Source organism: Sinohyriopsis cumingii, chromosome 6, assembly GCF_028554795.1.
Source record: "Sinohyriopsis cumingii isolate HCF-2022 chromosome 6, ASM2855479v2, whole genome shotgun sequence".
In the NCBI taxonomy this organism is placed as follows: Eukaryota; Metazoa; Mollusca; class Bivalvia; order Unionida; family Unionidae; genus Sinohyriopsis; species Sinohyriopsis cumingii.
This window is the reverse complement of record NC_142966.1, coordinates 29,436,239-29,580,417: the sequence shown is the minus strand read 5'-3', so window position 1 is coordinate 29,580,417 and position 144,179 is coordinate 29,436,239. Positions and strand designations below refer to the sequence as shown.

The window sequence follows — 144,179 nt, the reverse complement described above, 5'->3', positions numbered from 1 at the left end:
GAGAACACCATCGCGTTGTATACCGATGACGGACGACTTAAATCAGGTGAATCCATCTTGACGATAAATGGAAAAATAAGTACACTTGGCGACAATTATATATCCGTGTCGGATTCGTTAAAAAATTTGTATGATAAATTTGACGCGCAAGCAAATCAGTTCGAGGGGATACAAAAGTCTGTCACCGATATACAACTCACTACTGCTAGTTTTTTTGGAACCCCGACGGTAACCGAACCGAATCTTGTGGAGATAAAAAGTACTATTTCGGAGTTTACAACGCTGTCGGGCCAATTTTACATGTTACGAAAAAATTTTAACAGGACTGATAACACCATTGATAAATTCTTTGGTAAAAAAAATACCAGACCGGATGAAATTACAATAACTATAAATGATATCACTGCGTATGGACAGGAAATAGAAACAATCAAAACTGATGTTGCAACGATCATAAATAATGTAGACGCGCATAAACGGATAATAGAAACAATCGGCTCTAATGTTGCAACGATCATAAATAATGTAGACGCGCATAAACGGATAATAGAAACAATCGGCTCTAATGTTGCAACGATCATAAATAATGTAGACTCGAATGGACGGAGAATAGAAACAATCAAAACTGATGTTGCAGCGATCATAAATAATGTAGACGCGCATGGACGGATAATAGAAACAATCAAAACTGATATTATAGATATCAAAGACAGACTACCGAGAATAATAGTGCAATTTGAAAAAATAAAAATCCCTCATGAGAACACCATCAACACAGTATACACGATTCGGCATGGAACATTCCCTTGGACTCCTACACAGAATATAATAAATATCACCGCAACCGTCAAGGGTATTTATCGATTGACACTGGTTTCAATGATGCAGTTTAATATATTATCGTCGAGTTCATCCGGGTTTAACAATACAATATCAACAATTATAGACAAGGGCGCAACTGAACAGTTTACAATTAGAGCCGTTGATAGAAATTTAACCTTGTCAAACATTACATGGTATGTGGAATTTGTAGCGGATCTAAGTAATTAAAAACACTAGCTCTTTTAAAATAAAAATGACCACCAAGGTAATTGAATCAGAGGTATCACCGACGTCACATCAATATCGATTCAATACCGTAAAAGAATTCTCCGCGAATTTGAAAACGCTTTCCGAACAATACCGTGTAAAAATAAAAAAATACCGTCGAAAAATAACCACCATCGACGCGGTCGTGTACTCGGTGTCAGGTATAGTAGCCGGTACCGGTGTCATTTTATCCACGGTGACCATGATGGCCCCGATCGCTGTTCCAATCGCTATCTCCGCGGCGACAACAATTGCTGGAGTCGCCAACGCAATCACTAGAAAGATATCATCGTGTTCTCAGAAAAAACTCAACGAGTATACAGTAAAACATCAAATAGTATCTGTCGCGTACTCGAAATTATCCGGGTTGATCTCGTTGGCGATAGATAATTCGTTTATATCCGATGCTGAATTCTCCACGATGGTCCAGTTGTATGACTCCGCGATGTCAAAAATCGAGGATTTTCAACTGGAAGCTGGAAACCACGTGGCTGAAATCACTTCAATGGGCTTAAAACATTCTCCTGAAACCACTTCAATGGGCTTAAAACATTCTCCTGAAAACAAGCAGGTTGTTAATATTCGGTGTTGAAATTAAACACTAGAAACAGCGAATAATAATAATGTCGCTGAACCCCGAAGGGTTGCAATTACTTCAACGGATCGCGGAGAACACCACTCCGGTACAAACAAATATGATATCGATAACATCAACGAAGCCAGAATTCAGTGTAAACTTCCCATCATCGGTCCCAGTGAAGGAAATAGCGCTGGCAAAATTGCGAATATATCACAGTTGGCCTAATATCCGAGCGGAAGCATTTAACGGACAACAACCTAATAACTCGCTGGTTTTTGCATGGACAAATAAACCCGATGGGACCCCAGACTGGAAGGAGGTTACAATACCAACTGGGTCATACAAAATAGAACAAATCAATAAAGAATTTCAACGCAGGATAAAATCGATCACAGGAAAAGAATCAAAAATCGCTATTACGGTTCATGAACCGACGTTATCGTCGACGATTGAAATAAGCACACCGGGGTATATGGTTGATATTTATAACAGTTCAATAAGAACCATACTAGGTTGGCCCGAGAATCCACCTAATGAAATCTCCGCGGATTTGCACACGAATGCGCAATCGTATCATGAAATTATTACCAGTTATCGAGATGGTTTGTCTATTATGAAAAGCACGTTATTACCCAGTTGGTTTATATTTCAAGACAGGAATGCCATGCAGTGGTATTTTCAGTATGACAAAACCCCTGAATCGTCCGCAGTGTTCACAGTTATTTTAAATGATATCATTAGTGCTTTTATCGAGATTAATCGTAATTACCAATTGCAACTAGAACAACTACGGAAAACAAAAGCACGAAAACACGTTGAGGTGTTAAATCAACTTATATCAGACATGGAATATATCAATAAACGAATCGATAAAATAATATCCGATAACAGCGATGATAATAAACAAAAATTCCTAACCGAGTATAATATCACAGAAGCCGATTTACCCGATTTCAAGTTTCCAGAATACAACGCGCCAGAACTAAGAAAGTCTCTTAATGATTTTCTCGGTCCATCAATTATCCTCAGACACGATAACGGAGATGGTGGTAGGCATATTGCTCCATACAACGTAAATATCACATCGGTGATAGCAATCAATCTAGTGTGTGATGTTATCGAAGGGAGTTACCAGGTAGATACCAAGCAATCAAATCAAGCTCAACAGGGGTATATCCTTTATTCATTTTCACCAACAGCCCCTCCCGGATTCTTAATCGTTGAGAGCCCGATTAATCCGGTCTATATGCGATGCCATAATCGGTTTTTAACGAGAATTAATTTCAGACTTACTGATCAGTCAAATAATCTAATTGATTTACAAGATGAAGAGTTAGTGGTTACTCTATTTGTGAGATCATTGTAAATAACTTCTTAGCAGCGGGGGGGGGGGCAATGACATCGACGCGGTCGTCGCTGTGTTTACCGGACGCTGACAAAACTGGGATCGGCGCGCAGAAAAGTGTATTAAACTAAATGACGTCACCGTCCTGTAGGATGGACCGTCGTCGTTTTTTTTTTACCAGGCGCTGACTACACCGGATCCGCTGAGTGCAGAAGTATTAATTAAGCAAAATAACGATTGGACAAAATGTCGGATTCGCCCCCCCCCTGCTGCTAACGGTTTAACGAATTTACGACGTAAAAATAAATAGTTGGCTGAAACACTTAAAGATAACGGAGCTACAATCACAGATGTTGCTGAACTGGAAAAGAAAGTAAGATTTCCAATAATGGTAAATACATTAACCGGAGAGATTATTATACGAATCGAAATATAAAAAATGGAGCTCCGATAAATATTATTGATCACAGCGCACATGTGTCGACTTCGGAGTTAACACTATTTCCACGAAATCGAACACTTACTGTCTACGACGGTGATACTTTTGATGTTTGGAAAAAGACACCTGCATTTATATGAAATTTCAAAAAAGGATTTAAGTTTTGGATTGTATTATTGTGATCCAAGAAAAGACTGTTTGAACATCACCACGACACGGTCCACCACGACACGGTCCACCAGTCACATCAACACCTTCAGCGTTGGATTTAACTTGAATTTCCACAAAAGATTATTTACAACTTTAATCATTAGAACTTGTAGCTGTAATTCTAGCAGTATTTAATTCGCAATACCGTAATATCCTTTTATGCATTTTTAATTTTGGATTCAGGGGAAAAAAGGATTTGTTGCATTTTACAAAGTTTGTTGCTTTGCATACTTTTATACTACTTTTATTAAGATCATAGAGTCGTAATACTCGCCCTTGTGTGCAATACCTCCGATTTCATGTAGGGGACACCACAGAGTGATTCAACAAAAAAGGTAACATTATTCAGCCCATGAATTAATTATTATACAGGTTTGCTCCTTCTGTACATAGCTAATTACGTAAAGAAATCCTAGAATGTTACAAGTGAGCGTGCATAGTCGTACCAATCCTTTGGCCAGCACATAATATTTTGTAAGGCTTCAATAGTCAACATTATGTTATCGTCAGTAGTACAGGAATGGGCAACAAAATGGTGTCGATGCAGGCGAAGCACAAAATTCCAAAAAAATTTGAACATTTGAATATATGTTTTTATGTATGTATGTATGTGATATAAATAAAATATATGTATAGTATGTACGCTGTATCAATGATATACCACAGGTTGTATAATTTTTTCCTTTAAAGCGAATTGGCAGGCCTCGTTTAATTTTAATGAAACATTTATGCACCTCGTTGCTATTGCTCCAGAAATAGTAAATTGTGAAACATACGTTTATATCAGCTGATTAATATTAAATCATAGAAGATTGCTTTGAAACTAGGCAATGCTCTTTATGTATTTACGTTTCCATTCCAATCTTTGCTAGATTTCAATGATTGCCTGTTGGCAATGGGGAATTGGTGTTGGGAATGTATTTCCCAGTATAGTAATTATCCAATTTCCAAGAGTAGACGTCATAATGTACAGCATGTGCTAGACTTTATTGTAGCACGCATTTGTTTCTTGAAATGGGCCCTCCATTTTATCTTAACGTATGGACTTTTCTGAGCTTATTTTGGTATTTATGTTTAGTAATTTGAGATAATAATACTTCTTTATATTGACAGCTCCGGTGGTATAAGTGATTAGAGTGTCCGCATCGGATGTGGGAGGTCGCGGGTTTTGATCCTCGGTCGAGTCATTCCAAAAGACTTATGAAAATGGTACTAACAGCGACCTCGCTTGGCGCTCACCATTAAGAGCTTAGTGTTAAGACTGGTTGCATAGGTGTAAACTACCGTACTGCAGACATCTTAGCGATATGACTGAATCGCACACGCATACACATCCACACAACTTTTGTATTAGGATAAAAGGTAGAAGTTGTGTTGCATGGAGTAAAGTACAAATATTCGGCTTTGAAAGACATACTGAGGAGTCATACAAGTTAGAAACCAGACAAACCATGCTAGTATGAAATTAAACTTTCATGATGTGAGATCTTTACGTAGTAGGTGGTTAGAGGCAAATGAGCGCGTTTAAGAAGGCTTCACTTGATAACGAAATATTTTTGAGGCTCTTGCAAGTAAATGTTCACCCGGGTTTTAGTTAATTACCACTTTGTGAGATCTCCTGTGCATTACATTATATTTTATTTAAAATAAATTGCACAACATTTAAATTTTTCGGAAAAAATTAATTACCAAGTCATAAAAATATTTTTGGTTGATTTTTGGCAGCATATGAGTTAATAGGAAGTGAAATTACGTGTATCAAATGACAATAAATGTATTTGTCTCTTGAAAGAGAGAGTTATAGAAAATATTTATACACTATGATCTCTCAAGATCAGTTGGTGATCAACTTCGGATAATAGACGAAGCTTCAACCTAACAATGAGCAACGGTGCTATATATAGGTGATCTACATAAACATAGCGTGGCAACTATCACTGATAGTGTTATATAATGAATGTCGTATTAGTTAGTGCACGAGTCTATAACTTGAACGGGATGATAAAACAGTAATCACTAGATTATTTTCACATGCAGTAGAGGGGACCCTGAGTGGCCGAGTGGTCTAAAGCGCTCTCCGTTACGGATCACTGCCATCTCACCTCTGTCTGCGTTGGTTCGAGTCTCGGATTCGGCTAATGTGGGTATGTGAGAAAGCTTGCCAGTAGCTTCTCGTGGGTCGGTGGTTCTTTCCGGGATTTTCCTGGGTTCTTCCTCCACCATTAATACTGGCCGCCATGTATAGCCTATCGTGTGCTGAAAATGGCGTTAAACCCAACAACATCACATGCAGTAGTAGTTGAAAGGGGAACTTTGGCCATCGTATATAGCGTTTTGCTATTTCACGGAGCAGAAATGTTTTGACTAGAATCCGTGTGCATTTGGTAGGGTGGAAGAGGTGGGTGGGAGCTGGCCTCTATATGTCCTGGTAAGGTGAGCTACGCGCCACTACTAACACACCAATTATATATGTATTATACAAGTTTAAAGACAGTGTGAGGGGTGAGTGTGCTTTTGATTGTGAAAAGTCAGGTCACTATCCCGAATATTATGTAATGGCCAAAAAGAAACCTCAGAGACCTTCGAGATCTTTTTTCCAGTGGCCGTTCACTGCAATATTTTCAGGTCGAGTGGTGTCGGTCACGTTGCGGATGGCACGCCAGGCAGTCTCCTGAGCTTGCGGCCCATTAAAGACCATGAGGTTATATTGGGCCTCAACGCTAACCGGGTGGGTCAACAGAGAGGTAAGATCTACGCCGAATTCCTTTAAGTTTCTCAGAGTGTGGGCTAGTGCGACAAGGTCGTTCTGATCAGAGGCGTAGACGTGGTTGTTGAAGGTTACCTCCAGCTTGGCCTTGGTGAGGTTATCGGGAGCCCCGTGCACTGTGTTGTGTTTCTGAGAACACCATATATTGACTGTAATGATGTATGCGACAACATGTTTATGGCCTTGTCGGCAAATGCTACCAGGTGGGCCTTGCTGAGGTCAGTGGGAGTCCGTACACTGCCTTGCGTTTTTGCGACCACCCGATGTGTACTATAATGATGTATACGACAACAACTAGCTTGATATATGACATCCAACTGCATATTTGCAGTTTGGTTGGTTATGCAGCTTACCATCTGTTGGGACACTAGGTGTAGGTGACGATATATCACGTGTATGCATGTATAAAGACTTAAACGTTCATTTGTTTGTTCTGTCGGTGCCTCGAGAATCTGATTCGTTCAGCAGCACCCTCGAACGTCACAGGTTGATCCGAGATGATGTCGGTAAATACTCAGTCGATATTGCCAGAGGGTTCCACGCGGGCACGGGCTTTGAAATCCATGTCCACGACTGATTGGATGATTAGGTCGACTTCTCCAGGTTATATTATTATATTACCATGAGTATTGTCCTGTGAAGTCCTTCCCTCTGATCTGCAGACCTGAATCCAAGTTTTGGTCTCGATCTTTGAAGCTCATTTAAACCAGGCTCATTTGGATGCGATCTTGAGCCTCGTAGATGTAGTAATGTTGGTCCATCGGATCCCCGGATGCCGCCTGGCAATGCACTACGGGTGCCTCCGTGTCGGCAACATAAGGAAGGCCATTCTTGAGAGAAACCGTCTTTCTGGCGATAAATGCACGCGAAGCAATAGCCGTTGCTATTGGGGCTGGTTCGTAGTTAGAGACGGCACTACCCTTGGTGGAAGCGATTACAATGACTTGGAAGATGTCACCAAGCCCATCATGATAGTGCACTATTATGTCAGCCGTCGGGTACCTGATGATCATTACACGGATCGCGCTCCTTGGTTCGTTCATGACAATCGTACTCTCACTGTTATTTATCATATGCTGAGCATACGTTCGGTGGTCGCCGATGCAGATGACGATGGTGAGCGACTCATCTTGGAGGTTCACATTTGACGTTCCAAATTGGTGTTTGTAATGAGCATCCTGGTTTTCCGTGATTTTTTACAGACAGGTGCCCGCCCGGGCTCACGTCCGGAGCCAAACTGTAAAGCAAATATTCCGGGACGATCTTGTGGGTTCTGTAGGAGTCAATGTAGGAGTCCCTCTCGGAGACACCAGTAAGGTGCTTTGAGATTGCAGATGTGATGTGTACGATGCCTTGCGCGACATGGTAGCTCAGTCATCTTTGGGTAGCTTAACGTAGTCCGTGTCGAAACTATTAGTGGCTTTGGCCCGCAATTCTATGTTCTTTGACTCAGATCAAACTTTAGCGCTCGGTGACTCTTACGGACCTTCAAGACTAGTGAAAAGCAAACGATTTCGGCGCTGAGTGACTCACTATTCCTTATTCAGCAGATTTCGTACCAGCTTCGTATATCAGGTGTAACAACATCCAAGCTTGGTAACGAGGCCTGTCTGGTAAGAGGAAAGCCATTCTTTCGGAATAGTCACAGACGCAGGGTCTATAGGAGAGTAGTTCTGAGCTTCGTGCAACTCGCCTGAATACTTCAAGCCAAACCCGAGAAGGTAGCCCTTGGGAAAATCTGAGGCTGTGGTACTTAAAGAAGTATTTCGTGGACAGTTCAGCGGTGGTTGGTTATGATCACGCATAGGTTCGCATCCAAAGGTATTCTGTACTTCATGAGAGTGCTGGTGTTCTTCCGATGATATATTCAGACAGTTAATGGTGCTATATGAGACTCCGAAAGGGTTTGCGAATAGCTGCACCATATCAAAACGACTACACCCACCTATAGTCTCTTACGGATAGACACCCTTGGACATCGTGTTCAGCATATCTACGGGTGTTATGGAAACTGGCCTGGAAAGTCAACAGACGGCTTGGATATGCTGCAGGGTAAAATTTGATAGATGTCCATAAACTGGAGCTTTATCAGGGAAAATGTAAAATACATGTTGTGGGGAACGACATTGATGTCTGCAGTGGGGTCCGTTCATAAAATTCCAATTAGCAAATGACTGTCGAGATTCATCAAGTTGTGTAAGAAAGAGGGACTTTCGTTTTCTTTTGTCTTAGCCTTCGCTAGACTTTAAACTCTTATTTGTGGCCCCGGGGTTTTGGTCCGTGACAGTGGTCTCTTATTAGGTTCATCTCCAGTTGCTTTAGAACAACCATTGCAACTCCACCCGACGATACGCCCCTTTGCTCGACGTGCTGCCCATTGATTCAAATCACAATTCGACCGAAGGTGGACAATAGTAGAGATATATTAAGTTATGCAGATGCAAAGAGATGGCAAAATTCTCTAGAATTATAAGATCTAGTGAAGTTTAGGATTGTTTCTTTTATGCATCAGTTTATACCCTTTTAGTCTGGTTAGTCTCTGGTTACTATAGTGACACTAATTTGGTAGTACTATTAGTATTTTATAGATGGATTCCGCATATGTATGGGGCGTTGAAAGACAAAGGTATGCACCCAACTGACTGACTCACATGGGTACGTCCCTATCCTCATGGAATAATCCGAAACGGTCAAATTTGGCGTTGGAGGGTTAAAACATGCATGCGAGTTTTAGTCACACATTCTTATAGCCTTGTTTGCAGTCTTTTTCTCAGCAATAGCAATATAACAATAACATACGAATGACTTTACTTAACAAGTGGAGGTATATAAAATGAAATAGGGTATCACTTCGTGTAATTACGACCTTCGAAACAGATAAGTACTAAAAATTCTACGACCAACAGATTTCACTTGGCAAAATCAAGCCACGCCAACTTCTGCAGCAACATCTGTGCCTCGACCAGTGACAGCGCCACACTATTCGCAAGATCGATCCTATACTTCAATCAAGTCACTCTTGTTGGACTGTCCATCTTCGGTATACATATCGTGCTGAAATATCATCTACATTATATCTGTTTCTCCTTTAACACACATAACAAAGTTTAACCGTATTTACCATTCATAGGGAGAAGTACAACTTCCGCCTGGCCATCTCAAACATATCGTTGCTGATGCTGCTCTGTTGTATCAGCCCAATGCGTTCGGTAATGTCAGTGAAGTTTATCTCTCACGTCTTTGTATTAGTTGTAAGTATATGGACAGTATCGTCTCGTGACTAGGCTATAAAGCCATAGAAACGGCTCTTATGCCTTCAAACCAGTAAGAAGAGTGGCTTCATTCTCTGGTTTGGAAACATCCATTGATGTTGTCGTGTTGTTCATCATATGTATTTGATGAAAAAAAAAATAGTAGAAATGTTGGAGCAGTCTCTCGACAGAGTCGTGTAAATCTTAATATAGCTCTGATGAAACATGAGAAGCTATCGACCAACATCTAAAACAAATTTGTTTGAAACGATCAAGGCTATACATTCTCTTCCATGTGTCAAAGGTAGCATCAGTAACACACTTGTATTTCACAGTTACTCTCAACCACACCAAACGGGTTTTACATTAATAATGATATTTTGACCTTACTACTCGCAGGTTACTTTAAATGATATTTCTGTGTCGTATACGCGTCTCTCAAAAATTGAAAGTATGTGAACTTACTTCATGGTTATTAGTATAGTACTAACATAAAACTTAAATTCTTTCTTTTTATATTCTTGATTTATATCTAATTCTGACGCCACTGGCTTTGCAAATATTTTTTCCTCAATATGTTCACATATGTCTGTTCATTGAGATTATATTTGCGATAGGAAGATACTCTCAACATCGGTACCACTTGCCCCTATATAATTATTACTAACCCCGGAGAAGGATGGACAATTTAAGGTTAAATGGTTCCAAGATGCCAAGTCAACACAGCGGACGGCCTATATATTAAATTATAAAAGGAATAAGATGAAAGGTATAACAGTTTAGTAGACTATATCACCGTATTCGACAATTACATGACAATTTTTCAATGCAATTGCTCCCAATCAATACCGGACATATCCAAATTGCAAATTGGTTCATCCCGCGAAATTAAAGGTGAGAGGGATTCCTTCCCGCTTCCCTTCTATGCAATTCATCAGTAACTTCCAGTATAACATAAGTATTCCGTTCGGTACTTCCGGTTTCTCCTGTTTCGTTTCCCGGCTCTCCGTGTTTGCCGGTCCTTTTGGTACCATCTTATCCGTCTCCGGCCCTCCTTCCTCGCACAACAGACCATCGCTACGAGCTCTCCACATCTTCTCCTCTCTAATCTTTGAGTGGTGTATGTTCCCACTCGGAAAGCTTCCTTAGATGCCTTTGTTCCAATCTCGTCCAAAGTTCCTAGAACACCTTTTTTCTGCCCTTTTAACGAGCGCGCATCATCGGCATTTAGAGCGCATTCTATTGTCTCCAACTTCCTTATGTCCTGCTCTCGCCAAGGTTCAGACGCGCTCTGATTCTTTTACAACGAATAAAACAGAATAATGTCTGGCTGGGTGAGAAACCCGTCCAAAATTCGACTATCTTAATTCTGATTGAATACCGGTGGTCTCTTTGGAAACGGTCTGAGGTAATAATACTGAGGTGCTATGATGTCGGGTTTCCGGACTCCAGGCTTAAACGAACCGGTGACATCACGTCTAATTGCAAACAAACAGAGTTTCTCGCCCTGTGGCAAGGTTCTAAACAGGAAGAAACCGCGAGTTTGCCCGTAACGCAATGGCTAATTCACGGACAGGCAGTTTCTTTCTTTCAGAATCGGTCTAAACTCGTAATATTATATAACACTTATTGACATTACCCAAGGTACTTTGAATTAAAAGTTCTATCAGGAGACATTTATAAACATGAGCAGGAAATGTTTAAAAATTTTCTCACACAACGTGACAATTGGCTTTTCGTAATATCCATAGGAATGAGAATCATTTTCCTTCTATTATATTCTGCATGAAAACAATAACGGGCTGCCACCTATAAAAATGTCCCCCTGATATTTTAAAACTTAAAACAAAACTAATAAAAATAGTAAAATGACATGAAAATTGAAAAAAGAAAGAACAAAAGAAAACAAGAAATGCATAACGATAACAGTTTATTGCAATCAAGCAACTGGTTTGCTGGTCAAATTATGCCAATTAATATGTTTAATGCATATCATATAGATTATATAATTATTATAATTTAATTTCATAATTGTCTTACGTCTTCTCTATAATGATAAATGTGTTTTTTATATTATGGAGCCTCGATGTCAAGGCTCAGATAACCAGAAGGGTATTGCTGCAAGTGATTTTTCAATGAATTTAAAAAATGAATTTCTTTATGTCGTAACTTTAATTTTTGTATTATCAATAAAATTAGACTGGCAGAACCATGAGTAATACAGTGCTTCATATTGTAGAAAAACCACATAGGGATCCGTCACATATGTCACGCTAGATAAATGACATTCTGGTTAAGGAAAATTGCACGTATCAGCCACTATATTTACACCATAAGTGGCTATAATGACAATATCTGAAAACTGAAAAGGCCGGAAGCTGCATTTACACCATACGTGCGACGAAAATGTATACAAAAGAGAGAGAGAGAGAGAGAGAGAGAGAGAGAGAGAGAGAGAGAGAGAGAGAATGAGAGAGGTCATACGGTATGGAATCCGGTGGCGTGATATTTATGTCACTGACTAAGCACTTATGACAATGGAAAGCGTATGCAACAAACTTTGCCCTCTATGAAACACAGAGTTTGGGCTCAAAAAATGGATTAAACAACACAAAAGAGCTTATTTAAGTATTGCAGCTTTGGGGCTTCAGGACTTCTGATCTCCTCTTCATGTAAGAACAATACAGTCTGTGATAGTTTGAAACCTGATCAGGATCTCAAAAAGTTGCTGTTGTGGACATTAACGCCATTTTTCAGCACAGGATAGGCTATATATGGTGGCCAGTAATAATGGTGTAGGAAGAACCCGGGAAAACCCCAGAAGGAACCACCTACCCAAGAGAAGCTACTGGCAAGCTTTCTCACATACTCACATTGGCTGAATCCGAGACTCGAACCGGCGCAGACAGAGGTGAGATGGCAGTGATCCGTAACGGAGGGCGCTTTAGACCACTCGGCCGCTCGGGGCCCCATCTCAATATGTGTAATTGTGTTTGAAACACATTATGGATAGTAGGTCGGTTCTCTTTGGTAACATTCTGTATTCATTTTATTTATTATAATAACTGTATGTGTAAGACTAATAATTTTAAATGGAATTCTAATGATTTTAGGTGTAATTCTATATCTTGAGTATTTACTGATCTTGATAATAAGTGTTGAGCCATTAGGGATCCAAGTGTATTGACATCCTCTTGTAGTTCGAACACAGTACCCTTCATCTCCCTAGCGTTGTAACAACACCCTCATCTCAGGATTGACAGCTCCGCATCTGGTGGCCAGAACGACGCCCGTATCTATCTCTCTCTGAAGATCTGAAATTGACCATCACAAGATACAACCAAACAAGCAACATAACAACAACATAACAGCAATAAGTTTAGGTACCACTTGCACTGAAGGGAAATAGTATAAATTATAAATATCTACATTTACATATAATTAGAAGTTCTCAACAAGTAACCGTTTTTAAACACCCAGATAAAACAGGTATGACTTAGGTCACATTAATTCTGTCAGACCAGAGAAGATATCATATACCGACATGACATCAATACTCGATATGAACCTCGTGTGGTGGACAGCGTTGTTTGTTTTTATGTTGAATGCTCGTTGCAACATCACAGTCTGTAAGTATAATTACATTGATTACATTACAGGAACCCTTCAACGTAAACGTGGAATGTAAGCACGTTGAAGCTTCACATATGTTTTCCTAGCCAGTAGGTCACCCTTTTCCAACAGTTTTGTGACGGTTAGTCAACTAAAATGGTCTCTTTCACAGCCCGTAAAATGTTACAGATTAGTTCCTGGACATTAAAATGAACTTGAAAATGACAACCTATGATCATTTTGTATGAATCCTTTCTGAAGTTGCCATCAACATATTTACTTTTTTCCTTTTCATCTAATCCGGCGTTGTTTGTTTTACGTGGCAATAACTGACGATTTTGCAAGAATATTTGATATCACAGTAATTCAGAACTAACATCTACATACCCCCATAACCTCTTAGAATAATTCTGACACCTAGATTGCTTTTACATAGTACATTTTGACAGTTTGGGATTTTATGCCTAAATTTCCTCAGTATATATTTTTATCGGCCTTTAATGCAAATTGATGACATAAACAGTTCAGTTACATGTGAGTAAAAATCATGTCAAAAATGCAGCTTTCTTAAATCTGGGATTAAACAGTTAAATAATAATTGTTATTTATGATTTTGTCAGAAAATTGCATTGTTTATTCATCATGTTTTATTGAAGTAAAAACAATTCAATGTATGTTTCGCAAATACTTCTCAGAGGCATAGAAACAATTTAGAAAAAAAATTAAAGGAAATTTGCTTAAAAATGAAAAAAGAATATTAATTAGGCCACCATCTTTAACTTAAAAGTTTGTCATACATTGTTACTAAATACTCACCATGGTATAAAAAGCCTGTAAGCTTATGGACCGTATATATCAAACTATTAAACATGTTCGCGTGCTTAAATCCTGTGTAAGGCTTCTGTTACGTTTTGTTGTTTTTTTATTTTTATCCGTCTGCATGACACAAGTGAGATCTGCTTCTCCTGTAAGTCATTAGCATTTTTAGTTTGCTTCGTGTGCGTTCACATGACATTTTGGGTTATATATTATCAACCTATGACTTATTTGTTTTATTTTTAAATTTTGTCATGCGGCCCTCATGCATTATCCCTATTCAAGATCAAGCTCCCCTCCTCCAGAGTATTTTGTTGACGCCTAGATTACCTCATGAGTTCACGTATAAAACATTTCATCTTGAATTTTATGTCGAAGTTTGAAATACTCCATGCCATTTGTTCGGTTCTACAGGCATATATTTCAAGTTACATTTATGTGGTCTACTTTACTAACTAAGGTTCTCGTGAGTTAGAGACGCGCATTATTGTGGATAGCCTGAATAAGGTTTTTTTAATTCAAAATTCTCAACACACGATGTTTGTTATTTACTGAGGTTATTGGCGTGTGACCTTTCAGACAAACATGGGTAACATTTGGGTTGAAGGGCATATCTCGATTTAAATTCTAAAATTTTCCGTACAGTCAATATTACATGTATCTACCAAACATACTGATAAGGAATGAGATATTAGGGGTTTGAATTTACTGACCGAGATGTTCAAAGATATCAGTTGTTTTAATTTACTTACCGAGATGGGCTGAGACATAAAGTGTTTTAATTTACTAACTGAAATGGAACTGGATATTAGTGGTTTGAATTTACTCACTGACATGGACTGAGCTATTAGAGGCTTTAAACTACTTACTAAGATGGACTGAGCTATTAGAGGCTTTAATCTGCTTATTGAGATGGACTGAGACATAATAGACTTTAATCTACTTATTGAGATGGACTGAACTATTAGAGGTTTTAATCTACCTACTGAGATGGAAAGAGATATTATAGGTTTTAATATACCTGCTGACATGGACTGGGCTATTAGAGGCTTTAATCTACTTACTGACATGGACTGAACTATTAGAGGTTTTAATCTACCTACTGAGATGGAAAGAGATATTATAGGTTTTAATATACCTGCTGACATGGACTGGGCTATTAGAGGCTTTAATCTACTTACTGACATGGACTGAGCTATTAGAGGCTTTAATCTACTTACTGACATGGACTGAGCCATAAGAGACTTTAATCTACTGACTAAGATGGACTGAGCTATTAGAGGCTTTAATCTACTTATGAGATGGACTGAGCTATTAGAGGCTTTAATCTACTTACTGAGACGGAGTGAGCTATTAGAGGCTTTAATCTACTTACTGAGATGGAGTGAGCTATTAGAGACTTTAATTTACTTACTGACATGGACTGAGGTATTAGACGTTTTAATCTACTTACTGACAATGACTGAGACATAAGAGACTTTAATCTACTTACTGAGATGGACTGAGCTATTAGAGGCTTTAATCTACTTACTGACATGGACTGAGCTATTAGAGGCTTTAATCTACTTACTGAGATGGAGTGAGCTATTAGAGGCTTTAATTTACTTACTGACATGGACTGAGGTATTAGACGTTTTAATCTACTTACTGAGATGGAATGAGCTATTAGAGGCTTTAATCTACTTATTGAGATGGAGTGAGCTATTAGAGGCTTTAATCTACTTACTGAGATGGACTGAGCTATTAGAGGCTTTAATCTACTTACTGAGATGGACTGAGCTATTACAGGCTTTAATCTGCTTACTGAGATGGACTGAGCTATTAGAGGCTTTAATCTACTTATGAGATGGACTGAGCTATTAGAGGTTTTAATCTATTTACTGAGATGGAATGAGCTATTAGATGCTTTAATCTACTTACTGAGATGGAGTGATCTATTAGAGGCTTTAATCTACTTACTGACATGGACTGAGCTATTAGAGGCTTTAATCTACTTACTGACATGGACTGAGACATAAGAGACTTTAATCTACTGACTAAGATGGACTGAGCTATTAGAGGCTTTAATCTACTTATGAGATGGACTGAGCTATTAGAGGCTTTAATCTACTTATGAGATGGATTGAGCTATTAGAGGCTTTAATCTACTTACTCAGACGGAGTGAGCTATTAGAGGCTTTAATCTACTTACTGACATGGACTGAACTATTAGAGGTTTTAATCTACTTACTGAGATGGAATGAGCTATTAGAGCTTTAATCTACTTACTGACATGGACTGAGCTATTAGAGGTTTTAATCTACTTACTGAGATGGACTGAGCTATTATAGGCTTTAATCTACTTACTGAGATGGAGTGAGCTATTAGAGGCTTTAATCTACTTACTGAGATAGACTGAGCTATTACAGGCTTCAATCTACTTACTGAGATGGACTGAGCTATTCTAACGAGATCGTTAATGTGCACCTTTTCTGACTCAAAGTCAACAGTATTTTATTTTTTAAATCCGGAAGGTTTTAAGTTTCCTCACATACTTTCTCTGTTTATCTTCTTCTCTACTGTCACTCTTTGTTTCCAGATGGTCTGTGGGGACACCATTACATATTTTAATTTAGGCTCTGAACTTTTGTAATGGATTCATTTATTAAATTTTGTAAAAGAATCTATAAAAGTATATATTCTATGCCTAGTTATTCCCAGAATTACCCCATAACATCATAACTTTGTTAGTTTTATAATTATTTATGTCGTCTAGTGACTATAATTTGTTGTTTCTGTTTAATACATTTATCAGTATTATCTAGTACGAAGCATGTTTGAACCGGTTTTAACTGTTTCAAAAATTTATCTTTCCCACGACGTTTTAATGATAAATTGATATGCATATTACGCTCCAATTTCGGCTTTTACTTGTCGATATCAGGGAGTTAAAGTTCAATACAATATCGTTTAATTTTGACAGCATCTATTTCAAGCAACTGACAAATGTCGGTTCCGTGCGGTTTCATTAGCGAGTCCTCTCTACATTCCCAACCAACATGCAAGATCATAACCCTAAAACGGGGTATTGACATATCAGAGGAAACTCACACTATCACTCTTCATGCTCCATAGCTTTTATGTTTGTTTTTATCATTTATATGAAGTACAATTCTATATACACGGTTGAAACTATAGTCTTGAAACGCCATATGTGTATTGACCTTCGTCACCTACGTTTGCACCCGTAATATGTAAATCGTGGCTACTGTGACTTAATTTCTTTGCTCAAGTAGATTTGCAAAGTTTTTTTTATCATGTTCTGGGGAAGCAGGTAAGACAAACCGTTCAAAACAGAAACCCAGTGGTGCATTCTTGGCACAGATCTTCACTATCTTTCTGATCAAACGTAGACGAAAACGATTTAAGAAAATTTAACAAAAATGGGTCCGACGAAAAAGTAAAACTAAAATGCGCATCTACATTAACCACATATACAATGTATATCACACAACGTTTCCATAGAATCATATTAGTGAAGTTGAAACATTGGCGTTGATATCCTGTTAAAGAAATGTACCGAAGATTCGGTTAGAGTCGAAAGGTAAACCTTTAATGCGTATGTAGTCTACATAATTTAAACAAATTTTGCCAAGGAGTCTGGGAAATTAAATAATGACGAACCCAATACCTTTAAAGAAAACAAATTTTTCTAAACTTTTTCGCAAAACGTCTTCAAGATTGATTCGTAGAAAGCAAGTAAAACCCATTTCCGCATCTTAACCAATCACGTGTCCCACCTACACACATTTAAGAACATCTTTCTAGCAACTTACAAAAAGAGAAAGTGACAAGCTGGATCTTCAAATTGCCATATATATATATATATATATATATATATATATATATATATATATATATATATATATATATATATATATATATATAAAGATTCCTGAGGAATTAGGAAAATGTTATTGCAAGATGGCCGCTGTCGCTTAACCGACTTGAAGCAGCTGTTCCGTTTTTGTGCATTTTCATGATATTTGTGCTTGTTGCCTGTCGTCGTCTACGTTATTGTGTTCATTATGTATTTGCTGTTTAGTTTGTATGTGTTTCTTCATCTCCTTGTTTTGGAAACGAGAACAATTAGACTTTTTCTCAGCTGTCTTGCTCCACTGCTACAACTTCGTTTGTTTTTGAACAAACCGCCATCGCGTGATACTCGCCAGTCAACCCGTTTATGCTATGATGGACCCTCATTAATTTGCTTTAAATGACCACTCCTTGGCTCTCTACACTACATTTTGCTCTAGACTAAATAAACTGGGACTACATTCATCATTACCTAAATGCAAACAGAAGCGAAAAAAGAAACGTTGTTTCAAAGCTGGCCGGCGTAGAATAGGAAGACGAATTCCAGTTATCTCCTTTATGCCATTTCCGGCTCAACAATTTAAATATTCGACCGTTAATTTAGATAACCTAATTCAAATCCCTATTAATTCGTCAACTTTTGTGTCAACTATCCAAGAGATACCTCTGCGTATTGCATTATTCAACGCCCAATCAGTAAGTCCTCCGGAAAAAATCACAGAAATAGTTAATTTTATCAACGACCAGAATATTGACGTCTTTTTCCTGATAGAAGCATGACTAGAAACGTCAGGCGATTAGACCAAGTGTGCGGATCTCACAACCACTGGTTACTCCATCAAGTCTTTCCCCCGTAACTCTCGCGGAGGAGGAATTGCTGTCATCACAAAAACTCCCTGATTAAACGTCTTAACCACGCCACAACATTCAATTTCGACCACACATCGTTTGAACTAGTCCAAACCACACTCACATTGGAGCAAAGGTCAGTCCATTTTTTCTGCCTATACCGCCTCCTTCTAGTAGAATAAAACAAGCAGACTCAGTCTCTCTTTCTGGAGCAGTTTCCGAATCTCCTGGAGTATGGAAATTCGATAGGTGGCAATCTGATTATTTTTGGAGATTTCAACGTTCACTTTGACTGTCCAAAAAACCCAAATACATGACAACTCATAGATTTCATTAATGTTTTCAACCTCAGTCAGTCAGTTAAGTAACCCACCCATAAACATGGTCACATTTTAGACTGGATTCTTCATAGACCTGATGATAACATTCTACGATCCTCCCTGGTATCCCATGAACTTGCATCAGATCACATCTGCATTATATGCGATCTTGACGTATCAGTCCCTAATCCTCCACCTTTACCTGCTACTAAGAGAAGCCTCCTGTATAATAAATAGAACCAAACTAATGCATGACATCCAAGCAAACCTAGCAAATTGCTTACCTCCTACAGCAGAACAACTCGATAACTGCCTGCGTTCATTTGCTCGACAAACATGCCCCAGCTACCAAGTACAGAGTATCAATTCAAAAGTGTTATCCATGGTATAGCAGTGTTATGGACCAGCTTCGCATTGCTAAAAGAGACCGCCGTAAAGCTGAGAGGCTTTGGCTTTCCACCAGACTCACTATTCATAAGCAAATCTATGAAGCCGCTAAGAAGAATGTCACAGATATAGTCCATACAGCGAAATCAGCCCACTACACTACTAAGATCATGGAAAGTTCTAGCTGCAAAGAGCTCTTCGAGATTACTAACAAGCTAATGTCAAGGAACAAATCTACACTACTTCCAACTACCTTCTCTCCAGTCGACCTTCCGGACATGTTTGCAAATTTCTTCTGTAACAAAGTACAAACCGTTAGAGATAAGCTTGACACCACAATTTCAATTGATTCATCGTCCCCATACAGTTGGGATACATAATTTGAGCGGCAAACATTCTCAGCATTTGAACATGTCTCTATGGATTTTGTACGTACAATCCTGATGAAGAGTGCACCAAAGTCATGTGAACTTGATCCAATTCCAATATCACTGCTGCTTGAGTGCTTAGATCCAGTATTGCCTTCACTAACTGATGTTATTAGTACCTCTCTCTCATCAGGGGAATTCCCATCATTTTTCAAACCTGCATTGTAAAGTCTCTGCTGAAGAAACCAACACTAGACCATAACGATTTAAAGAACTACCGCCCATTTTCTAATCTCCCATTCATATAAAAAATCTTAGAAAAGGTTGTTCTATCCAAGCTTGTATATCATCTGAATTCAAACAGTCTCTTTAGCAATGTAGAATCTGCATATCACCCTTTCCACAGTACTGAAACTACTCCTCTAAAAGTAGTTAATGATATTCTCTCTGCTCTGGATTCGGAATGATTACAGTCCTCACCCTCCTTGATTTGTCTGCAGCATTTGACACAATAGACCATGATATATTACTTCACCGTCTCCAGCATGTATTTGGCATTTATGATACAGCCTTACTGTGGTTCAAGTCATACTTGGTCAACAGGACACAACTTGTGTCTGCAAATGGAATACACTCCAACCCAGTTGATCTATGTTGTGGTGTTCCACAGGGGTCTGATCTTGGACCTGTTCTCTTCATTCTATACACTCAGCCGCTCTCAAGTGTCATAGTTCATCATCCAGTGTCTCACCAATTGTACGCTGATGACACCCAACTATACAAATCTAGCCACCCAACTGAAGTTGATGCTATCATCCAAGGTGTAGAGAGGTGCATTTCTGATGTGAAATCATAGATAACATGTAACAAGCTGCAGATGAATGATAATAAAACTGAGGCCATTCTGATCACAAAACAAAGACTTTTTCATTCACATCCTTTACCTCAAACAATAAATATCAGCAACAGCAACATTAAATTCACACAATCAGTACGAAACCTAGGTGTTACTTTGGACAGTACTCTCACATTGCACCACCATGTTATGAACATATGCAAGGCTGGATATCTTAAGCTGAGACGCATCAGCTCCATTCGCAAATATCTTTCAGTTGATGCTTCTAAAACACTTGTGTGTTCTTCAGTACTTTCAGGAATGGACAAATTTTAACTCAGTTCTGTCTAGTTCATCTCAATATCTACTCCATAAACTTCAAAAAGTTCTAAACACAGCTGTTCGGATCATACACAGAGTACCACGATCTGAGCACACCTCCCTGCTCTGTACCCTACACTGGCTACCCATTCGATCCAGAATCAAACACAAAATTTGTTTTTTGTGCTACATTTCACTGACGGACTCTAGTGCAACATACCTATCCGACCTCACCCATGTGTATACACCAGCAAGATACTTACGCTCCTCTTCCGACGATCGTATACTCATTATTCCCACTATAAAAACAAAGTCATATGGACAGCGTTCTTTTGCATATCAGGACCCAGCAACGTGGAATGAATTGCCCACTGAAGTTAGACACAAAGACACAGTGATCCCATTCAAGAGTGCTCTCAAAACTCACTTATTCCGACTGCAAGAACAAACTTAAAGAACTAATAATGTTTCCTACCTTAAATATTCACATCATGTTTTTTATGTTTTGTAATTGCATGGTGTTTGTTTTTGTAATCATATCATTATATATGTTTTCTATGTTATTGGTGTTGTCTAATGTTGTAAAGCGCTTACAGCTTCTAAAGATTAGGCGCTATACAAAGTCCTCATTATTATTATTATTATTATTATTATCTACAAAAATACAATGTTATAAATATTATCGGTTCAAAAGCGATGACAATATCAACTTATAAATACGCCTTTCCTGACAAAGTTTTAGCTATACCAAGCACCTATCTTCAAAAGTCGCAGCAAAATCCTAAATGTAGTGTACGAACAAGAAGCGACGATGAAAAGACCATTGGAAATAAGTAAAACTTTATATTTTCATATCCACCAAACATCTATATAGGTTAAATGGTTTCAATATAATCCCCAAAATGAACGGTGAGGGGGAACAACAGCAATATTAATTATCTAAATACCATATCATTCACAATTTTGCATTTCCACCAAAATTGTGTTGGATATACCTAGGCAAAAAAAGTTTTATTCACACTTCCAATAGGCGTAAATGGAATTGTTATAACATGCTTTGTCACCAAAGGACAGACAGATGGACAGACTGGAGTGTGTGTGTGTGTGATTTGGATTTTTATCCTAGCTTTAACAATTTTTCAATCATATCGCTTCGATATCTGCAGTGTGGCAGTGTAAAGTGTCGTCAAGCACTGGGGCATTGGTATGACTCGGCCGGGGATCGAACCCACCACCTCCCGCATCCGAGGTTGACGCTCTAACCACTAAGCCACCGGAGCTTTGCTTTATGCTTGGCATGGCTATAGTGGACTATGATATATTATTGTGTACTGCCAATCTCAAAATAAAAATAAATCGATTCTAATGGCCGTTGTTGTGTGGCTGGGGGTAAACGTATGTGTGTGACTATGTATTCTTCTGGCGACTGGTGAGGTGGAGTTATGCTGCAGCCCAAGCGCGGTTCTCCGCACTTCCACATGCCATAAGTCGGATTCAGTCTCCGTACATCTGAGCTTGAACTGTGCAGTAAATATTAAAGCACTTCTTCCTGCTATATACAGTGGTCCCCCTAATCAACGGCCCCCACCCTGACCAGCGGCCACCAACTCTTCGCGTTATTGAAATAAATGTTGGCCAAAGATAATGTACCACTATGGTTATTATTATATCATTAACGCCGACGTTTACTGGTAACGAGGTCAGCAGTGTTTTGATGTAGCTTTGAGCTTCTCGCAGCGGATTTTTAATAAATTGATGATTATGACCGGACGGAACTTTCAAGATCATAACATGGTCGGATAGGATCCATATAGATTTTATGGATCAGTATACACACACAAACACACACACACACACACACACACACACACACACACACACACACACACACACACACACATCAATTAACCTTGATCAAAATAGGGCACCAGACAAAGACCAAAGGAATAACGTGACAGGACATGTATCAGTGCCTTTAGAAAGATGCTTTTCGTTTACAAAAGTTTCGTCAGCAAAATTAAATTGCAGTACTGCACAATTAGCACCATCAGAAAAAAAAGTTGCAAAACTTCAAAATGTCATCAAGTAAACAAAGAAATAATACTTTAGAAGAAAAAGGATACTTTATTCGACTTGCCGACAATGGGGAGAGTTCGCTTGCCCCAACATTTTGTTGGGAGACTAAAATAAACAAGATGGTAAAGACACATAGCATATTATGTAGCAGTAGGAAAATGGAGTAAATGTAAAGAGAATTATTTTAAATACAAAACAAGGTATTTACTGAGATTTAGATAACATTTTGAATGGTTTTCTAATAAGAACTATTAAGTTAGGTTACCTGGAAATAACTCTGCTTTAAGACAATAAGAACATTTTAATAATTAATGCTACTATACACACATATAGTATACACATATATATACAATACGAAACACATCTCACAAATATAGTACCCCTCTGGAAAGGCTAAAAGTAGCGTTTCATCAATGAAAATCTGTCGCAACAACAGCAACAATAATAAAAACAACAACATCAAAGATACCCACTAGTCTGTATTTGAATATCGTTGCAGAGATATGTGAATATTGTTGCAGAGGTAAATGAATACCGTTGCAGGGGTAGGTGAATATTGTCACAGGGGTAGGTGAATATTGTTGGAGGGATAGGTGAATATCGTCGCAGAGGCACATTATTTTCATTGCCGGGGTAGCTGAATATGGTTACATGAGTCGGTAAATATCATTGATGGGGTAGGGTTACCAGAGAACAAAGTGAAATAAGTAACTTGGCGTTTTGGTAAGTATCTATCTTTTTTGTTTCAGTCATGTTTTCAATACCAATAAGATTATTTTGTTCTATAACATCTTTAGAGATAAAACATATTATACGTTTTAATGTATAAGCGTATCTGACAACAAGTACAGACAAGGTTTTTCAATGATAATTAGGCCGTATACATTTTTCTAGGTAAACGTCTGCCGCACAGGAAGATCTTAAAAATAACTTAATTATAATGATGTCTTTCTGGGAAAACGCCATATTTTGTACTTCTTATGTGCAACAAATACATAAATGTTGTTGTTGTTGTTGTTGTTGTTGTGGGGTTTAACGCCATTTTTCAGCACGATAGGCTATACATGGCGGCCAGTATTAATGGTGGAGGAAGAACCCGGAAAACCCCGGAAAGAACCACCGACCCACGAGAAGCTACTGGCAAGCTTTCTCACATGCCCACATTGGCTGAATCTTAGACTCGAACCGCCGTAGACAGAGGTGAGATGGCAGTGATCCGTAACGAAGAGCGCTTTAGACCACTCGGCCACAAATACATAAATAACTCTAAGTTTAAAAGACACGTGCTTGGCATCAAATCGAAAAGGATTTATCCATACAACTGAAAATTGTGTCCAGAATATGTGCTTAAGCACCATGGAGCTGTGCCTAACCACTAAGGAGCAAAGCCTTTAGGGCAAAATTAGAAAAATATTAAGTTCTTATGTACATATTTATGGGCCGTAAAACGACAAAGGTACGCACCTAACTGAGTGTCTCCCGTAGGTACGTGTGCATGTGTGTGTGTGTGTGTGTTGCAAATATGACAGAGACAAATTGTTCTCTAGACATATTCCAAAAACACATATATTGTCAGAATGTACGGACTTTCTAGTTCATCTCAGTGACTGAGTATTGAATTGGACATCTTGAATATAGATGAATTTACCCATCACGATATTGGACTTTATGAATTGAAATGTTAAAAAATTAAGAGCTCATTCGGAAAGTTTCTATTTAGAAGGAATTTCGACAGATACGTGTCAAAATAATGCAGATTTTAGATATGTTATATAAACGTTCATTCTAACTGTAATTTTGAACCTAATAGGTTGCTGAAGTTTTGCTTAAATAAGTTTTGGGACAAATTTGATGGATAACAATATTGTAATTCTGCAGTAAAATCCCTCTGACCTTACATAAAAGGAAATAACTTGTAGAAAGCATAAATATGACTACACTTCATCAGAACCATTTCTCACCAGGTAACCTTTCATAAACGCCCCAATAAACCAGGTAAGACTTAGTCGCATTGATTGTGTCATACCAGAGAAGATATTGTATGCCGTCATGACATCAATACCCGAAAGCAATCTCGTGTTGTGGATAGCATTCATTGTTTTTACGTTGATTCCTCATTGCCCCATCAGAGTAATTACATGTATTACATTATAGAAACCCTTCAAAGTAAACGTGAAATGTAGTCGTCTTGAAATTTCACGAATATATGTTCCTGGCCTGTAGGTCTCGCCCTTCTCTAACAGTTATATGATTGTTAGTCAGCTTAAATAGGATCTTTCACAGCCCGTAAAATGTTCCAGATTCGCTATTTTAATATGATTATTAATCTGTTAAAATGGCCTCTTTCACAGCACGTAAAATGTTAATTTGATTGTTTATACTGAGACATTAGGGCTTTATTTTAATTACTGATATGGACTGAGATATTTTAGTATGATTATTGAGACAGACTGGGATAAAAGGATTTTAATCTGATTATTGAGTTTATTAGTGCGCATCTTTTCCGACGCACAATCAAAACTTGTTAATTGGGCAAAGTCCGGGTAGGATTACTTTTTCCAAAATCCTGAAAGGTTTTAATTTCACACCACAATTTCTCGGTTTATTTTCCTCTATAATGTCACCCTCCTTTTTCCAAAAATGTTATGTGGTTTATATAGAGAGATGTTGTTCTTCTGTCAAATATCATTTTATAAATATAAACCGTCACATACTTTTATCAAGAAAGGGGATACCAATATATTCTTTATTTTAGGCTTTTTATGTCTTGACTTATTTCATATGTTTATTGAATATTCTAGAAAAATCTATAAAAGATCTAGGTCATTATGTGTCAGAACCAGAAGTACCCCATCATAAAATAACCAACACACATTGATTTATCACCCTTTGATCAATATCAAGGTGGTCTAAGTACCCCATCATAGAATAACCAACACACACTGATTTATCACCCTTAGATCAATATCTATATGGTCCAGTTACTATAGTGTGCTGGTTGTATTTAAGAAATTTATTAGTGCTATATAGTATAGGGAATGTATAAACCGGCATGAACCGATTGAATGTTTCAGAAAGTTTTCGTATCGGGGTACGAGTATATTTAAACCGTTTTATAACTTTCTGTTTCAACACTTTCTAGTACCAGGGTATGATTATATTTAAGCCGTTTTAAGACTCTCTCATTGGGGTACGAGTATATTGCTATCGTTTTAAGACTTTCCGTCTTAATACTTGCAAAAATACCAGTAAGTGGATGTCGAATCTGATTGCAAACTGGGTGACGAACACATCTGTAGTTTTCAAGTCTATTTCTACATTTTCTTTGTATTATGTCCATACAAAAGTAAAGCTGCGAACAAAAACTTTTATGTAATTTATAATGAAATCTCTAGTAGGTAGGATTTTGTATAGGTCCATTGCTACTTCGTGTATCGAAATTAAATCCGTTCCACACTGGGTCTTGATTCAGGAGTTTCAAAAACAATACTTTTTCAGCAATTGCTGTGTTACAAAATAAATCCACTGTTTAGCTAATGGCTTTGTGTTAGCAGTTCATTGGTTGCTACTACAAGGGACAGTTGGCATTTTCGAACATGGTGACTGCATTTAAAAAGATCGACTCTCTTTAAAACTCATTTAAATTTTAGAAATTCCATCAAAAATCGACACTTTGAGGTTTTTAAAAGGATTATAATAGTTTAATAACATTGAAACAGTACCTGTTGTATCAAAATACGATTTAATAGTACAGCTCGGTAACCTTCGCCCATCTGATCGTCCACTTTATTTGATTTAAAATATACTTCTAGGACAAGCCGAATGTGGATAGTTTCTACCTATGGTGACATTTTACCCCTGCTGAATTGTCCTATTTTATTAAAATTACTTTGTGAGCCTGGTGGATTAATGCTGGCTGATATTGACCACATAGGGATATGACTACTGTATACCTCCGGTTATCAGTCCACATAGTGACATTACAATACACAAATGATGCAAGCGATGGTAACTTTAGTGCTGTTTTAATTCATATCGATATACTCATCAGGCTTATTTCTTCACGTAATTTCTAGCCATAAATTAATTTTTTGAATGGTTTCATAAACAGTCCATATAAATGATATATCCCACATGTCTAAATTATTATCCCAAAGAATGATGCCCCCATACTTATTTGTAATTTCAACGGATTTGAGTTTAAAGCCAAAATGAACACATCATAGTTTAGAAACTCTAACATAGTAGACGCATTAAATGTTCCTGTGAAAAAAAACTCATTTTTCTATGCCATCAGCTTTACACATGACACTCTTACACTAGTACAAAAAATATATGGGAACTTAAATTAGGCTTCCTAACTCCCTCAGTGCACTTTCTGGGGACATCCGTGTCTGTGCATGTCGGGATAGATTACTAAATGAATGTATTCATGATTTTGGACATTCTCAAGGACAGTGCTGGATATTCTGGAAGAAATATTGTATACGTTTTGTTTTCGTCAATTAGCTTAAACATTTCTTGCAATCTGTTAGTCAGGTGAAAACAAAAGTTTTCATTTCTCGCAGTTCATCAGTCTACAAAATCATCGTCAACAACTTTTAATATGCTAATATCACCATCTCTACCAGTGATAAGAGTAGGATGGTGATTAAGAGTGGAGACGATTGAGTAATCTTTAGGTATTGATTCTCTAGTGTGCTACTGTCAGAACTGTAGACCATAAGTGTATCTTTGTCATGCATCGTATCTGTATTTCATCAACGAGGACGTGAGCATTATGGATACTATCTTTGTCAACATAATCTTCTTTTAACCTTATATTTTTATATTCTTTCCTGTTCTCCTTCTCCTATTCTTCCTAATTCTTTTCTGCTCCAATAATGGGTTTTACATCCTCTCCATCTATGTCACTGACATAAATATAGGGCAACAAATCACGTGATACATCTGGATCATACTGCATGTTTGCAATATATTCAGATTTCTTTATGTACGTGATTACATTCAACGGCAATAATTTAGGTAATAGTTCCTGAAATGCTCCCGATTTCTTTAATGGAGATGTTTACCAAGAAGTTTTCTTCTTTGACATTATTATTGACAATGTCAATCTCCTTCGTCATATGACAGGACAGGTAGGAAAAGCATTTGTCTAGATACAAGTTCACTTGCTGAAATTTTGAATTTTCTATCAAAGCTGCTCTCTCCATAATTGGTATATTTTCCTTGGGCCGTTGTACTACAGTCAAACGTAAATCATAGTGATCACATACATGTTTGTAATAATTCCTGAAATTTGAAATGACCAGAGGCAGAAGGTAGAGTTGAATGATGCACATATGGACTTTTCCATTCGGGGTTTCTGACTCTTTCCACCATGATTTTCTGATAAGTAGTTATGCATTTTTTAAAAATAATATTACACTTCTGCTTCTAGTTGTCGATATCAGTCAGTTAAGGTTCGATACTATGTCGCTTAATTTTGCTAGCCTCTATTTAAAGTAACCTATGTCTGCCCCCTTCAGCGCGGTTTGGGCTAACGCCATGTTTTCAACAGCAAGTCCGCTCTGACCTCCCACACCAAGACCAGATATAAAAAACGAGGTGCTAAATATCAGAGGATCCATGCACAATCACCTTTTATGCTCTGTGTTGTTCGTTTTTGTTTTCATCATTTATATAAAGTGCAGTTCTATACACACTATTGAAACTATGGGCTTGAAAATAAATGTTTACGTATACCGTTATCACTTACGTTTGCACCCGTAATAGGTAAAGTGTGGTTCTTTACGACGTACTTCCCTTGCTTAAGTAGCTATGTTAAGTTTATTTTACCATATCCTGGGGAAGCGGGCATAACATGCCATTCAAAACAGAAATCCAGTATTCATTATTAGCACAGATCTTTATATTTCATCAATGAGTGCGAAAGAGGAGACGATATCTAATTTGGATTGATTTCGTGGATGGGAAACAGTGAAATATCTGTTCTATGCAATTTCACTCGCGTGTTCACCGGTGTATTTCCTTTATAACAGTATTATTATTGTTTATTATTTTGTTTGAAAGTTACTTTGTGCTAAAATATACGCAGTCTATTATTTTTTAAAATACAAAGTAGAGTTTTTGTGTACATGATCAGTGATCAAATTTAAGTTACAAATTTGGTGCCACAGCTTTAAGTTGTAAATTGAGTTCAAATGCATTCCATTATTTAGCACTTAAGAAAATTAATTTCTCAAAAAATAGATTATTGTATTAAGGCACATGCATAGAAAATAGTTGCAGGCAAGACATTTAGTCACACCCGGAACTCAGATACTTGTAAATTCACTTACACATGAAGAAGTCAAATTTCACATACGGTGCCTAGTTTAGAACTACATCCAATGTGTCCAAATATTTATGGTTACTATGGAAATAGCTAAGTCTGGAAGGTAATATAGTAATGTAGCTGGATAGTGTAGCGACTAATCCACAAGACCACATGGTATTGGTAAATTAAGTTTGTGCAAACTGTATATTAAATTCCTGTTTCTCTTAAAGTGACAGGAGTTACTGGTGCTGAGTTGCACAACCGGAATTTCGCCTTATTCAGTTTTATCAACATTAGTTTCTTTGTAACGTAGCCAGATGCTATATTTTCGAATTTGATCCCATCATACAGGATACGATGTCGTTTGCTATGTTTTATTATTGTCAAGGATTAATTTTATGTCATGGAGAACAGTCATTGTAATTATGCTCATTGTTAATTGTCATGTTGGAATTTGTAACTATAATTACATGGGTAAACATTAACATATTCTTTGATGGTAGGTGTGAAATATATGCATGTTGTAGTTTCAGAATCAAACATATATAGGATACTATTCTATAGGCTGCTGGTTCGTTCCTCTTCTCAAGGACAATACAGTTAATAATCAAAAGAAGTGTCGGTCAATTACTTTTATTGTTGCTAATAAAGTCAAAGTTCGAGCATTTTGTTTGCAAAAGAAAGGCAAAATTCAAAGTAGGCAATAAATGACAAAAGTAAAAGGACACAAATACATTTACTCATAAGGCTACGTAAGGTCTATCCAACCTTGATAACACATCAAACAAAAGATGTGTGTGAGAGACAGCCACACACGCAAACGAAGTTGAGCTACTTGATATGATGCTGGAAACTACACAACGGCCTGGCGAATTTTATCATATCTGTAGGTTAGTGAATTTTCAGGTCAGCGTCTTTAAATGTAGCTACAAATATCTAGATGTAAATATTTCATGTGAAACGAATTAGGTACTTTTAGCTTGATTAATGATGCTGACTTGAAAATTTACGAAACCACATATATGATATATTCACTATTTTGTTTTGAATGAACTATAGCAGAAAACACCGTTCAAGACATTCAGGCAATACACATCAATGGCTACAAAACTCGAAACTATCTCAAGAGCATCAGCAAGAATATCATGAATTAGAAATCTCCTCACAGTCATTACAGACTTCGTTGGAGCTTTTAATTTCATAGTACCGTTGTCTACCATAGAACGTTTTACAAATTAGAACCGATGAAAGTTAGTAGTGATCCGTATGACAGATATTAATTACTTATTGTTATTTTCATATGACATTCATTGATTAAATGTGAAAATACAATAATTATATGAAATGATTGTATATTTCTATTTTCTCATGCATTGAATTGCCCTCATTAACATATTCGTATTAAAAATGTATGCCTGTTGTAAGGCACATGCATAGAAAATATCGGCAGGCAAAACGTTTTGGTAAAACAGTTACTCAGATACCTCTAAATTCTCTTACACATGAAGATGGTCAAATTTCACATAAGATCCCTATGTTAGAACTACATTCAATGTCTCCAGCTATTTAGGTATACAATGTGTAGCTGGATAGTGTAGCGATTCAGTTTTATCAAAAGTAGTTCTTTGTTAACTTAGCCAAGTGTTGTTTAAGAGTTTTATCCAGTTCAACAGGATACGGTGTCGTCTGCGGTGATATTATTGTCAAGGATGAATATTATATCGTGGAGAACATTCATTATTTTTACTCTCATTATTCATTTCTACGTCGGACGTTGTAAGTATAATTGCATGGATGAACTTTACCATAATTGATATAATAATCTTTGATATTTTGTTTGAGAAATATGCAAGTTGTTTTTTGAGAATTAAATATATTTTGGACACTATTTTATAGAATGCTGGTACGTTCCTCTTCTTTAAGGCAGTAGATTTTTAATTATAAGAAGTGTCAGTCATTCACGCATCAGTTTTTCAATAGTGCATACTTTCTTCAAGAATTATAAAGATTACATATATGTTGCTAGTAAATCAAAAGGGTAATGTCAACATGATAATATTAAGTATCAAAATAGTGTGAAAAATTAAACAGATAAATAAATATCTTTGTGTCTAGTGTATGGAATATTGCGCGCACTACAGATTTTTAGGATAATATACGAGGGAAACAGGGGCAAATCAATGAAAACTATTGAGTTGTTCAAAATTAGCAATGTGATACAGCGCATATTTAATAACTCTACTGCAGTAACTTAAATCTTTACAACTGAATGATAATTCATCTGTCTGGCCAGTTTGGCTCTTTGTCTTACAGAAAAGAAGAGAGGGTGATATATGTATGTTTTTGTTTTTATGAAAAATGATAAGTGGTTAATGGGAACCTCTGTATACAAAGGATTACAAAAACATTTTGCTGCTACACTTACAAGAGGGAAAGGAGAGGAAATTGAAGCATTTACATCATGGTATATGTAAAGTCGATCAGCATTACTCTGAAAACTGTAAAATAGGGACACCTTAAAAATGTATGCTATACCCTTCTATCATACATTACTCTAACTGCCACATTTATTGTTACTAATAAAGTCAAAAGCTTCACCTGATTAGCCTTCCAACTATACTCTGTCAGTGTAATGGTGGTACCCCATAGACTACTCGCGTCTCTAATTTGTGTCTTGGTGATAGCCACTCACTCTCCTATGGCCACAAGAAGCCCTCCTCCTTCCACTTCCACCCAAGCACCAAAAGTTCATGGGTCTCGGAAAACTTGTCAATCTGTGAAGTAACAAAATGTCATGCAATGCAGTCTCAAACTCCTAGTTCAAAGCTACTCATGTTCCCATTCCAGAATAAAGATGTTTCAAGCAGAGAACAAGAAAGGAAGCAAGCCAAGTAAAAATCACTATAGTCATTGTATTGAATCCTAACCTGGTTATCACATGACTCTGAGCTTCATTACACGATTACATGAGCTAAACTAAAGTACACAACTAATTCAGTTGTAAGTGGTCTACATACAATTTTAATTTACATGTGAGTGGCATCCACATAGAATTATCTTACTTTTGACTTATCTTCAAACAAGATTAATATAAAGATACATTCTAAATATTTTAGCATATCCAGGATTTGTATATGTACCAGAAAACTGTTTTAAGACAAGAAAAACTTTGAAGTATGTGCCTGAAGCAGGACACACAGGTGACAATTTTCTTATTGATTTCCTATGGACCTGAAGCCTGATTGCTTCTCTAACATTTTAAAAATACGTAGCTCCCGATAGACCCATCCTATAATGCAAGAATGACGCAACATTAGAAATCTAGGTCCAGCTGAGAAATCCAGGCTCATAATCAATGAAATTGAGCAGACGAAAAATCGCCAATCAAACAAACAAACAAACAAAATCCATTGATTCCATATCATATGAAATGCGGCTGCAATGCGCGTTCATTGACAATATGACTCTAAATTTAAATTTTAAAAAGACCAAATCGACAATTATTTTTGAAAGTGTAGTCGGGCGCGCAAAATAACTTCAAATATTGCTGGACGGAGTTATCCACACATTAATATTATTATGTATTGATGGATCTGCACGTGCGTATTTATTTTGGAATACATCATACATTCAATTACTTTATTTCTTGTTGTTATTTTTGAAATATAATTAAGCCTTAGGAAGCATAAGCAAATAAGTATATAATAAAAAGGTTACTGCATGTGCAATGCAAAATATTAACTTTTTTTGTCGGATGGATACTGCACTCCCACAGGTCGTGCAGTATCCATCCAAAACATCTCTTTCATGTTTTCCCATACAAATGCAGTAACCTGTAATTGCTGTAGCTGAGACAGTGCTCTAACAAGCTTAATCTTTCTACTGAATCCCCACAAGCTTATATTTATAACTGCATTAGGCAAAGTTTCTCAAATGAAAATGGTTTAAAACAATACATGGTTTTTCAACTACTTCACTTTCCCCGCCATTGTGTGCAACAACTCCGATTTATTATACAGTACACAGCAGACTGTCTAACCAAAAGCGGTAACATTACTCACCACATTAATTTAACGCTTGCTTGCTTCCTCTCTTAAAAATACCACATAAGGAAGTTATACAGTCTTTGAAGAGTGCGTGGATATCCTTACCAACTGATCGCCCATAAAATGATACTTTGCAAAGTTTTTGTTTAAGGAACTAACATAAGCCTAAAAATTTGACACCGCTGTGGTAAGTGTTTCCTTAGTGCGTTAGCTTATGTCCTATTAGTTTGCTTAGTCTCGGATTACTTCGTGGTGTTAATGTTTCATTACTATTACTATTGATATGTATATTTAATTTGTTTTGTGTGCTTGACCGTTGTTGGTTAGTGAGGGTAATAGTTATAGTCTACCTGACCTTTATTTTTTTGCAACTGTTGGAGCGATTTTATGAAACTTTGCCCATGTATATCATGGGTGGAAGGTTTGCTGCGTACCAAAGCGAGATTCACTGCCAGCACGTCAAGGTCTTAGCAAGGGAAAATAAAAAGTTTGATTTCTACTTCCATCTTGTTATGAGTAGAACTTCTGGACCACTGTATATAATGTCTGTGTGGTTTTATGTCGGGTGACAAACATCGACTTAATACGATACAATTATCTATTCTGAGGACGATGAGTGGTTATAGAAAACGTGAGTGGCAAAATATTATGAGTACACTGAAGTTTCATATGACACTAATATATATGCACTTAAAATTCCTTTTTCTATACCATATATATATAATATATGATGTGTTCTTGCACATGAAGAACTTGTTTGATGAGATTGTAATATTAGATGTGTATACACCAGCCTACTCTTTCCGACATCGATATATTCGGTCTATTTGTATGTGTGAGTACCATAGAATTGTCTCCTGTGTTTCAGACGGTTACAGGATAGCTCAGTATTCAGCTTTACACACTAAAGTGAAACCCTAATATTATGACGAGAAAGAGAGAAATATATATATATATATATATATATATATATATATATATATATATATATATATATATATATATATATATATATATATTATTGTTATATATATGAGAGACAAATTACTATCTCCACATCTTCCAAAAACGCATATATTGTCAGAATTTTTATTTCATTTAAGTGGTAGAGAGTTGAATTGGATATCTTGAATATAGATGAATTTACACATCACAGAATTGGACTTTATGAATTAAAATCTTAGAAAATTAAGAGCTCATTCGGAAAGTCTCTATTTAGAAGGAATTTTGACAGTTACGTGGCTAAATAATGCAGATTTTAGATATGTGATATAAACGATAATGCTAACTGTAAATTAAACCATAACCGGTTGCTGATTTTTTGCTTAAATAATATTTTGTACAAATTTGATGGATAAGCATAATATAATTCTGCACTGAAAACGCTCTGTCCTTTCACCAAGGGACATCACTCGTAGCAGGCATAAATATAACTACATTTCATCAGAACCAGCTCTCAACAGGTAATCTTTTCTAAACGCCCCGATAAACCAGGTAAGAGTTAGGTCACATTAATTCTGTCATACCAGCGAAGATACCGTATGCCGTCATGACATCAATACCCGATAGGAATCTCGTGTCGTGGATAGCATTCACTGTTTAATGTTGATTGCTCATTGCCCAAGCAGAGTTTGTAAGTTTAATTACATTCATTTCATTATAGAAACCCTACACGGTGAACGCAAAAGGTACTCATGTTGAAATTTCACGGACATATTTTCCTGGCCAGTAGGTCTCGCCCTTTTGTAACAGTTGTATGATTGTTAGTAAGCTAAAAGGATCTCTTTCACAGCCCGTAAAGTGTTACGGGTTCTCTCATGTATGTTGAAATGAATTCGAAACGGTCAATATAGGGTCATGCTGTATATTAAGTGTGTATTATGCTTGGGGTCGTGTTGTACTAATTTCTCGTTAGTCAAGACTACACATAAGAGGATATATGATGAATAAATCAGTCAAGTGGTGATTCCTGTTTGTGTTAAGTTTACAGACCCAGTGCACTCAGAGCAATGAACATGTGATAGATAGAAAGAATTTTGAAAGGAGAGATGGTCGTCAGCCCTCTATGCATCCTTTTTGAATTTGCCATCAACTTTTTTCCTTTTCGTTTTATCCCGTCTTGTTCTTTTTCGCAACAATTGCTGGTGAATTTGCACGTATATTTGATATCACGATAATGAAGAACTTCTAATCACCTACAAGACCAATCTCCTCCCTAGAATCATTTTTGTTTGCTTTTTAATGTCGAAATTTTAAACACGCTGAGGAATTCATGGACCCCCTTATATTAATTTTAATCTGTCTTTAATGAAAATTGATTAAAATAACACTATTCGTTCAAATTTTAAAAAAAGAACTAAGAAAATGCAGCTTTTTTGTTTGGATTAAAACAGTTAAATAAGAATACTATTAATCATATCCTCAGAAAATTTAAATATTTTATTTAAGTCAGAATATTTAAATGAATATTTCGCTATTACTTCTCAGTGGCATGGACACAAATTTAAAAAAGAAGTAAAATAAAAATTTGTTGAAATTTAAAAACCAAAGACTAGTAAGAGGTCGCCATCTTGAACGTCAAGGTTTGTCATACAGTTTCGCAAAATGTGCACCACAATATCAAAAGCTTGTGACCCTATAGGCAGTACACACACACACACACACACACACACATATGACGGGTTGTTATGCCGACACTGTGGTAGGTGTGTTATGTTTGGGGAGGGGTTCTCTCAATATTCTATTTAAATTATTATAGAAGTCCCACCCAGGCTCTATTTTGGTTGGAAGTTAACTTAGTGAACGATATATGTAAAGCTCCGAGCCCCCAGCCAGCATTGCCGACGGTTAAATTATTGAATATACAAAAATGTCAAATTCAACGAATGACAATTTAATGACAATTCAATAGTCATGTGCTTAAAATTTCCCAAGTACTCTCCTTCTGCTCGACCCTGTGATAGCCTATTGCATCATTTGATTAGTAATATAAGATAGCTTTCCACTTATCCTTGTATTCTACTCATCTGTGTATTATTGTCTCCTATTCTTCCAATTCCTTCTCCACTTCCTCCCGACCTTTTACATATTCCTGTTCCTCATCGACTTCTCTGTGCTCCTCCTCCTTCTCTAATTTCTCATCCTCGACTACTTTTTCACCTCCTCTTCGACTCTCTCCACCGACTAGACTTGTCGACTCCGTCTGCTCTGCTAGTCTCACTCCCGTCTCCATCTAAGAGACTCGGGACTTAACTGAACCGGAAGTTTTATCCCCCAAAAGGCTTCCTGTGAAAACACAAGGACGGTACAATATTCTCGTTAGCCCACTTACCTCACACTACCCCCAGCCTATAATCAGATAACGGCTATTAAATATCTTCGGTCACGCATTCATTCATATCGAAATAGGGGTCCCCGACTAGCCGAGTTCTCTAAATCGATCCCCGTTACGGATCACTGCCATCGCACCTCTGTCTGTGTGGGTTCAAGTCTAGGATTCGGAAAATGTGGGTATGTGAGAAAGAGTGCCAGTAGCTTCTCGTCACAGGAATCAGTTGCATTTCTTTACATTACAACTCATACAAAGTACACAAATATTCAGATAACCATGTTCTGATATATCCATATTAACTAATCTTACACACTTCGACCATTTTCCGAATTCACAATTCAAGCATGTGTAAATTCTTACATATCACATTAATAAATGCACTAGTTTACTGCGAATTAACCTAATAGCGAGTTACTAAATTAATTCTGACCACAAGCTAACAATCTACATAACTCTATATAATACTCAAGCTTATTTCTCAAATACGCATGTATATTAAACACTACAAAGGTAATTCTACGTATCAAACGATCCTGTTAATTATGTATACATGCTGCACATAACTACAATTACAATACCATAATAATCTTCAAAAATTTAGCAAATAGCCTACTGACATTTGCGAATCATTGTCTTTCCTTAGAATCTCCTCTCTACGTTTTACCGCCAAATGACGAGTGGCTTTCTCGGAGTAATCGTATATTACTCAGCAAACTTCCTAGGCCAGACTAAATATTCGCTTGCTAGTTAGAAGTTGTAATTCGGATCGAACTTGCAAACACACTCTCTATCTCGTTTCCGATTGGTTGTCGCTTTGACCCAATGCAACCAAATTTATCGGACAATGTCATTCTTGCTGTCTGTCCACGTGGGGACGAATTTAGAACACATCCCGCTCCATCGCGGGTTCCTCCGCTCTTAGGACTAAGCTGTAAGACATAGGTGGAAATTCGATCGATCTAACACCCGTGCCGATTCAAGATGTCGGTCTTCTATCTGGTCATGGTAACCTTGCGTCAGAGATTAACTCTAGCCTACGGCAATGTTTAGACACCAAACCATAGCTTCTAATAATACCTTAGTTTATACATGACTTACTAATTGGGGTTGAGCAAACGTCACACACACACACACAAACATACACACAAATACACGCACGCATACACAAAGATACATATATATACATATATATATATATTTATATATATATATATATATATATATATATATATATATATATATATATATATATATATATATATATATATGAGTCATTCGTATTTCTAGATTGTTTCAATTACGTTCGCATGACAGCTTATGTTCAGTAACATCAGCATATATTTTCTTTTTACAATCTTATCACTCGGCTCTCATGATGACCCACACGCACGATCCCGACTCGCCACCCAAGTCTTTTGACGCCTAGGTTGCCTCATGCGTTTACATATAGAACTTGCATATTATGCCGAAATTTGAAATACTCGATGCTATTTATTCAGCTCGACGAGCATTTATTTCAATTTGCATTTTATGTCGTCTACTTTATTTACTAGGGACTCCGGGTGGCCTAGTGGTCAAAAACACACTCCTTTACCAATCTCTGCCATCTTACGTATTTCTGCGTAGTTTCTAGTCTCGGGCTCGGCCAGTGTGGGTCTCTGAGAAAACACCCACTAGCTTCCCATGAGTCGTTGTTTCTTACCGGTGTTGTTCCTGGTTCTTCCTCCATCAGATATAGAGGCCACCGTGTATAGCCTATATTGCGCTGAGAAATGGCGTTAACCCTCCCCCCGCCAAAAAGCAAAAGAAAAGCAACAAAGAACAACCAAGTAAAAGGTAAATTGTACTTGTATATACTTCCCTTGCTTGAGTGCTGTGCTGAGCTTTTTCATCTTGTTCTGGGGAAGCCGGCAAGACATACCATTCAAAAACAGAAACCCAATGGTTCATTCTTGGCATATACTTTCACTATTTCAACAATAATAATTGTGAAAGGGGAGAAGATATCTATTGGATTGATTTCGTCAATAGAAAACAATGATACAGCTGTAGTATGCAATTTCACTCGCGTCCTCACCCGTCTTCCCTTTGTAACAGTATTATTATTGTTTATTATTGTGTTTGACAGTTACTTTATGGTAAAATACACGCAGTCTATTGCGTGTCAAATACAAAGTATCAGAGTTTTTGAGTATGTGACATGTGGTCAAATATAAGTTAAAAATTTGGTACCACAGTTTAAATGTGTAAATTGAATTAAAATGCATTCCATTATTTGACACTTAAGACTTTTTCCATAAAAAATATTTGCATTTTCCTCTTGTAGTAATGTACATGCGTAGAAAATATATATCTGCATGCAAACTATTTTGGCACACCAGGATCTCAGATACTTGTCCCTCTAGTAAGAAACTAATATATGTTGACACCAATGGTGTCGGCGAATTCCAACTTTTCGAAAGGCTAATGACTCTGACCCTACACCCCAACAGAAATGTACAAAAATAAAAAGTAGGGTGCGAATGGTCAGGGGTATTAGGCGCCGTAGCGGACAAAAGCTGGTCTAATGTGAAAGTTGAAGTTGAAGTTGAAATTTCGATGTCGTAGGTCGTAAAATCCAATATCACGTGTTGGATCAAATTGCATGTCCTTTAAATTCCATTTTTTAGATCGAGGTGTGAGATTTTATATGTTGAATTATACAGTGGTGGTTTAAAGTTCTATTTCCTATGTTGACGTTTTACAGTATATATTTTGAATAAAACAGCAGTTTTTGAAATTTCAATATCATATGTCGAGAATGCCTAATTCACACGTTGAATGTAACTGTTTGTGATGAAAGTTCTATTTCATATGGCGAATATTTAGATTTCATCTGTTGAAGTTTCACACTAACGGGAAGCAGCCGTTTTGTTTTTAAAAAAACGCAGTCCGTTCACGAGAGCGACGTCTAGCTCATAAATTCATGGTAATTATCGACCTGTGACTGGAAACTTTCAAACTGTAAATGTACGAAATGTAATGGCGCCTAATAATTGAATACACGAATGATGTATCATGATAATCGATATTATTTTGAATTGTTAAGCTGACATTGTGAAATGTTACTTTTAACACCAACAACTCATAATGCACCATATAAAAATAGCAATTCTGACAAGCACAATAAAATGTCCAACCACCGCTGTGTAATTCAACAGATACAATTTAAAAACTCAACATACGAAATGGAACTTTGAGCACAATCGATGTGATTTAACAAGTTGAATTGAAACTCCTGACATATGACATTACAATTTCAACAACCGCCGTGTATTTCAGAAGACACAATCTAAAAACTCGACATTGGATATCAAATTTTCAACCAGCGCTGTGTAATTCAACAGATGAAATCTAAATACTCAACATATGAAATGGAACTTTCAACATAAATTATTTGAATCAATACTTAAATTAGGAATTCTCGACGTATGACATTGATATGTCAACCATCACCGTGTAATTCAAACCACACAATATAAAATCTCGACAAAGAAAATGGAACTTTAAGGACAAGCATTTTTGAAACAACACGTTAAAGTGGAATACTGGACATATGACATTAAAATTTCAACGGCAACGTTCTGATTGGACAAGCGTTTGTCCGCTATGGCGCCTGATACAGGGGAAATTGTGATTACTTAACCCTCAATCACAATCAAGATATACATCATGTATGAAACACAACAATCAGTCAGACAGAAATCAAGTACACTATACATTAAATATACGCCCAGTGATTTATATCCGGGGACATATCTTGGAAAGTAATGAAATCTTCACCCTGTACTATATATGCACTTAGAGGGCAAGAACATATAACTTTATGCATGCAACTCACGTTGATCTCTGGATCAATCCGTACTCTTAGGGATTTATACCCTGGGTTATAAATCATAAATTATACTCTTTTGAGATCACATTACTATATATATATATATATATATATATATATATATTATACATGGAACTGAACTTGCCTTGCGATTCATCTTTTCTCCTAATCGACTAAACACTTGGGGCATGATGGGACTAAGCCCTTGAAGCCAAGTGTGCAGAATATTAAGATCAAAAGTACAAATGAATGAGACTTGAAATGACGAATGTACGCACCCAACTCAATAGTGATCTTTGGACTGCCTGTCCACTCATGTGCCTATCAAATAAGTTCGGATTTTGCGGTTGAGATCAAAGCGCTGATGTGTGGTTTAGTCACATCTATTACAACTATTTCTTGCACACGTTTGGTAATAAATTGCATATACACAGTTCAGATATTTAACATCCGAAACTAAAATCTAGTGCAGGAGCCATTTTCTCCACTTTCTGGAAATTTTAAGTTATAATTTCAAATAGAAGCAATGATTGTAAGACATTACACCGGTGTGTGAACAAATGGATCTGCCTTTTGTACTTTAAAATTATATTGGACAGCTCCATCTTTAATTTTGAATCTCTAAGATAAATCTAAACCTTAATATGCGAAGAGAGAGAGAGAGAGAGAGAGAGAGAGAGAGAGAGAGAGACTTGTTCTGAGGTATGATAAAGGCATATAGATCCCTTTACTTCTTACAAATAAGCACATATTCATAAAGTCGATGTGAATGCACATGATAAATAAGTACATGTTCACATAAGGCAGCAGAAGTGTGATGCCTTTGCGTTAGACACCTGACATTTTTTGCATTTCATTTCGATCCAAAAAAATCCCAATACATGACATTGATAAACTCTCTGATAATATAGGCACGATCTATGTGTCACATATATCCTGTCAAAGAAGAGAAGTTATTTTATTCGGTCAGATATGAATGTCCAGCACGAGCATCTTGACGTGCATATAATACTAATTGTTCATCGCCACAACAGGGTTTAAGTAGTATTACATTTATTACTCTCATTGATCGTAAATGTTTTACGGGACAGTATAGGTCTCTCCATGTTTCTAACGGTATATGATGGTTAGTAATGCTCAATCAGGTTTATCTGCAACCAGTATACTATTATAGGATCATTTATTTATGTCTATGGAAATGTGAAAACAACAATGTATCATTATAGTGTATAACTGTACATTAAAATCGGTAGCGTGCGGTATTGATTTCTCATGGACGTCAACGCTGCATCATAACACGAGTATTTTCTTAACAGATGTCTGCTGATGAGACCTATTTGTCATCTACTTCACGGCCTAAGTGTAGTTTAATGAACCCACACAGTAGTTTACTGCATTTGAATTTAATTTTACATGATTGGTCTGGGGATCAGTATGGAAGTTTAACCCGTATTTCCAAACCATACCCCTAACATTTCCGATTCGTGCAACTTACCTAGATCTCGTTTTACCACATGAAATAAAAAATATTAATCAGGGCTCAGGAACGAGTTTGCTGGAGAAAGGTCTCGTCCCTGACACCACTTTACTCAGAAGAATTAAGGAGTCTGAAACAAACGCATCAGACTTCATTATTACGACCTAAGCGAAAAGGACCTTCCTGAGCCGGACAGCCTAACCCTGTTACTACGCCTTAAATACCCACCCTAGTGATTTCTACCAAATCATCGGCAGTTGCAGGTCCAGAAGTAGACCATAGCCGTGGCAAAGGGATAAGGCATATAAAGCTCATTACTTCTCGTTCCTAATTTTAAAAAACAAACAAACACCCAACGGTTCTTTTCCGGGCCACCTACTTCGTTCGAAAAGAGATAGTATTTCAATTGCCAAAATCAATTAAAACTCAATATCCCCTTTTTCCCCCATGACGTAAGCGTGTGAGCGGATGAATGATGGTCCTTATTCTAGAAATTAAAAACCAAGAGACACTTACGCTTTTCTTTCTGGTCTATTCTGGTACAAATTTACAATCCAATTCATAACACAAAACTTTAAAAGGTTCAAGACTTCTTCTGTGTCTCTGTTGACTCCCTCCTATTTTGAATTCCTTCACTTTCACAATTTGTTCCTCTTCCTCACTTTTTTCTCGTCTTCTAATCTTTTCATTCTTCTCTTTCTGGACCTGTCGGGATTCTTCCTTTTCTTCCTGTTCGGAAACCCTCTCTTCCTCCTGTTGTTTCTTAGGGCAGTCTGAAGACGAATGTCCTTCTCTTGACAATAACATCTATCTTGACTGTTGTCTCATTTGACACATGTCTTGCTCTTTTGACTGTCTGGACATTTTTAAGACCAAAGCCCTTTCTTCTGACAGATATTGCAATTATCTTGACTTTTATCTCAAAAGGAAAGAGGGAGAGAGAAAGTAATCCGTCGGCTTGTCTGAAGAAAACCTTCGTATGACACATCGCAAAGCTCTGATCAAAATTTCGATCTATGTTGGCTCTTCCTTCGTTCTGGTAGGCTTGAAGTGAGATGAATACTTGGAGGGAAGACATCGACCTTTATACACATACACTGGTCACACATGGATATAAAGAGACCCATGATGTTTCAAATGTAGTCATTTGACTCTTTACACTGAAGATGAAACGAATCTCATCATTTCTTGGAGAAAGGAAAAGAAAGCAAGAGACCTAAACGTGATTTATCGCCTCGCACAGTAGCTAAAGTGTTGGCTCAGATTCATGCCAGCGATTTTGAAGATGACATTAGTGAGCCAGAATCCAGAACCAGAGAGTCTACACCAAGCCACTGTCCATCTCCACTTAACCCTGAAAAGAGCTAACACTTTCGCTCCTCTAGAAAATTTAGAACCACAACCTACACGTACAAGGTGAAGTTTCAAGAATTCATGTCCGACGTTCCACTGAAGAATGCAAAAGAGTTCATCACCGATGTGTGGGATTCGTTGTTAACCGCACTTAAACATAAATGTCAAGCCAAAGAAGACCATAGCTTGAGACTTTCCCTGTATAACTACATTCTGAAGTCCCCGTTTGGATCGACTTTAGCAGCCTATCCGAACTGACACCTTTCAAAGTCATCGACAATATTTAACACGTACAGCAATCCAAAGACAATTTTCACATCACCATTGGAAAAGCGACACTGTTTATGACCAACGATTCTCTTCCCAAGTTGACCGGACGCAAAAAGGTGTCATTGGTAGAGGACCATCTCAGCATCAAGCTTAGTCTCGACCAAATTTATAACTCTCAAGACCAGATGTGTTTATCCAGGGCTATTGTACAGGGACGAACGTATGCCGACAAGAACAACACGGTAAAATGGAAGAGAGCCTGGAAAAACTATTCAACGATTGGACTGAACCAAACAACGAAGAGAAGCAGATCTCCTCTTACATCAAGTGGGAATATCCAAAGTCACCGCTTTTGGCATTCCTGAGATGCATAATTTGAAAGACGTCTTAGCTCCACGCTGCACCTTGAAAGTACACCCTCAAAAAGTGCGCGGACCTCTGTTATTTCGTGGCTAAGATTTTAAAGACGGAAAATACATTCACGTCTGTCATCACGATAAACATTACTATGAAGTTTACCAGTATCACTGACTTAGTGGGATACATATATTTTTTGTGAGAAATGTAACTATGGCGCTAACAATCAAGAGCAACAGAAGCATCGTGGATCAAAATGCTCAGGTTGTTTGGCCTCTAAACCCTGTATTGACGAAGGATAACGAGTACATTGCCTAGCTTGTCAGCGCACATTTGTCAGTCCTACTTCTTACCAACAACATTTTAAAACGCCAGATCTACAGAAGAATAGTGCCTGCCAACTGCCGAGATTGTGCCCTACTTGTGCACTAGGCATTCGTACCAACAGTGCCATGTTAGACGCAGGATATGAACTATGTCATATTTGTGGCCAAATCGTGGACTTGGGACACGAATGCTACATTCAAAAATAACATTCGAAATATCAAAAGGAAGATGACCAGAAGAAATGCTATTTCATTGTTTCGATTTCGATTGCATGCCAGAGACTGGTGTTCACATTCCCAATTTCAGCGTGGCTCACCAAGCATGCGAGACGTGCATCGAGGAACCGATAGTTAATCATTGTTCTCACTGAAGAAAGATTCCTGGAAGACGTGAGAAAATCGTTCGGGGACCTAACACACTGGCCGATTTCGCCCAATGGATCTTATACGCCATTAACGATACATGGAGCCAAGCGGACAATGAACATTACGGAGAGTGTCATTGCCGTGCCACGGCGATGGCTCACACTTTCATGGGGTATGATGGGTAGTTTCTTCTCAGATGCTATACGGAAAAAAGCATCGAACGTCCTAAAGTCACTTTCAGCGGAGTCAAAATCATTTCCATGCAAGTAGGACAAGTGCAGTTTAAAGACTCGATGCGTTTCTTGGCCATGCCTTTGAGCCGAATGACTATAACCTTTGGAATGGCAGAAATGGCCAAAGGCTTTTATCCGCACTTTTTCACTACCGAAGCCAACCAAGACGCTATTCTACCCCATTCAGCTGAGGCTCACTACTACAACCCCGACAACATGCGTACCAAACAACGAGAAGTTTTCTACGATCGGTACCACTCTCACGCCTCAAGCCCCTTCAACTTTTACGAAGAAATATTAAAGTATTTTGGTTCTGACGTGGACATTTTACGGCGCAGCTGTGGACAAGTTTGAGAACTGTTCATTAAGCATGGAGGGATCGATCATTTGAAAGAAGCTTTCATCATTGCCAAAGTGTGTTCCTTAGTGTCCCGCCAATGATTCATGACCGAAAACTACCAGGCTGTCAGCAGCCCTCAAACGAAGTACTTTGTCAAACGTCAATACTCGGTCAAAGCCCTCTTGGCATCCGTTGGTCTACGACAGACGATGGCATAGCTCCAAAGTACGCTTTTGCTTATCCTTCTTTTTAGCTCTCTTTTCAGCTTGCTTTATTCTTCTCTTTTCCTCTGCGTTTTGAACTCCCTGCCTGACAGCTAGACGGCAGCTGGAACGGTTATTTGCACAGCTCTCCCAGTCATTGACATTGATGTTTGCTGTCTTCATATCCTTCTTGCAAACATCTTTGTAGCGCAGATGTGGTCGTCCAGTTGGTCATGCACCTTCTGCTAACTCCCCATATAACAGGTCCTTGGGAATGCGACCTGGGTCCATTCTCTTGACATGGCCAAGCCAGCGAAGGCGCCTCTCGCTGAGTATGGAGAACATGCTGTTCATGTTGGCGCGTTCTAGAACCTCTGTGTTGGGTACTTTGTCCTGCCACTGGATGTGCAGAATGCGCCGCAGATATATCAGGTGGAAGCTGTTGAATTTCCTCTCGTGTCTTGCATAGGTGGTCCATGTTTCGCTGCTGCAGAGAAGTGAGCTGAGCACGCACGCTTGGTAGACACGCAGTTTGGTCTTCTCTGTGAGGTTGGGGTTGTTCCAGACCCTCTGGTTAAGTCTGGCCATCACTGCTGCTGCCTTGGCAATCCTGCCGCCCACCTCAGAATCAACGGAGAGTGAGCTGGAGATGTTAGACCCGAGGTATGTGAAGTTCTCGACAACTTCCAAATTGTACCCATCGATGGAGACAGAGGGAGGGGAGTCTGTGTCCTGTGCCATGACATTCCTTTTCTTCAAACTGATGGTCAGTCCAAATTCCTTACATGCATGGGAGAGGCAGCATACCAGCTGCTGAAGTCCATCTTCCGTGTATGATGTCAAGGCTGCATCGTCGGCAAAGAGCAATTCACGGATGAGTACCTCTGTGACTTTAGTCTTAGCACGGAGACGGGCGATGTTGAACAGCTTGCCGTCAGCCCTGGTATGGATGTACACTCCCTCGCTGCAGTCCTTGAATGCGTACTGGCGAAACATGGAGAAGAAGATGGCAAAGAGCGTCGGTGCAAGGACACAGCCTTGTTTGACTCCGCTAATGACTGGGAATGCTTCAGATGTTGCGCCATTGAAGCACACTGTGCTGTGCATGTTCTCGTGGAACGACATAATGACAGCAAGCAGACGTGGGGGGCAGCCGATCTTCTGCAGGAGTCTGAAGAGTCCACTCCGACTAACCATGTCAAACGCCTTTGTCAGGTCTATGAAGGCAATGTAGAGTGGCATCCGCTGCTCGCGACACTTCTCCTGCAGCTGACGTAGTGAGAAGATCATGTCTACAGTTGACCTGCCGGCTCGAAATCCACACTGGGATTCTGGGTAGACGCGAGAGGCTAGGATCTGCAAACGCGCCAAGGCAACACGGGTGAAGGCCTTTCCGACGATGCTGAGGAGGGAGATGCCCCGATAGTTGTTGCAGTCTCTACGGTCTCCTTTGTTTTTGTACAAAGTGACGATGTTGGCGTCACGCATGTCCTGTGGGATGTATCCCTGTTCTCAGCAAAGGCAGAGGAGTGTGTGTAAGGGCTTTAGCAGTGCTGGTTTTCCGCTCTTGAGGACCTCAGGCGGAATGCCGTCGCTTCCAGAAGCCTTCCCACAGGCAAGGCAATCGATGACTTTTCCGAGCTCTTCCAGGGTGGGCTGTGTGTCTAGCTCCTCCATGACAGGCAGGTCTGGAATGGCGTCCAGGGCAGTTCCAGTGACATTGTTTTGGGTTGCATATAGCTCGAGATAGTGCTCAACCCATCGCTGCAGTTGTTTCCCCTGGTCTTTGATGACTCCGCCCGTCTTGGACTTGAGGGGGGCGGTCTTGTAGCTGGGGGGCTGTCGCCTTTTTGATACCCTCATACATTCCTCCTGCATCCCCTGTGTCAGCAGCTGTCTGTATACTGTTGCAAAGGTTCAGCCAGTAGGTGTTGGCACAGCGGCGGGCGGTCTTCTGGGCGTTATTCCTTGCAATCCTGAGGGCTTGTAGTGTTCTGGGCCTAGGTGCAGCCTTGTATGCCAGGAGGGCTTTCCTCTTTGCCTCAGTCAGGGGCTCCATCTCCTCCCAGTTTGCCTCATACCAGTCGACATTCTTTCGCTCCCTCTTCCCGTAAGCTGTGATGGCTGAATTGTACACAGAGTCACGGATATGGGACCACTTGGAATCAGTGGTGTCATCAGGTGTCACTTTGGTGAGGGCTTCCTTCAGTTTGCTGATGAACTGCTGTGTTTTCTCTGGGTTGCTTGCACAGCAGGTGTTGATACGTTGGTGACCCTTCTTCTTGGCGTGGCGCAGCTTCTTGGGTAATATTCGCACCTTGCTGGCCACGAGGGAATGGTCCGTGTCACAATCGGCACTGTGGTAGCTGCGGGTATGGAGGACACTGGCCAGTTCTGCACGCCTGGTGATGACGAGGTCTAGCTGGTGCCACTGGCGTGAACGTGGGTGTCTCCACGACACCTGGTGGATCTCCTTGCATTTGAAGAAAGTGTTGGTCACACATAGGCTGTGGGAGCAGCACATCTCCAGCAGTCGCTGACATTCTCGTTGATCTTGCCCCTTCCGTAAAAGCCGAGACAGGTGGACCAGGCCTCATGGTCAGCTCCCACTCTAGCATTGAAGTCTCCTAGTAAGTAAAGGCTTTCATTGTTGGGGATACTGGATATTGCCTGATCCAGAGCCTCATAAAACTTGTCTTTCTCCTCGTAGGTGGAGTAGAGGGTTGGGGTGTACACACTGAAGATGTTGACCGGGCCTAAGGATGTTGACAGCCGGAAGGCAAGGATTCTCTCAGTACCTGATGATGGAGGGTCAACGAAGGCGATTAGCGTATTCTTGACGGCAAAGGCTACACCATGCTGCCTAGGTTCATCCAAGGGCTTCCCCTACCAAAAGAATGTGTAATTGGCTTCCCTGATGGTGCCGCTGTCAGCCAGCCGGGTCTCCTGGAGGCAGGCAATGTCGATGTTCAGTCGGGAGTGTTCTCTGTCAATGACGGCAGTCTTCCGTGCATCGTCGATCTGCTGTAGGTCAGTGGTCAATCCAGGACACATGGTCCTGATGTTCCAGGTTGCAAAACGAAGAGTTGGAGTCTTTTTATTTCTTCTTTTAGTCTTTCCTGGTGCAGAGTTTTGTGGCCCACTTATCGAGATGGTTCTCTAAGCTCCACGCACCCAGTGAAGCAGGCAGGCCATGGCGGGCAGCACTTTACTGACTGGGGGCTGCCCAGCTTGAGGCGGGCGGTAGCTGTCCAGTGAGACCTGATGACCTCTCCCACCGTCAGAAGTAACCCCTGGCACCAAGCTCTACGCCAATCGAGCTTTGACTTAAAACCGGTAGACTGCTACTTCTCGTGTTGTGCCAACGCCGTACGACGACGCTGGAGTGTCCTCTCCAGTGGAGCTATGAAGCCTGGGCAGGGTGGTATGGAGAATCAGATGTTGCCTATGCAGCAGATGCCCCCTCTCCACGCAGCTGGTGTGCCCAAGGGAACGACGAATGCCGATACAGCTTGGCACCAACGGCGTCGCAGGAGTTGCCGGAATGACGTTGAAGTCTATGTCATACCGCCTTAGGGACTCCATCTCCGGATTTTCTGTCGGGGTTTACTTCCTTAGCCTTTCCCATGAGTGGGTATAGCCACAAGGCAGCAGAGGTTTGGAATTGGAGTTTTCCTTCTCCTAGATGAGCTACCATCCAAGGTTTACGAGTCCCATCTACCCTAAGCAACTGGTTTTAAGGCGCCAGTGGGCCGCCTTCACGACTTCTCCTGTTAGTAGAAAACATGGTCTGCCGGGCTTCAAATCTAAGCCACTCGCGAAGGCCAGGAGCTGGATTTTAGTTGAGAGAGGCAGTAAGAGACGCAGGCCGTATGGGGCATTTTGGAGGATTGGGGCGCTTGTCTCCCACTCCCACCCCGGGCAATGTCAACCTTAGACCACAAAGCCCTACGCTGGCTAAATTACATGTGCGACAAGGAAGACAAATGGACCCATTATGCCAGAAACGGAGGAGGCGAAAAGACCATCGGAACGCATTCGGTGGCAGGTTGGACTTAGAAAATACCAAGATCGTGTACAAGTTTAACGGTTGGTTTTTTTATGGTAGCCCCATCTAATACCCTCAGCGTGACACTAAAAATCGGTTTTTGCAACGTACCATGGATGACTTGAACCAGGCCACTAGTCAGCAGCGCCTAAAGTTAAAACAGCAACGATACCAAGTGGTGGAAATGTGGGAACACGAGTATAAGCACTGTTTGAAATCGGATCCGGAGTTTAAACGCATCGTAGAAAGTTACAAGTTGGTGGACCCACTGAACTCGCGGGACAATTTGTACGGAGAACGAACGAATGCAACATGTTTGCTGTAGCACTCCGACGAGGAGAAAGAAGAATAAATCAGTTAATTGGACGTGTGTTCGCTGTATCCTTACATGTGCAAATATTGTCACTTTTCTGCAGGGGATCCGCTATTGCTGGCGGAACACATTGGTTTGGACAACATTCGATAATTCGATGGCTTGATTAAACGTAAAGTCTTGCTTCTCACGGACTTGTACCATCTCGTTTTACCTCACCATTGCCAAGGAAAGCTGATACTTTCCTTGTGCCATTCTTGTGTTGAAACGAGCAACCGTGACCGACATTGTCATCACACCCAGGAGGAACTCACTTTGACGGGAACGTGGGTCAGCATTGAATTGTTCAATACCCTGGATCTGGGATACCATCTGTTAGAAGTGTACGAAATTTACCAGTAAAATGCCACATGGATGACCAAACTCAGAAAGTCATTTTCGCGGACTATGCTGTTGATTTTTTAAAACTGAAACAAAAAGCCAGTGCCTGTCCTTGCTCGTGTTATACTCCCGAAGACCAAGCTAAATTGAAAGAGAAATACCGGAGACAGGAATGCATCACTTTAGACAACATCGAGAAAAAACGAAGGAAGGCAATCGTTTGCTAAAGTAATGTTGAATTGCTTGTGGGGTAAAATAGCACAATGGCCGTGTTTAACCATGACAGAGTATTTGTCCGATCATTTTCGCTATATCCAGCTGATTTACGACAAAATTCAAATACATGAAACACGTGGACATCCTTCGTGAGGACTTGATCCTAGCCATTTAGGAAGAAGAAATGAATTTTTTAGAAGCTGACGAATATGGAAATGTCATCATCGCGGCTTACGTGACAGCCCATGCTAAGAGCCTGGACGGGCGAGCACTCCAAAGATAAGTTTCTAAGTTTTATTAGTGGCGGACCTAAAACCACTGAGAACTCCAAGTTCACACCATACCATCTTCCTGTATTCATGCCTGACTATTGTACTTGTGCCAATCGGTTGGAAACGTTAGAAAATGGCCTACCGATATAGAAGGATTACCTACTTCGAATGTTTTAGCTAGAACAGGATTTGTCTACTTTGGACCTGAGACTGGATTGGAATACGAAGTACAGTGTTTTAGCTGTGGTCTGCGAATGGATCGATGTATCTATAACAATTCAGCTAATCTGGAACATACTCGATGATCTCTGCACATTCTATGGCCTTTCCATCCATCACACTGCGGTAGATTTATGAGAGTACCGTATAGAAGGTAGTACCGTTGTCCAGGAAGAAAAAAAGGAACACTTCCATAACTAGACATAAAAAGGGAAAGATTTACAAGCTGGAGACTTCTTTCCAGCTATTATAAAAAGGGAAAATATCCAGGACCTATAATTCAATGATACTACCATTGCCAAGCGAGAACGATGAATACTTTTAAAAAGCAAGTATCAGGAGAGAGAAAAATCGAGTGCGATGCCTTGAGATTATAGGGATGCTGTACGCCGTGATTCAGTACCACATCCTGGGAATTTTGTTATGACTATTACTACCATACCTACCATGGAACGTGATGCTGTGCATGTCAAACCCGATGGATGCAAAAGCTATGCCACTCGATATCGTGCACCTTTTCATTTTATTGCTATTTATGGTGGTTGTCATCCTCCACGTGAAACCATGCGACTACCACCCTAAGTATGTCATCCAACCTTGAGCAAACTGCTGCGGATTTCATCGTACCCTGATCGATACGAACCTCTCAAAGACTAATATTCGTTCCCTGTAATTTTACCTGAATACTGCGATTTTGAAAGTCAATTCCAAACCTTTCGTGGAAAATGGTCCTAGTATCTGGGAGGACATATCCCTGAAGGATTAGCCAGACCCGCATTTATCTACTTGGGCGAAGGGGATAAAGTCAAGTGGGAGCAAATATTCGGATTACCTGGAACATGCTCGATGGTCTCCGGATCGTCACTACCTACCTTTAGTAGGATGACCTTATTAATCCCTGGATGGATACTTCACAAGATAATAGTCGTGGTTTGCCTGTGGAGTTGAGAGAATGCATTTACCGAGATTGTTCAAAATACAAGTTCAACGCAAAGTAAAATTGCATCCGTTACGTCGCCAATGTTGAAACCACTGGTTCCTGAATTTTGCAAGAGGAATAATTCATTTTAAAGCTTTCCATCAGGCAGACATTATTGAACTGGACGAGGACCAGACGACTTTGGTGGTTACTCATCCTACTAATTACAATGTGGCAATACTACATCGAATTCCAATGGAAGAGTTAAAGGATTAACAACATTTTTTACCCTATCCAATATTGCCTGTAGAAGAAAAATCTGTGCAGTGTGTGACGTGTGAACTAGTGACTAAACAATTTGAATAATACGACGTAGTACGATCAGTTTTGTGACAAAGGTACACTTATTACTTCAAACAGAAAACGGTATTAAACAGGATTATCATGCCGCAACCTTTATCTCTCGTGATACAACGATTGCCCCTGGAAGTGTGTGAGTTAGTGACTTGCTCTCTGGGATTTGGTTTACTATCCGATTACTTGTGGGCTTTATACGATCTATTCAGTGATGTACCACACCCGAACATGAAAGTGGTACCTTTAAATGCACACGAGCGACTCATTCTGTTACAAGCCTTGCGCTTTCATCTGGATACATCTTTACCTCTCAGTGAAAGAAAGATTTGTCAACCGTTAGCCACTGAGGATGTTTACGAAGATGTGTGTGTAGCTTGTGACTTACAAACTAATTGTACAGATGTACTTGACTGGAAAAGTTGGGGTTTCGAAGCCAGGACAAAAGAAGTTAAAAATTATGCCCAAGAGCTTTGATCCTAAATTCTAACATACAGCGAAAGAAGTAACGTTTAATCCAGTTAGTGACAGTGTCAGAAGAAGAACCCATCACCGAGGAAAACCGTTCCCTTCAGGACAGGACGGTCACCGACATGGACGTTACCGAAAGACCAATCCGAGAGGATACTTGTATAACTGTACCAAATGTAGAGACTCTATAACAAGAGTATACACTGTCCCTAGGAAGCCACACCATCGTCAAAACAAATGTTGTGCATAGACTTGTTTATGTTCCACTTTCATTGTTTTGATGTGTATTTTAATGATGTACTTATCCATTTGACGTTTATGTATTTTTGTTTTTCGTGTTCTTCCATTTACAAAAAAGTCTAAACTTGTCCTGAAAAAAGTATACAAACTCTTGTCTTCTCTGTCTTTGTGTCAAAAGTGATATTCCTTGCACTATGGCTATCTCTGCTGTCTCTGCTCCTTCATCCTCCACTTTAAATGTCATCTATGAAAGATCATGCTAGATGGGAGGCATCATATATTCGCCATCCCTTTAAGTTGTTAATTGCCAGACCCAGCGGTTCTGGCACAACATATTTTGTCCAACGTTTGATCTAACATAAACATCATTTGAACGATCGTCCACCTCAACTGATCGTGTGGTGTTACACAGAGTGGTTATCGACGAACAGTCTCTTGCCAGAAAGCCTAGGCGATTCAATCGTGTTGGTGGAAGGCATTCCTGGCAAAGACGACGGGATCGTTTCTGACCCAAGTCAAACCCATCTAGTCATCTTCGACGATATGTTAGGAGAAGACAAAGAAGAAATTAAACTGTGGTTTACGCAAAGGGCATCATCGTAATGCCAGTGGCCTTTACATCACTCAGAATGTGTTTCAACAAAGTAAAGCCTATCGCACCATCAGTCTCAATGCTCATTACGTAGACTTGTTTAAAAGCCCTCGATATAAATCGCAGTTGGAAGTCTTAGCCAAAAAGTGAGGAACGCCTTGGCTAATTCAGGCGTACGACGATGTCACTCAAACTCCACACGCGTATTTACTCGTGGATATAAAAACGAACCCTCTAATTACTGGCAATTTTGTACCCATCTGTTTCACCAATGGTGCCAATACAGAGGGTCTGTGTATATGTCCCCTTCGTCGACTTAACAACAACAACAACAACAAAGAATCTATAAAATCCTTGGATACTTCGGGCCTGTCTTATAAAGCGTCAACATGACGTCCATTCCGTCTCATCTTCCCGTCGAATTGATTCGTGCTTTGTACGGTATTAGTCGCAAAAAATCCACTAATACGTGCTCGTGTCTTAGAAGCCAGTTTCAAAGAAGTCTTACGATGGTTTATGGTGACAGCACGTCAATTACTGCAAGGCATCATTCACATTCCCCATCAAACCAAACGCTTTGTGACAGAAACAATGTAGCCTCGACACAACTGGCCGATTCTTGAATCGACACTCAAACCAAAAAGCAAATCATTTTGAAACCGGAAGGTAGCGGTTCGCTAGAAGTTGTCATCAATCGCTCCCTCTTGAAATGGCATCCCATTGCCTCTAAAGTCCTCCCCAAGAAAAAAACCACTCCCCGACGCATCTAGAAGAAGAAAGAGATCAAGGTGACCAAGTTACATCCGCAGAAAAACAAAATTCCTCAGAAAATGAAAAAGAAAGCCCCCATAAATCACCTTCTTCCCACAAGACATCCCCAAGCGTCTCCGGTAGCCTCAGGTTCTTCCATTTCTACGTTGCTAATGATGCCTGCCAAACCCAATTTGACAGCCTTTCTTCCTAATTTGATGAAACAGTGGAAACCTGCGTCATCAATAAATTATTGCATTCTTTAGCTGCAGTGGCAGCTACTCACAAAGAACTTGCCCTCTAAAATCAAAGCCCAAAAGAGATCGGACTTGTTACAGAGTTTACAACATTTATCCAAGCAAGAACTGCCCCGATTTAGTCCGTTGCGATCCCCTTCACGACGTTGTGATATCTGTCATGAAGTTAATATGACATAAAAACAATCAGTGGCAACGCACTTCAGTAGAAAAAGACTTAAAGCAAATGATGGGGATCAGTGATTTTGTGCTCCCGAATGCCCAAAGATGCCCCTGAAAAAAGTGCAGACCATTATCACCATTGGCGGTCTCCTGTCTAAAAAGGACAAGGAAAAAGAAAATACAGTCTCGTCATCCCAAGAAAAACACAAACGCTTAGCCAAGCATCGACGTCTCCCCCAGAAAAGATCTTATTGTCCCAAAAAAAGGAGACGCCATCAAAGGGGAGGATTTTTTGGCCCTAGAGAACATATGTTTGAAAACAAAATGATTAAAAAATTACAACCCAAAAAATAAGATAAAAGGACCCTTGTCTTTTCATAGACTTAAGCATATTTTAGTGTGTGCGTATGTGTGTGTGTATGTATGTATATATATATATATATATATATATATATATATATATATATATATATATATATATATATATATATATATATATATATATATATATATATATATATATATATATATATATATATATATATATATGTGTGTGTGTGTGTGTGTGTGTGTGCAATCTCCTGAACGCCCAAAGGTGTCCCCTCAAAGAAGTGCACACCGTCACCATCGTCATTCTTCTGCCCGAAATGGAAAAGGAAAAAGGAAAGGACAGTTTCATCATAAACAAAATGCTTAGCCATGCATCGATGTCACCCCCAGAAAAGATACAGTCGTCTGAAGAAAAAGAGGAGCAACCAAAGTGAAAGATTGTTTGGCGACTACGGAAAACGAATCGTCACCTGTTTGATGAAGTGATAGTCCATTATAAAGCTAAAAGGGCCTGTGCCAGGTCATCGACAAACAAAGAAACAAGCAAACAAAGCTGCCCCCCCCCCCCAAGACATCCTTCTTCATCTCCCAATGAAAAGAAAAGGAAAAGACTTCCCGGTTAGTCATTGAGACATGTTTTCTGTCCTGTCCAGAGGTTCTCCATCCATGCAAAAAAACTCATTCTGACAGCCTCCAAAGACCTCTTTGATACCGTGAGCGAATACTGTCTGAAAACTCGCTTAGTGCCTTACCAACGATGGATGGAATACCATCGTTGGGAAAAACAATGGACTCCACATTTACATCCCAATCTTCTTTGGACCGAGATGTCTCAGTTAAAACACGAACAGGAAAAATCGCAAGGGTACGGTCAACTGTTGCAACGACTGCAACTCTTTCACCAGCAAACTGTAGACGAAATATTGTAATACCCTGATGAAACGTTCATCACCACCACCAACACTGCTCCCCAGTGACCAAGACAGACGCAGCCCCACATATTTCTCAGGAAGAAGAGGCACGAACAGTCTTTCAAGCACCGTCAGCAGCCCCCATCCCCTGAAAGATTTAAGCGTTCTTGTTGACCCCTTCCCCCACCCTTCAACGAGACAAACATAAAGCTTGTGTTACAAAAATGATATCCATTTTTCTATCGACAGAAGTCAAAACGAAAGAAGGGAAACCAGAAGTGAAAAAGAAAAGAAGACCAAAGCGATCCCGTTACCATCACCACATCCGCCACTACCCTCGACGTCTACTCCCGAGGCACATCGGACACGTAAAGACATTTCCAAACCACCATTTCGGCCCATCCAAAATAGCATAAGCGAAGAGTCGGTGACGTATTAAAAAATGGATAAGATGTTAGCCATCATTTGCTACGAGCCGTCGCATCATGGAGATTACGGAGGAGTTCAGACATTGTATCGTGCTGCAAAATCAGACTGAAAAGTGTTTACCTCGAGTGCAGCGATAGTTACATGAACAAGCCATGCACACCGTACACAAACCCATTCGACGAAACTTTTCCAGACGTCGCATCCGAGTGGAGGGCATTCATCATCAATTGCATGCAGGTTTAGCTGTTTTAACTGATGTCTCTCATTCGGTCATATACAATCTTGGTTACAAATATTTGATTTGTGTCATCGACGTCTTTTCCAAATTTGCCTGGGTCGTGCCATTGACCGCCAAATCGAGCAGTGAGTTTGTTCTAGCCTTAAAAATGGTTTAGAAACAGAGCGGTCGTCACCCTCTTCGATGGCAAACCGATAAAGGCACCAACTCTCTGAACCAAGCTTTCCACAAAGAAATAAATCAACAAGTAATTAATTTTTTCACCACCGAGAATCCAACTACCAAAACCAGCAACGTTTCAACGCACCCTGTAGGAACGCATGTGGAAATATTATAGCATCACCACTATCAAGCACATCGACGTCTTACCGCACCTTTTCAAGCTTACAGCCAATCTTACCATCGGAGCATAGGTCGAGCCCCCCCCCCCCACACACACACACACAAGTAGCGACTCACGACAACGAAGTGACCGTCTTCGAGGGTCTGTTTGGTACGTCTCCGACTATGATTGTTCATGAGAAAGGTGGAGCATTGGCGACAGGAGATTGGGTGCGCATTGGCAAAACCAAACTCAATTTCTTCAAAATTTACTTACCCAACTGGACCATCATATAGTTTTGTGTCACTGAATAGGTGCGTGGCGATGATTCTTTCCGTTTATAAATTGGAAGACATAAATGAGGAAATGTTAAAAGGAACGTTTTACTTGCCCAAGAAGACAAAGTGTACGACATCGAAATATTCTCGAAAGAAGAACCCCAAAAATGGGAAAAACGACGTGTCAGTGAAGTCAAAGTGCGTTGGAAAGCATATCGTCCCAGTTGTGATTCTTCAATCAACGCTGCGCAAATCATCGACTAGAACAAAAAGTGACAGTGATGTCCTTCAACACAGCCTCAACCACTACTACTGCAGTGACCACTCCTTCACACAGTTCTTCTCTGCACTATCTACAAAAGCTTGTGGGTTTTGGTGTAAAGGTTTTCCTAAAACGCAAATCGTCTTTTTCTGCCAGATGTTTGTGATGTATCGTGTCATCGGTGCTACCATTTCCAATTTGAGTTTACAACAAGGAGAGAAAAAATTGTGGACCACTTTATTGACCATTTGCATCGGTTACCTTCTTCCCAATCCTTCCCTGAAATGCTCATCTAACGGTCACATCGGGTGCCTTGTGTCCAACGCCAGTCATCCTCGCAACAGTCACCACCCGAACCTCAACAATCCTCTTTAAGACACTCCTCACTTCTAGTGGCCCTCGGACAGTGGAACTCTGAAAGTATTAATAACAACAACCAATGTTACTTATGTCACTGAATTGTGTATGAGTTATATCAATATGTATATGTGATCAAAAATGTACTCGGGTTTCGTTGCCGCGTACAGCGTCTCCCGAGGGTGGTATATTTTTTCGACTCTAGTTATTTAAAAATACTGAGCGAAACTCAACTATTGTTGCATATGCAAATTGCCTGCAGCGAACACTTAGGTATCTAGCTGCGCATATCTGTCACAGCTAGTATACATAAAGAGCAAATTCTCCATAAACGAATTACATTGCGACGAGTCTTGTCAGGAACTTACCTCTTTACGGGAGCAAATCTCCAGCTGTAGAGGTAATGAAATTTAAGTATTCTTTATTACTATTCGTTTTATATGACAGAATTGTTTCATACTTTAGATGTTTTAGAATTTATATTCTAAATTCTACAGAGAGTCAATACCTAGGTTATACAACGCCATATTAAAAATACTATAGTCTGGTTCGAGTTAGCTTTTTGTTGTAACTGAATAGACAAATTGAATTTAATTATACGCGCATGCATTGAACGATTAATGTAATGGGTAACGAATTCATGGGCGTGCATGCGCAACATATATCACTGCAGAAGTATTTAACTGTGTCATATGTACTACACGGTTTAGTTGTTATAATTTTAGCTGTCTTATACATGGTTTGATGTAGAGTCACATCGGGTCTGTGTTAAATGTGAAGGCTCTCGAGGGATCCTTCAACAGACTGAGAGGGGCGGACTATGCGTGGGCGCTTCTCTGACCATTGACTAGAGCGAGTGGAACGGGAGATACATCTTGGACGTCAACTGGGCGCCACGATATATATATATATATATATATATATATATATATATATATATATATATATATATATATATATATATATATATATATATATATATATATATATATATATATATATATATATATATATATATACATATTATATGTTCCATGTTGGTATTTTCACTATTGCTATCTGAGCAAATTGACATGCATTCACACCTCAATATCGTTATATGAACGATACATTCAAATTTACATGCATTCCCATTTCAATATCGTTATATGAACGATACATTCAAATTTACATGCATTCCCATATTAATATCGTTATATGAAAGCTAAATTCATAATTATATGCATTCCCATTTCAATATCGTTATATGAGCGATAGATTCATAAATTTATACATATCCCTATATCCCTTGGTATTTAATAAGACCTTGTTTATATTGGGGTGTAGATCATATACTTTTATTTTGTTGGTCGGTGTTTTGTTTGAAATTCCATTCGTTAAATTCGTGTTTGAGTTTTCTCGTTGAGTTACTTGTTGTTGATAGTTCCATGTTAGGAACTTTATAATTTTCCTTAACTTTTTTATTTATAGTGGTGTCAGATTTGTTAATATTTAATTTGCGTTTATTAAATAAACATCTTATTAACGCAGTTGCTTTGGGTGTCTTCACTAATCCAGCCCCAAGACGGCTTCATCTTGTGACACATTAACGTTATCCAGTTACAGTTCCATGGAGGTGCTTTCCAGCAACACTTTGTGATATTACACGGCCAAATTACCTCAGGCCATCCAATTAGATCACAAAGCTCATTGTTAAGTGGCTTTAGTAGAAATCATTTGCCCTACAGAAGTCCTAAATGTCCTTCCAAATGAATTTTTGTTTTGAGAGGTGGAAGTTTATTACGAACAAGTGCAATATTGAACACTCACAAACATTTTGTAGATTTAAATACCATTAAGGTAGATGAACCGAATAAACTAATTAAATAGTACACATATACGATGATCATTCCTGCAGGCTATTATTTTTGCGGTCAACATTTGGTGAGCACGATTACCACCAAGTTGAAAGGACCGTTTTGCAGAATAAAAAGTGTCACCATTGAGTACCATAAAGTGGCCCATCGCCTACTGAAATTTCCTGTTGAGGACAAAACGATAGGTTTAAGATTTTGTCCTGAATTGTATGACATGATTGGTGGGGAAGTTAAGTGGAGGATGAATATGGAGAAAAACTCGAAATAGCAGTCGCTTACGACAACTTAAGTTTTGTGACGTTGTTTAGAACCCCGCTAGAACTGAACCAAGGACTGAATTTGATTTTGTATAATCTGATGTGCTGGGGTACAACGTCGTGGGACACACCTCCGTACCGTTACTGCGTGTTATTCCTTTCAAAGCGGATTCTGTCACGACCGCTGACGAGGAAGGTGGAAACACCTAACACGTTCACTGTGAATTTTTATATCCTCCCTATTTTGTTCGTCAGTAAGTCGTATTTTGACACTGTCAACATTGCTAGGAAAGGATATCTTGGACAAAAATTTTCATTCATCAAAGGGAAGTCACGGCGAAACTTCATGTTTGAAAACGATTCTCTAACGACTTTAAGTCATGTATTCTGTGTACCGAGGATTCGCTCGCCAGCGAGGACATGGTTTAGGAAGTATATTAAAATCAACCCTTCTTTCGGTGGCTCCCGTGTTGAAATCGATGGTGACACAAGGATTGTGTTACAGCACTTGCCTTCTATTCATTGATGAGACGATACAAGTCCAGTATTTTGTTCAGTATTGGGTTTGTTGTATATTATTGGGTTGATAGGTGGAGACTGAGACATTTCTCCTGCTTTGTTACATACACCCTACAAATACAATAAAAATAAATTTACTACATTAAAAAATACTATCGTCATCAGTGCATTATTGTTCTGCATGTTTACATTGATTCTCTTTACAGTATATTCAATACGAATAACTTACAATTCCATATATTTATTAATTATCCATCTAGAGAGATAGTGGATCAACTAAACCTAAACAACAGTCAGTGTTTAGAGCAAAAGTAGGGATCAGACAGACAGACAAAGGTATGGACAGAACGATATGGTAATAATAAAATGCAGGTTGATAACCTATTAAAATGTACTAAAATACATCAACATGCATTCCCGAGAAATATGCAGAGTACATATAAAATAAACTATTACACTAACCATAATATAAATCTATTTACCTTATTATATGGGACAAAGGCCAATTTACATCTTCTTGCAAGCACAAGAATCATCAGGCGCTTTAATGCAATGCCATGACCAGCACCCTTCAGAAACTCTAATGGACTGACCACTAATATGTTGTTCATACTATGTTGTTTATACAGACAAGTAGCAAACTAATCAGAAAGTTGTTTACCACTTGTCATACAATAGAACAACCCAGCATGACCAGCAATCAGGGTAGTTGCATTGCTCAGTGAACAAAACTCTAACAGGTAATCCTGGTTCAAGGTTACCTAAATGGCTAAATATGTGTAAAATGAGAATAACACAATAATTGCAACTGATGACTGTATTTCACTCAATAATAAACATTAACTGCATAAAATAATATAATACCCACTTCTGCCTAATTAAAACATGAATATAAAATTATAAAACATATGCTCCTGCTACAATTGTATTCTTTAAAAATTGCCCCTTTGACGCAAGGGAAAGAATTTCTCTCAAATGTCGTCATCGACAAACTAAACCCCAAAGAAGCTTTCTTGAGAGCAGGCAAATATGTTTTCCTACAGACGGGCAATAACATTTCGGGCCGACGAGAAATTCCTATAAATGCACTTGATGGTGCGGAGTCAGGCTTTCCCGCTTCCCAGAAACCACAGCAACGACAAGACAGAAAGAGACGAAGAAAACACCCGTCCAGAGGCCTTCACGCACATAGAGCTAGAAAGAGGACGAAAAGAAGAATCGTCAGAGACTTTGACTTTTTTATTATGAATAAAACACAGAGAAAGAGAAAATGATGCATCGATAGTCTTGCGCCTGTTCCAAGTCGGGATTAGATCTGTTTGCTATGCCACCGACTATGATGACGGTGCATGATTCCTAATGAGTAAAATTTCATCCCGCCTCTCTTTGACGGATTCAGCTCACACTGAGTTTGAAATCAAAGGACAGCCCAAAAATTACATCAGTCTGAATAGCAGCTACTTGTACTTGAAAGTTCAAATAAAAAAACAAAAAAATAAAAACGACAATACCAATCCGAGAGTCAATGATAGAGTAGCTCCCGTCAACAATTTCATGCATTCCTTGTTCATGGAAGTGGATTTGTACTTGAATAGCAAGCTATTCAGCAGCAGCATGGATGCCTGGAAAATCTCTTGACGTACATAAAAGAGACAAAGAACACCCATCTGACTGTTTGCGTGGTATGGAAACCTGACACAGCGGGTGAGCTCACGTTTAATGCCACAATAAACGCACCGGATGCTGAAAATCTTTACAATGCGGGATGTATCGCTCGCTGAGTGAAAAACAAGCAATTACTTAGTTTAGACCTGATGAATCGCTTACATTTGGACATGTGGTTGCAAGAAAAGTATTTGCTGAACGGGGTGCATGTCCTTCTCAGACTAAATCGTACCAGTGCCTCTTTCTATTTGATGACCTAAAACAACGAGCACAAAACCAAAATCGACGCGTGGACATGTTACCTACAGTGGATAACGACATCAATCACACTTTGAGCAGAACGACCGCCAAGTAACCGGTGCGACGCGTAGAAGTAAAATTTTTCACTATTCACATTAGTCAGCGATACATGATCAAAGATCATCTGTTCCAAGGACAGTTACCAAAACATTTAATCATTGGTATCGTTAGCAATGCAGTCTTCAACGGAGCCTACAATCAAAATCCGTTTCAGTTTAAGCACTACAAAGTGAGCGAAATTGAAGTCAGTTGCGATGGCAAGACCTTTTGTACCAGGCACTTCGAACCTACATTTGGTAACAAGAAAAATTACTTGAGATCGTATTTGTCCCTGTACGAAGCTAAGGGGCAGTTAGAGACCATCACCAGCCACGGAATTACGCACGATCATACTGCAGGAGGCTAAGCATTGAGGGCTGTTGATTTCACTCCAGACCAAGGCAGCGACGAGGGACATTTCCACTCGATAAAATTCGGCCCGATTCGTGTGGAACTTCAGTTTGCAGAAGCTCTACCCCACAAGATGAACGTTATCTTGCATTCTGAATTCAACAATACGATAGAAAACAATATTTTGAGAGGTCATTCTAGATTATTAGAAGGTATTGTAGACTCTTATCCTTCTTTGAATGGTGGAGAATCTATGGAAATTAAAGCAGAACCCCAAGGCAAAGACGAAGAGGAAGTGGTCGTCAAGAACAACATGTATTCTCCTGTTTTGACAAATACCTGGCTGATAAAATTACGGAATTGGCCAAGAATGATTGTTATGAATGTCAAAACGTTCATCCCAGTCAAATTTAACATGATAAATGTATGATTATGAGTCAAGAAGAAAACTTGGAGCAGTATCTGAGCGACGCTCTGGGGTTTCATCTCAGAAGAAGCAGTGTTACATCAGTAGTGTAAAGACGTGAGTGATCATTCATCTCCTCCATTGATTGCTGTAGAGATCCATCACACTGAAGCTTTCTTGGCTCAGAGTGCTGAAACGAAGCCATGGAACGGTTACTTGTTAGAGATTTTCAAGCAAAAAGTCAGGATTTAATTTATGACATATAATTATCTGTGGAAGAAAAACTAAGAAAAAAACAATGAAACAAAAATTGTATACATTGGAACTTTACTACCTTTTGAACGACAGTTCGTATACCTCTTCTTGGAATCCTGTCGTGTGTGCTAAAGATGAAGTGCCTCGTTTTAAATATTTTATTTTGAATTCCACAATGGTGGTTGAAATTTCAATATCACATGTAGAGAATCTTTATTTCACACGCTGTATGCAGCTGTTTGTGATGAAAGTTCCATTTCATATGGCAAGTATTAAGATTTCATATGTTGAATTTTCACAGCAAGGAGAAGCAGACTACTTGTTTAAATATAACGCGGTCCGTTCACGACAGCGACATCCAGCGAAGAAATTTAGAGTAATTATCGACCCGTGAAAGGTAACTTTCAAACTGTAAATGCAAGAAATGTAATGGCGCCTAATAATTGAATACACGTATGATGTATTTTAATACTCGATATGATTTTGAATTGTTAAAGTGGACATTGTGTAATGTTAAATTTAACACCAACACATCATTTCACCATTTAAAAATAGCAAATCTGGAAAGCACAATAAAATGTCCAATCACCGCTGTGCAATGCAACATAAACAATCTAAACCGTCAAAATAAGAAACGGAACTTTTAGCACAATCAATCTGATTCAACATGTTAATGTAAACTCTCGACAAATGACATTAAAATTTCAAAAACCCGCCGTGTAATTCAAAGGTACAATCTAATATCCTGACATTGGACATCGAATTCTCAACCAGCGCTGTGTAATTCAAACGACACAATCGAAATTTCGACAAAGAAAATATAACTTTCAACAACTAATGTTTAATCACAATCTAAAATATCGTTATAGAAAATGGAACTCTAGGGACAAGAATTTTTGATACAACACGTGAAATTGGAATTCTGGACATCTGGAATTACAATTTCAACAGCAAAGTTCTGATTGGACCAGCTTTTTCCCGCTACGGCGCCTCATATGGCACGCCAACTTGTTGAAACTTTATGATCTGGAGAGACCGTAGGATGAGCTACAGAAGGCGAGCTGGACAGATCGTAGGGCGAGCTGGAGATGTAGTATGGTGGGTTAGAGAAAGCGCGGGACGAGCTGGAGAGATTGTTAGGCTATATGGAGAAGGAAAGCTGAAGAGCTAACTTAGCAAGTTCAGGAGTTTTTAAAAACAGATCACTTATTTTTAGGCACTATGGGATTACGGAAAACATGAAAGATTTACCAATTTCCGGAATTGAAGAGATTAACAACTACCAAAACTAGACTCCTCCGAAAGTGATCATTTGAGCATGTGCAAATTTTCTGCTTTGCACAATACATATTTGCAGTTTGTTTCTACGAACTATTGCGCTTACTTTAAATTACAATTTGGAGATATATTATAATGACCTTAGCAATTAAAGAGAGTTAAAACACACACGAACACACACCCACACACATTGAATTATGCGCGCGTTTGTATGCTTGTTGTTCCTTGCGTGAATTTATCTTGCAATCTTAAAATTATTTTAATATTGCCATTACACTGGTAGAATATCGTTCCAAGTTTCTCAGTAACGAATGACGCTTATTGATGCAGTCTGAAAGGTAACTATTTGTTGAAGTACGTCTATCATACATTAAATTAACTTTTCTTTATCTATCAACTGGTATTTTTTTCTAAACTAAAAGGTTCCTTTGATGAATTGTTATTACACGTATTGGCTGTTTCCTTTTAAAGGAAAACGGAAAGTAATAAATTGAGCCTTTCCATTCTGCGTCCTTCCGTTTTCCCAGTAAGTTGTATAGTTTAGCACTATATCGTGTTCATTGTGCATACTCAGGAAGTTGGGCTATTATTTTGTCTGATATTATCTGCATAAGGTCGGATGATTGAATTCAATCCAGAATATAGTTCTTTTCTCAAGGGTGAGGGTGGTGCGTGGGTGTGCGTTGTGGATGGGTGGGTGGGTGGGTGTAACTGGGCAGAGACCAATTTAATATTGGAACCTGTTTCAGTCCATTATGTTGGGAATTCAGATGGGGTTGGGGTTCTGGTAGGGTTCTCTAAGTACTGTGCGCCTTAGGAAATTCAACGGTATAAACATACTATAAACCGGAGAAGTTGAACGTGAAATTTTTTTATATAACATGTGAGTCAAATGATGATGATCCTAAACAACTTACATCATGCAGCAGTTTATAAAGATTATATTTAATGGTGTCATACAGTATGCTTCTAAAGAAATGTATGTATTTCAAGAATCGACCACCCTATAAACTAAAGTTTGAATAGTTCATGAAATTAATTGTACCGGTATGTTTTGCTGAGTTAGCCATTGATTGCCTAATTAGTTAGTGTTTGTTGTCAGAAAGAGTATGCATTATTATCATTGCAATTTGGATACAAGACTTGTAGCAAAGCAGGATTCTTGTCATATAGGTGATACACAAGTTTGTAATGTAGACAACTCATAAAGGTGTAGGACATCATTAAACCACTCCTAGTGTTTGCTTCCGAAGCAGCTAAGCCGTTTCAGCATCTTTAATGTTTTGAACTAACAGTTTATACTAGACTGTTTCAGTAATTTTAGGAAATTAATCAAAGTGCAATACGGTACCTTAGAACCCATAGATACCCATTGTGACATCCGTAAAGTAGCAACATTAAATTTATCAAAGGAACATAACAATTAACATCCAGCCCACTCTATTTCTCTAATATGGCCCAACCCAGCACCCCATAGTAAATCGCCCCCCTCCCCCATTACTAAACACATAATTAGAACTTCTATCGTCAGGAAAAAAATGAATGCACGAATATGAAAAAAATAAAGTCAGTGAATTTTACCAAGGGCCAGAGATCTCAATTATCTGATATATTTTGGAGACCTTGATTTACAGTTTCTTGATATAATTATCCAGCATTTCATTCCCCTGTCAAACTAATTATCAATTACTTCAGCTCAGCCCCTTCTGGACGTCCTACCATCTTTCCAGCTTACCCTAAGATTTCTACAGCTCACCCTAAGATCTCTTCAGCACGCCTTCTTTAGCTCACCCTGCTATTTCTCAAGTTCGCCCAACAATCTCTCTATTCGCCCTATAATCTCTCCAGCTCGTCGTCTCACTTTCTATGTACTTTTTCTTCAGGTCGCCCGAAAATCAATCTCCAGTTCACCCTACTATCTCTTCAGCTCGCTCTAATATTTCTTAAAATCTTTCTCCAGTTCACCCTACTATCTCTCCAGCTCGCTCAATTATTTCTTCAGATCTCCCCACAATCTCTCTAGCTCACTCTACGATATCTCCTGCTCACCACACGATTGATCCAGTTTAATCGACGATGGATCCAGTTCAACATACGACGTTTCAGCTAGCTCCCACAATCTCTATAGTCTACCCTCCGATCTCGTTAGCTCCCTCTACATTCTCTACAGCTCACCTTCCACAGCTCACCCTACGATCACTCTAGCTCGCCATATATTCTCTCCTGTTCAACCTACTATCACTTCAGCTCACCTTGTGAAACCTCTAGCGCGCCTTCGGCAGATCTCCCCATGATCACTTCAACTCGCCCTAAACTCTCCAGCTCATCCAACTCTCTCTAGTTCTCAATACAATCTGTCTAGCTCAAGTTACTATTATCCAGGTCAACAAAGCCCTCTATAGCTCGCCCAACATTCTCTCCAGCTCACCATACGATCTCTCCAGCTCGCCTTCTCCGTCTCATCCCACGAACGCTCAATCTCATGCATACTTTTGTTATAACAGTCATGGAAAATTTAGTGTCATGCCAAGAGCAACTGAAGACATTTTTGGGAGGGAAGGCAAACACATCATACCATTACTCAGTAAACGAGGAAACTTGAGACATTACGTAAGATTAAATCAGGAAACAACATCTCTAAAAACATTTTAGGACGATTCGCAGTATTAAAAAGGAATACATGTAACTTAACACATTAACATACGCCAGTAAATAAATAAACGTCGCATTTCTCCACCAAATTTGCACAATTGACACGTGACAAATACAACTGTTGTATAAACATAACTTTTTGAATTATTTCATCATGTAAAATGAAAACATGCTCTTAATGTCATTCAGTTGGCAGCTAAAGTACTCGAGAATTTCGTTAATTCTTAAATGATAGAAATAACTGCAGTACCAGTACAGTGAAACGTTGCATAAGGCGGAACACCGGAAATAATTACCGCGTTAAACCGGCAATACAGCGCACCTCTAGTGATCACTGACCCTAATGTTAATTAATGCAATACAGGGTCATCCTCTGAGTTTTTCCCTAACCCGGGATTAAGCATCTGGGTCTTAATTTGAAATTAAGATCCCTAATCCAACGATTTATTCATATGGTCTTAATTGGAAACAATAAAGATCAATAGTCCCATCAACATAGCTCCTGGGTTTAACTCGATCATTACTTGTAAAGTAACACGTTTCACACCCACCAGTATACCATATACACACCTGCTGGCGTACGTTTCTGGTATTTCATGCATTATATTTGTTAATGTAATGCATTTACACAGTTGGTACATTGAACATTCGTAACTAAAATCTAGTGGAAGTTTCTTTTTTCATTTCTTAAAATTTGAAATTATATTTGCTAATAATGTCGAACATTGCGTCTGTGTATATTTTTTATATAAACATAATACACTTGTCTCTTATAATGCAAAGGTAAACAGGACAACTCATTCTAAATGTTAGAGCCTAAGATTTTAATATGCAGAGAGAGAGAGAGAGAGAGAGAGAGAGAGATCGTTGTATCGTTGTGCTGAGATATGGAAGAGGATAATGGTTCCCTTTAAAACCTTACAAATAACTCTATATTGGTAAAGTTCAGGTGAATTCACATGTTATATAAAAACTTTCCAAGTCATATTAAAGACTTTCCAAACCATATATAAAGACGTTCCAGACCATATAAGGTCTTTTAATGTGTGCTTCTTAAAGGCTCTGATAATCCGTGTATTATTTAAATGTCACACTGTTCTTGTAAAACCAGAGCAGATATTATATTCTGTCATTAAAATCTATGTCCAGTACGAACCAACAACATTAATTGTTTTATATTGATTGTTCACTGTCACACCATAAGACGTAATTATATTTACCTTATGTTTATCACACAGTTGGAATATTTTATAGTCGACGCGAAATATATGCATGTTGAAGATTCTGGAAAATGTTTCCTTGGCCAGCAGGTTTATAATTTTTTTAACATTAGCATGATGGTTAGTGAGTTAAAATAGTATATTTCATAGCTAATATTTTATAAGATGATTCACTTATGCCAGTTGGAATTTGCAAACGACAACATTGGGTCATAGTGTGTAACAGTGTGTTATGCTTGGTTGGTGCTGTACTGATTTCTGATGGATGTCAAGGCTACGTACACTACTAGCAGGCATACTCGTACACGAGTAGGCATCCTAGAAACAGTAAATTAATGCGTCCTCTTTTTTATGTACAGTGTAGTTTGATAATCCACTTGTGATGAAAAGTACTGAAAATAAACAGTTTTCAACTTGTTGTTATACATCCTGACTTTGAAATCAACTTATTTATTTCATAGTGTTTCTTTAACAGAAGCCGATTTCCTTCTTGATTGACATTTCATTACATGCCTATTTAATTCTAATTCTCAGTACATATATTTATTCCAAGTTTCCATTTTTTATCCCAAATATGTCCATTTCGTGTACACAGCCTAGACATGTGTGCAGAGTGTTAAAATACATGGAGCCGTATTGTAAAGCAGCCACCTTTACTCGTTTATTACATTTGTGTATTGCATGGACCCATTCATGATTCTACGAAACTACGGCTCGGTTAAGATATACAACCTCTATGATCTAAACAATACAAATTCATTTATCATTGAAACAACTCTTAAAATACAGCAAATCCTTTTATTGCAATTGATAATAATGATTAGCATATTTAAAAAAAAAAAGCATATATATATCTCAGAATATAGTGGCAGCTTGGAATGTCGTGCGAGGTTACTATTTTAAGAATACATTCCGCATTGCTAATTTCGTGGGCAAAGATATCGAGTAGTTCTTTATAACCAGCCATAAATTACATGCGCTAGTATTCCTGTGTCTTTAGTTAACTATTCCTTCCAAGTGTGGGGCCCCGAGTGGCCGAGTGGTCTAAAGCGCTTACCGTTACGGATCACTGCCATCTCACCTCTGTCTGCGTCGGTTCGAGTCTCGGATTCGGCTAATGTGGTTATGTGAGAAAGCTTGCCAGTAGCTTCTCGTGGGTCGCTGGTTCTTTCCGGGGGTTTCCGGGTTCTTCCTCCACCATTAATACTGGCCGCCATGTATAGCCTATCTTGTGCTGAAAAATGGCGTTAAGCCCTACAACAAAAACAACAACAACAACAACCTTCCAAGTGTTGTCATCTTTAAGTCTTCATAACCAACCATAAATTACATACGCTTGTACTCCTGTGTCTTTAGTTAATTATTCCTTCCAAGAGTTGAAATCTGTAATTCTTCATTTGATCTTTACGGGCAACGTTTGGTTAATCTGTAAGAAAAACATTGTGGGGTAGCTGGCGGAGTCATATCACACTTAATTTTTCGGTATAGTCTTTACATTTGTTTCTCAGTACTGAACTTTCCTTGTCTCCCAATGATAATAAATCGTAACTTATTCTAACGAGCCTTCAAAGATGAACTCACGGGGAAGTTCTTGTCATAGGTTATCCGGCATGTTTTGGGAAGCTGGATATAAACATAGCACCGTACATTGGGTCACAGATTTAACTACTGGATCGTCATCAATGCATCATTACTCATTGTGGACTGTCGTCGAAATTTACACAGACTACCACACCATGATGCTCGAATTCTAAAGAACAAACATTTACCTTTACATCAACAACAAGAATGCCTCAATGTACCTCTTGTATCACCATCAAAGGGAAACGGAAAAAATGCTCTAAAACAAGACTTGGATACACTCGTGGATACTGAAGCGAAACAATTTGTTCGATCGCTTTCAAGTTTTGTTCTTAGGTTGAACTTAACTTTCAAAAACGTGCAATCTATACTGAATGAAAAAACTCGATTCTGATTGGTTAAGGGAAATACTAAATGAAAGAAACAGCCTAGAGGAAGTCCCCACAATTGTAATATTACAAATCCTTTAAGAAATCACTGCAGATAACAGTCCATACATTAGGTGGCAAAGTCATCCTTTGTTTGGGTGGAGCACCTAGAGTCTGACCATAATACATTAGCAATATTATGTAATATAAGGAAGATTTTGTAGAAAAAGTTCCAAGCAACCTGTGAAAAGAATAATTAGTATTCTCTTTTCTACTTGATTTGTATATTTTAGTTGTAGCATTGTATATCAACCGAATCATGTTTTTGCACAGCCAGTTTATATTGAAAATTCACCCAGGTTGTCAACCTTATACCCAGGTGCATAGTAAGACTTGAATAATAACACGATGCTTACGATTTATAACACAAAACATGTATGAACTTTCTTCATTTAAATGTTTGGTCAAACTAATGAGTATTTTCGTGAAACTATGATTTGTTTTGTCAATAATAAGAAACAACCTAATACTGTCAAGTTTGATGTATACTTTATTTCTACTCAAGCCTTAAACTGTAATGTCTTTATTTAATACAATATCCTTCTTGTTGCATATCAATTGACCTCGTCATAGCCATTGTATTTGTTACTTGACAATTTGCCAATGAACAGTTGCCACCCTTGTGCTGTTGTGCTGGCTCTTTAATTTCGAAACCCCTGTAACTTTGCATTCACACACTCACCAAAACAGTACTACACAATTTTGAAGAGTCGAAGTTAAAATATGTTTACATCACCCGTAGAAAATAGTCAAAATCGCTCATGGAGTTGAACAAATATTTACAGTTCTTACAGTCGATACATTAAAGTCAGTTTAGGTCGACATCAATATTTTAGATTGAATGTTGGACGATGAATTTTCAAAAGAATCTGACGTGGAAAATTAAAGGAAAAAACACATAACAAAGAGGAAGCCGCCATAGTCATTTACCTTGAAAGACGGACAAATCCAAACACAGTACGTATGTTGCAATAATTAATGTTGAAATTTAAGGCCTGGTCAGAAATGCCCTGTTTTTTCTGAGCAGGGAAATTCCTATTTCATCTGCTGTTTTGTGACAAATTACTGGGGGCCCCGAGTGGCCGAGTGGTCTAAAGCGCTCTCCGTTACGGATCACTGCCATCTCACCTCTGTCTGCGTCGGTTCGAGTCTCGGATTCGGCTAATTTGGGTATGTGAGAAAGCTTGCCAGTAGCTTCTCGTGGGTCGGTGGTTCTTTCCGGGGGTTTCCCGGGTTCTTCCTCCACCATTAATACTGGCCGCCATGTATAGCCTATCGTGTGCTGAAAAATGGCGTTAAACCCTATAACAACAACAATAACAACAACAACAAATTACTGAAATTGTCCCCAGGTTAATTTTCTTACCTAGTTTATGAATGTTGCCTGAGATTTTCTTTTCAGTAAGTTGGGTTGAATAAACAAGTGCGTGATAAACAGGCAGTAGCTATTCCCTATCTCGACTTGCCGCAATCACTGATCGTAAACATTCAGACATATACCAAGATTTCGCAGAGTTTGTCTCATTATCCAGCCATCTACGGTCACATTGCAGCGTGTGAGGAATGTATGAAGCGCGTTTGGATGAGCTTGATAAATGTCAGCCACTCTTAGGATTACATGCATAGCAATCTCAACATGAGCGGTCATATCATCGTCAATCTCGACGACGTGATTTACCCACCTCCGGACGCCAACGCCGGACGATGGTCTCACGTGGGCAGACCCGCGCAGACTAAATTGTCGTTGACCGGTGGTTCCATGATCGGAAAAACGTACATGTGTGGAAAATTTTTTTATACAGACTGACAGCGACGAACGAACAAGAGTTTGTGGCGTTGACGAGGCTAGCCAAAACCATCGAGAGCATTTTGCACGCTATCATCAACGAGTTACATCCGGGAAACTACGACGATTTGGTCGAAAGGAAGACGACGACTCACATCGAAAAGATCACGAGTGCATGGACAATGCCATCTCACGAAAACGATTTCGTGGCAACAGAAAACAAAGCGATGCCTAAGACAAACGACAATTTATTCACCATGCCAACTTGGATTACGAGAACGTGAACACTATCATGGAAGTGACGACGCTAGACAAACAATCTCAGAGAAGCTGCTGACGATGATGAGATCACAGGACCAGTGCTGCATCCATTTAATGCCATAGAAGCCTTATGGCAGGGGTCTCAAACACGCGGCACTGGCCGTATGCGGTCCGCCAAGCCGTATTATTTGGCCCGAAATATGATTCGCGTCACAAGGTGTTATGAGAGGGAACAAAGGCGGTGCGGTCCGCGGGCCACGAAAATGTCCTCATGCGGCCCTCTATGTGGTGTAAATTGATACCCCTGCTTATTGGTATGTGATGATGTATGGAGACCATAGAAAGGTCGAGCCAAATCTGGCTGCGGAGTCGTTCAAGTATCTGGAGAGTTTTAAGCGAAATGGTCTGGATAGTAAGCTGGTCATTGTTCTTAAGGAGGGTGACGCCATCGTCAAATGATATTTTGTTAATCCTCCCGTAGCCTCTCAGGATCTCCATGAGAAAATAAATGATCAAAAACCCAAGTATGAATCTCTCGTGCATGTTGTGGGACAGAGTATTTCTCGAGAAATATTAGCTTGCCAAAAAGAGAATAGAAACGTGGAGAAAATAGCTAATGCTCTTTATCACCTTTACATATATTAGTGTGGTGATAAACACACTATAACATTTCGTGTAGACATGGGACAACCTCTTATGAATGCCTAGAGCACAATAACTTACAAGCACTTGCGGACGTGTTAGCGGATCTTGTTATATTAAAACAGTTGACTGAGATAAAGAAGGATCTGACATTTAGGATACCAGGTAACCGTGGTATAACAAACGTGTCTGACGACAGAATATGTAAAGTAGATTAAACGCACATAATGTCTGAAAATATATATCCACACCTTGAGACGCCGATTCAGATTTTAGTAGACGCAAGAGAATAAGATGATGTCCGTACGGAACAGCATTGAAGATACGAGAGTAGAGTATTCTACGTTGGTCCAAATCTTGTGACGAGAACAGGTGAAGGAATGCAGCGAACTGCGATTATTTATAGAGGAAGGGAGGATCGAAACGGATTGAGTTAATTCACCAATCCAAACACGCGTTACAAAATTCATTCACAACACGGAGTCAGTCGTCCAATCCGAAAAGAGCAGTCTGTGACGTCACATTCCCTATATAGAGGCACTAGCTTCTGTGCGCAGTCAATCCATGGGAAACATTTTTAAAAGATGACGGAAACTAAGAAGACGATGAATTGGGGTGTACCAGCTGTGGAGACAAAAAGCGATGGAATAGCATCGACTACGCAAGTCAGCACAGACCTGCTTCCAGAAGAGGTTAATTTTAATTGGGATTTTGTCGATTTTCTTTCGTAAAAATTTGTTACGGAACCATTACCTTCGCCGCCTTCTCCTTATTTACCACACGTGGATAATTTTAAACAGAGACCGAAAGAAGAGTTTGAGATATTTAAACAGCAGCAAAAGGAAGCAGAACAAGCTTCAGCAACAACATCAAAAAGAAGAGGCAAGGAGGAAACGACAGGAAGAAGAAGCTTCTAAGAAACAAGGTAGTGAAAGTCAAACGGTCATGGTACTTTTAGACATTTGAGCAGAATTAAGAAGTCTGAAACAAATGTATCAGACTTCTTTATTACGACCGAAGAGAAAAAGACCTTCACGAGCTAAACAACCCAACCCTGTGACTACGTCTGCAATACCATCCTTAGTGATTTCTACCAAATCATCATCGACAGGAGGCAGTTCAGAAAGAGGCCTTGGCCGTGGCAAAGGCTTAAGGCAGTTAAAGTTGATTGGTTCCCATTCCTAAATTTGTTGTTTAAACAAATATAAACCCAAAGGCCCTTTTCAGAGCCACCCATTTCTCTTGAAAAGAGATAGTATTTCAATTGCCAACATCAATTAAAACTCAAAAGCCTTTTTTTACCCATATAGTATGTATGTGTAAGTGCGTGAGTGTAGGTTCTTATTCTAAAATTCAAAACCAAGAGACATTTACGTTTTATTCCTGGTCTATTCTGTTACAAATGTTACAATCCAATTCACAACACAATGCTTTAAAAAGTTCATAAGCTTCATCTGTGTCTGTCTTCACTCTCTCTGTTCTTTTAATTTCTTCACATTCACAGTTTTTTCCTCCACTTCTTCCTCACTTTCTCCCCCTCTTTTCTTCTCATTTATCTCTTTCTGCACGTGTCTGGGTTCATCCTTGGGGAGGTTATCTCTTCTTCCTCTCCAGAATCCCTTCCTTCTTCTTGCTCCTGTTGTATCTTAGGGCAATCTGAAGACCAGTGTCCTTTTTCTTGACAATGATAACAGGCATCTTGAATTTTGTGTCTTCTAGCACCTGTTTTGCTTTTTTGACGGTCTGGACACTCTGAAGACCAATACCCGTTCTTTTTACAGATATAGCAAGTATCTTGACTTTTATCTCCAAAGGATGGAGAGTAGTCAGTCGGCTTTCTGATGACTCCTCGCAAAGCTCTGATTAAAAGTTCGATCTGTGTAGGCTCTTCCATCGTTCTACTTGGTTTGAGAGTGAAATGAATATTGAGAGGTCAAACACATACCCTTTATATGTACGCTGGTCTGCCATGTATATAAAGTGGTCCATGGTGTTTAAAATGTCGTCATTTAACTTTTTGCATTCAAGATGAAACGATCGCATCAATTCGTGAAGAAAGAATAAGAAAGTAAGAGGCAGAAACGTGATTTATCGCCTCGTACAATAGCTGAAGATTTAATACAAATTCATGCCAGTGATTTTGAAGATGACATGGGTGAACCAGAATCCAGACCCAGAGAGTCTTCACCTAACCAAAGTTCACCAGTAAACCATAAACATTACTATCACATTCGAGAGACGGAAAAGCGCTCCTCTATAAAATTTTTGACCACGGCTTACACCTACACGGTGAAGTTTAAAGATTTCAGGTCCGACGTACCACTGGAGAAAACAGAGGGATTTAGTACCGAGGTGTGGGATTCATTGTTAACCACACTGAAACACCAATGTCAAGCCAAAGAAGACGATCGCTGGATACTTTCCATTCATCACGACAGCTTGAAATCCCGTTTGGATAGAGTTTATCATCCCAGCAGAATTGACACTTTCCAAAGTCATGGACAAGTTACAACACGTGTAACAATCCAACGACCAATTTCACATCACCGATAGAAAAGCGACTCTGTTCATGACCTACGTTTCTCTTCCCAAAGGGACCGGACGCAAAAAGGTGTTTTTGGTGGACGACCTTCGTAGCATTGAGCGTACCCTCGTCCAAATTAACAATCCTCAAGACCAGATGTGTTTAGCCCGTGCCATCGTGGTGGGACGAACGTATGCCTACAAGAACGCCACGGTAGAATGGAAAAGGGTCTGGGAGAACATTCGAAAATCGGACCGAACCAAACAGCAAAGTGAAGCAGAACTCCTGTTACAACAAGCTAGTCTGTCCAAAGACACACCCTGTTGCAAGATGCCCTAGCTCCACGCTACACCTTGAAAGTGCACCCTCAAGAAGTGCGCGGGCCTCTGTTCTTTCGAGGCAACATTTTTAAGGATGGAAAATACATTCACGTCTATCACCATGATGAACATTTCGATGTCATTACCAGTGTCACTGAATTCTTGGGATACAGTCATTACTGTGAGAAATGTGAATATGGCTATAACAATCGAGAACAAAACAATCATTGTGGTTCGAAATGCTCAGGATGTTTGTCTTCTCAACCCTGTCTTGATAAGAACAAGAACAAGCGCATTGCCCTGCTTGTCTGCGCACTTTTGTCAGCTCTGACTGTTACCAGCAACATCTAAGAACGCAAGGTTCACGGCAGAAATGTGCTTGTCAACTGCTGAAAATGTTTCATACGTGTGGACAAGGCATAATTACCAATAATGCCAAGGCACAAGTATGTCCAGGAAAGAAACGATGTCACATTTGACACCAAATCGTGGACTTGGAACACCAATGCTACATTCAAAAATACAAACCCCAACAGGAAGATGATGACTTCAAGAAGAAAGCGAATTTCATCTTTTTCGATTTCGAATGCATGCAACTGACCGGCATTCACATTCCTATTTTCTGCTTGCCTCATCGAGCGTGCGGAAAGTGAATCCAAGAACCTATCTTTAGTCATTGTCCTCACTTCATCAAGATTCATGGAGGACGTGAAAAAATCTTTCGGGGACCAAACACGATGGCCAATTTTGCTCGATGGATCTTAGACCTCATCGACAAGACTTGGAGCCAAGAGGACATCAAACGTTATGGAGATTGTCATCGCCATGCCACAGTCATCGCTCGCAATTTATCTGGATACGATGGACAGTTTCTTCTCAGATAATATACGGAACATGGCACCGAACGTCCTAAAGTGACTTTGAACGGAACCAAAATCATTTCCATGCAAGTGGGATAAGTACAGTTTAAAGATTCGATGAGCTACTTGGCCATGCCTTTGAGTTGAATGCCTAAAACATTTGGTATGACAGAAATGGCCAAAGGCTACTTTCCACACTTTTTCAATACCGAAGCCAATCAACACGCATTTCTGCCCCATTTGTCTGAGGCTCACGATTCAGCACGCCCGCAACGGAGGAGGCGAAAAGACCATCGGAACGTATTCGGTTGATGGCTGGGACTTAGAAAACCTAAAGGTCGTGTACGAGTTTAACGGTTGCTTATTTCACGGATGTCCCGTCTGTTACCCTGAACGTGGCACTAAAATCAGTTTCTACAACGATCCGTGGAAGACTTGTACCAGACCACTTGTCAGTGACGCTTGAAGTTAGAACAGCAAGGATATCAAGTGATGGAAATGTGTGAACACGAGTACGATCACCGTTTGAAAACCGATCCCGAGTTTAAACGCATCGTAGAAAGTTACAAGTTGATAAACGCACTGAACCCGAGGGATAGTCTGTACGGAGGACGGACAAGTGCCACCTGTTTGCTGTACACCGCTAATGAAGAGAAAGGAGAATAAATCAAATACTTGGACGTGTGTTCACTGTATCCCTACGTGTGCAAATATTATCTCTTTCCTGCAGGGCACCCGCAATTGCTGACGGAACACATCGATCTGAACCACATTCGACAATACGATGGCTTGATCAAGTGCAAAGTGTTTCCTCCCACGGACTTACACCATCACGTGTTACCCCACTATTCCCAAGGCAAACTGATGTTTTCCTTGCGCCGTACTTGTTCCGAAACCTCTAACCAAGACCAATTTTGTCAGCACACACAGGACGAACGTTCCTTGTTGGGAACGTGGGTCATCATGGACTTGTTTAAAGCTCTAGACATGGGATGCCAACTGTTAGAAGTGTACGAAATTTGCCACTTTCCTAAGACACATAAATACTACAAGGGTTACGAAACACAGAAAGGCATTTTCTCAGACTACTCGGATGCTTTTTTGAAACTAAAACAAGAAGCCACTGACTATCCTTCTTGGTGTCACACTCCCGAAGACCAAAAGACGCTCAAAGAGAAATACTGGGAACAAGAAGGCATCACTTTAGACCACATCGAGAAAAAAGAAGGCAGGTAATCGTTTGCTAAAATGATATTAAATTGCTTGTCGGATAAAATGGCACAACGACCGTGTTTACCTAAGACGGAATATTTGACATAACTTTCCCGGTACTTCCAAATGATTCACGACAAAACGAAATACATGAAACACGTGGACGTCGTTCGCAATGATTTGATCTTAGTCAATTACGAAGAAGATCTGGACTTTGTAGAAGCCGACGAATTTGGAAATGTCATTATTGCGGCTTAGGTGACAGCCCATGCTCGCTTAAAATTGTACGAAGCTTTAGAACTGATAGGGGATTGCGTCCTGTACTTTGACACAGACAGTTGCATTTACATCGATCGCCCGGGTCATCAACACCCTGATATCGAAAGAGACCGTTTAGGAGTTTGGACAGACGAGCATCCAGACAAGAAGATTTTAAGTTTCGCTAGTGGCGGTCCTAAATATTAAGGCTACGAATATCGGACAAACAAGGATAAGTGCATACGGAGTGTAAAGTGAAAGGATTGACTCTCAATTATTTCACCAGTCAAGTGTTGAACTTTGGCGTATTGAAATAAGCCTTGCAATCTGGAGAGGATGGGAACTTTAAAGTGACCACCTACCAACCGAACAAAATTGTACGTTTACCCACTCACTAAATCGTTAGTCGACCACTGGATAAAGTCTATCAAATCGTGTACCAGAAGCGAGTGCGTCTTCCCAACCATTTCACTTTGCCGTCGTTATAAAACATTGGTTGTAAGAGGATGGCCACCAACAAGAAGGATGACTTCGCCACTGCAAGAATGGAGTGAGAGACCCAATGAGAAAGTTCAATTCCTACCATTTTCCGGTCTTCTTGCCTGACTATTATGATTGTGCTTGTCGATTGGAAACGTTTCAAAAATGGCCCACGGATAGGGAAGGATTACCTAGTTCGAATGTTTTAGTTAGGATAGGATTTGCCTACTTGGGACCTGAGACTGGATTGGGGTACGAAGTACAGTGTTTCAGTTGGGGCCTGAAGTTACGAATGGATATACGTATCTGTAAAGATTCAGCTATTCTGGAGCATACTTGATGGTCTCCGCACTGTCATTACCTTTATATGGCCTTTCCACCCATTACACTACGGTATAATTATGACGGTACCTTAGAGAAGGTAATACTTAAAAATCTAGACATAAAAACGGAACGATGTACAAGCTTGAGAATTCATTGCGTCTAGTATAAAAAGGGACAATATGCAAGATCGATAATTCATTGTGACTACCAAGACCAAGCAAACAAGATGAATTCCTTCAGAGAAACACAAAACAAGTTCAAACAGGCACAAGTCAAGTTCGGTGATTCTCAAGTGGAGTGCGATGCTGCGCCTTGCTTTGAAAGCGATGCAGTAAAGCATCATGGGAATTTTGTTCTCACTACTACTACTACCACTACACCTATCATGGAAAATGATGATGTGAGTGTCAGACCTGACTGATGCGAAAGCGATGCCACTTCGTGATCGTGGACTCTTTACTGGTTTTCGTTGTGGATGTCAACTTTCTCGTCTACCACCCTACGGACGTCATCCAGCCCTGAGCAAACTGCTGTCGATGTCATCCTACCCTCATCGAAACGAACCTGTGAAAGACGAATATTCGTTCCCTGTGCGTTTGCCTGAATACTGCAACTTTGAAAATCGTTTTCAATCGTTCAAAGGAAAATGGCCTAAATATCTGGGAGGACAGACCCCCAAATACGGATTTTTCTACTTGGGCGAAGGGGATAAAGTCATGTGCTTCAGTTCACCAGTGGGAACAACAAGATTCGACCTACCTGGAACATGATCGATGGTCTCCACATTGTCACTATTTACCTTTAGTGGGACGATATCAGTAATCCCTGAATGGATACTTTACAAGAGAACATTCGTGGCTTGCCTGTCGAATTGAGATACCGCATTTACCGAGAACTGGTCAAAATACAAGTTAAACGTAAAGAACAATTGCATCTGTTACGTCACCGATGTTTAAACCACTGGTACCTGAATGCTATAAAAGGACTGATTCATGAGAAGGTTTTTCATTTTTCAGACATTCATCAACTATCCCTTGGTTCATCGGATTGGTTTGTTATTGATGATTCTATTTGCTACAAGGTAGACCCTACTGCAACGAATTCTAGAGGAAGAGTAAGAGAATTACCAACATCTTTTACACAATGTTAACTTAGTGAAAGAGGTTTCTTCTGAACGGTGTCTTTTGATGTGCAAGTTAGTGACTAAACTATTTAGATTCGCTACTGGAGTAAAATCATTTATGTGCAGACAGCAAACTTATTGTCTCCGGCAAAAGAGAGTTTACCATGACATGATCATGGATACTTTACAAGAGAACATTCGTGGTTTGCCTGTGGAGTGGAGAGAACACATTTACCGAGAGTACGTCAAAATACAAGTCAAACGTAAAGAACATTTGCATCCGTTACATCACCGGTGTGGGTGTGGTGTAGAGAACGTGTGTCTAAAAAGAAAATCGTCTTTTTCTGCCAAATCTTTGTTGTGTATTGTGTCATCGGTGCAGCCAATGCCAATTTGAGTTTGCAACAAGGAGACAAACAATTGTGGACCAATTTATTGAGCAGTTTTATCGGTTACCTTCTTCCCAATCCATCCCGGAAATTTCCCTCGAACGGCAAAAACGGGAATCTTGCGTCCAGTGTCAGTCACCACTCAACAACAACAACCCCATTTTGGGCGGAGACACACCTCTGACTTCCAGAAACCCCTCGGACAATCATAACTCTGGAATTATGAACCACCATAACCAATTTTACTTAACCTTACCCAGTGACAGTTCCATGGAGGTGTTTCCCAATAACACTTTGTGTTGTTACACGGCCAAATTAACTCAGGCCATCCAATTAGATCACTAAGCCCATTGTGAAGTGGCTTTGGTAGAAATTATTCACCAGACACAAATCCAAAGCATCACTGAAAAGCAATGCACTTTCCAGGTCGAAATTATGAACCTCCAATTGCAAGATGTGATGAATAATATCGGATTTTCAGGTATCACAAATCCAGCAAACAATCCACCCTTCACCATCTACACTGTGAAAATTTATCCAGGCTATTATTTTAGCGGTGGATATTTGTTGGATACCATTGCGGACAGGTTCGAGTTAGCGTTTGGCAAAGCTCTGAACAAATTGAAAAAAAGTGTTAAGATTGAGTACTATAAAGTGGCTCGTCGCTTCGTGACGACATTTTAGGACACCCAAACGTTGTCCATCACTTTTAATCGTAACCTGTTTGTAATTTTAGGTGGAGACATACAAATGGCTCCTAATTTCAACCCGAAGATCAACAGTAATATCTAATCTTATATGTATTTTCGTTCCCTTGTAGAACGAAATCAATGACTCAATTTGATCTATGTGTACTTCGATGTGGTGGAGCACAGCGTGGTCGGACACACCTCCGTATCGTTACTGCGTGTCTGTCCTTTCAAAATAGATTATACCACGGCCAATGACCATTAAAGTTGGAAACACCTATCACGTTCACCGCGAATTTGTACATCTTCATTATTTGCCTGTCAGTAAGTCGTATTTGGACACTGTCAACATTGCTATAAAAGTAGATCTGGGACAAAATATTTCATTCACCAGAAGTAATGTCACGGTGAAACTCCATTTTCGAAAACGATTCTCTAACGACTCGTAAGTCATGTATCCAGTATACCGAGGCGTCGCTCGACAGCGATGACACGGTTTAATAGATATGTTGAAATCAGCCTTTTGTTCGGTAGCCCCCGTGTTGAAACCGATGGTGACACGAGGATTGAAAGATGCGGCATTGACACACGGTAAAGAATTTCTCCAAAATGTCGTCATCGACAAACAAAACCCTATAGAAGCATTCTTGAGAGCAGGCAAAAATGTCTTGCTGCAAACAGGCAAGGACATTTTGGACCGACGAGAAACGCCTATAAATGCCTTGAACGCTACTGAGTCAGACATTCCTATTTCCCTGACGCCGCAGCAAGGACAAGGCAGAAAGAGACGACGAAGAAAACACCCCTTCAGAGGACTTCATACTCCTAAAGCTAGAAAGACTGAGAAAAGTAGAACCGTCCGAGACTAAGACGTTTTCGATTATTAAATTCATAGAGACGAAAAATGATGCACCGAGAGTCTTACGCCTGTTCCAAGTCGGAACTAGAGCTGTTTGCCATGCCATCCACCATGATGACGATGCAAGAATTCCAATGGGTCGAATTTCATCCCGTCTCCTCTCTGACCGATTCCGCTCCCATCGAGTTTGAAATCAAAGGACAGCCGGAGGATTACATTGATCTGAACAGCAGTTACTTGTATTTCAAAGTCAAAATTACAAATAAGAATGGAGGCAATATAGACGGTGACAAGAAAGTAGCTCCCGTCAACAATTTCATGTATTTATTGTTCAGTGGAGTGGACTTGTATTTGAATAACACACTAGTCAGTAGCAGCAAGGATACTTACCCTTACCGTGCCTACCTGGAAAATCGGTTGACGTACGGAACAGACGCTAAGGACACTCATCACGATGCTTGTGTGCTATGGAAACCAGACGATGCGGACAAGTTCGACACAATAGAGGATGAGAATGATGGATTTAAACATCGGCGAAACAAAATCAAAAATGGACAGATTTTGGAACTGATGGATCGTTTGCATTAGATATATGGTTGCAAGAAACGTATTTGCTGAACGGGGTGGATGTTCGCAGCAGTACCGCTTTCCATTTAATGTCTGATAGTACCGATTACAAAACCATCATTCAAGAAGCCAGACTCTACTTACGACGCGTGGGAGTGTTACCTAAAGTGGGAAACGACATTAGTCACACTTTGAGCAGAACGACCGCCAAGTATCCAATACGACGTGTGGAAGTGAAAATCTTCACCATTCCCAAGTGTCAGCTATCCATGATCGAAGATCATCTGTTACAAGGACAGTTACCCAAACGTTTAATCATTGGTATCGTCGAGAATTCAGCCTTCAACGGAGCCATCGATAAAAATCCTTTCAACTTTCAACACTTCAAGGTGTCTAAAATCGAAATTAGTCGCGATTGCAAGACCTAGGCCACTCATAGGCCTCGAAAAGAAATGACTTTCTTGCCTCCCCCAATTTTTAAAAAAAAAATGTTTTATAAGTATTTGTATCTTGTCTGTGTTATCTCTTCATACTCGCTCTTTGTGACGTCAGATGCTCTCTTTCACTTGTCCCTACACAGGCCCAAGGGGTCTGTAATGCATTTTCCCATCGTCCCTATACGTGTTTCCCATTGTTCCTATACAGGCCTGGGGGGGGGGGTTGCCATGTCAATTTCCATTTCCCCCAGTTACCCCACTACACTACTCTCGTTGTAAGCTTATGAACGTATACAAAGCTCTGGGGGATGAGATATCATCACCACGCAGCAGTGCATAAAGCAACTAAAAAAAAGTACAAAGAGATGACTCGAAAAACAGTCACACCTTCCAAAATCTTTTGACGGCTGCAGGAAATTATGAGTTGATCGATACGAGCTGATATCAACAATAAACTGCCCAAAATGATCCACGTGCCATTCAACGACAACGCGATAAAATCAGGCGTGGTCGAGGAGATTCGATGAAACATCACTGCCGCACAAAGACACCTTTTACTCACACTCACATCTGTCTGAAATCACCGACGAGTAATACATCAAGCGATCGATGCTTGGAAATTCTTAGGATGCCAAACTCTGAAATTATCACTATGTGTATCTAAGAATGGATGTTTTCCTGCTCGGACATGCTCTACCATTTCACACAAGCGTGTTTGGATCATTACCAACTCTATCAACTCTGGTATTTCTCAGCGCCAGATCTCTCATGAGCTACACTCCTCAAGACGAATCAAGTCCAACTCGCGCTCTTTACCGATCCTGGCATGTCCATGTTTATATAGCAAATGATTCACCGAGGAATCTCCGTCGTCATAAAAAAACATGCAATCTCCAACCACAAATACATGTTATTCTACGATCCCACAAAACCATCCAAGTACATCATCTACCTCTATTTTAACAAGCTGTATGGTTGGGCCATGCGACAACCACTTTTAGTTGGAGATTTGACTGAATCACCAGACATCAATTCATTGAGATAGATAAGATGATGGTCATGGTCATGACGATTGGGGATATTTCGTCGAAGCCGATCTGATTTATCCACAACATCTCCAAAGAGTGTGAGTTCTGCTCTGAACAACTCCTCGTCACCGATGACATGCTTTCTCAACAACAACGTGAACAAAAGAAAAGTTCGGACCCGGAGTCGCCAAGACGAAAAAACTGGTACCCAATCTTGCAAACAAAACCAAGTACAAGTTACACCATTGACTGCTCACACACGCTTCCCAGCACGTACTCGTTTTTGATAAAGTTCATCAAGCATTGAAATTTCCTGAGTCACCGTGAATGAAAACCTACATCTACTTCAACACAACGCAACAAGCTCAAGTCACTACAGACTTCCGTAAAATTTCTCCAAACTCATAAACAACAGCGTGTTCTGAAAAACCTTGGAAAGCATCATACGAAGGAAGAAAATATAAAGCCTCATTATGCGCTACGACGAGATAAACATGTTACCAATGACACCTTTCTGCATATAACAATATTCGATGGATAAATCGTCGCTGTCGAATGAAGACAACTCCATCTCAAGCTTGACAAACCCATCTACGTCTGCGTGACCATCCTGGATCTTTCCAAATCGCTCATGCACCAGTTTCACAAAGACTTTATCACAAAACTGAACGGGGACAAAGCCACGCTATTTATTAACAATACAGACACGCTCGTGTACGAAATTCGCATCGACGACGTCGACACCGACCTATATTAACATCGAGAACGGTTCGATCTCAGCGAGCATCCCACACACAGCCCAGCCCACTGCGACGATAACACAAAAGAGTTGGGAAAGGTCAAAGACGAAACTCATAGGATACCCATATGTCGCAGAATAGAAACCGAGTGGGTTTTTGGACTAAATGTATAAGACAAACATAATGTGAGAAAGATGGAAATTTATGAAATGAATTAATAAAGAAAAATATATGATGTAAAAAGAGAATGATTCTCTCACGCTCTCAACATACGATTGACTCAAAATCACTCTACACAACATTCACACATTGAAAATAAACCAAAATAATAAATCAATATGAAGTACAGATCCAAGAAACCTCATGGACTGCAGATACGCTTCAAACATTATTTTACACTATAAAAGAGATTCACGTAATCTCGAATATGAACTCTATTAAGATTCAAAATAATCTTATGAATACAACTAAGATTCAAAAATATCTTATGAATATAAAAATGCAATGGAACAGCAATTGATCCAAACGTATGCTTCTAGACACCTTGTACAGTCGCACGATTCCTTGAGTTGGCCTACACTCTTATCGGCCACTCGCACCCTTTATGGATCCACCACATGTACAGTCATACGTATACACACGTACAGACAGCATACAGCACCCTTTTTAATTTGCTACGTCTACGTCCGTTGCACAGACATACGTATATACATACATACGTATCGACAGCACGCATCCTTAAATACTCTTGAAACTCCAGTCAGCTCTAAGCAACTTTAGACAGCTTCAAACAGCTTCAGACAGCTCTAGTCATATTCACAGTCGCATTGACAATCACACTTCACAGCGACAGACACAATCACAGCGACAAACACAATCACAGCGACAGACACAATCAGCTACAATAAAACCAAATTGGTCATAATAATAGTATCTGTATAATCTCTAGATATATGATGATGCTTGAACTTCTAATAGTGACTTTTAATTCAAAGTTCAAATCTGCGTTGTAATAAATACATTATTACGCGATAAGACATTACAAACCGAATAAGCTTCGCATATCAAATGAAAATGCAAATTTAACACTTACCACTATGGCTGGAGAACAATGGAGAGCGTACACTCCTTGACGTGATCCAAAAGGACCAGTGTCGGTTTTAGAAATTGATCTTGCTTAAATCCATAGGAGAGTGAGCACAAGTCAGGGTAGAATACCCGTGCATATCATGTTAGTAATGCTACTTCGTCACAAGTAATCTCTGGCGAGGTACATGTTAATACAGTCGCTTACCTGGAAAAACACGTATTCACCCTAGACAACGTTGTACGCATGTACAACGAGAAATAGTCGAATAGTTCTAAGGTAAAAACAAGTTATTTTTTTGCCTAATTCTGTGACACCATCACTAAATTGATTTGACTTTGATCCAGAATGTACTGAACAATGATACCGTCATGAAGAAAGCCAAAGGTGTAAAAAAAAAAAAACCATGGGTCATATCACAGCCATCGATCACAACAGGTTATCATTACAAGGACATCTTCGGTGCTATTCCATGAGAACATTTCATTCACATAAACATAAAATATCCACGGTACTCATTTCTAAAAAGCACTGTGCACCTTTGATTATAAAAGATACTCAACATATATTACATTGTCACACTCGCACACGGACATACATAACACAGTAACAATACAATGTAGTGAGCCAGAATCACCATCCATCACAAAGGTGAGACACAACCCCTACCCGCACAGTAGTAAAGAACCAGGGGATCAACTCACCTAGCTCACGCATGGAGCTAGGTGTGCCAAAACTCCCATATGTTATACTACTCTTGTCTTGATTGTAAAGAATAATATTATTTTAACTGTTCACCAGGTTGAAAAAAGTTTCACAGAAGTTCAGGGGATGTTGAATAAACAAATGTGTGCTGGACAAATTGATGGCTGGAAGAGCTGACTCTTGTATACCAGCCCAATTTTGTTTGCATGGATAGTAATAATAATAATAATAATAATAATAATAATAATAATAATAATAATAACAATAATCATCATAATAATCATTATAAACACTGTAACTTTGTTCAAGGAACATAAATACCCAAATACAGTACATAAGAGGTTATTTATATAAAGGTATTCGGTTGTAAAACGTTTTCGTTTTTACAGCATGATAACCACAAATTTCAACACTTGTTACTTGCGTTACACTTCCTAATATAATTAGCGACTTCATAACACTGACATGTCACTGAACTAATTACGTTTCGACGTGTTGCTCAGTATTCTTATATTTGTACCATGGAGCCAATGCAATTAAAATAGAGATTTGCTTATTAATAATAGGTATGACAGAGATAGATAAAGGTTCGTGTTATGGTGACCATCTTAATTTCCTGTCAATTTTTATTCACTAGACTATCATATAGAACCGCGCATTTCATCTTAGGGGGAGTTTTCTCCGAATGAAGTATTGCTATTTCACCAGCATGAACATCCGTAAAAACTCGGACACATCAGACAATCCAAAATGTGATCATCCTATGCTTACAATACAACCTTAGTACCATAAAAGTAATCGAGCTTCTGTATTTCTAAATGTTCTTCGTCTACTGATACTATTAGAACAGGAATTAGAAAAGGAACACAAGAACAACTATTAAGACATATGCTACCATTCATGAGCTACTGAATTTGTTTAATGAACCAGCTTCACTGGATGTAGTGCCAGCTGATGCTACTTTCTTTTTGCGCCGTAACAACGATATTACTGCTATTCATTTACATCTTATGTTGGCACTAACATCTCTTATTCGAGCAAACCCCAATTTATCGATTTTGAATATCCACTTTTCATGGGACCTCGAACAATGTAAGCAATAGTGCCTATATTCAGGGATGCATACGAGTCCTGTGGTGTGTGTATGCAATGTATGTATGTATGTATGTATGTATGTATGTATGTATGTATGTATGTATGTATGTATGTATGTATGTAAGAATGTATGTATGTATGTATGTCTGTATGTCTGTATGTATGTATGTATGTATGTATGCATGTATGTATGTATGTTTATGGGTATGTATGTATGTAATGTAATGAGAAAACCCATGGACAGTAAGTTTCCTTTCCTATAAGCTAATTCTCGCTTAGTTTAAATTTATGTTTGACTTTAAATGATAGCTGGCTTTGTGGTGTCATCTAGTGTCCAAGTTTAGGGTCAGGTGATTCCACCTGGATGCATATATGTGCCAAATGTGGCTGCTGAGGGTTGATGTGTTAAGAAGCGGTTTGTGTGATGTCCCCTTGCAAGTGAAATAGTATAACCACCCTCCCTAGAAAACACATTTAGTCGTAGTTAGCAGGATACGAAAAGGCTAGGCCGGGGAATTTAAAAGTGTAGGGACAGTGTATTTCGTCGACTATGACACAGGTGCTACAAGGCTCGTCCAAGAAACGCGGAAATCTATCGACGATACACATTTTTACAAGAGGTCTCTCTTCTCTCGTATTTCGCACTGTTGGTGTCCCTCTGTCGATCTTGAGCGAGTAACGACCCGCGACCACCACTCACTTGATGACCGTGTCGGCAACTAGCGACTAGATATGCGACCCATTCGACAACTCTGCATTCAAGTTTGTGACCCAGTCTGCGACTGTGCGACCAAGTCAGCGACACAGACAACGACTCTGCTACACAGTCAGCGACTCAGTCGAAAACTTTGCGATCCAATCTTCGACTATGCGACTTCCTCAGCGATCCAGTTGACGACCCTCCGACCAAGTCAGCGACACAGTCGACGAATCTGCGACCCAGTCAGTGAACCTGCGACCAAGTCGGTGACCCAGTGGGAAGCTCACTGACCCAGTCAACGACCCGCCGACCCAGACGACCATCCAGTCGACGACAAACTCAGTGGAAGACACAGACGGTGACCAACGGACACCCAGTCGACGACCCACTCTGGAGCGCCAGTCCTTAGACAGATTCAGCGGTTATCAATCCAAATACAAGACCTATCCTAAAGATAGCGAGACTCAGAGTAGTATAGCCGAGGGAGTTTCCGCTACAGTATGTATGTATGTATGTATGTATGTATGTATGTATGTATGTATGTACGTATGTATGTATATATGTATGTATGTATGTATGTATGTATGTATGTATGTATTCAAGGGTTTCAGAATTTCGCTTTAAATAAACATGTTTATAGGTAATTAGTATAAAGTTCCATTTTTACAACCAATAATTGTTCTGATTCTTTTGCTTTCACTGTTGCTACAAGAGCACGAACAAGAACAGTAATGGAGAAAGAAATATTTCAACTTCTCTTGGATTACTGAATATATTTCAGGAGCCTGCATACATTTATAACGAGGAAAACCCATGGAGTTTAATTTAATTTTCGTCAATGTAATTTTCGTTTCATTAAAGTTTATGTTCTGATTTTAATTGCTTAGCTGGTCTTGTAGTGCCATCTAATGTCATAGATTTGGGTCACGTGATTTCGCCTGGTTATATATACGGACACACTGTGGCTGGTATGGTGGTGTGTTAGGAAGTGTTATAGTGTACAGACGTCCCTGAAAGTGTAGCAGTATAACTACCCCTCATGAGTAAGCACGTTTGGTCGTACTTCGTTGGACAGGAGACAGCCAGTCCAGGGAATCTCAAAGAGTAGGAATAAGGTCTTTGGTCGACCAAAAGACCGGTGCTACAAGGCTCGTCCGTGAAACGCAGGGAAATTGTGGTAATATTCGTTTTGACTGAGGATAACTCTTCTGTCATCATTTCGCTCTGTCGTTTTTCCCTGACGATCTCGATCGGATTACGAGGCAACTCAGTGTACCAGTCGGCAATTCTGCGACCAAGTCGTGAACATAAGAAGACCAGTCTGAGACCCTACGACTAAGTCGGCAACCAGAGGAAGACCAGTCTGCGACCATGCGACAAGTATGCGACAGTGTCGGGGATAAGTAGCCAGGGATAAGACGGTATCCCGCTGAGGTAAAAATCTGTCCCACATTTTTTGCGTCAGTCCTCAGACACATTCAGCGGGTTATGACTACAAATACAAGACCTATCCTAAAAAGCCAGAGAAAGCGAGACTCGGGGTAGTGTAGCCGAGGGAGTAGTCCGCTATAATTGCATTTAGTACACTGACAGTACTGCTACTCAGCTGCAATTTATGTTGGGACTAATGTCTCTTGTACGATCAAAAACACAAACTTAGCCAGTTTCCACATTTGTCACAAAACATTTCGTCATATTCTTCATGTGAAATATGGACTATATCATATTTTTACGAATTACCGTCTTAAGCACATATTTCTTGATAAGACCAAGAATATTGATTCTAAGACGTAGCACGTATATGCAGGGATGCGTACGGGACATGGGGTGTAAAGAGGTAAATGTATGCCTCTATGTATGTATGTATTAAGAGATGTGAACCATTTTTCTCTTCAACCGCACTAATAACAAGAGTTCTATTGTTTATATTAAAGGTTACAGGAATGTCTCCGTGAAAAAACGAGCTTATCAGTCGTCAACATATTCAACGTGGACAGCTGGTAGGGCTGTAGATGGGAATACAAATGGAAGCAATCCAGATCAGTCAAATACCTGTAGTGCAACAAATCGTGGTCGGGGAAACCATACCTGGGAGGTTGATATTGGCTTCATTGTTATTGTAAAGACAATCACTGTTTATGAAAGAAGTGATAACAGTAAGTTTTTGTAGCTAATAAAATGCAGGTGCTTCTTCTCTCGTTCGATGACTATTTTAATAAAGCTTTAACACAAATAAAATGGAGCCCATAAATGATGTCCTACACGAAATACTCCCCGACATTTCGCAATGTTTGTATAACCTAATTTGTCTCATTTAGTCGGTAATTATATATATATATATATATATATATATATATATATATATATATATATATATATATATATATATATATATATATATATATATATATATCTTTGTAAATATGTTTGCATAAATATATATTAATATATAAATGTATTTAGATAATTATTAGATAATTATATGTCAAGGTAAAGAACCTGTAAGACAGGATGCCATCGTTTCATATGTCATATATATATATATATATATATATATATATATATATATATATATATATATATATATATATATATATATATATATATATATATATATTGGGTATTGAGAAAATGTCGTGAAACGAAACATGTGTATAGAAATTAACTTTGGCTATGCTTATATAATGTTAAATTAACTAGTTATATTGAAAAAATACATGCGAGTAAATTATTCAATCAATGTTGCAACACTGACAGTAATCTTTTGGTTTCAACTTTAGATGATCAAATTTCCGGTTTTCAAGTATTTATCGGCAATGTTACGAGGCCATGGACTGTAAATGAACCATTAGTAGAGGTACAGCCAGGCAGCACTCAACACTTATTTAGAGCGTATGATTCCTTAGCCCAGTTTGTTTCAGTGATACGATGAAACAAAGACATTCTGACTATATGTGAAGTTGTGGTCGATGGTGGTAAGTACATTTTCATAGAGTTGCACAGGAGTACCCATTATGTTCTGTCTTACTCGGTAACAGAATGGTCAATACGTATTTTGCTCCTCGCTGTTCGAATAATTCATCTCAGTGTAACAACGTAATTTGTCAAAATATAAGGCGGAAAACTGATTTAATTTGCTGCTTTATTTGTCTCAACATGAATTATTCCTCCCAATTTTAGGTATTCACTTGCCCATATTACAGGCAAAAAATTCGGTTGCTATGTCTTGACCCAGTAATGAGACATGCTCAATACAAAAATTAAATTGAAATAAACATGACTATTTACTGGCTAGAAACAAGGTATTTTTATCAGCTGAAAAAACAATTATCACTTTGTACTTTCTTCTTAGCTCCTGCATCACATTATACAAAAGCAGGGTATGTAGAGACTACATTTGATTAAAACGTTGCCGTTCGTTTAAAATACCCGACAGCGTAACGGTCACACACAGTGAAGAGAAAATTCGATGTATAATTTGTGCTAAACATTATTGTCCATAATGTAATTACTCAGGCATGGTAATTTTCCCGGACTTGACGAGAAAATGTATCTCCATATTAATTTAGGTTATATTAATTCGTGAACTGTAGGACATGCTCATTCAAGCTAGATTTGTGTTGTAGAGCAGCAACACGTAATGCAGTTAAAATCTGAGATGCAATTACAATACACTATAGACTGACAGAATAGATGTTGACCTATTCGAGTCAGTTTAAGAATTTCCTTGCTAATTCTGTATCACAGGAATGTTATATGCATATTTTACTGTCACCACATAAAAGCTTATTCATATATTTATTCAGGTGACTTTTATGGTAATATTTTTTAATCAATTATTAACATTTCGACAAACCATACAAAAATCACAATCGTTATAAAACGTCCATCATCTATCTGGATATTTTGTCAAATGCTCCAGTCACTATTTGCCTCATTTTGTATGTTTTTGTTTTTTGTTGATGACGGAGAAACTTTTTTGTGACTGATCCGCTTTTATTCTATCTGAGGTCATTGCATAAATTCATTGAGACATCAAACGAAGTACTATTTAATATCTGTTCCAAAGGACCTGTCAAAAGTAATGATGCAAACTAATTATTGTTGACTTGTTTAAGAAATGACGTTGATAATAATACATTATTTTCGAAAGTAAATCGATGAAACGTATCAACGATTATCTGTTAGGAAATGTTAAAATTTGATTTCTCTTTGGAGCTTGACGTCCATGTGCTACACATACTTGATAAATATTAACTATCGTTCCACAATTCCAAACGTTCGTTACACATTTTCTCGTCGGAACGCTGATATTTTATTTAGAACAAGCATACTATCTAATAAGTTCTTTTTTCTGTTGATAATACTTTATGAAGGAAATATTAGACAATGCTATTATCATGTCTTCTGAACGAGTAAATTCCATTTCAAAGTGTCGTAAAGTTTCTGATACATGCAGTGAATATTTTTTCACTTGTTTTCTAATATTTCTTCAGGTTATGATGATATGACATTGACATACGGTGTCGATGGAGGACTTATATTTGAAGGTGACAATAACTAGGCCTAAATTCTCTAAAATGAGAATCGAAATGTAGTGCTCAATCGAAATATTCTGTTTAAGAAACAGTAAGGTACATATTAGATATCTCTACTAAAAGGGTTAGAACGAAAACGGGTCACGGTATCCCTAATAACACGCTACAAGTGAAATTATGTGCGTATGTCTGATAGTGTGTGAGACAGACACAGAAAGAGAGAGATTGTTCGGGTACATTGGGCACAACCTAAACACAAAATACAACAACAACATCAACCAATGCAAATATTTCTGTCGTGCTACGAAGGTGATAGTATATGCATAAGTAATATTCAACGCTTTAAAAAGCGAATAGTCCTATGCGTGAGTAAAAGATCAACAACAAAAAGTAACATTTGCAACCAACCTTTAAAATAGAGAAAAGAATGGAAAAGACCACTTTTTTTCTTCAAACTATAATAGTTGCTGTTCTCATTATATTGTGTGGTAGTGTTTCTTGCTGAAAGAGACCTGGAAAGCTAAATGTGTGCGCGTGTGTTTGTGTGTGTGTGTAATTGGCTTTACCAATTGTTCAGTCATATCGCTACGATGTCTGCAGTGTAGCCGTTTATAGTGATGGGCATCATGCCGTAGACATGTAGAATGATATCCCACCCAGTCACATTATCCTGACACCAGGCCGACCAGTCCTAACACAAACCTATTAATGCTGAGCGCCAAGCAAAGCAGCTGTTAGTACCATTTTGGTAAGTCTTTGGCATGACTCGGCCGGGGATCGAACCCATGACCTCCCGTATCTGAGGCGGAAGCTCTAACCACTAGGCCACGATGATTGTTGATTTACTACAGATTTTGGTTCAAATACTCAAATACAGTTGTTTTGAATGCCAGTAAATATTTTGCATACTGAATTTTCGTATATTCCGCAATGGAATAGTTTTGAGGTTCATTCTTTTGTCAGGGACCCCGAGTGGCCAAGTGGTCTAAAGCGCTCTCCGTTACAGATCACTGCCATCCCACCTCTGTCTGCATGGGTTCGAGTCTCGTATTCAGCCAATGTGGGTATGTGAGAAAGCTTGCCAGTAGCTTCTCGTGGGTCGGTGGTTCTTTCCCGGTTTTTCCCGGGTTCTTCCTCCACCATTAATACTGGCCACCATGTATAGCCTATCGTGTGCTGAAAAATGGCGTTAAACCATACAACAACAACAACAACATTCTTTTGTCATTACATTTATTGTTAAGTTAGAGCTCGGTTCATGGTACTGCGCGAGAGATAGCAAAATGACGAAGGCACTGACAACTTAAAATGAGACTAGATATTGCACTTTGAACTTGGAAACTATGATCTGAAAATCAAACAATTTTCGACTCAGTTTATATTTTGTATTTACATTTTACATGGTATGGATATACATGCATATGATTCTTTAAACCTAACTCGATGTAATCTCCAGTTCTTTTGTCTCCGATGCAAAGACTCTAGAACTATGCAAGTTATATCTGAGCGTTTTGCCACTGTTTTCCGGAGAGGTACACCGTAAATCATTTGAATGTTGTCTTTGCATCGGACAGGCATTTTCGTCAACATTTCGTGAAGGAATGACAAAAAGTAGTCAATATATGTATATCTCCAAATATCTTAATAGAAACTCGTTTTCTTAGAGTGCCGGAAAGGTACTTTTGGAGATGTATGCAATGAAACCTGTGGCAACTGTGTCTACGGCAACATTAGTTGTAACAGTACAAACGGACAATGTATGGATGGATGCCAAGCAGGATGGAGGGGCGTAATGTGTAAAGAGGGTATGTATTTCTGATTATAACTTTCTTTTTTTTGCTTCTAATTAAAGCTTCAATGCCGCCTTTACGTGCAAAATGTCGTATATGCCAAATCATCTGAATAATACTGAATCTTAAAAGATATTGGTCATAAAGATCATTGGGTTCCATTGAAACAAATAATATCGCCTTTCAATACGTTATGAGCTATGTAATTTCTTCCCCTAACAGAGAAACCGTATCATTTTTCACGTGTATGAATTAATCCGATGCTGACTGGCAACATCAGTGGGTCAACAGATTTCAGTCGAATTCTGGAATAAAAGTTGTAAAGGCGTCACCGTTATAAACTTAAAAGTCAGCACCGTGCTCTGCAGGAAAGTCTTCAGCTCAGGTTTGCCCTTCGAATTAATTCAGCACCCCAGCCGATCACAATGTTCAAAATTTACCCGAGCATTATTTTTATCTAATGCACGCGTTTTCTCCTCAGATACGCTTCCAAAAGCGGGCCTGCCTTGTTTCATTCCCTAAAGAAATAGTTTGTGCGCCACATCCATATGTGGTTATTATTAGATTAGTCACTAACGGGATTTGTGGAATGTATCACATCACTACCTGTGTTGCACTTCCGAGAAAGGACGGAATTACTAGTGACTTCGTTGTCTGAATAAAGGGCGACACCTTGTTATTCAATACTTAATAGTTGATCGCAGCTTAAATCAAACATCTTGATTATTTCACAGATTACGTCAGATAGCTTTCTTAGCTAAAGGTTTCCTTCTTTCCAAACGTAAGTTAGATTGGAACAATGGTGAAATTCATGATAAACGGCGGCATTGGGTGTTAAGATGTGATTCTAGCATATATTGCCTAATTTAGAAAAACCTACCAGCATCCTGCTTTCAAGATAATATTTGTAAAAAGCAAAACTATGAAGCAGTTGATGAACTGAGCTAAGAAACTTAAAGACTGATTAATAGTTTTCAATGCAAAATGTCAAGGTCGGTTACCTGTTACGAAAATGCCATGGTAACAAAATTCCCCTTTCGAAAGGAAATGTGCACATACCTGTAACATAATCATTGGAATATATTATCTGTGGAAAACTACGTTCAACAAAGTATCTGGATTTTCAAAATTTGAATATTTTTCCGCAAGAAAATACGAGATTTGGATCAAAATGTGGAACGTCTATATAGCTTTTATTAAAAGGAAATTGCAAATTGTTATTATCCTATATTGCTGTTATCCATTTTGTTTCATTTAAGGATGCGACAAAGGAACATACGGATATGGGTGTAATGAAACCTGTGGCATGTGTTTTGGAGGCAACAATAGCTGTTCTGTGATTAACGGACGTTGTGAAATCGGTTGTGAAGCTGGATATAAGGGAGAAACTTGTAAACAGGGTATGTTACAATTCATAGGAAAATTCCGCTGTATTTTGTGGATATGTCTTATGTCACGTGTTTAGACTCGAATAAACAGTAACACAAGAAAGAGTAAAAGTAACAAACTTTGAAAAAATAGAAAAATTTATTTCCCTCGAAAAATTCTGTAAAAATGAAAAAGATATGAACTTACGGTTTTATAGAATCAAATCCAAAATAATCCCAAAATAATCCAAGAATAAAATGTTTGAAGTCCTAAAAAGAAATTTCTACTGATTTCAAGTTCGAGTCCCGACGAAGAATCCAAGATGGGAGACGATGACGTATGCTGCAATCTGTTCTGTGGAAGTCTACAGTTCCTTGTGGAAATAAGAATTATCACTCCGGTTTCTGTTAGCTGGATACATTTTTATAAAAATAACATTCCCTGTTCAACAATTTTACATGAGCACACTTATTATCCAGAATAATAACATAGTTAATCCTTAGACAACTTCTAGTGTAAGAACCAGCCCAGCTGCAACTGAGATTAGTTCTCCAAAACAGAGGTTATATGGTCTTGTAAAACATAAACACGGGGTCACATGATCGTCTTCTGGAAGTTCATAGAAGCTAAACTAATAATTTTACTCTAAGAAAAATATTTTTTTTTATTTACATCTTAAACTCGAAGTCCAATCATGACCTGGAGAACAACCAATCATTTTAAAATAAAATAGAATTTGTTTACGTGGATGCTACAAAATGTTTTAACAAGTTCAGGATTTAGATCAACACCTGGTGTATGTAAACCAACAGTTAAGGTCAAACTATTTTCTGAAAAAAAATCACCTCAAGTGAATAAATTTACATTACAATATCATGTAATGAAAAATAAAAAACAAAAATGTAAAACTGACAACAATTAAATTGAAATATATATATATATATATATATATATATATATATATATATATATATATATTAAATCAGATATAATTAAATCAAATATTTATAGTAGAGGTGTGATCTCTCCCACCGCTTATGGTTTTCGGTTATCTAGAAGATGACATTTTCCAGCAAGAAAATACAGAATAGAGAAGAAACAGTGCTTATAGAGCCTTCCTTTACAAGAAAAGTTTGAATATTATTTAGCCTAAAATGCTGTTACGTAATTCGTTCCCTTTAGGCTGCAACACAGGAACATACAGCTACGAATGTAACGAAACTTGTGGCATGTGTTTTAGGGGCAATGACAGCTGTTCAACGATTGATGGACGGTGCAATGTCGGTTGCGAAGCTGGATGGCAGGGAGGAACTTGTAAAGAGGGTATACCTCGTTCAATGTGAAAATGCAAATATAATCTCAACAATCCTTAAGTTGTCTCTATCACAGGAAATGTTCACTTACAACTAGTATAATATTAGAATATATTTTCCTTTTAAACTCTGCTTCAATGTCATGAAAGATGTATAGTGTTTTAGCGGCAGCAAGGGTTTTGGCGCAATGAATTATCTATTTATATATAGTTTTAACAATGTCAAGGTGTTTACAGCATTCGAACATTTTTTCCGCATCAAAGATACTTTACAGGATTTGGAAAAGAGCAATGTTTACAAAGTCTTCCTTTCAAAAGATATTCAAGAATAGTATTTATACTAAAACGCTTTTACGTGGTTTGTTTCCTTAAGGCTGCAAAAGCGGGACATATGGATACGGATGTAATGAAACCTGTGGCATGTGTTTTAGCGGCAACAATAGCTGTTCACCGTTTAATGGAACGTGCGAGGTCGGCTGTGAAGCCGGATGGTGGGGAGTTATGTGCAAACAAGGTATGTCATATTTCATTTGATAATGCGGATTTAGTCTCGATCAAACTGGAAGTCTTTTTTTTTAAACGAATACTAGTATAATACCTTTAATACACTATCTATTTAAATGATGCACAAATAAAAAGACTGAAGTTTCGTAATTTGATTGTTTAGTGCAAGAAAATGCTTTACAATTGTTAATGACACAACGTCCATCAAGTATTTCATTGAAAGAAAAATATAAAATATTTATATTTATTCTAAAATGTTGTCTCGTATTTTGCTTTGGAACATATAGCTACACATTTAATGAAATTTATGGCATGTATTTTAGCGGCAGCGGGATCTGTTCAATAATATAGGGATGGTGCAAGGTACTTTGTAAAGCCAGATGGCGGGGAGGACTTGTAAACCATGATATTAAATTCAGTTTGAATGACAAATTGTACATTATCATTGTTAAAGTAAATCTGCACGTATCTGTAGTATAATCCAGATATGCATTATATCTGAACTACTGCTTTCAACAAAGAATCTGGTTTTCAACTTGCTTAAAAAGAGTTTCCGCAAGGAAATACTCTACAGGGGTAAGATGGTATGAAACACATATGCGTGGCTTGCAACGAAATTTGCAATTATGCTAATAATAAAATAATATTTGCTATTTTGTTTCTTATTAGGCTGCGATAAAGGAGCATACGGCAAAGGATGCAGCGAAAGTTGTGGCAGGTGCTTTAAAGGCAACAACAGCTGTTCAAGTACTGACGGATATTGCGAGGTCGGTTGTGAAGCTGGATGGCAGGGTCAAACTTGCAAACAGGGTATGTAGCAGTCAATTTTGAAAATGCATATATAATCAGCAAGAAACTTTGAGTCATCTATATTTTAACACTGTCGTCCCTTAGCATTTTTCTCGATATTGAACGCCGATGTGGAATCGTTGTGAGAATAGTTTGATTTACCCTAGTAAGAATAAACTGTACATGTTTGGTTTAAATTAGGTTTTGAAATAAAGGAGGAAAGGATCTTCAGTATATGTCAGTAAATGATACCTTATATGCTGATTACGTGTTACTTCGTGTTTTGGCTTTGATTAATTATCATTATCATTGGGTTCTTCTTTGATTCTATGGCAGCCAATTATATTCGTTTTGTTTGAATGGTTAATAGTAACGATAATTTGAGGTATATCTTTTATATTTTCTTTTCGCAGAAATCAGTTAATAAAAGAGTAATATAAGCAAATTTTATATGCTGGAACGAGTAAGAAGTTGCAATTTTTATACGAAATACGCCTATGGACGAATATAACATATTTTGCTTGCATTTGCTCGTAAAAATTGCAAGAACAATGACGCTGAGAATACCAAATGAGAAAAACCAAGCCACAAAGCAGTGAAATCACGACCTAAAATGAAAGACGTCAGTAGCGTTTCTCGTTTATGTTTGATAGTAATATTTGCGAATATTTACACCTTGTTAATGAGAGCAGTAATTTCATTTTCTAATTTTCTTTGACGAACAATTGTTCTAAACATAATGTAGTTTCGTTATAATTTCCATTAGTACGTATTATCCTAATATTATATACAACCAAGGTTCTGGAGAAAGTTGCTGTAGGTTTTCAAAATTTGACATTATTCGCTTGTTGAACTACAGACAGCTAGTGCATAGACGGTTGCGAATCTGGATGGCGCTAACAAAAGTGTAACTTATGATATCACAATCCAAAGGCAAATAATATGTTGTATATCAAGCTGGACTTTGTTATTCTTTTGATATTATATTCTGAGAGATGTATCTGTCTTTGCACACATAGGCTAGACTTCATCGTTATCTCTTGTTAAAATAGTAAGTTTACTTTCTGTAACACGTTAGGCTAAATTTCTAAGTAAGTTAAGTCACTTACTTTATGACATAGATTATTGTAAACTGAGTTTATGTAAACAAGATGTCCGTAATTTAAAACGTGTTTCTTTTGAGGGTTACAATTACTTGAAAGTTCAACGTCTCTTTAAAGATTATTCACCACAAAAGCATTACGTTTGCTTTACTTCTCTAGACTAAATTATGTTCTAGACGAATTTATTTGCTTCTCATTCGTGAACGAAAGTTTCGACGTGAATATGTGTGGTTTAAAACGACAGCAATAATGTGAGCTTTTTCATTTGTAATTGATCTCAAAATTTGGCCGACTATACGTATAATGCAGGCGACGTGCGAGTCCAGCTTTTTCATGATAAAGGGAAGGGAAAGAAGAATACCGAGAAAATGTAAAATAGTACCATTTTATATCAGATCTATGCACGAATGTATGCTCACTCAGTTATAAAGTCACTTCTTATGACTCAAATGGTAACTTGAGGGATTAAGTACTTCAAATATGCAGTGTGTGTGTGTGATTCGGATTTTTAACGAAGCTATAACAATTATTCAGTCATATCGCTATGATGTCTGCTGTGTGGCAGTTTATAATGATGCCAAGCACTGGGGCATCATGTCGCAGACATGTAGCATGATGTCCCACCCAGTTACATTATCTTGATACCAGGCGATTAGTCCTAAAACTAACCTCTTAATGTTTAGGCCAAGCGAGGAAGCTGTTAGTACCATTTTTTTCTAAGTCTTTGGTATGATTGGGCCGGGGTTCGAACCCAAGACCTTCCGCATACAAGGCGGACGCTCTAACCAATTGGCCAACGGAGCGGTCTCAAATATTGAAGATGTAAATAAAGCCAGACATAGTGCTGAGAATCGAACATATAAAGGTGTACTTCGTACTTCATGGAAACTAAACTATTTAAACGTTAAAAGAAATGTCAATGTGAGTAGGTGTTTTGCACATTTTGTTCCCTTTGCGTCCCTGCCACCCGTCCTAGCCATTACTCCCCATGTCTTGCTTAGCACATATGAGACCCATGCATATGTAGCAATTTAATTTTCCACACACGTGATCCATTGCTTGGGGTGGTGGTGTTAAAGTCTACGATCATATTTGTAGCATCAGAAGTTGCGTATTGATTTTCACAACAGCAATGTCTATACAGTGTGGTATACTCTATATCATGGAATTTGCATTGGCTAATAACTTTTTTTTGGCAAAAAAGAAACATATATTTGAGTTGGGAATATTTTTGTATTGATGAAATGCTTATGTTGTTTATGTGCAAATGTTGATCAATAGTCAAGAGGTCAATTCTCAATGTATTCTGAACGAATAAATGGAGGTCTCAAACAGCGGCATTGACTTACGAAATGATTGTAATATAAAAAGTGTAACAGATGAACTGAGATCGCTGTATCGATTGAATGCAAAACAAAAATGTATCCAGGAATCACAAACAATGATATTATACGTTCTGATAAACAAATCGAAAGTCATTGGTAAATTGGTTAATGTGGGAGTGACTTTAGAAATGGAGCGCAATAAACATCCGCAAATAAAACTAAAGATTTTGCAGATTATTGTTCATAGAAATGTACAGTCGCAGAAGAAAATTACTCGCCCACTGCGTCTCAGGCGAGTGATTTTTTGATGATTTTACTGATGATGATTTCCATGAGTAGGTTAATTAAACAAATGCTTTTGGGAAATAAGAATGGCATCCAAACTCACTATGTTTCAGATATATACGAAATGTATTATAAGGACGTAGAACAATAGCAGCTCATGCACCGACTGCAATTTTCAGACGCTATTAGTGACAGCAAGAAAGGAAACACGATTGAAGAAATTTACCAGCGTTCTAAGAAGTTTAACGTCATTAGATTCCAACGTACATCATTTGGTCGTACGCGATTAGTGCAATGCTCTCTTGTGACAAGTCATTTGAGCTCATTCGGGTAGATGGGCATTGTAATTAATTGATTCTGTTTTTGAATTGGATTTGATGATGTCAAGAGCAGGAAGAGATACCATAAATTCCCGCAATGGATTTAGTGAGGCTCACTATCTTCCTATCTTTGATACCACCTAATGCGAAGGAAGAAATAAAAATGTGTCGACGATCCACCGGAACTGTGGCAATGTTTCCACAATTATATAAACGATCGCGTGTATGCCCTATGACATTGTGACATAATAAATGCAAAGTTGTCTGCCTCGGAGAATACGACCTCTGAGGGCAGGACGTGTAATTACGAGCATTTTAAAACACACACGATGGTCATAAGCCACAGTCCATGCGCTCGGCCATGTCTTAAGTATGGTATCGGGGTTTGATTACATAGTTAACTTTGCCGACCCTTTGCCGGTCTCCTCGTGAATACTTTCAGGCGTGAAAAAATGAACTGACAGCACAAACACATGTGGAAGCATAGACAGATACCAGAAAACATAAACCAAAAGTAAATGAAATAATAATTAGGATTGAAGTGATATGAGTAACTCATTCTCACAAAATATAACAATTAAAAGAAGTGGTTGACGTAATTCTTAACTTGAGACACCTTTCTCACTTCTATATGCGTACTTACTATACCTCAGCTCAAACAGCTCTCACGTGTGCATAGACCATATATGTCAAGTCGTACGAGACAGGCAGACATACCTACATTATTGAGACACATACATGTACTGAATCCAACACCACCAGTTTCCTATGCAACATCAATAACAACAATATTAATAATTGCTAAGAAAACTATGGTACAACAATTAAAATAATTTTCACGTGAGTATAATATCCGAATACCAAGAGTTGCAAGAAAAGCTGATATCGTTGTGATATTAGGTTAGTATGAAGAAAACCCTTGTGGTCGTCTTGCATCTCCTATCGCTACTGAAGCAGCTGATTATATTCGTGTAACAACACATCAGTCACAAGTATCTGATTCAAATTTAAAAAAGAGTAGTGGCGAGTTAGAAATCCAATTTGCAATTATCTCACCCACATATAAATCAGGCAAAGACGCATGGCAACGTTTAACAAAAATGATTTTTGAAATAGTAGCGGTGATAAACAAAAACATTTGGCCATACTGGCTTTAAAGCAGGCATTGTCCTTAGCGCGCATCTGGTTTTGCCTCTTCGTCGTGACAAGGATGGATTTAAAACTGCTACACCATGGATTCGCAGTGGCAATCCTGAATCTCAGTGACACCAGCGTTATCAGTGATCAGTGTGGCAGAAGCATTGAAAATAATCTAAAAACGATCGAGAAATACACAAATTCATGATTAGGAAGGACTTTCCAAAAGAAGGTCGGGGCACATCTCTAACCGTGTCAACCGTTTATGTGGATCCAGTTACATAGCAATACCATCTTGGGTCCCACCAAGGTCAGTTATAATTTAAAGAACTTTGACAATTATTATTTTGAAAGGTTAATTTTATCGGCGTTATATGCGGCCAGTGACATTCAAGACTGCCCTCGAAAATGCATGGAACACCTGTGTGAGTGAAACTTTGGTAATATAGAATTTCCTGTTCGTGTTACAAAAGCCACACAGAACAAATTTTAAACATATAATCCGGTATGGCTGTTAATATATTCGAGTATGACAAAAGTTTTTTATCCACTGACAATACCTAAACATGGACACAATGGAGGAACTGAGGCTGATTTGTTGTTCCTGAGTGAAATTAAAGACTCACAGTCGGTACCTTACTACTTATAGATAAGGAATCTTTCTTATCCGATACAGCCAGCATCATAGCAAGAAATATCCATGTAGACGTGTCAGGCATGTATTTGGCACTCCGCAACTACTCATCAGTCATTACTTTTATCAGTTAAACACCGCAGCGAGCAATTTTACCACGTCCTGGTAAAATAAACATCGTTGAATTTACTGCAGTACAACGAAAGATGAAAGTCCATTATATCATATATGCGGATGTTGAAAGCCTAATGTTTCAGTGAAAGGCTCGTCCAGCTCTTCTATCAACGACACAAATCCACCGATAACGAGCAAAGCCTATCCAGTGATGCCAAAGTTCGTGATCAATGTAACATCACCTGTGTGTACAGAGGTGCTGAATACATGACGTGTTTGAGAAATTTTGTGACACTGTCATGCACGTTTACAAGCTCGATCCTGCACATTACGTCTTTTCACTGGGTATGGGTTGGTACGCATTGTTGTTCAAAACAAAAGTCGACCTTGGATTTCTCACTGACATTGATGGACATCTGTTATTCAAAGGATCACTTCGTGGAGGAAAATCAATGTCAAAATACGGATTCGCTGGTGCCATCAACCCAAACGTGGACGGGTATGATCCGCTGACACCAACAGTTATATCATATATCTAGATGCAAAGATTCTTCCGAAGAGGGCAATGATGCAACCACTTTCAGTTGGTGGATTTCAGTGGATCGATCCTGTTCGCATTCATCTTTCAAAACAGGTTCATGATTATGATATGAACAGTGACTGCGGATTCTTCTTTGAGGTCGATCTGGAATATCAAGCTGGAATACCAAGAATTGGCCTAGTAGGGGCGCCCCGTACAGAAATGTCCCCGTATCAGTGTGCGATCGTCCATGATGCCGGACTCAAACCCACTCAATATACCAAAGTGGTATCAAATATTAGGACCAAACACAATTATCTATTACACGTGCGAAAACTGCAGATGTAATTGTGATTTGGTATTTGTGTAACCAAGATCAATGAATGCTTCTAATTTGACTGGAAGCTTTGATGAACCCTTATATTCAGATAAATACGTGTTTGAGAACTAAAGCCACCAATGACTTTGAACATGAATTTTGTCAAGCTCGTTAACAATGACGTGCTTGGGAAAGCCATGGATAATCTACGCAAACGAATCCGCTTAGGTCCTATCCGTGATATTGAGAAAGACAAACTACGAAGGCTCATCTCTGGCCCGGCCATGGAATCGAAAATAATCTATGATGGTGGACTTATTACTAACAAAACAAATCGATGTTGGTTCACCCGTTCTGGACTTTTTGAAGCTACTCATGTATGAGTTCTACTACGACGTGATCAAACTGTTTTATTAAATTCAGGTCCAGATGCTGTACATCGATATTAACTCTTTGGTGATGCAATCACCACCTATGGTATGTAGGCAGACGTGGCACAATCGTGGTTGGTCAACGGATATGTGAGTATCCGAAATAACATCCATTGTTTAGTAACTCCAATAATAAGGTTGTTGGTAAGTTCAAAGAGGAATGCCCAGATAAACTAATCTAAGAGTATGTGGCATTAGATTTTGGTTGAAATGCAGATGGGTCCTGGCTCATAAATCATTAATAATGCTAAAGGTGTTCCATAGGTGATTGTGCAAAAAAGTTCTTAAACACGAACTGTACGTTGAGTGTTTTCGAGACCGATGTGAATTCGTGCACACGGCGAATATGATACGGTGCTAGAAACCTCATATGGGAGCATACCTATGCAACAAGATGAGTTTATCCTGGATTGATACTTAACGATGTATACTCCCCGATGGAATCAACACGAATGCATTAGGTCATCGTGCTGTTGTAAACCAACTTACGATTAATACTGGTTAACGCAATTAATTAGTGCATTAGCGCAAATCCTGGTGTCAGTTTCACATTTTGCTGTAATGACATGCAATTCATCTCGCACAAATGCAAGGCTGGGAGTCTTTCTTCTATCATGTGATGGTCCCAACTACTAAAGTGTCGGTTGCCTTGTATTATAAATACGTTCCGAAATCGTAAATTCATAAACGAAGCGTGCCGGGTCAGATGCACGACATTGTCCACCTACCAACTCTTCAGGTGCATAGAAATACCAAACAAACATTTATCCAAGTGGTTGTAACAGTGGCGGCTGTGAAATAATTTTCTGAGTAAGACTGACAGTCTTTTGTCGAATCTGATTGGGTGGTTTCAATCCAGTCATGTGTGTGACTTCATTGCTTAATGTTGTCATGATCAATGGAAGTCGTGATAAACATACCGGAGGCCACTCTGGCCTTATCAACGATTCCCGTGCGTACTGATGACCAAATACCCGTTCTGCAAGAGTACGACTAAATCGTTCAAAACAACTCGATCACGATGCACATCGACATCCCGATACAAACTCGCATAAGATGTGTGTGGCTAACATCACAACCAGAGAACCAAGAAATTATTTGCCAGGATACACGTGTAATAATCGAGGCCATATGAGCGATCCACGTGAATAAATGGGCTCGAATGCTTAGACGACTCAGGCTGAAACTTCAGACCTCAACGACTCTGCTTCTTTAAATCTGCTGACAACATCGATAATGGTTAGCGCATACTTGTATATGCGTACTTGTGGAATCAACGATAAATATGCCTGATGAACGTCATTTGGTGTTCGGACATCGAACCAACAACATGAAACTTTCTTGGTACCGGTAAGTTAATTTACTACAGCTCTTGTTTTGTCAACCATGCTTAAGCGATCCCATGAGTTACCTTTGCTGTACTTGATAATTCTTCAATGGCAGCCTCCCCACTCCAGTATCCACGCTGACTGTTTGAATAATATCCGGGTTTTTGTGTCCACTGTTTGTTTGTATACATCGGAATAATTTGCTTTTAATGAGTGTAATTTTAGTTGCCTCCAAGTGTCTTTGAAAGGCAACGGTCCCCAGGTGCAATCTTTGCTTTCACACCTTCTTTAATAACACATCTTGCGTTTCGGTCTCCATGATCTGCTCACACAATTACAATCAAGCCAAACATAATATCCACAACGGCGCGTAGGCGTGAACTGATATAAATGGATGCTTTTGTAAGCAAGATCATGTCGGTAACAAGCATCGTCAACGCGGTTGATTGGTGCTGGGTAAAGCTCTGAATGGTTATTAAAATCGAGTCCTATATCTAGCCGTGTACTAGTCCACATTAACTGTATCTAGGAAGACGTCCCTGGCAAATTTGTTAACGTAGCCGGGATATCATCGCCTCTGACTTTACATCGAGCAGAAGTTCCAGTAATTGTTAATCGTCCATTACGTGTTTGAACTCGAGTTGGATTTGCGGTACATGTTTTCGCGAGATATCGCACTCAATATGAACACAGTCGAATTAATAATACTGTCTTATTCAATGGCATCAAATAAAAGGATTTTCTCACATGCTTTTTGTCAAAAGAACGATTCGAGAAAAACACCTAATTGCAAAAAAAAATAAGATTTTGTCATGATGTTTTAAAAAAAATCAAAAAGCACTGAGTGATAAATGGTCGTTGAGAAGCGGTGATGGCAACGCGACCATAACTTTTTTCCACCATTGACAAAGCACCTACTATTGCCGATTTTGATGCAAACAAAAATAAATCAACCGCTTCCCCACCAAAAAAGCAGCAATATTGTTGTATACGACGATGTGATCAGTGAGTACCAAGTTCAGCCAGCACAAACATTTTCACGAGGCCGGCACAAAACACTGACGTTATCTATTTGACTCAAGGATACGCACATGTACCTATTGTAATCCGTGACAACTGCAACATACTTATGTTATTCCGTGGTACTGATGGGCAAGGTCTTGAAAATATGCATTTGACTTCGGATGAATTTCGTTAATTGCTTGCGTGGATCACCTCGGATATGTATAGGTTTCTCACCATTCATTTGACTAGAACTTGCTGGAATAAATATCGAGATCGTGTGGACGTGAATGAGTCTCAAGCAAATGTGTCACGCGACAATAAACAATAAAAATCAGTCATTTAAAATGTATGCCAGTCATCAGAGTGTATCGGCAGCGACGCCGCACAGCCGCTCAAGGAACACTGAAACTTATTCGCGATATGATACCTAGCCACAAAACTGTCAAAGGTATGCTACAGTCGCAACAAACTGCACGAGATGACTTCAAAACTGGATTTGAACAAAGATTTGCGCCACAGATTAAACCCAGAAATGTAGTAGCCGAACCTAACGAGGATATAAAAAGGTCACAAAGGCCACTATTGAACAGGTGGTAGCGCTAACGGGAACAGAAGAAGCACCTGATTCTATTCGTAAAATAGCTAAACTAATAAAGGTTATCAAAAGAGCAACACATGCAACTGCAGACTGCACGTTTGCCAGAAATGGAGTCTGAAGTCAAAGAAGAGGTCAGGGAAACTGAGGAGAGAGCCATCAAAGAGCCATCACCCATGTATCAGACAATGCTAGAAACACGAAACAAAATTTTAATGAAAAAGACTGATAGTGGATCCTTGAAAACCCCGTCCGTTCAGAGTTGCTACCATCCTCAAACTGAAAAGATTTAGTCTTCAATGAACAATCCCAAAGAAAAAAAAAGATTATGGACAAGGTGGGTATTCAGGCATTTTCTTAGTTTCAACTCTACTCTAGCGAATCGTTTAGGTGGTATTATAATGATATACGTAATTTGGATAAAGTTGGGAAAAAAAAACAAGCAATGCACGAGGTGAGTCATTTTTTTTAAATCCCTGAACGGGGAAGAAAAATGAATTTCATTCAATCTCTGAGACTGAGACAGAAGCATATTCTGATTCAGCAGTTGCACCTAAACGAAAAGGTGCGCATATACAAGTAAAATTGAAACAGAAAAATATCCTAAACACCAGAAAAAAAACACAAAAATAACCTGCCTTTTAATGTTGTACATTTAAAGAATGATCATAATGGCTAGATAAACAATTAGAAAGGTTGGAGCAGCAATCGTTACAAAACGCACACAAACAAACGAAAGGAAACGACCTTGATGGACTGTGTGGTCCTAACGGCCCTGTTGATTGATTGGAAACACATGTGGGATCAGTTCCTGCAGGCAATAATACAACCGAAGTGAACAGGCCGCATCGATTTGACAGCGGTGTCAGAGACACATATCTTGTGATAATGCATTCTGGTGCGGTTTTAGTGCAATATGTTCTGCTATGCAACGTTTGATTGTGAATACAAACCCATAGCGTTACTTCGATGATTAAAATCTCACAATCAAAATAAGAATTCAGTATGACTTTTCTTTTGGTGAATCACGCGCACTGGAGATCGCACTAGCAACTCTGCAGGCGCATTACAGCTGGCCTAATATCCTATCAAACCATAAGGTGATTGTTGTTTTCAGCAGATCGTGGATCAACTTGGGGCATGTGGTATGGAAGGCTATTACCGCTATAATTATATGCATCTATTTTCTAATCTTCATTGATGATTCATTGTAAATGGTTGCATGTAAGTGCTACTTTCATAATTCTATCAATGTATATTGTATTCTTCATTGATGCAGATTGTACGTGACAGATTGCAAGTGTTACTTTCCTTCTGCATTATTGTCAGTGGCTGCTTGCAAGTGCTACATTCATATTTCTATTCATGAATTTTATGTTCTTCATTGATGCAAGCTGAAAATGGCTGCTTGACAGTCCCTAGATCTACTTTCCTTCTGAGTCCTTGTATCTTGCAATTTGCCAACTACTGAACCGATCCTGTAGTTTGTCGTAAGGCAAGTGCTATGTCAGTTATTACAAGTTTTAACATTCCATTTATAAACTTGCTGTATCACAAGTTTCACAAATTGCACCTTCCTAAATCATGACTATAATGCAGCATCAAGCACGTTGCAATTTAGAATCAAGGAAGTTAGCATAAAATAATGCTTCATTATGACAACAGATGGCGCTGTGACACGTCAGTTTCTTACAATACCACTACTCCCCTGACCCTAGCAACAAGAGGTTATACCACTTTACGGCATGTTTGGGCGTCTTATTTAAAACAGAATTCGATTTAAATTACATCAGCTGATGTCTCAGATCATTAACATTCGGAAGAGAGGTGGCCTGCAAGTAGCACAAAATAAATTAAATGAATCAAATTGTATACAATTAGATGTATTTGCACAATGTTATATGTCCGCCAACCCTTTCCACCCCTTCGTAATTGAACATGTTTTCTGTTTAATTTACGGCTGCCGCACGGTGGCAGAATAGGGTAGCCGCTTACAAGCAGGATTTCAGGCCCAAATTTGGGTTTTATAAATTAAAGCCACACAAGTACCAGTTTGTTACTTAGTAAAAAAATGGGGTCATTATGAGAAAATGGAGACACCTGATGTACCTGCTATTGATGAGTGATCAGTGAGCAATCAAATTGTTGTTCCTAAGTCATATAGACAGGAAATGCAAAATCTAGCCCATAAAACCTCTTAAGCTGGTCATTTTGGTATCAATAACACTTATCACAAGATCTTGAATCATTTTTATTTGCCAAACATTAAAAGTGATGTTTATAGGTACCATAGATCTTGTCACACTTGACAAATGGTAGGAAATCCCAAACAGAAGATATCTAAGGCACATTTGCAACCTATTCCTGCATTTGAACATTTGACAAGCCATTTAACAGAAAAATGGTTCCTTACCTAATACCAAGTCAAGCAACCAATACTTGTTGACCATAATATGCGCATCCACGAGATTTCCATAGTCTAATCCTTTGAAGAACAAAAACTGTGCTTCAGGTCTAGGCAATGTTTTTAACACTTGTTTGCCTCCCCAAATCTGACTAGCAAATTTTATGTTTGATTATTTCCAACAATTTATGCATGAATTAGACATCCAACATTTTAATTTATCTGTCACCCTGAAAGGAATGTGGCTAACTCAAGACTGTCCGAAACCACTCTCACCTACCCAAGATACATGTATACCATTATATTGAATCAAACCTTAAAAAAAAAACAGTGATCAGTAAAATCCTGCATTGTATAATAATCGAGTAAGATCATGCTGAAGACTGTCCCAAAACACGCTCCTCAACCCAGGATACATATATACAATTACAATGACTTAATGAAATATGCAGTTTTCGTGCATTATCTCTATCTTTCATTCCCTGTCTTTCTTGATCATGTATAGTTCACTAAACTGCTTTCATATTGCAAAGAGCAGCACAATTAACAAGTAAGAATCTTGTGTCACTACATTCATGCTTTAAAGCTTTTTATAAATCTGTAATGTGACAAAGAGCAGCTGAATAATTAGAACCCATGGGTACTTTATTTATAGTTTTAAATTTTTGAACCAAATTATTAATTTTAATTGGTTTGATAATGATAAGAATTACTATAGATTAAAGTAAAATCTCCTGTAACGTATTTTGTCTCTAATTATTCTACTTTTAGAAACAACAGTTATATAGCAAGCAAACATTTTAAAGCTGTTTTTTATATAAATACATTCAAAGGTTGAGGTTCTGTACTATAACAATGCAAATTAAGTATTGGAAAACAATTTTACACTAAATCTAATCTTTCTAATCGCAAGTAAACATTTTTATCAAGATACGATCATGATTTTCTACAATTTGATTATTTCGGTTTTAGCGGCAAAATATGTTCCAAAATGAAGATCGTGATAAGAATAAGAACACCTTTAAGGAATGCTTATTTTTTGTTATGGCCTTTTACTTATAAACGTTTTCTGTGCTATTGATGTTGCTCTGAAATATTTTATTTTCGCCGGAGCGTATGTACAAGAGTATCACAGGAAAAGATAGATCTGTAAGATGCGTCAAAATGGGTGATGTACAATACAATTCTTACAACCAGGATTCGTCTGACGAAAGCTCATTAACAAGATTACGAGGGAATATATCATTGTTATTTCTGATCCTTACTAAAATAACTACTGTTTCCAAAGTAATGAGAGATATCACTAAGAAGTATATTTCTTAAACGGTGATGGTAAATACTTAAGTGCTTCAAAACTAGGGTTGAAAAGATGGACCACCTTGCTGTACTGTATGCGTTTTTGTTTTCGTAAGGTGCTTTAAATCACTTAGGTCTTCGAGAAAGCATATAGTTTTAGAGACGACTAAAACTTTGTTGCTAAGGTACACCTTAAAAAAGGGACTGGAAGAGTTATCGACACAAAATGAATGTCGTAAAGCTCCTTGAAGAACATTCATTGTGTTTGGTAAAGGCAAAACTTAGAAATTTAGAGCGCCGTCTGTTGTCATAATTCCATGCTAATCTCTAATATGCCATTATGAACAGTTGGCGACACGAGTTGGACAACAAAAAGACGACACTGACAAAACTTAGTATTTACACTGTTGCAAGGCCAAATCTGTATGAAAACAGCAGTTGGAATGATGTAATTCTCAAGTTTATAAACAGATTATGCAAAACCTGTAATGACTGATATATCGTTTGTCATACGACAAACTACATAATCAATTAAGTAGTTTGCAGATCGCTAGATACAATGACGCAGAAGGAAAGTAGATCGAAAAACTTGCAAGCAACCATTTAAAACTTGGATCAATGAAAAATAAAAAATTCATGACTATAATTATGAACGTAGCACTTGCAAGCAGTCATTTAGAATAATGCAGAAGGAACGTAGCACTTGCAAATTGCCACGTCCAATTCGCATCAATAAAAATACAATATACATCGATAGAATTATGAAAGTAGCACTTGCAAGCATCCATTTACAATAATGCATCAAGAAAGATTGGGAAATACACGCATACAATTATAGCGCTAATCCCCCTCCATAATGTGGATCTTCCTTAGGGTACGTACGACATTACATCAGTTAATGATTAGGTCTGACGAAGAATTTTGGCGATGACTGGCAAGGAACTTACAATTTCTATCGGTGAACATGCGCCCACACTCAGCTGCGTTATCGACATTGAATCTCCACAATATCTGGTTAATATTGGATCATTGAGAATAATTCTTGGTTGGATAGAACATATTCCCCAAAATAAACACATTTTTAGTAAATGATCTAAAGTGACTGCATATCATACTGCATCTGATGCTGTGACGATTGACACAACAACCCAAGTCAACTTAACTTGTGACGCTGTCAGTGGTAGTTATATAACCAGGTCTGAAACCACAGGCGTAGTCGTTCAAGATTATATACTGTCTGGGTTCTCACCAACAATGGAACTAAGTGATTTGCTATCGATTGCTTCCGCGGCACCAGTGTACCTTCCATGCCGTAATAATTGGTTGACACATATTCATTTTTCTCTCGTGGATCAAGATTGGCAAGAAACCTAGATTATATAACTCTACATTAGAGATCAACCTGCCATTTGAATATAACCATGAGTGTCGTGTGTGGACTTATGAAACCCGTTCGTGTTATTAACGCCACAAAAATAAATTGTAGAAAACGTACCACAGAACTTAAATTGGTGAATTTGTTCGTGAATTGTTCATGGGCGCATGCAAGGATCTCAGGGCTAGAACCTCGGGAGCTGCACTAGTTGCTAAACAAGTTGTAATGCGAGTCGTCGAGAGCATCAAACGCCTGGCTCTGGATAGAATACACCAACTGGGATCGCAGGCGACGCAATCGATTCGAGATAGACTGCGACGTTTAGTGACACGAGAACCATCCAGTTACTTTACCATCAACAAAATCAATGCCACAAGCAGCCAATAAAATCATTAATGAAGCCGCTAAACAACGAATATCAGATTTGGCGATTGCAGATCTGGAAATTGGAAGCTGATTTAAACAGAAATCTGCCACCGAGTGGCATTAAATAAAATATAATATATAAGTGAAACTAAAGTTTCATTCTAGCTCAGTTTAGAAATATTATATTGCAATTGCAAGACACATCCTTGGTTTTCCTGCCATGTGAGGCATTCTTGAAGGTTGAGGGACAACTGGTATAGGCCAACGATAACAATTACGGTACCAGTGTCCGAAGGGACTTACAAAGTATGGCATCATAATTTTGCTCAACTGTTTACACTATTCCACTGACGGGAATTAAATTCAATCAATTTTGAATGATGTTCACGTGGACGCAGTTGTTATTGGACTTACCATATATAGAATGATTACACAACAACAGATAGCCCAACAAAGATGTTTGTTAAAGATGCAACTAATAATGTAGATCATAGACCGAACATAAACAGACGACCACGAGATAATGCAGGCAACGCTGACACAGATGTAAAAAGTGTAACGTATCCTAATCATAATTTCAACTTTGGATTTGCGGAGCCTCGATCACAAATTGTTGGTGATTTATTAAGGCTTTCGTGTGACATTCCTCTAAGTGACATATCTGGCTTCTGTAGAGATTTTCGCAAGGTTATTTTTCGATCTCAACTCAGTCAACTTATTCTTAAGAAAAATGTCAACGGTGCAATTTGACGTACGGGAGGTGCTGTTGAAAACCTTGAGTTGTCAACGCTGACTTTGACGATGCCTGTGCTATCCCTCTCATTGACTAATGAATCACGTTTGTTATTGTTTACGCAGACAGTAGCCACGTCAATGCTGTCGTTACTCGCTCATACCACATCTGCACACCCAACAACTGCTATTGTGGGACAATTTACCTGGCAAATAATGACCAACATGGTCTTACTGCACCAACACATATGTTTGCGGCGCTTCAAACGGTAAATAGAGATTGTATTCAAGAGTTTAGTTAGATGATATTTGACGTTTAGTAGTGACTAGAGTTTCATGCGGTTAAAAGGTCATCAAGAACCTTTAGATGAAATCCAAGTCACAGGTGACACAAATGCGAAAGAGCGTTGGAGTATTTTCTCTCATTGCAGCTATTCTATCATTATTGGCAGCAGGGCTCTAGAGGTGCAATAGCTGCAGTGTCAGGGGCTGTCATAACTGCTTCACAAATGGCGCTGATAAAAGGAAGTTGGAGGCCGTATTAAAGGAAAATACCTTCAGTTGCTAGGCATGAGTCGAATATCCTCAAGGAAAGGTCTTTGATTACTGCGTAGCAGAATATTACGCCTTTGCCCGTCCATTGATCAGACTTGATTAATTCGCAATGGCAAAATTAATAAAACAATTTCATGCATGATCGTACAGCGCCTGCGCGTGATGATGAGACAAGACAAGGTCTGCCAGTCTATGATCATAAGATACAAACGCGCGTATTTCGTCGTAGATGCTATTTGTGGTCCTGCTGTGGCAATGATTTTAGGTATTAGTGTGACTGGAATCTCGGCAACAACAACCATTGTAGGTGCATCAGTCGGAATTATTGTCGGGGGTATACCAATAGTGATCGATGGCTTTGGTGGTGCTAGCAAGTTAATTTCCATGCGAATGAATTCACGATTACGCACTTCTTCCGAATATCTTTCTGCAGCACAGAAAAGTCTCTATATGATCAGTAAACTGAACTCGGTGGCAGTCGAAGAAAACATTATGTTTGAGATTGTGCAGCCGGAAATTGAAATACACGAATATTTACAAACACAAAGAAGAAACAGCTAGATGTACAAAAAGCCAAAGTCCAGTAATCTGCTTTTCAAATTGAAAATAAGATTCATAAATTCCAAAGACACTAATTAACCGTCTGCAACAAACGATTTAAAAAATACAGAGCCTGTGGGTTTTCGTTTCAGCATAAGAAGTCCAAGAACGATATGGGTTAAGCTCAACAAAATTATATCAGATATGGAATGCTCTCAAATATTGCCCAGAGGGAAAACGATCAAATAGCAATCAAGAAAATTTACAGCTTACAATTAGTATCCTTATGACCCTCGAACAAGACACTCTACCAATGCTAAGCCATGATATGTCTATGATGTTGTTACCATCAAGTGACATGGAAAAATAAACAATATGGAGAAAAGATCGAATGAAATCCTCAAACTTGCAAATATTATAGCAATATCATCACACTTTGTAATAAAATATAGTAGAAAATAGTCTCAAATAACGACATGGAGAATAAGAAGGCATAGAGATAGCAAAATAAATGTAAAATAATATCAAAACCGAACTGGCGTTTCAGAAGTATCAAAATTAACGGTATGGTTGGTAATGAACACTATTGAATATCACTTGCGAGAAAAGCCCTATTAATGACCAAAACTGCTGCTAAAGTAAACTCATTGCAAGCAAGTATTATGAAATTTTTGTTTGGTCGTTCTTTTAGAAACCTTTTGGGGCAGTGACATCCATCACAGACTCTGCTCCAATGACTTGATCACGGAGGTGGGAAATTAAATTGCTAAACATGCATGGGTCGCTTATGGGCTAAGTAAGTCATATAGGTTACAGGTTAGGACGGATGGCAAAGACCCAAAGAGGACAATAAAGGACAAACACCCACTTTCATACTGCCATGTAAATATAGGTTCATTATGCTTTTTATTAACCATATTCATTTTTCATGTGTTCTACATTTTTTATTTATAAAAAATTGGATATTTGTCTTCTCTGATGTAAACACTTTCAGTTGTTACCCACTGAGTATAATATTTGATGCCACACTCAAAATACACAAAAGTATATTATCTGTTAAATTACTGAAAAATGATATAGAAGACGCGATTCATTTTAAACGCTTGTTTACCTTTAATTCTCCTAGGATGTGAAAGAAGAACCCATAATACGTGATCCATTTTATACCGCTTTTTGTCCTTTCATTTTATTAGAATGCGTAAAAGGGACATATGGTTTTGGATGCAATGAAACCTGTGGCAAGTGTATGTACGGCAGTGAGAATTGTTCAACCATTAACGGAACTTGTAGATATGGCTGTCAAGAGGGATGGAAAGATGAGAAATGCTTATTAGGTATGCTATGTCACATTGAAAGTGTAATTTTCATTAATGCTACTACTATAAGTTCACAAACTAACACAAAGTTTGTAAAACTTAAAAATGAATTTAATTATCAAATTCATAAATAAAATGTGAGAGAAACTTATAGTAGTGTGATGTGAATCCAGACAAATCCTGATAAATCTTTACGACAGCCCTAAATGAGCAAATATTTCTGTACAAATCTCAAATCCGAAAGTGTACTGGTCCATTAAGAATAGTGACGCTGTCAGGATGTTCGAATAATTTACAATAGTTCCAGAATGGTATTATAGTCCAAAAAAGAGCACTATCTATTTTTGTTTTTGATATTTAAAACGGATGTAGATAAATGTTGTTTCATATATCACATGTTCATGTAGGATGCATCTGTCATGCGCTAAATGACATTGTGATGTAGGTTATATGTTGATAAATCCATAGCATATGATGGTAGAGGTTATACAAAGGGTTTTCCAACATCACAACATATAAAATATTTCTCACAGAACTAATTTGTTTGAAGGTTTGCACATGCTGATTTTAATTTAATTGTTTTATTCTTAAATTATCATTGTATTCAGAAATAAATGTGCCAGCCCCTCCGCCAGACAACATAATCATAATCGGTGTTGTTGTACCTGTGGTGATGATGATCATAATTGTTACTACTGCCTGTGTTATTTTGAGAGTGAGGAGAAAAAAAAGGTAACAATTTAATTGATGTCACAATATGGAGAAATGCATCTTGCATGCTTGTTACGATTATATGATCTTACACTAAGTAATAAAGAAAGGATTAGTGACATTAAATAAATAATTTTAGTTATAAAACGAAAGTTTACGTAACTTAGAGCATTTCCTATTAAATCCCAAATAATCCTTAGAGTTTTGTCACAAGTCCAAAAGAATAGCATTCCGACTACAACACCAACATCACTTTCATCAACTGACATAGTAAACGATTGAGTACAATTTGGAGCTGAAAGAACTGGCATAATCTTAAGTATGACATAAAGGCTTATGATCTGATTCCCTAACAGCAAGCAACAGCAAATGAACATCTGGATCCCAATATTTTCCTGTATCAAAGGAATATGACCAAATCATATCCTTTAAAGTTTGATGAAATCTATCTTAGGGTCCTTTGGCCTTCATGTTGAAAGGTAGAATATTTAAGCTGTAGAATGCCTAATTCATGAATAACTTCCTGGAATATTCCATACCTAAAATTGTTCCTGGATCAGATTGGATAAATTTGGGAAGGTGAACCGTGTAAAACACAGTATCAAACTTTAATTATTGTTTTAGTTTTAATATTCCTCCATAGAAGTGCCTCCGGAACTGTTTTGTACGCACACATTATGGTCAACAATTATTGGTTGCACAACTTGGTCTTATGTAAAGGATCGACACAGTTTACCATTATTCTACTAAATGGTTATTCAAATGCAGGAATAGGTTGCAGATGAGATTTAGGCATCTTCTGATTGGGGTTTCCTACCATTTGATATGTTGGTCAATATTTACATTATTTAGACACATCACTTTTACATTTCGGCCAACAAAAATGATTCAAGATCTTGTGATATGTATTAATGGCTCCAAAAAGGTCAAGCGAACGGAGTTTCGTTTAGAAGAATAAGAATTTCCTCTAGATATGACTTTGGAATAAAAATTTGATATCTCAGTGACTATTCGTCCCCAGAGGGTACCTCATGTGGCCTGATTTTGTCGCAAGGTCTTCATTGTTTACAACATAATAAACACTGGTACTGTGTTAGCTTTAGTTTTGATAGTAGCCTTCTGAAACAAACATGTTATGTTAGGATCGTACTCATATCAGACAACGAGTGATTGTATTATGTCACCCTGATTGGAATAGAGACAATGAGTACCGTAGTTAATACGAAGATCACCGTCATGTATACCTCTTGATTGACCAATAGAATGAGAAAGTGACTTCATCAATAAGAGTGAAAAATGAATTTGTAAGCTAAAGGAATAGTTTCCTGATCAACATCGAGAGTATTCTTTATCATAGCACTGGTAAATGCACAAGCAGTTTGTACATAAACAATTACATTTATCTCCAGCTAGGACATTGCCTTGTAATAGAACAATACCAACATTGGGTACAGAAAGTCACAGCTCCGATTAAATCCGATGCCAAATTAACACAATGGAGAAGGTCTGATGCGAAATTGACGCAGCCACCCCCTGAATAAAAACACTTTCACTACAAAAAGATTTCTCAGAGAAAGGAAAAGTAAATGATAATAAAAGACTCGGATAAGATCCTGCGTTCCCTAATATTTTATATGGGATAGGCTTGGAAGGATCACCCATATGTGTTATAGAACATTTATTGTTCATATTTCTCCATTATGCAGTTGTACTGGGGATGGTTTGACCCATGAAAAGCATTGTTTTCAGTACAAGACAATGATTATGTGCTTTCTTAAAAAGGTGCATTTGGAATAGTTCTCTATTTATTAACTTGCTTATTTGTCACTCTGTAGCATTCAGAAATAACGAGCCGTTTCTTCCTAGATTACGTGCACGTAGGATGAGATATGAGTTTGTGATCAGTCTTATTCTAAATTAGATTCCTAAACGTTGTCCCAAGTTGTGATTTGTAAGTGCTCGAATGAGACTGAGATGGTGTTTTACCAAAAAAAAACTGCTGAGTGGAAGACTTATTGGCAAAAGATTTCCTGTGAGTCATGTAATACGCATCACATGTACGAGCATGGTTTACTGAAATTTCGATCTTTTGCTTATCAAGGTAGGTTTTAATGTCATATGAAGGCAATTCTTCAACTCGTCAAGTAATATGGGTCGTCTAAGGACATTGCAATATACATCAACCTTATTGGCTGAGGTCCACCAATAAAATATGTGTTCTTTCTCTTGTGGAAATTTGACTTCGGTCTGTCCGGTTTCATTCTTAAAGTTGCTAAACATGTTTCGAATTGCCTCATAACCTTCAGCATACTGAATTAATCACATTATAATGAGCACTTTGTTGTACTGACAGTAAAATGCAGACTTCACGAGTGTTGTTAATAAACACACTTTGGAATGATAAAGTTCCACACTCTCTCGACCATTGTAGATTTTAAGCTAATGGTTTTCAAAAAAGGCAGTTTCGATCTACCTCTTTTTTACGATGGGAGTGCAAACCTAATAATTATGATAATAACAAAACATGAACAGATGTAATAAAGGGGGAGTGCTTTCCACCTACCAGTTCTAATTCTTTAAATCTAAACTGAATTTCCCTTTCTTATTTTTCTTTTTCTCTCAGCATCTGGATTTCAGATGCCTCTGCCTTTGCCATCACTTAATTTCTGCCTCTCTCCTCTTTTGTATTGGCATATATTTTACTTATGTCTCTTTGCATTGCCTCATTTTGTTTTTTCTATTTTTTTGACTTTGCGTTTGTCTTTGTTCATTTTGATTTTGGATGTCCGTCATATTTTCTAAAGGTAAAGTTTTTTTAACTCTTGTTCTATGTGATTTTTTAACTGCACTTCTTTAATTTCCAATTAGAGCCAGAGAAACATAATCAAGCCAAAGCAAATTCATAAAAAATTCTTTTCTACCTATTAGTGCAAAGGTAAACTAAAGTAATATGTTCTTTTTCAAAGTCTGTTTTCCTTTCTGGATTGGACTTGAAACACAGTTCATTTGTTGACATTGATGGTTTCACTACATGTTTCTTCAATGAATGAAAGTATAGTTTTCAGCGGCAAGCAATCTATGCAACAAAGCCAATTTATATTTTTAACACAATCAAAATTTGTCTGAAACATTTTAAAGAAATTCATATCCCAGATGATCACCCATATATTGTTACGACTCTATTCTTGTAAGCTCAGTAATATAAAAAGCAACACCAACAAGTTTAGTATATTAAAACAAAATTGTATTATCTAAGTTATAGACTGTAATGTAAAGAGAAGCTTACAATATTGTGAATTAAATCTCAAATAAAAGTGAAAGTTTTATCACAAATTCCAATAATTATAATGTTCCAGATGAAGTCCGGATCTTGAATTTGTTAATGTACCAATACCTTTGAATATGTCGATGTTCCGACAATACTGCTGTTTCCCAACGATATAATTAAAAATGTCTCACTGTAATGACAAAAGATTGTTGTAGTCCCATCCGTCGTATGAGCGCTTTGTAATTACAATAAATAACTTAAATAAATGATTCCTCCCTAACTAATCGATGCTCAAAGTAAATGCTTTTTCAGACCGAAAAAATTGAAACATGAATGGAAATATGAATGAATAGTTGTTTCCTTTTGCATCCATATACATATCCCCACGACATTGTCATAATAATCCGTACTTTACATCTCCACCTGACATATGTCGCAATACATGCCCACTTGACTTACGTCATAACTCATCATCCCAATGAACAATTAAAACAAGCTGTAAACATGTTTATTGTATAACGCCTCTTAAGTTCATACTCAAGGCTGCTTCTAGAACTCATATCCAAGTAAAGAACCAAATTATAGCTTACAAATGATCTTACAATATAGCTATGTAATATGATGTTTACAAATCATCGACCGCTCCGGTGGCCTAGTGGTTAGAACGTCTGCCTCGGACGCGTAAGGTCGTGGGTTCGATACCCTGCAGTTGCATCAGAAAGACTTTAAGAAATGGTAATAGCAGCTGCCTCGCTTGGCGCTCAGCATTAACATGTTAGTGTTAGGACTCGTCTGCCTGGTGTTAGGATAATGTGATTGTGTGTGACATCACGCTACATGTCTGCGGCATGGTGCCATAGTGATAGACACCACTATAAACTGTCACACTGCGATATGACTGAAAATTGTTAAAGCTACGTTAAAAATCCAAATCACACACTCACAGGCAATTGATCATTATCAATGATCATTACAATTTAGATAGTGTACACTAATTTGTTGTATGTGTTTAATGACATACCATATCTCATATTGAACTGAAAATATGCTACATAACCTGCTAGCGTTTTAATTTTTTTGTTGCAAACTCGTGTTTTCAGTGCCTCTAACAGTAAACTTAATGAAGAAGTTCTCGCTAAGCCGAATCAGGAGCGAAAAGCATTCCAGCAAGTGATCCATGAAGGGGAAAGCAGTGATCTACCACAAGAGATCGAAAAGACGTGTTTCTCTAAAGGTAATTTATGATTGTACATTCCTAAAATATTGATATAAAACTATATCATACCATACCGATTGTCCTATATTGCTTTCCATAAATATATGTTGTACGCTGATTTATTGAAATGGCACATCTAGAGATTCTCTGAAATCATTTACTTAAACAGGTTTTGAACAATCAAAAGTTTTGTCGATATATAAATTCATTGGTTTCCGAAGAGGTTCTATCGTTTTCTCAGGAAGATTATTGCTAGGAAGGTCTTTAAAGTTTAGTTTTGTTGAAACGCGAAATCTACGCTAATTGTTAACTCACAAATTCAGTGTATGAAAATGTTGAGATCAATAAAACTGAAAGACACGTGCGTAATGAACATTAAGGATCTGATCATTTCGACAGGTTGCATCACTATGAGAAATTCATTCTCCATAAGTTTTATTCAACGTTCTCATTCTGTGTCAATGTATCTGCTAGAAACAAGACAAAGTTCTTTTTTTAGATAGTGTATATCAAAATACAGAGAGAAAGACACACCTGATGGCTCAGCGTATACCAGTCCTCTCGTTCTGGAATCACGTTATGAAGAAGAAAGCAAACAAAGAAGAATGTGAATCGGAGTTTCAAGTGAGTAACCTCTTTGAAGGAATAGAAGCTAGACCTTACCGCATAACAGCACTGATGACATTCGTTTTGTAATCCGCATTTTATAGTTTTGTATTTCACTTGAAAAATGTATTGTGGCAAACTCATATAAAGACGTTGCATCTGGGAGGCATCAGAAATTGACTTCAAATACAACCAACGTCACTAATTCGCGTTCTTGTATCAAATGATTTGTACTTTATATAAAAAGGCCAAAGCCCGCATGTCCAGCCCACAATCAATGCATTGAAGTAAACCGAACAACCTTAACTCCACGGTCAATAGATGAGCGACCATGTGCTAGAATAAATTATGTTAGCTATATAACTATTGATCTTAACTGTTCATTAGAATCGAAAAAGGGGTTTACACATTTGGCAAAATGAAAGGCACTGTAACCTAAACTTTAACGCTAATTTTATCTGAAGATGACCTTTACCCCAAGATAAAGGACACAAGGACACGTATTACACAATGAAATCTCTTACATTAATAATTATTATTGGATGATATCACGTTTATCTGTTAAGGGAATTAGGAACTCTATGTAAGGGAAACATTTAAACAAAAACCTTAACAAACTGCAGACGCTACTGCCACCACCGTCAGATAAGTAATTCCTTTCCGTCGACTCAGGCAAGTGTGGGCTAGACAAGGGACTCCCTTGTAACATGCATCATATATTTAATAGAAATAGCATAGTCCGGACAATAGTCGCTGGTGTGTGATATGTTTCCTTTAGTGGTAACGAGTAACATGGACTGGACAATGAGAGCTCGTGTCATATCCTTCATATATTGAAGACAAAAAAGATGGTCTAGACAAAGGGCGCTCGTGCAATATCCTCATTACATTGATTATAACGTGCTTACTTAGCAAAGTTTCGGCGAGAAATACATACTGACCTTGATCTTCACAGAAACATCAACCACGTAAATTGTTACACCTTTAATTCAATAATTATTCTATAAATATGTAGCAAAAGAAGTACTTAGAAACTTTGACAAGAGACCATTTAAAGCCGATAGAAAGGAACTATTCGTTGGGTTAATGATGTTGATGATAATATTAACAAAAGAGTTTTCTCTCCAGGAAACAAAATCGATTAAGAAAATGTTGCGTCCATTTCTTGCAGTAATAACAATTACACGCAGCGTCATGATGCTTGTACTCTTCCACTACATAGGTGGATATCACATTATTTTTGTAGATTATCCATGTACAAATCTTTGCTGTTCCTCTAGATTTTAAAATATGAAAATGTCAATATTTGTGGTTTATCTTGTGTTGACTAAAAGACTTTGATAAAATCTAAAACACTTTCGAGCACGTAAGAAAAAGATAAATTCATACGCCATTTCAAGGTAGTTCTTTTCATTAATTGAATAAAAATAGTAACAAACTAAATTTCAATTTTAGAAACTTTGGAAATATTTTCGACAGAAAGCTGAAGTTGAATATCATAGCTTTTGGGCATTGGTATACGGTGAATTCAGTTTATCTAAATATAATTATGGATTTGAAAGAAAACCACTTTATTGAAAACATATACCACTGCTTCGTCTTACATCAATCAGCACACGCTGCTTTCATATTTCTCCATTGAATGCTAAATAGGAATGTGTCTATTACATTCAATAATTTTTAAACACCTAAGCATAGTTAATCTAACTAACTTTAATCTGATGAAAATTATCTGTAGCTAAATCTTGGTCGTGCAATAGATACAATGTTCATGTGCGATATTAAAACAAACATTTGATTTGGACATATTAACTATTTATTTTTGACAGGAATTCAGTCAAGGGTTGACCAAGACGCACAATGCAGCCCTGGCAAATCCTTCAAAGAACCGATACAAATCAATGTATCCATGTAAGAAATCTCATTTGCAGTAGTCAGGTTCTTCTGTAAGCTTTCTGTTTTTCATCAGCGCCTCACCTGTTTATTACGATAATCATTGTATCTTGCGCTTATTTTTACCGTAAACCAATTCAATTGACGGAATTATGTTACCTTAAATATTTTGCGAGTATATATATATATATATATATATATATATATATATATATATATATATATATATATATATATATATATATATATATATTATTCTATTTTTATAGTGTTTAAGTATTAAGTATCTTAGAAACTTGTTGAAGTGTTAGTCCAACATAATGCATGTTACATTTTTACAGGTTATCAAATAAATCACATCAGTGTGTACGCAGTATTATAAAATAGATAAAACACATTTTCGTATTGAAGTTACTGAAATTTTCTCTTGTATTTGTACATTGAAAGCACCGAAGTCTGTTGCATTAGATGACGAAAGCCATCTTTTTTATTTTCTGTCAGTTTCGTTCTGATTAAACAATCTTGCAGATTCTTGGGTTTTTTATATGCAAGAATTGGTCTATTTTGTAAATTGTTTTTACGCTGTTTTTATTTAATAAATTTAGTAGACTCCAATATTTATTAATTAGATGGCCTATACAAAGTAATGAAGGATTATATTATATTTTGAAAGGAATTATGTTTTTTTCTATCGTACATCTTGCTGTGTTTAAAGTCACATGTTGAGAAAGATTACCGGCGTTGCTCGCGCAGAATCAATGAAATGCATAGGAGAAGTTCTTTTAGTTTTGGAACTATGCTATTAATTCATTTTATCAATTTTGTAGTTGACAATCATCTGAAATAGAGCGTCGGTATCTTTTGGATTGGATTTTTAGATGACATCTTTTAGATATGGAACCATTTTGAAGAAGAACTATTAAAATTCATTGATCACCTAAATCATTTTCACTCGACGTTTAAATTTATTTACACTGCGTCTAGTACGCATGTTTCGTTTTTAGATATCAAATTAATACAAATATTGACAAAACTATCTCTACAAAAATTCATGTCAAGGAAACTAATATCCACTATTACGTGGAATATTCTAACTTGTCATCCCATGTCATGTAAAAACGGTATACCATGTAACCAGTGTGATCACCTATATAATGCTGATATGACAGCAGTCTTTTATGTACCACAATAATATAATTCGGGCTGAATTCATTACAAATCCCAGTGAATGTCTCTGTCCGAGAATATTATTTTCTACGAGCACTATGTATTTCCAGAGAATAAATAAATTCCAGCCCACATGAACTACATGTTACAACAAATACAAATTTATTCTGCTATATTTGTTTCCAGTAACACGAACCCATGTCAAAATTAACATTTTCCAAACAAAGGATACCTAATAGAAAGAAAAAGAAAACTTTTAGAAAGTTCTTAATGTTTACAAAAATTGTGAACTATAATTAGCAGTCAGTTACTAAATTTATTATATATAACCTGGACAATGACAGGTACACCAGGTAAATTGTAGGTGAATCCTAACAACCTAGACCCAGACCCAAGTAAAAATATTTTCTTTTACTAATAATGGTCCTGATAACAAACCCGTACACATAATATTTTAGCTATGTATTAGTTGTTTACAGAATAAAATTACAACAATATTAAAAACGAAATTAAAAACTCAGGTCAAGTAGAAAAGAAACTTGATTTTGGACAAGTTTAAGTCCAACATACAATATTACATTATAATCGTACGTATTGAAATAAACATATTTTAAAAAATGCAAATTAAATCTACGTAACAACACACACACACACACACACACACACACACACACACACACTGTTTCGAACGCCGGTCCAATCAAAGCAAAGACTTATAAAACTGGTAGTAACAGCTGTCTCGCTTGGCGCTTAGCATTAATATTTTAGTGTATGGACTGGTCGGCCTGGGATCAGGATGATGTGACTGGGTGGGACATTATAACTACATGTCTGCGGCATGATGCTCCAGTGCTATATATTTGTATAAACCTCCACACTGCAGACATCGTAGCGATATGACTGAAACATTGTTAAAGCTACGTTAAAAAAACAAAATCGCCCCTTGTAAAGAAAAATATATTTATGGGGTACGTATTAAAAATTATCCAAGGATTATCAAAATTTACTGAAATAATAGATACGAATATAATTACCTATCATTCAAGAAATATCATATATATCATTATATTTCGAACCTTCATATGTCAGTTTCTCCTAAATTACCTTCGCTTCCACTGGAGTTTCTGAGTTATCTAAAAGCATTTGAAATCAGTGATATCATTTTCCAGATGACTTTAATAGGGTAGTTCTGAAAAGAGATTCGACTCATGACTCGGATTATGAAAACGACTCAGACTATATCAACGCAAGCCATATAAAGGTATGTTATACAGATGGAAATAATAATAATAATAATAATAATAATAATAATAATAATAATAATAATAACAATAATAATAATAACCATCATCATTAACCACAGCATCTGACGAGGATAAGGATATAAAGCACGTTAAAGGAAGTTTCATTTTATTACCATTATGAATACAATCGAGCTGTAAAAAGTCCGAAATAAAATGGGGTCTAGATAGGCCATTTCAAGTACAATGTTTTTTATTGCACTCTTTGCGTGCTAGGTACTTTCGTCTAGACCGCATTTATCACAATAACCCAATAGTGATTTTAATTGTGTGTGCGCAACTAGGTGGAAACGATACAAGAGAAGGACTTTAGGACAATGTAAAGAATTTTCATTAAAAATGCAAATATAATTAATAACACATACAAGTCTGCGGAAAACCATATACAGTTGCTTACTATATTGTTTTTCTCACAGGGATTTGTAGGCCGCAAGTGCTACATTGCGGCACAAGGTATGTACACATTCTCATAAAAGAGTTGATCAATCAATGAAAAATATTTGTCAGTATTAGTAATGTATGGTAATAGATATCAGGAACTGAAACAATGAGAGTAGTTTGGAATTTGCTTGCACTATAATGAACACCACTCAGTGTTTTGTATTTATATGATACGTCATACTAGTACGAATGCAGGGAAATTGTTATACTGTTACCGTTAGGTTGCAAAATGATAACTCTTCCAAGGAGATAAGGAGATAACTTAGACTTTTAATTTTAGATGAAATAAAGGCAATGAGAATATAGCTCGGTGGTTGTGTGTTTATTTTCTGCTGTCATTGTACATTACATCTTTGTTGTACTATTTACTGGCAAAATATTATTTCGTAAAGAACAAAGATACATTCTATTTATCATCACTTTGCGTTATGTTAAGTAAATTATCACTTCCATGTACTTGAAGCTCATATCACCTCAATTTTGTGAGGTGTTTTGAATGAACTATGCAATTAAGCAAGGCGTTGAACATTTTGCTGCGCTTTTCCGTATTTCAAAAGATATTTTTGTTGAAAATTTTAATATCGTTTGCCAAACTTTACTAACGAAAATACTAAATTCTCTCCCTAAATCAATTTTGTATAAACACTCAGGTAGTATCTTCTACACGTGTTATGACGGATACAAAATCCGGAGATCATGGATGAGTTAATTTCAGTTAATTACAATCACAGGTCCTACAAACAAAACAGTGGACGATTTCTGGTGGATGGTTTGGCAAGAAGGGACAGAATGCATAGTCATGCTGACAAATCTCAATGAAATGGGCAAGGTTTGTCTAAATTATAATTGGTGGAAAATTAAATCTTCACATGTTGCAGGGCTTTGTGTGATTATATACATTTAAACGGTATAAACTAGGTTTGGGGATTATTTGGCGGGTGGGGTGGTGAGTGCGTGTGGTGATGGTTGGGTTGATTCGTTATTGCTATTACAAATAAGGGGATTCTGACTGAGAATAGATGTTTATCGCTGTATTATCCGACACTGGTTTAAATATTACTCCTCCTTTGGTTTTGTTCCACATTGATTCTCCAACTTTGAGGAGAACATAGCACATTCATATCACCAATTATGTTGACATATAATGACGACAATGTTTATGATGACCACATTACATTGAATCTTTTAAATAGAAAATATGGAGATGCTTGCATTGATTATGAGGAATAATAGGCACACATTATTAAACCAGGGAAAAAGCAATAATAGCACTTGCAACAGAATTTCCACGTGACAGTTACTTGATCTTTAATTTAGGCCTACAATAAGCAATGTTGCTCTTCATGTTGATATCTAAGTCGATCCATGCTTTTAAATCGGCAAAGGCGTTAACATGTTTGGGTACCTAATGCTATTTGGTTCAGGTCAATGACAGAAGATATTCAGAATACTTGAACTATATAAATCGTGATCAGAAACCAGAAGTGCTTAATTCATCAATGGAAGATCAGTGTTTTTTTTTTGTCTCAATTGATTTTTCTATAATTTTAATTATACCATATTGCTTTATATGTAACCTGATTTCGAAACAATAAAATTTCACCCTCGCTTTATATGCATTTCCTTCTTGAAGTATATGATAAATGCTTGTTTATTTTATCGAAATGTATTGATAACGATTAACCAAATTAACAAATGTTAACCAAGCTATAAGTATCGCATGGTTTTGCATATTGGCAAGTTTATCAAACGGGGACCCAAAGTTTGATAGTTCACATATGTCTTATGGGATTTAAATGCGAGTTGCGTTTGATGTTGAATAATATTATCCTACATATCAGGTCCATATTTTGCGGACAAATAATGAATAATAGATCATCAAAAACTATATTAAGTGACGTTTGCCAATACTGCTTACAAACAAAAGAAGAGTGAATATTATGTTTTTGTCTAGATGAAGTGTATTCAGTACTGGCCGGATAAAGAAGAGCAGACGTACGGAGATGTGACTGTTAAACTTCTACGAAATGAATCTTTCACTGACTATGTCAGAAGAGACTTACAAATAATTGTGGTAAATGTTACGCATGTCATGATGAACTAATAGCATATATTTTGTTCAGTGCTATATTATTTAGAGGGACAGGCATTAAAATAGAATCTAATAGGTAGGAGTTTAATAAATAAACATATATTTTTGATGGAACATTCAGTATCGAATTATTCTGCTTCTTATTTACAATAATATAAATCTAACAGTAAAAAAATCCATACTTCGTCAGCATTTAACGGTGAATTGTGTTTTAGTTTTTATCATAAAGGTGAAATAGTATTTACATCTGAATTTTGTTTGCGAGTATATTAATCTCTTGCTATCTGTGAAAATATTTTTAATTTTCTAAAGTCTGATTTACAGGTAAGAAGTGCGAGACTGGCATTAAATGTTATTCATGGGATTGCTAAACGATTCTGTTTTAAATGCTTGCAGAGTTTTGTTGGTGAACCGTAGAAGTGACAATATTATAATGACAAAAAGTAGCTTGAGATGTACTAAGTGTTCTCTTTTATTTATTTAGCATTGGTTGTTTGCTCTTAAATTTACAAATATGTTACCGTATTTATAAAGCACTTGTAATAATGCACCTACATCTAATAGTTTCGAATATATATGCATATCAATGCATTTAAAATAGCCAGTAAGAGCAGATACATTTTGAAAAGGAAATGATAAAAGAGGTTAAAAGAACAAGCTATTAATATTGGCTATACTCATTAATATATGCGAGAAATAGCAATTGGCAAAGAAACGATTAGATAGCGAGAATTCGAATCGCATATGAAGAGAAATTTAATTATTTATTTAATGATATCTTGAACAGAAAATAAGCTTTAGTTATGCACCAATGAAATTGCTAGAAAAGAAAACAAGCAGATCTTAAACCAGCACCTCTAAGTCAGTTCTTTTATTTAGAGTGAGAAGTCAAGGAAGGTTACTCAGTTTCATTACACAGACTGGCCGGACAAGGACGTACCGGACACGGCCTGGTCACTTGTGGAGTTCTGGAAATCTGTCAGGAAGCACAGGGCATATGACAAGGGTCCTATGGTTGTGCATTGCAGGTATACTTTGGAATCTCACTTTATGAAACATTGAATTTGAATTAGGACGATAGGAATAACGTTTAAGTGGTTATTATCTTTGCATGTGATTCAGAGAGAGAAAGCAAACAAAGCCCTTTTGTGATATTTAGATCAACTTAGAATTAATGGTTCAACATAATTCCTTTATTGTATGAACTAGAATATGTGCAATGTATGTGTGTGCGTCTTTGACTAGTTCCAAACATTCATGATAGTGAATTTTGTATAATTGCCATTTTTCAACGCTTGTAGAATGGGAAGAGTTCTTGATACCATCGTTGCAAATAATTCTTGTTTGAACGAAATTATGTGTTTGAAATAAGGTCCGTGTTCAGTGTAACATAAGTGTTTCAGATGACAGAATTATCTAAATCTGATGAAATCCTTATTCAGTGCTGGAGTTGGAAGAACAGGGACATTCATCGCTTTGGACATCATTTACGACGAGATATGTGAAACGGGACATGTCGCCGTTATGAAATGTGTAGAGAATTTACGAGAGCAGAGAGTCAACATGGTCCAGACTGCGGTACTATTGATGATCAGGCCACTTTTACTTTTGCTGTAGTAGTATATTATTTAGTAGCCTATATAATATAATGGATTTTTAATTGTAAAAAACTATTCCCATTTGTTTTCTCAAATCAGCGAGGACACCTTATGCTACGTATGACTCAAAAGATTAAAACATGATAGAGCCAGCATGTAGGTTTCAACAAATGAGCACGAATAAGCAAGAACAAGCAAAATTTAAACCGAAAGTTTAAACATTGGAAATTAGGGTTTGCAGCATTCCTAATGAGGTGGAAACGTTTGAGCCTGAAATAAATGTTTGTGTGTAAAATAAATAGGCAGTTATGCTTGTAGTTCAATTCTGCACACTGCAGATATTAAACACTTCTTATTATTGTCTTTAGTCATTTTATCAGATCATGCGACAGTAGACGCAGAATTGCATTGAGAGTGTAAAATATAACTAAAATATGTATCTACTTTCATACCTACCGATGCACGTATCTGTATATAGCTTTCTTTCTTTCTTTAGAATCAGTTTATATTCCTGCACGATGTTGTCGCAGAAGCTCTTGGATTTGGAACAATTCCCGTGTTAAAGAAACAGTTTTCAGATACACTCAGACATTTAATGGAGCAAGACGAAAGCTCCAGACTGACTCGCCTGGAAAGACAATACAAAGCACGTAGTATTTATAAAAATCTGCAAGTTAATTTTAAGCATTTATAAGGTGTATGAACAAAGTCTCTAACTGAATCACCTATGCAATGTATGGGAAATCTCCAAGTGAATAACTGACTTCTTCGCGACATGAATGCTCAAACGAAAATCTTGCAATCTCAATAGTGACATTTTTCTTATCTGTGTGTTCCACAATTTGCTAGAACTTCTGAAGCGTGAGCTCAGTATACACCAATAGTAACACAACTGTTGCTTATGTCTTAGTATTATTACGCTAGCTTGATGTGATACCTTAAGTGTCAACTACCCCTTAAAAGGGTGCTTCCAGTGGAGATAATGTAATGGTAATATATATAACTCTTGATGCAAATCTAATCACTTATCCAGCGATGAACGCAATAACGTGATCAGCAGTTTAGTTTTATATGTTGTAACAGGCCGCTACATAGTGAATGTGCATATTGAATTCATAAAAGGAAAGATAAATCAAGTTTGTCGACGAGAAACTAGAAACTGCTACTAATGATGAAAGTTGCACATGTCTTGTGCATTTTAACAAAAGCATATCGAATATTTTATAAACCTTTACAGACACGATCATCTTGAAATTGGTGAAAACAAATTCTAGTTGTAGGTACAGATTCAATATAAACTATACGATTATGTTGGTTTTAGTTCAGTTGTAGAACTATTGGGCTTGCAGTGTAACTTCAGTGTATAATTGTCAATCACTAATAAATTATAAAGTAGTTTATGCTTTACTTATGTCTGCACACTTATATCGTATATTTCACAGTTAAGTATGTAGCGATGAGTATGGTTCCATGGTTTTATGTTGAAAGATTAAAATGAAATGATTTCATAAACTCTCCAATGTCAGCATGAAAATGTGATTTCTCCCATTATTATTTCGTAAGGGCTGTAAAGATGTAATTGTAAGTATTGTTGGGATCGTCATCAACTTAATGATTTGTTTAACTTATTTTAGATGCTCAAGAAATTAGAGCTTGGACAAGAGGAAAACAATGTGCCAGTTTACTTGAATGCCGAAGGCTTTCAGTCTGAGATCATATGGCTTCCGGTAAAATGTAGTTTTTGCTGTAAACTTATCATAGTTAATAGACATTGTGAAGATTCTACCTATGATGGAATTCCCAGAAAGTTATCCAAAAGTCAAAGGGAGGTTATTTTTAGTAGATATAATATTCTGAGCACTTTCACCCAATTTATTAAGGTTTTCAGGAAGCGTTCTCTTCTGTTTAATATTTACAACTGTTGCGGTATATTAAAACCCATATTTCTTGCCAGGAACATACATTATGTATACAAACGTTTCCGCCCAATAATCTAGGAAATCAAAGCACCACAAAATTATAACCAAATTTGGTCCTTCCCAAAGATTTGGTAAAATCGCAAACTTTATCTTTTTATTTGAATCCATCTCTTAATTCAGGCCATTTCCTACATATGTCGTTGACTCTAAGTTAGCTGTTGTACTGTGCTGTTATAAATTTGTCATTGGAAAACATGTTAATTGTAGAACCTGTCGGGAAAAGATGCCTTCATCGTAATGAAACGAGTCGACGACGAAAGACTGCTGGCCACCATTCGAGAGAGGAATATCAAAAGTTTGATCATCGTAGATAGCAACGGTGTAAGTAGAATTATAAATATACACTGTCTGCATCTAAAAAAAATAAAACGTATATTACAGTGGTTCTTCTTTTTAAACTGACAAATAAATCTTATACGTTAATCACAGGCATATTGAAAGTAAAGAGATCTGAAGTTTGAACACGGCTTCGATATCTTCTTTATCTTGACAGAAAATTTAAATTAGTATCTAATCACTAAAGTGTGATATCATATTTTGCTGATTCTCTGAGAGACTATTCAGTTTCTTGAAGCAAATCTGCTGTAAGTGTTTAAAAGGGGTGAGTATTCTATGGACGGAAATGCACTTCTTTGATTAGGAACAATTACTTAAAATGGCTGACATAAATACTGTTAATATTAATTCTACATGTCCTACACCTAACACATATTTTGAGCACTGCTAACTTAACACTTCTTCCATCATTGAAAAACATTTCCATAAATAAACCCAACTGATACTCATGTTTAAGACTTACGGAAATATTACATTCGAGATTGCTTGCCTTGATATAATTATCAATATCACTTTTTCTGTATTTCAATGATAGCTTATAAGACACTGTTGTTAAGACCCTGATGTCTAAAATTAAGTAATATGAAGAAGCAAAACCAACAACATTTGTTAAACGTAAGTAATTATTTAAGTCTTTAATTTATACAATGAAAATATAAGAAAACTAAAGTATTATAAAATAAATCCAAAATATTCCTAAAAGTTCCTTTTAAGTCCATAAGAATTAATATCTGTACATGTTCTGAAATGCCAATAGTCTTGATGAATCACAATAGCATAATCCACAGCGTCTTTGAAGGAATTCACAATAATCCCTAAATGTTGCTCTAGTCCAAAGTCTATGTGCACTTTGTGATTCAAATGAATTATCCATACAAACGATTCTTCTCAAATTAAATCGAAGCACAACAATAACCATTAAATACATATGCAGAATTATATTTAAAGCAAGAACAATACTAGGAAATAGGAATAAGAATAATTGTCAGTTTTCTAACCCACCTGATCCATGTTGCAATACTCAACCATCCAATCAGACAATTATCCAGATACTGTAAGAAATTTCATTATCATACTCTATTTATAAAAAGAGAATATATTGTCATGGACCAAAATCAAACACACAATACAGATGTGCGTGACACTGTAAAGCCAACCCGCATAATTAAATTCATTTTGTGTATTTACTGGTGCGTTTTGTGAAAATCGTATTGAGGTAAAAGCCAGTGTCCCAAGGACTAGATGCTATGGGCAGTATATGGTGCACAGACATGTCATCGGTTTCAAGTTTCCATGTATACTGTAGAAACGGACTAGATTTAAACGGATAAATATTATATTATATAAACATTTTCACATGAGAGTGAAATAAAAATTGAACAACCGAGAACCGGTATTACGGAAATATTAGTTTCTGATCTGGAACGACTAATGAAAAATATAAGTACACGTACTATGGTACATGGTGTGTGAAAACATTTGTGTACAATAATTTCTGATACTTCACTGTATTGAATACGATGGCAGATTGGGCTTGTTTTCAGTAATAGAATTGACAGATGAGGAAATACGTTCAGATGTCATATTAAAGTACAAAAGGTGCTTTCAAATTATATCAATGTCACGCATATATTTTTACAATACGATGTGTTTAAATAATAGAGTTTCTATTCGCAGCCGAACGATGTCTTGTTTTCCATTGGAGTCAATCAGTCCAAAAGTGTTGCTGGCTTGGAAATAACATGTAAGAAAAAAGAAAACCTGGGAGCTTTGGAAAGGAATCAGTTTTCCATCACAAGTGACGAAAGGGTATCACATTTGCTAGCTTAAGCAATCAAACAATGATTAATTTAATTACATTCCATAATAATCTGCCTTTGTAAGTGAGATAATGATTTATATATTGTGTTATTTTTAAGAGGATAATGGGAAAACTCTTTTATGATATGACCATAGCGTTGCCGGATAATACCATTAATTTTGTAAAGACACAGAAAGCGGTTTGACTAGAAATGATTAAGAGAATGATCGAAACATATGCTCTAAAGATTATGCGTGCGCTTCAGTGCCCATACGACACACATCATATGTAACCATTTCCTTTTCATGATTTTGTAAGTATTGCCAATACGAAAAGATGAAGTGATCTCTCTTTTCTAACCTCAGAAAGAACCACAAAAATTAACGATGCTCTTGCTGAAAACCTGGGAAGAATCACATGATGTACCTTCAGATTCGAACTCTGTTTTGTCACTAGTTGAGGACTTTAGCCAGTACCATTCGAATCCAAGCGAATTAAATCCTGTCCTCCTCTACTCCAGGTTTGTATACAGAGCTGCATCTATATAGCATATAAATCTTGTCGTGTACTTATTCTTGACTGCATAAAGTGTGCCCTCTATATACCCACTTTATTCTATATAGTTATCGCACTATATTATGCTAGAGCATGGGTTGAACACATTAAATATATGGGTGGATGTTTAGTTAAACTGGACTCCATAATTTGACCCGATACTATATATTGTTCATTTGTTTGGTTTACCTTATTACTATTCAGCGTACGGGCTGCCCCAACGTAACATGCAATGGCGTGGAAATCTTTTCTAACGTGCATATAATTATAATACTGTTATTTTGAAAAGATAAGCGACCAATGTTTCTGCTATATGTGATGACACCGTGCTATCATGTCGTGTAGCTACCCAGGTTTCATAAAATAGTCTTCTTTTTCTGTTTTTCAGCATGCCATCATATCGTATAGATACACTTTTTTCATCAAATAATATCTTCTTTGTGTGTTGGCACCGTGCCATCATATCACATAGTTACCCATGTTTTATCAAATAGTGTCTTCTATCTGTGTTGACACCATGCCATCATATCGTACTAAATATTTTGGCATACATGTTGAACGCACATAAATTATTATGATATAATGTGCTATTGTTTTAAATGAAAGAATGCTATTGTTATCGTGGCCCTAACGTTAAATCATGCATGCGGATATAACTGAACATATATTACAAACAAATCGCTATATAACAGCACTCCGCTACAAATTACAAATTCATGACAGGTACTGTTAAATATAATTTATTTTATATGTATATATTGGGATTTAATATTTTTGTTGCACTGTATTTTTATTGTTTTATTTACGTGCACATATAATTAATTATTTGATGGTACCTTGATGTTTCAGAAGCATTATGTTCAATCGTGAATTACACTGTGTCCTAACAAATCGATTTTTACTTGCACGTAGACTTAACCTCTTTCGCCTGAGTAACATTAAAATACTTGGACCAAATCATTCGTCCTATATATAATTTACATTATCCAAAATTCGATTGGAAATACACTTAAATAATACATTTGAGGCTATTGAAACTGATTATTAAGTATGAAAGATAAAACAAATCCTTATGTTGTGTCTCATACATTGTATGCGAGTTTCTGTTGATTAATACCTCAGACGGGAGCTGAACAGATGCAGCCTTATTTACATCTTGCTGAATGAAAAAGAAAGAATTCGTAGGGACGGAGAAATTCATATCTTGCGGACAAGTGCGGAGATGTTAGAAAGGAGTCGGAAACTACTACCAACATTGGTAAATATCTTTTAATTGTTTGTCTTCCGCGAGTTCTCTAAATTGTTTGTTTTGTGGTCTTGAATTAAAAAAAAATGTATGTAAAAGTAGATATGAAATTTAGTTCATCTGTATACATTTGTGTCACCTGTATAATCAGCATTGTTATTTCCTAGGTGAATAATCAATACTGGAATATTATCTTTATGTGTATATTATTATTATTATTATTATTATTATTACTGATATTACTACACATACCAACTACTACTACTGCTACTACAATGACAACAGTTACAATTAATGCTACTATTGTTATAATTAATCTATACTTATTATGCCTAATTATTGTGTATATTTCAGGAGCAATATGTTTTCATTTACAAATGCCTTCAAACCGATGCTTTGCCAGAATGCACATATGAAAATACAGCTGGGATCATGAGGGAAATTCTTTGATCAACAATGATGAAGAGATTTCATCACAGCATGTAGATTATTTGAATATGGATCCAGTTATATATCTAGTTATAGTTCTTTATTAAATAAAATAGTGTTTAACTACTTTGACTTTAACATCCTTTTTTCATTTGGTATCATAAACATAATCGTTATCCAAAAAAGCATAATAAGCAAGTCGGTATATGTTTATGTTAGAAAGTTGTAGCGTTTATAGTTTTATTTTGTTTCTATTTTTACATCCTAAGTAAAGTGAAGCTGTTTCAATAAGAACAGACCGATATGGAATATATGTCCCAGGAACCCTTATCGAAGGATGATGTGGCACCTCCCTAACGACATCTCGCCCAGATGTCATTGTAAACGGATATTTGGACCAGCACAATTTTTATTTTACTTATTTCATTTTATGTTTCGATTTCTGTATTCAGAAAATGGAGTAACATTCTTGTAAGATAGACTGTACTCAACGATTAGTTTTGAAATATGAAAATAATTCTGAGAAATTAAATGGTAATATTTGATTAGACATTTACTTTACGAGTCAGTGGGTCAAGTCTAAATTTCTTGTTAATGTTATTTACATGACATCTTCAACAGTGAAAGCAGGAAACTAGTTGATTTTGTGACCCAAATATTGTCCTATTTGTATTTTCGTATATTCTGTTGAGAAATGACAATTTATTTGAGATATATATAAACAAAAACATCGACTGGGTCCTAGTTTTGTTAATTATATCTGGTACGCATGCATAGTTTTCATAAGATATAGACACATATGTTAGAGCCATGGTCATTCATAATTTACTTAAGAATATACAATTTTGAATGTGAACGATATGTTAACCTTACTTTATACTTCATCAAAGTGTACGAATACATAGATTTGATTGAAATTAACACCATTCTTAAAATTGTTTCTATTTTGTTTATATCTTTATCTATTGAAACATTCGATTTTCTTTAACTAGATAAGAATAAAAGAACGGAACGATTATGAAATATCATTTGCAATGGTTTGCATGTACAGATATTATAGGTGTGATTTTGTGGAGAAATAAAGCAAATAAATGATATTGGTTTTATTATTGGTCACATTTCTACAAAAGCAAATTCGAAATTATGTACTAGAACAAAGTTTCAGATATCGTGTTACTGTAAATGTAGGGGCCTCCAGTGGACGAGTGGTTTAAAATACTTCCCTATGTCAATCATTATCATCCCACCTATCCGCATGGGGTCGAGTTACAAGGTCGACAAATGTGGGCATGTGACAAAGATTCCCAGCAGCATCCTGTGGGTCGGTGATTCTCACCTGGGTTTTCCCAGGTTAGTCCAGCACCAGTTATACTGGCGGCATATATATTCCATGATGTGCTGAAAAATGGTATTAAATTCACAAAAAACAAGAAAAACAACAACAACAATAACTAAAGGAAATAAGGACAAAACTGAGGGTGGTCCAAGTTGTAATATCTTTTAAAATATAGGGCAAATTTGAATTCAACGGAGTAAATTAATGGTACCAGTCATTTGATATCTTCGAAAAACGTACCCATTTGAGATGTTTGAAAATGAAACAAATACAAAGTGGGCTTTGAAATTATTGAAATGATGAGCAATAAATACAAACCAAAAACAGTTTTGTCGTTGTATTTATACATGACAAACCTCCGTCCTTACAATGTTAGTATTATCAGTGATGGAAAATTGATATATGGAGGCAACACAGACACACACATACACGCACGTACACACACACACACATATATATATGTGTATATATATACATATATATATATATATATATATATATATATATATATATATATATATATATATATATATATATATATATATAGACACACACACATATATATAGTTAGATAGATAGGTAGAAATGTATATTTATTCCTTTGATTATCACTGTAAATTGCTTGCAACCTGTTCTGATACCGATTGTTGTTTCGACGAAGTATCCATGCGTTACTTCATAGTCCATCTCGCTCTTCCATATTTTTAATCAGCATTATTGATTATACATCGTGTCGGTAGAAATGAAGTAACAAAGAAAAATTGAATAGAAATTCACTGAATTGATATAGAACAAAATAAATGCTACTACATATATTAGTTCCAATCTAGTGTCAGATTTTCCGGCTGGACATTAAAAAGACACGTGATTTGTCTATAATTAACCGTATAAGAGAATGTTAGAAATTGACATAATCATAAGAAGTATAACCAAGACTCACACAAACAACTGTCTCGATGACTGACGCATATAATGGCACGTGTTATGGAACAAACATGGTGTCGCCTGTTCATTTCATTTTGGAACCCCTGATAAAATTCCATTTTACTTATCTCTCTTTTTTGTGGTCCTTGTATGTGGAAATTGCAGAATTAATGTTGCATGTATTAATTGCATATTCCAAAATAAATATGAGTAATGTCTTGCTCCACGACCAAATTTCAGTAGATTTTGTATTTCTTATGACCATGTCTTTTAAACAATCTCGTGCAGCATGACTGTGCTGGTAACAACATTTATTATTCATGAGTTTTACTGTCTACATTTCGTTGACACTTTGTTTTTTGTTGCAGTTTGCAACCAGTCTATATTATGCTTAAAGAAACAGGACTATTTTATGTTACATTTTATTTACTAATCATGGGTTATTGGGGTTTATTTGGGGTATTTTTCTAAACAGGTAAAGCATTATTTTATGCAACTTTATACCAGAAAAATATCGTGAATATATAATGGATAGACAATCACGATGAGAAAGAATAAAAAATGAAACATTTTTAATTGTGTTTTATATTTTGATACCCACGGTTTCCATATTGGAGAGTACCTGAACACAAAACCTGGGTCAGAAATAAAATCAAGCTACCTTATATTTGTAATATACATCATTAAACGACAATTGGAGAGGGGGCTTTAAACTGCTCTAACTCATAGTCCATTTAAATTTGACGAGTATGGATGAAACATTTTGGAGCTCTGAATTGAATCCTTTACTGAAAGAATTTTATGTTCGGGTTGAATTTATGCAGACAGCATTACCCGATAATAGTTTATGTACGCCCCACATTATTTGAAAATGCATAATTCGGTTCACCCTATGCTGCACAAGCTAAGTGCTTGCAGTGAGAAAATCGTTTAAATAATTAACGCGATTTTTTTAAAAGCAGTCCTTTAAATAGGATTTGACGTTCCTTCGTCAATTAAATGCATAATTTTGATACCTTTGTCGATTATCTAGTTTGCTCACTCTTTAGGCAGTGATGTTTGAAAGCGGCATTTCTTGTGCAAGATCACGTTTGCTCGCAGTAGTCGTGTTGTTATGCACCTGAGGCAACATGCGGTATTTCATGCATAATTATCATTATCGAAATTGAAATATACGCGATAGCCAGCCAATTTTCACACTTATCCTTTATGTCGGAATTTGTGGGCAACGTGAATAAACTGATAGTCGTCTATTTTACAATTCGCTTTGGAGCAAAAACAGCCCCTGTCACTAGATGGCACACGTCAAATCGACTATTCAAGAGCTACTGCATCAGGATTCAGGTCACAGTTATTACTTCAGGTTCAGTGCCATTTTATTTTAGTGCATTTATTCCTCTGTCATTGTGGTGGTGATACAAGAGTTTGAATTAGGCATTATTGGATTTGATTTAAAGGTAACTGTTTATTCTTTAGAATATGAGCATTATGACGTGGTTGGATGTATGTATTTCGCCCAGAATGAAAAGTGAGTTAAGTGAGTTTACAATCGAGCCTGTAAAACAATGCCGGATAAGCTATAACAATAACGTGACCATGAGTTCATCTCTCAATATATGTTAGGTTAACTATGATGTATTAGGATTTGAATACAGTGGAAAGCTGAAAAAGCAATGTAGAGATTGTATAGGACAAACAGTTTTGATCTGAGACCATCAGGTAATTGGTCCAAAGGTAACGTATCAATATTTACTGCTTTTGTATTTAATTGTAATTCTCTAGTCAAGCGGATGTACAAAACATTAACAACAAGTGACTAAGTTGTTTACTAAAACATGGCATTTATGATCGCTAAAATAGCAGATAAGCGACTGAAAAGGTAAACATATTTCGCATATCGGATGAGATTTTTGAAAACGTACTATTTACGTTCTGGGAAATAAAATTGTGACAATGATGTTAAGCAGCAATGAAAAGAATATGGAGTTTATGCTTATTATAAGCTTTGAAACCAAGTTTGACTAATCCTTTTGAATTCACTGATTGACCAATCCTTTTGGATTCACTGATTGACCAATCCTTTTGAATTCACTGATTGACCAATCCTTTTGAATTCACTGATTGATCAATCCTTTTGAATTCACTGATTGACCAATCATTTCAAATTCACTGTTTGAATAATCCTTTTTAATTCACTGTTCGACAAATCCTTTTTTATTCAATGTTAACAAGTTTGAGAAATTCATTTTTATTCACTTTTTAAAAGTTTTACCAATCCTTTTGTATTCATTGTCTTAAAGTTGAAGATCTACTTAAAACTCATAATGAGTTAAATATTTATCAAATGTTACTTCCATTAGGTGCATCGCTAATAAAAATTGAATAAACTAAATAAGTGTTTCAGCAGACCTTTAAAACTTCAAACCGTAGGAGACCCTTTATGAGTGAATGGTATCTTATTAAATATAAATTTTACTCCAATAAGACAAAATATCAACCTCAAAACTATCCACCATTATTTTGGAGACGTATCGTGCTTTGTTGCGCATCTTCGTGTATTCTATTATGCTGTGGTTTGGTTTTCGGTCTTCACCTAAGGTTTGCACTGACGGCAAGATTTTTCATTTGAAATAGCTAACGACACGTCTCCGATCTCTGATTCTGAATAGAGTTTAGAGAATATACCGCCTGTAAATAAGATATTAGTAATCGGTTAGTATGTAAGGGGAGTTAACGCAATTATAATGCTGATAGAAAATAAATAGTATCATATAAACTACCTCCCCTGGCCTCGTAATCTCTCTCTCATAGGTAAATAACCAGTAGAGAAATCGCAGTCTCTTCGTACAATTAAAACGGTAGAAGGGTTTACCTGAATAACGTTTGTATGCGAATCGGGTATGCTAAATAATACGGTAATAATGTGTTTAAAATGGAAATTTTAACTTCGGAGAGAATGATCCGGAGTTATCTAATTAACTGCCAAAAGCTTATACTGCAAGTTATTCAAAGTACACCTTCAGAATTTGCTAATAACCTGTTGAAGCCAATTCGAGTTTTGTTCAAATGTGCTAAACAAAGAAAGTTTGGTAAATTCCGTGTTTCTTGTAACTATGTAAAGTGCATAAGAGTAACCTCTCATACTCAGTTGGTATGCATATAATGTTTCATAATCTGTCTAAAACAAACACATCCTCAACCTGCCATAGCACGTGCCATTACCCTTACTTTTAAATTTTAATTATTATTTTGCGATCAATTGTTACACTTACCACTTTTAATTCATTTATTCATCGTTGGGATAATGTTTTGTATTCCTCTAAATTATCTGAGAATTGCCGTTTCCTCCGAGCGTGCGGAAGTAATCGTACTCTAAAATGCATCCATTGTTCGTGATACAAATGATGGACTCTGCAGAAATACTGCTCTCTTTCTTTCACAAATTAAAACAAAGTATTGCTGAACTGTAATGATAGTTGTGTTTTCATTTGAAATGATGCTAACTGTCAAGGAGTTGCCAAAAACTATTGTAGGAAGATGGAACCCCTTGACAGCAGCAATTTAGGAAGGAAAATGGTTGATGGTGACTTCCTTGTCATGAATGTTATAAATCAAGTGTGGCCGTTCCTTTGAATTGTATTTGGTAAGCACATGGTCCGGTTGGACAAAACATTTGGTGGTAGTTTGTATTTTTATTAAACTTGCTCTCTGTTCTCCAGGACTCTCGGTCGGACAATGTTCAGATTTGGCTGTCGCTGGATAAACCCTGTAAACCATTTATGTTATTATTAACTGATTTGTTTTATCTTCGAGTTATGAATGGCTTGGTCAGTGGCAATATTTACAACTTCATAGAATTTCTATCCATTTCCATGTTTGACCATCTTTTCAAGTGATTTTCATTTTGTCCGCCTCTTCAAGGTCCAAGAACTTTGTAACTTGTAGAAGCGAAACCACAAGTCTTGCAAAACGTAACAAATAGTGTAATTATCCAATTTACAAATGAAAATGTGAGATATTTTGTTATGACTCTATTTTTTTGAACAAAGTAATAGGAAAGATCGAAAGCCAACAAGTTTTGAAAAATTCATTTAAATATTTATTTCCCTTGAATACAATAGTAAAAAGTTAAAGGGACTTACGGTATTGTGAATTAAATCCGAAAGAGTCCCAACACTTCTATAACATGTCCAAATGTATGAAGTTCCAAGTGGATTCCATTTGTGTTCCAAATAAATTGCAACATTGAATGCATTGATATGAAAGTACTATTCCGCTATTATAAAATATTTCAGGAAACTTTGTTTTTGAAATTTGAATTCCCCTAGTTTTGGAATGTTTAAATCCCACGTATTATTTAACATTTTAGAAATCTTTAGTGAAATCAACATGATCTTTGACAATGTCATCAAAAGTGGAGATCTTTATTTCAAATCCTACATTGGAGCAG

General features: G+C 37.7%; 1 protein-coding gene across 5 annotated transcripts; it reads left to right on the top strand.

Moving 5' to 3' along the window:
• The first annotated feature begins 31,108 nt into the window (after positions 1-31,108).
• On the top strand, positions 31,109-138,566 carry LOC149796566 (receptor-type tyrosine-protein phosphatase alpha-like). Of its 5 annotated transcripts, XM_089961262.1 has the most exons (27): positions 31,109-31,215; positions 38,370-38,652; positions 90,764-90,985; positions 91,610-91,804; positions 95,032-95,172; positions 96,417-96,557; positions 97,708-97,848; positions 98,211-98,351; positions 99,011-99,151; positions 116,708-116,848; positions 117,439-117,562; positions 121,910-122,043; positions 122,525-122,649; positions 124,461-124,542; positions 126,861-126,952; positions 127,409-127,445; positions 128,165-128,262; positions 129,388-129,507; positions 130,405-130,553; positions 130,968-131,103; positions 131,620-131,769; positions 132,758-132,850; positions 133,310-133,423; positions 135,116-135,247; positions 135,605-135,759; positions 136,917-137,052; positions 137,395-138,566. In XM_089961262.1, exons 5-27 carry the CDS (start codon positions 95,127-95,129, stop codon positions 137,488-137,490), a joined length of 2,724 nt encoding a protein of 907 aa, XP_089817388.1. In that variant the 5' UTR covers positions 31,109-31,215; positions 38,370-38,652; positions 90,764-90,985; positions 91,610-91,804; positions 95,032-95,126; the 3' UTR covers positions 137,491-138,566. The 5 variants fall into 5 exon arrangements, with proteins under 5 accessions (XP_089817388.1, XP_089817389.1, XP_089817387.1 ...); XM_089961263.1 differs by lacking the exon at positions 38,370-38,652 and having other exon boundaries at positions 122,546-122,649; XM_089961261.1 differs by lacking the exon at positions 38,370-38,652.
• The last annotated feature ends 5,613 nt before the right edge of the window (positions 138,567-144,179 follow it).

Bases quoted from the DNA above. Each gene is read 5' to 3' on its own strand.
- LOC149796566 (XM_089961261.1), top strand. From the start codon at position 95,127: ATGGATGGATGCCAAGCAGGATGGAGGGGCGTAATGTGTAAAGAGG. The intron at 96,558-97,707 runs GTATGTTACAAT...CGTTCCCTTTAG, and splicing joins GGGAGAAACTTGTAAACAGG to GCTGCAACACAGGAACATAC. The intron at 122,044-122,524 runs GTAATTTATGAT...TTCTTTTTTTAG, and splicing joins AAAGACGTGTTTCTCTAAAG to ATAGTGTATATCAAAATACA.